The sequence below is a fragment of the Erigeron canadensis genome, chromosome 6, assembly GCF_010389155.1.
Source record: "Erigeron canadensis isolate Cc75 chromosome 6, C_canadensis_v1, whole genome shotgun sequence".
In the NCBI taxonomy this organism is placed as follows: domain Eukaryota; kingdom Viridiplantae; phylum Streptophyta; class Magnoliopsida; order Asterales; family Asteraceae; genus Erigeron; species Erigeron canadensis.
This window is the reverse complement of record NC_057766.1, coordinates 23,790,548-23,934,726: the sequence shown is the minus strand read 5'-3', so window position 1 is coordinate 23,934,726 and position 144,179 is coordinate 23,790,548. Positions and strand designations below refer to the sequence as shown.

Here is a 144,179-nt window from a genome sequence, read left to right as displayed (position 1 = left end):
TGTTTTGAATTAGCTCAGCAATTTTCATAACAAGGGAGGATTTGTTGGTTTGGTAAGGAATCTGTTCCATATAAAAAATGCAATAACATAGTTAATGCAGCATTGCAGCACAGTGAATACATGACATGAAATTTTATTTAGTATAATCAGAAAGAATCAAAGAGTGTAACCTCTTTTACTACAATTGCTGTCTTTGTTTTGGAATCAGATACTTCAATCTCCACCTTTCCTCTGACTACGACACGTCCCCGTCCAGTTCGATAAGCCTCCAAAATGCTGGGACAAGAATTTAAGGAGTTAATAAATGCTGCTTCGAAGTTGTTCATCTCATGATAAATCATGATACATGCAATTTCTAAATCAAACACACACAAAAGCGGAGAAAATACCCAAGATTTCCCATTATGATTCCTCCTGTAGGAAAGTCAGGTCCAGGCATGTACTCTAGCAATTCTTGTACCTGTAACAAGACCAAGTAGAAAAAAGGGATTTAAGTGGCTGATACCTCCTAACAGATAAAAATGTTAGTGTTTGAAAGATACTATAAGAAATGAATGAAATTTTCAGAAGCAGAATTATATTGGTTTCAGGCTTTCCATTTTTGGTATGTCAATGTCAAAATATAAGCCTGTAGCCTACTAGTACTTTTTTACTGTCATAATTACAGTTAGCATTTTGCAAGGAAGAATGCCAGGTGATGCAAAATGAATCTGGCTAACAGAATAACCTAGGGTTGATTTCCCTTTCATCCTCGACACAGATTCGAGCAACAGATCTTTAGAATTCTGATCTTTATAATTTAAATTATTCAGGGTAACCTTCTGTCACTATAAAATGTTGCGGGTACTTTTTTTTTTTAGGTATCATAAAGCCAGTTCTAAGCGAAGGCTTCGGGAGAACAAACATTTTTTCCATATGAAATAATCAGTGGAGCTCATTTGGGAATTGTTCTGCTTAATGAATATCCAGACGAAGGTCACATCGCGTAGAGCATTGAAATACAGAAATATATAATCCGAATAATAATGATATACCGTGACATCTGGATTATGAATTAGCACGGATAGAGCATCAACCAACTCCCCAAGATTATGTGGCGGAATATTGGTTGCCATTCCAACCTAAAAAGAAATCGAGATATAAATAATTTAAACAAGCGTAATGAAAAAAATATAATGATCAAAATGTAAAATCAAGATAAAATCACCGCGATCCCTGAAGCGCCGTTCAATAATAAGTTCGGGATCCTAGCAGGAAGCAATGATGGTTCTTTAAGAGAACTATCAAAGTTTGGAACAAAATCAACCTGTCAAAAAATAAACTTAGAGCTTAAAAATTATCTACTACGAAGAATAATGAAAAATAGAAGGTTGAACGATACGTACTGTATCCAGATCCAAATCTGATAGAAGCATTGTTTCAGCAAGTGCCTGAAATGGTGATGCCATAATAATGAGTACCACTATAGTCTTACTATTACATATTGAAAAGAAAAGCAATGCACTCTAACACTAGGTACCAAAGGAGATAAACTATTAATATAAAGAAGAGGTCAAGGAAATCAGACTCCAGAAGTTTTAACCATATATTAAAGAAAGACTTAATAAGCAAACAAATTAGTCACATATATCTTCACCTCAAACAATCAAAAAAGAAATAGGAAATAAGATAATAGAATTATAGGTTGCATAAAACATACTTCTAATCTGCATTCTGTATATCGCATAGCTGCAGGATTGTCTCCATCCAGTGAACCGAAATTTCCGTGTCCACTAACAAGTGGGAAACGCAATGAAAAATCCTGAAACGAATTACGTACTTTAGCAAGACCAAAACTAAGCATACAAAAACTCTGTAAGTATGAGAATTCAATAGTAACATCAACAAGGTGTTCAACTTCATTTGTGTCGATGTTAATATTTTTATCAAGATTTGACTGTAACTAACCTGTGCCATTCGAACCAAGGAATCATAGACAGCAGTATCACCATGCGGGTGAAACTTACCAAGGACCTGCGCGAGGGAGAAAACAATTCAACAGTGAAATCACATGACCAAGAGAGAGATACACAGTAATATACGAACATGCTAAACAAATGTTCAAATATGTAGTCATGTGTTAACCTCTCCAACAACTCTGGCACATTTCTTATGGGGTTTACGTGATGAAAGGCCCAACTCATGCAACGCATACCTGCATTATTCAGTATATGAGAAACAAGCCAATTAACATCAACAACATCTACCATTATACAATACTTCAGATTTTTTCAACGGAGTATAACCCATATCAAAACCAGAGATACAAAACAATTACCACAACCAGCACCACATACAAAAGGCAACCGTGCATAAAATATGTTCATTAGTTAAATAGATACCATAGAAGAATGTAAGACTAATCCAGACAAACTCAATGCCTGAATATAAATTAGTAGCCATATAACCCAAGATAAACCAAAACCCCATTTCTTAGAAAAATAGATTATACTAATCATAAGTTATAGCTACATTACTTTCCAAAAGGATAATTTCATGGCAACCCAAACCGATAACGACTAAACCAACTAATCCAACTTCACCGAGAATTTTTCAAAGAAATCATATGCTTTCTTAGCCCCATTAGTAACTAAACCCGCAATACATTCCAAATGACCCAATCTCCATAACAAACTAGGTTACAATCTAATATCATTTCGATCCAACCGTCTAAAATTCTTCACATTTCCCTTTCAAATTTAGCCTTACTCTAAACAATCAATCAATCTAACACAAGCAAAATTCACAAGCAGAAACTTAAAAAAACTCACAAAATCCTGCGATGAACCGGTTTCAACCCATCGCGAACATCGGGCAAAGCACGTCCGACTAAAACCGACATAGCATAAGACATATAAGCTTCGGTGGCTTCCTTATGAAGCTCAGTAAGAACAATCCTTCCATGTCTATTCTCGCCATCACCACCACCGCCACCACCAATGACTACAACACCGCCATTCCCGCCGTCGCCGCCGTCATCCAAACCTTCTTTCGGCTTCGAATTCACCGACGTCGTAACACGGCTGCTAGGGTTAGAAGTAACGGAGAGAAAACGGAGAGTGTTAACGGAACGTAAACGGTTAGGTAAACGGAAAGTGGAAAGAGGTAAAGAAGAGAGTTGATTGTAGCAGCGGAATAAACGGAATCCGTTGGTGAATGACATTTGAGTTGAAGGATTTGATACTGAGAGTGAAATTGGGGTCATGCCATAAAAAAAATAAAAAAATAAATAAAAAAGGTGTATTTGTGTGTGTTTGGATAGTGAAAGAGAGTGAGAGGGGGTTTTAGGAGGAAGATAATAAAATATGGTTGGGCTTAAACCCTAATTTTAGTGTTCTTGTGCACCAAGTTGTCTATATGTCACTTTGTCTACGCGAAGTCGTGGTCTAATGGTCGAAGACTATCGAGATGAAAATTTAAAGATCGTTTGGTTCAAAGATTTTAACTAGATTTTGATAGATCAAAACTTTGATTTTTTCTTTTTGTGATTTACTCCTAAGTTAGATTAAATTAAATTAATTTTTTAATTTCATTAAAATCCTTAAACTAAATGTTTGTTTATATAGAAAGTCTGTTTGAGTCTTTATATAGCATTTAGTTTTTATAGTGGTGGTCATCGCGGCGACGGTGTGTGGTGGGAGCGACTGTAAGATAAATGACTGGTAGTGTAATTTAATCATTAATGTTATTTTAGATAATTTCTCCATGTATCATTTAAATAGAGAGTTGTTTTTTTATTAGATAGCATAAAAATATAGATTAGTGTATAAGGAAATTATGATTAAGAAATAGGGGTATTTTTGGTATAAAAAAGTGTTGAATTTCTTAAAATAGGAAATTCAATATGTTTTATAAGGATTTATAGATTATTACCTTTGTCTCTGATTTAAAAACCAGTAATATTAGAGAAGTGTTAATATTAATGTCTCTGAAAATAGAGTTTAAAGATTTTATTTTAAAGTCTTAGTAAGGATTTAGGTGTTTTTTTTGTAATTTTAAAAGAAACTTAGAAGCACTCTCTCTACACCATCGTGGTAGAGATAAGATTGTATACGTACATTTTAATACACCACATACACCGTGAAAAAAGACATTGGTACTTACTTACTTACTATTTCTCTCTAATTTATTGTTAAGAAAACATAAGTAAATCTTAATATCGTATTTCACGGATTATGGGTCTTAAATATTGTTTATGACAATATATAGTTGAAGTTGATTTTATCGCGAGCGGCTTTATTTGAAAGAGATTTTATCAATCTTTTCAAACCAACAATTTTAAGATCATAATGATATATGATTAAACTAGATTTTAGACCCGTGTCCAACACTGGACACGGGGCTTATAATATTATTAATATTAGATTTTCATGCATTTAACTCATACGTAATATTAGATATACATTTTCGTTATTAGCTGACACATACTTGATGGAATTGGTTGTCATCATCATTCCACAAGGCACATGCTACTATAGTTCTTCTGTTATAAAATTTTTGTAATCAGTCATATACTTGTATGCATCTAACTTATGAAAGTTTATTAAGAATTAAAAAATAAACATACTTTTCTATACTTAACATTCAACGATATGTATTTGATAATGTTGCAGTCTCATAACACAAATAGATTTATTTTCACTCATTTGTCGTATGATATATGTTTTTTGGTTTGTAAGTTATGATAATGAATAGCGAAGTTTGTTTTACAATTAGAAACACTTATCAAAAAATTGCATTCTTATCTATTGTGGGGTCATTGATCTGCGTTCAAATGAACATAATTCAAAATTAACACCAGCTCTTTCATAGGTAGAAATATAATATGATAAATGGTTCATAAAGTAGAATTTAGTGTTGGATTTGGGATAGGAATTTGTAGTTTTTATTGTGATTGAAATTTTTAGAGTTCATATTGTTTATTTTTTATATTAAATATTACATATTTATTTTTATAGTTTATAATTATCTAAATTATTAATATTATACATTTGAATTTGAATGGGAATTGATTTATCTTAGATAAAAGTGAACAATATAGTCTAACATTAATAGCTATAAGTTCTTAATACTTTTAATAACCTAATGTTTTCCAAAGATAGAAGTAGTCGACATCTATATCTATAAATATAAATATATTTATCTATATAATAAAAGTCAAGAAAAGTCAAAATTATAAATTTGAGTAAATTAAGAGTTATGATTGGTCAATAAACTATTAAAACAACTGTGTTTTAGTATAATAAAAGATTATTAGGTATACGGACAGTCAATATATATTCATACTAACCCAATGATGTAAATATTACCTTTATAAAAATTGATATTTTAAATGACAATACGTATAAGTTATAGTGTTTCTTTTAAGCAAACTAATATATAGGAAAGATAATTTAAGGATATGTAAAACTTAAAAGTGTATCTACCAATAAACTAAAACAGGAATGCAATGATCTTGAAACGACACGTGGCGTAATCCTTGATCAACACGTGTCATTTTAATTTATTTATTTGATTAAATTATCTTTTTTAATTGTATATAAATTCAAATTTCTTTTTAGACTTAAAATTAAACTCTACCTCGTGGCTTATAGATACAAAACATATTATAACCTTATTTGATTAATTATTTCTCATTAATAAAGTTGTCTTTATTTCTTTCTCAGCTCTTCAACTCCTATTACTTAGATTACTTATTATAAGTTATTAACATGAAGACTTCAAAAAATTGAGTTTACGATTCGAAATCACAGGACTATTTGTCGTCATCCACTATATTTACAAGTTTCGATTTTTATGTGATTGTAAAAATTTAAGAGAAATCCAAAACTCTAACAAAACATATGAGAGAAAGTACCCGCGCGTTGCAACGGTAAATGTTTATTATTATTTAGCTTCGATCATCGGTTTACCAGCTTTAACCACAATTTATTTTATACTCACAGTCACAGGTATGATGCATATTCAAAATTCTTTATAATACAATATATATATATATATATATAATATAAAGTTGAGTTATAGTTGCTTAGTTAGAACAAAACTTGTTATTAACTTTATGATTGAATTTACGAGGGGCTTAATGCATTAAGTTGAGTTATAGCTTTTTTTTTTTAGCACAAAAGTTATGATCAAATTTATGATGGAATTGATGATTTTGATTACTATTGGTTAAGGTTATTCTATAATAAACATATAAAGTTAGCCTAAAGGTTTTTAGACACATATTTTATGAGGTTATTTATGATGAGATTTATAGTGTTTATAAATGACCTTTATTGTTACAGTGGTTAATTATAGGTAAATTGTATATGTATATCGAAAGGTCCTAATGCATAAGTAATGAGTAAAAGAGATTACATAATTCATAATAACTTTACTCTTACGAATTTTCCTAAATGATAATGAATGGATCTCAAAAATGAATATGCATACAGTTGTGTGGATTTTATGTTTAAAAGAAACTGTGTGGAGTTTTGGCTAAATGAATAAATCAAACTATCATGCATTATTTATTATGCTTACCAGTTATTAAATAGCATTGAGTTATATACATCAGTTTGACTGCACTCTGATTTTTTTTTTCTTTTAGAACGGCTCGACTACATTCCAATCTATATCTATATCTATATACTTATTGTATAAAGTTAGATAATAATTGCTCTTTAAGCACAAAGTTTATGATAAAATTTATAAGCTTCATTAATGATTTTAGTTAATGACTGAACATTAGTTTTAGTTAATAGTTTGTGATAATTATATATTTATGATGATGAAATATGTTATGAATTATGATAATACATGCTATGATCGATTATTAAAATTTGTGTAATTGTTCATAAATCATTAGCCTAACACAACCGATATATATTACCCACTTTATTAAAAGAACTCAACCTTTCATATATCCCACATTTAGTCATTTACGTAACATTTACCCAGTTGTATCATTTAATTAAGGAATAATAATAATACTAATACTAATGTTGCTAGCATGCTACTCATACTCACCGACTCAATTTCCATCACTATTCTCTAATTGTTTGATTCCACCTTTCACAATCTCAACAAGGTAATATGTTTGCTTTCTTTTGTTATTAGTCACTCATTATTTTATCATTAATCCTCCTCTATTATTATTATTATTATTATTATTATTGGCTCATTATTTGGATTTGTAACTATTGTTATTTACACATATCTAAATCCTCCGTATGGTTTTTTATTCTTTTTAATTTTATTTTCACATATTATGATATTTATTTAGTTTAATTTGATTTGATTTTGTTGGGCATGCTTAAATAACATGTGAGTTTAATGTCTATGTTATTCTTTTATATAATGTCTATATTATTCTTCTTATTTTCATCCGTTTACTCATGGATGGGCTGACTTAGGTCGTGTTTTATCTCTAAAAGGTTCAAACATTTAAATCACAAAATAGCTAAAAAGGAAACGGGTCTAAACTTAGTAGCTGCACGTAGTGAAGTTTTAAGTGCTTTAAACCTCCTAAGTAATTTATTTAAATTAGATTTATATATAAATCGTATAGTGTTGGTGATCATAGCTCATAGTTGACACACCAATTGGTCATAAGTTTTTTTTTTGAGGTTTCTCGACCAAAAGTGATTTAGCTCAATGGGCCTAGCATGTATAACTTACATAATCAACCCTTTTTGACCTGAACCTACCCATACATTTTGTCACTTTTAGCTTTTATAGTCGTGTCTATGGTTTAACCAACAAACATTAAGTGAGATGACACTTAAGGAGTTTTTGGTTAAGGTAGGAGATAGTAAGAGAAGAGGGTCAGTTAGCTAATAAACCCAATAATAACCTAGTGTTTTCTAACTTGAAAACTCCCCAAAATAGTTTTGTATATGGTGTTATTAGATTTCCCAAAATAGTATTGTATAGCAACCAAATTGCATTCGAGTCGGCAGCTAATTTGCCTTTTTATGTAAATGGAGTTGGATATACACTAAGTAAACAACAGAACCGGTAGTTGTTTACAAAACAAACTGATCTTTCTTATGGAGATCCATGGCTACACCGAGTAGTAAGCCATTGGAAAGTTCTGTCATTAGTTACGGAATCATGGGTATTTCATGGGTATTTCTGATAAAATGATGAATGTGAATAATATGATTTCAAATTGTACGTTACAAGGTAGGATGGGGGTTATGCTTGGTTTAGGGGCATCGGCGGTAGTATGATAGTTGTTGTAAGAGATGTAGGGTCTCTTGGAGTTTTATCTAATAGAATGGGGAAGAATAATGGAGATACATATTCGTTTTCACCTCCCCCTTATCTATTTAATGGAGTTGTGAGAGAAAGAAAAGTAACCCAGTTAAAGGAGTTATTTGCAAAATCAAGGGCACGTAGATTTGTAAGTAGCGTTTCTAAACTTATTTTTTTATCTTTCTTTTTTTCTAACTAAACATTATCCCCATGTGTTACAACATTGAACATAAACGCATGATTGATAAGTTCCACATGTACTGTGCAAGGGTCTCTTGGGGATTATGAATATGACAATGAAAGGTCTTAGCGAGTTTGAAGCAACCAAGTATGTTTAGGTTGATTGATGGAAGGATGGTGTCTATAGTTATTGTTGGGTTAATCTTGATGGGTCGAGTTTCTTCACGGGTCAAGTACGGCTCTGCTTCATGGATGATTGGGTATGATTATTTGAGTTTGGAAGTAGTCCAAGGTTCACCGGGTTAACTGTAGCATATGGGTCATGTGCAACATTGGTTAGCATGTAATATAGAAGTTAATGGGTTTTATTTTATCCTTTTATGAATGTGTTAATCTATTTTCTTATTAATAGCATAATAACAATAGTTTTCTTTTACACTCTCTTAAAGAAATAAATACATAAGTGTTTATTCATTTTTTGTACATACATATTATTCTATGTGTACATGGGGCACAAACTTACGTACAGAAACAAGGGGATAGTGTGACATTGATTCGGTTAGAAGTTTTTATGTTTTAAAAATATGACATCATGTTAATATGTGAATTGTTGCTTTTGAAAACTATGTTGGTATCATTATTGGCTTTTGGGTTTTTGTGTTATAAATGTGAAATAGGATATGCTTTTGAACATTTTTGTCGATCACAACTATCTCGGCCGTGTATCGCACATATAGGGGGAAGTGAAGGTGTGGGACAACACCACCTAATTTGGGTAAAAAACCCCTCACATCTTGATTTTTTATTCCATAAAAATCAGGGGGCCCATCATTTATTCATTAATATTAAAATATTAATATGTGAGAGGTTTTTTACCCAACTTAGGTGTGGGACAACCCCACACTCACTTTTCCCATATATATAACTACCGTATATCGTACGGTATTAGTACTAGTATTAATATATACTCCTTCTCAATAATTCTCGTTATTAACTGAAATATCTATCTAACCTATCACATTTTAAAACAACAATTCGACTAGATATTAATATCGCGACTAAATTTCCATAAGCACACATAAAATCTGTTCGACTACCAAATTAAATTATTAGTAGCTTATGGATTTTGTAAGATCCAAAACCATATGCATAAGCCCATTAGTGTAAATGTATAAGCCCGTTAAAGACCCTTACTGGACTGAGATCAGTCAAAGGCAGCCTAACATCCTAAAAAAAGAGAGTGAAAAACAGTAGCTTGTTACTCTATTAGAGCAAACCACAGTTATTATATTTAACGAGAACGGTACACGCGCGTTGCGGCGGTGATCGATGACGGGGTGGTGATATAATTGCGGCGGCGACGGTGGCGGTGATGGGGTGATCTACCTGACGTACTCCGTCTTTAGCCGTACGGGCTCCGTCCTCGGATTTGAAAATTCGTTGAAAGTATATCGAATGAACACTCTAATAAAGGAGCATGAAATTTTAATAACACCCATATAATTTTTATAATTTATCGATATACAGTTTTTGAGATAAAAGATTTTGAATTAATTAGAAGGATAAAATGATTTATGCAGAAGAGAAAAAAATAATCGGTTGAGATTTGAGGAGAGAGGGTATTATAGTTATTTTAGATAAATATAAAATAGATGAGAGGGGCATTTTGGGGAAGTATTAAAATCAATATTGAAAATTTAAGTTTAATGTTGAAAATCTAAAGGATATCTGCTTTATAATATAGTATGGATAACGAGCATGGTACTTGTGCAATGCAACGGCGGCGGTGGAAAAGGCGGTCTAGCGTTGTCGGTAATGGTACTATTCGTGGTGGTGGCTTTGTGGTGTCGTAGTTTGATGTAATTGTGATAGTGAAAATTTTTAGAAGATGAGACCTTAAATATTATATATTAAAATGAAGGTTTAGAGTGTAAATTAATTTATTAAGAATAAATTTGGTATTTTATAAAAATTATTTTTATAATGGGTGTTTACTAAGGGTAATTTAATAAATCCATATATAACTATTGTGTAACTATTTTAAAAAATGAGAGGTGTGATCATTTTAATAAAGGAGTATAGATGGCTTATGAACCTAATGAAGCTCAACCCAGACACATGACACCATTATAAATTATTTTATTTTTGTTAGAAAAACAATCTAATAAGAGAAGTAAACATGTTCATGATGAATTATTAACAAAGAATAGAAAGAACACAGAAAACTAGACAAGCTCAAACTATCTAATGCCAATGGAATCTATTGTCTATTAGAAATACAACATTAAATTTGAAAGGAAAAGAAAAGACACGTTACCTTTTCTTAAAAAAATATATAAACGTTACCTAATCAAATTAAGACCTAAACCTCATAACTCATTTACGTACAGCAATGTGAATTGGACATGAAAGGGAGGTTGCATGTCATGGAAGATGACGACGAATTGAAGATGAAGCTATAAATGCGGGTACTTTCTCCAATTCGTTTCCAAACCATAATGGCCCGTCAAAAATGATGTCAATATTGTCCTCAAAGTCGGTATCATCAAACAAGTCAACCATTTCACCTGATTTATCGTCAAAAATGATGTCAATATTTTTTACTGCTTTTGCACCTCGGTATTCAATGGCTGCTAAAGCACTAAGTCATACGTTGTTTGACTGCTTGAAAAATGCTTTATTAATCAATTCATCTGTAGTAATAATCAAATCATAATCATGTGTCTATATATGTTATAACATCTTCATTCGCCAAGGCTAGCTGTATCGTTCATTTTTTTTAAACCATTGCGACTTAATTGTTTTTCCCCAAACAAGTCGTCACTCTTACAAAACTATAAACAGAAAATATATATTTTACATTCATTTTCTTACCTTACGAACACGCGAAAAGCTATTCTTAATTATGAGTGTAATCATCAAAAGGAGCAACAATTGTATATAAGTATAATACTAAAAGAAACAACATATTGAATTTCCAATAAATGGATCATACAGAAAACGTAAGTAAGTTGACGATCACTTACTCCTTGTACTTAAGTCATATATATTTTGGTATTTTAGGTAACTCAACGATTACATTCCAGGCATATAAATAAGTAGTGTATTCTCTTTTTATAAATTTGAAATTATCAAAAAGATTAAAACTGGAACATCCTAAACCATCACATTAATTAACGGAGTACTACTAAACATTAAATACAAGTGTCCTTTTTTTAATTTAGTTACCTCTTCATTGGCTTCTTGCCAAATTTTTTTTTATTTTTTATTTTTTCTAATCATCGTTCTTCATTTCCATGGGCTATTTTGGATGTGTGTTACTCGTATAAATTATAACACACCAACATTAGATTTTCTATTTATATTTTTTCAAGGCAATATGCTACTATGCTATAATAAAAGAAGTACATAATAACCGGTGTCGGCTCAAGGTTTTTTGAGGCTCTAATTGGGACTAATTTGGAGGCTTCCCTTTAAAGTCTCAAACAACCATTTTGGTGGTTCTACACTTCTACACAAGACAAATTATTGTATAAGTTTTTTTGTTTGCCCCAAAATTTCAACCATTCCTCCCATGTTCATAAAAGGGAGTGGAGCGGCTCAATTGATACCAATAAGCCCAAACAACTTGTAAATAAAAATTCCATTCCGTTAAATATTTGGGAGCCTTGACTAATTGTGGGCCTTAGGTACCTACCTAGCTCTGATAATAACACATAAAACTGATAAACTTTTGTTTCCATCCATACTTATTTTCGGGAAATGAGGTTATTAATGGCAATGAGCCTTGCCTTGCTATATAGCTGCTCTAATTCGACCGATCTGGACGATTCGATCTTGTAATACTTTTCTTCTACAAGTCTACAACTATATATAATGGTTCATGCAATGAGGCGCAACATATATACTTATGGTTAAATAGTTCGAATATAATAACTTGCAAAATATATACAGCCATATATACAGGTAGGGATGTGCAAATGGACCGACCCGCGAAAACCCGGAACCCGCGGATGCAAGAAAATCGGAACCGTGACCCGGCCCTTGAAGGTTCGGTTCGGATGGGTCACGGGTTTCCCTAACTTTTTTTCGGTTTTTGTCTTCACCCGACCCGACCCACGAAACCCGTGACCCGCGAATGCAACAAAAGCGTGACCCGTGACCCGACCCGTTAGTGCTTCGGGCGGGTCAGTTCGGGCCGCTTCCGGGTCGGGCGCGGGTCAATGGTTTTTTTGCTCATCATACAGGTCCTATATGGGAAGATAGACGAGCACTTAACCATTTAATCCCTTTATTAGGAATTTTCATGTTTCACTACTCATACGTGTATTTTTTTCATGGATAGAATAATGCATAAGTAAGCTAGCTAGTTATCTCGTTAATTTTGTTATATACTATACTAAGAGAATACAATGTGAATAGTAACTCGCGAGTAACTCGTTGTGTGACGAGTTATTATTCGTCAAATATTATACTCGCATCATTATTTGGATTTTACCAAATCACATCCGATTCGAGTTTCTTAATACGAGTTACTTCTTCATTTTTTTTAATATGTTTTCTCTTTCGGGTTTTCAAATATTTTTATTAAAAATGTTTATTATTTTTTGTAACGATATTCAGATTTTACCACATTAGATTCCTTTCAGGTTTAAAATTACGGGATACTTTTTGTTTTTTACATATTTTTTTCTTTTGGTTTTCAAATAGTAAATGAAAACTATTTTTTTATTGGTATTGCTTTTCAATAAATATCTAATTCATATATCAAAGATATTAACAAACATATATAGCAACATATCATTAATAACAAAACATAATCGTTTTTAGGTTTCCAAACAATATATTAAAACCTTTTATTAATTTTTTTATGTTATTGTCTTTGAATAATTATATATTTCATATGTCAAAGTTTTTAACAAACATAAATAATCAATAACAAAAAGTAATAGAACTAATTGAAATCGTACAACGTACAAACGAAAACTATTATGATTTTGCCTTTAAATAAATATATATTTAATATGTTAAACTTTTAAACAAACCTATCATTGACAGAATGTTTTTTAATTCAGCAGAAGTATACTAAATAACACAATCATTTAAACACGACAATTTATGCCCCGCAACACGGGGTCGAAAATAACTATTGAAGTTTGCAATAACTAGCACTTTTTGTTAAATTGGGCGACCACTAGACAATACTAATTTGAAACACATACTATATACTCCAACACCTGTTAGAGAAATGGAGTTGATTTGCAACAGTTTTTATAACTCGCGTTAGACACTCCAATAGTATTTAATGATTGTTAACACTTGTTAGAGAAAAGGACCTAACTCTCTGTTAGAAAAAAAAAAGACTTGATTTGCAGCCAAATTTGTAACACCCGTTAAACACCCAAACAAAACTTAATAGCTGTTAACATTTTTTGAAGTTTTTAAATATTTTTTAATGACAGGCACGTTATTGCAAGAGAATTACATTACAAGGACTATTTTTGCTAAAAAGTGCGACTGCATGGAAAATGACGCACGACTTTTATTTATATATATATAAGGAATACCTGTTAGAAAAAAAAGACCTAACTCCTTGTTGAAGAAAAAACACTTGATTTGCAGTCGTTTTTGTAACAGCCGTTAAACACCCAAAGAAAACTTAACAGTCGTTAACATTTGCTAAAGCTTTTAGATACTTTTTAATGATAAGGACCATTATTGCAAGAGAATTAAAATACAGGGACTGTTTTTGCTAAAAAGTGTGACCGCACCGAAAACGACGCACGGTTTATAATTTATATATACTAGTTATGTTACCCGGGCATTTTCCTGTAAAACATAACGTTGCTTTTAGAAACCTTGTACATATAGGAGATACATTTGTTTGTTTTATATTTAAACGTGTTTTTGAAAATGTATTGTCATTTACAGATATAAAATATTAGTAATCATTTATATGATCAATTCTACGAGTTGTTGAAGGAAAAAAAAAACGAATGTTAATCATGTATCAACTATTTATGATTAATTGAGAAAAATATGACAGAACGATCATTTATCATTTACCTTTCTCTAGCGAGTGAAGAAATAGTGAATATTAAAACAAATAAAAACGCACTAAAATGATACTATTATATGTGAAATATAAAAAGAAATGAAAAATACCATATATATTATTATAAAAAAAAAAGAAAGAGAAATGAATCAGAATACCATATTAACTTTGTACAATAAATTATAAAAAATCGAAAACAACTAAAAGAATGACAATTTTAGTTAAAAGCATAAGTAAAAAAAAATGTAAAACAAAAAAACAACTCACGGTTTTTTGTTAAGTTGGGCGACCGATAGACAATAATAATTTAAAACATATATTACATACTCCAACACCCGTTAAAAAATGGACTTGTTTTACATAAGTTTTTGTAGCTCCTATTACATAGTAAATAACATTTAACGATCGTTAAGCCCGTTTTAGAATATAACCTAACTCCATGTTAGAAAAAAAACCTAATTTGCAGCCATTATTGTTAACCCCGTTAGAAACCCAAACAAAAGTTATCGACCGTTAGTGCTCGTTAGAGTTTTTTTAGTACTTATTAACGATGTAGAACTACTATTGCAAGAGATTAAACGGGAATAATATTGCCAGAATTTGAGGCCGCACGGAAATCAACACACTCAATTTATATATATAGATTTTAGGTAAAATAATACAAGTATTAAAATAAAATAATATGCTTATCTTCACTGAAAATTGTCGTGCATCATGAAAATCATTGTGTATCAATTGCTTCGTGAATCTTCGTGCATCAATTCAACCATGATATTAGGGTCAAAATCTTGTTATATCTGTTTTACTTTATTTGGGGGATGATAATATAAGGCAACATTCACATCTACTATTTTTCAAACCATAAAATTCATGTAGGCCCAAACATTTATTTATTAATCAATAAATATTAAAATATTAGTATATGATGAATTCCACACGTAAATTTAGATGTCGAATAACATAAAGAGAATAATGATTTTGTTAGGCAACCAAAGTTATTACTGTAGTAAAATAATAGCTAAGAATATATGGATAAGCCCATTAATATGTAAATGGATTAGCCCATTAAAGACCTTTAATGGCCTGAGATCAGCCAACGCATCTTCAACACTTCAACACAAAATAGAAGTAGCTCACTAGAGCTAACCGCAATTATTATATTTAATCCAGGGTTTATGAAACCTAACCAAGCCCTACCCAGGCTGCTAGCCACATGATACCATTATAAATTATTTATTATTGTAACTTTAGAGACAGAGTCAAAGTTTCGATTTTTTTTCTCTATCATTTAGGTAAATGTGGAAGCCTCTCTAACCTAGGTAGATATAAAGTTTGTCGATATCTTTACCTCTCCATACACCCTCAATGTATTGGGGACCAAAATTCAAAGAAGACCAGAGTATACCGTTCCTTTTCCTTTTTTTGTTAGAAAAACAATTGAATAAGAGAAGGAAAAAGTGAGAGAACAAAAAAAAAAAAAACTCAAACTATTGCCAATGGTATCTATTGTCTACTTGAAAATACAACATTAAATTTGGAAGAAACAAAACGAAACCTTGCCTAATCAACGATCTAAACCTCATATTCAGCAATGTGAATTCAGACATGAAAGGGAGGTTGTCGTGGAAGACGACGACGAAGGTGAAGCAATACATGTGGGTACTTTCTCCAATTCGTTTCCAAACGACAATGGCCCATCAAAAATGATGTCAATATTGTCCTCAAAGCCAGTATCGTCAAACAAGTCAAGCATTTCACCTGATTTATCGAAAGGAATGTGTGGAAGCGGAAGGAAATTGTAATTTGAATCCAAGCACAAGCTCCACGGGTGTTCTTCCTCAACCGAATGTGGGAAGTCGAGATCATGAATCTGATCGGGCAATGACTCTTCTATTTCCCTTACTACTGTTGTTTCCTCTTCTCCTTGTTGCTCATGGTGATTTTTATCATGATGAACCTCTCCATTACGTTCCTCTTTTGGTGACGCTTCTACTTCGGTGGACTCAGGAGTATTTTGGGTTTGTGGTACGCTATTCTTCAAGCGATCGGCATAGATGCTGATATCGAAATTAGTTACTGCTTTTGCACCTCGATACTCAATGGCTGCTAAGTCATATGCTGCAGCTGCTTCCTCTTGAGTGCCTAAAAAACACGTTAATCAATTAAATTTTTAGTAATTGGATCATAATAATGTGTCTCTCTATAAATTTCCATTTGCCGAAGTTATTTCATTCTTTAGTTATTTTACTATTGTCAAACTATTCTACATTCACTTTCTTACCATACAAACACATGAAAAGCTATTTTTATTAGTGTAATCATCGAAAGGAACAAAACTATATATGTCAAAAGGAACAACATCAAATTCCCAATAATTTAATCCTAAAGAAATCGTAAGTACGTTGATGTGATAACCGCTTGCTCCATATATTTTAGCTAGCACAACGATAAATAGCTAACAAATAAATTTTAGGCTTATGAAACTTGCTCATTTACAAAGTATAGTAAACACATAGTCATATCAATGGTTAAATTAATAGACCAATTTTGTTTATAGCACAATAGTAGTTTGTAGAAGTTGAAGGAAAAAATGTCAACTATTGATACAAATAGACTATTTAGTAAAACCAATACCATGATTAGTGCAACTAATTGTTTATTATGACCTTTTAATATGTCATTGGGAAGAGGGAGGTCATGTGCACTCTTTTTTGGTTTATAGTAGGAAAAAGGCTATTGAATAACTTTTAATCTTTGTTTTATAAAGTAATCACTATAGCAGTAACCAAATGTTTAGGTCACTAGGAGGTGATATATGATATTGTTAACAAAATATTTAAAGTTAAGAAAAATCGACATCGAAAGCACTTGGATTAAAGTTACAATTATCAATAGGGTATAATACTTGCTAGTTCAAGACTAACTATATAGTTAGATTATAAATTTATCATAGCATATACAGGTAATAACCAATACTATGTCCATATGACATACTAATAAACAAAATGTAACAAAACTTATATTCGAACCTAATCAAATATAGTTTAATACAAATATTGGATCATTAACAACAGTTAAATATTAAGATATTAAGAGAATATTGTATGTTTAGACAGAATAGAATCATGGGATATAATTTGGTCACAAACATAAAAATATTGCACAACTTTTGAGGCAAATTGTACAGTATAATTTTTTTGTGAGATTGGATCATGAAAGGCCTGTTTTGTACGGCTACTAAGAATCTCCTAAACATGTAAACTCAAGATCTAATCAAATTTTAATTTAACAGGGCTTTACTGAAACTCACAAAACTACCCAAACAAGATGATCTAATCTATAATATAACTAAAAGAGGGGTTGATGGTACACTTGCCACCCTTAATCCTCCTCTTTTAGCCTAATACCCCATCCTTTTTAATTATCTATTTTTTTAATATTATTTAATAAAAAATATCCAACCTTTAATAAAAAAAATCTTTATTATTAGTATTATCATCATCATCATCATCATCATCTATATATATACTACCTAGAAAAAACTCTTACATATTCTCAACCCTAAGAAAAAACTTACGGTAAAAAAAAGCTACAGTCGACTACCAAAAAGGTTTTTATTTATATACTTTGTTCATATTTAATTATTATTATTATTTAACATTGAATTCTTATGTTATTGTTATTATTATCTCTTTTAATTTAGTTTGTTGTCTATTATAGGTTCATTATGGCTTATTCTTCAACAACAAAAAATTAAACCACATTAGTTTATCTTGAAGATCTTAAGTCAACATATGTTATCATCTACGACTCCGTGTTGTGCATGTATGGACTGTTTCAGAGTGGAACAACTCGAAGAAAATCAAACGTTCGAGATGGTCTTTGTTGATGAATTGGTATGTATTTTTCAAATTATATACTTTACACTTTTCGTTTCTCTTTTTATTTAACTAAAGTTGAAAAAAAAGATAAACTGGAATCAATATTTATATACTATTCATCTCCTTCTTATCTTTAATAAACAAATCAAGTTCAGTAAATTTCTCAACAAAAAAATAAGCATACGTTTTTTTATATCACTTTAATTCTATTTTTGGTATTTTGTTGGTGTTTGTTTATTATTTGATATTAAATTGTTATGTTATTGTTATTTTTTATTACTTTTAATTTTGTTTGTTGTCAATTATAGTTTGATAATGGCTTCTTTATACTACAAAAGGATTTATTCTTTTAAATTTATTTTGTTCATGTTTTGTTATTTATTATATTAGTATTTACCTTTATATATTATATATATATATATATATATATTAAGATTATTCGTTCATCGAACAAGTCTGAAAAGTAGTTATATTAAACAATACGGAGTATATCATATTTCATAAATCATATCATGGACGGAACTACGAACACCCTTCCCCCCTAGGGGTGTTCATGGGTTCGGTTTTCGGTTACTTGTCTATTTGGTTCGGGTTTTTCGGTTTTTTTATTTTTATTTTTCAAAACCAAAACCGAACAAAAACCTAATTCAAAATAGAAAAACCAAAACGAAAACCAAATTAGAATTCGGTTCGGTTTCGGTTTAAAACCGAAAAAACCAAATATGAAAAACACAAAGTTACCATTTATTTTTGTCTAAGTTGTGATTAACCAAAATAGGTTCATAATTTCAAATTTCACCAAAGTAGTAAATTTAAACCATATGGATAAACAAATAACATAAGTGAAACAACTAAACTCTTGTTTGTCATCATTATTAAAAATTATTTATCAAAATTGAATTTATCTAATTCATAAAAAAAAGTTAATATGATAAACAAATAGACATATAAAGTAAAAAATACATTAATAATTGTCCATAAAAAAAAGATACGAATTAAAAATTTTTAATAATACATAATAGTAATATAAGTTATTCGGTTTTTTCGGTTTAACCAAATTCATTATCCTTTACCCATAACCAAACCAAAATCCGAATATATAATTCGGTTTCGGTTACAAACCAAACCCAAATTCAAAAACGGTTTGGTTTTTTAAACGGTTCGGTTTACAATTTAACCGAGTAAAAACCAAACCGTGAAACCCCCCCCCCCCCCCCCCCCCAAACCCACCCAACCAAAAATTGTAAAGTTAACTTACATTTTGTTCTCGTTCATGATATACTGTCTTTATTTATTCTAGTAATCAGTGCTACCATTGAAATACCATGTGTAGACGTACTCTATAGTTTCATAAGTTAAAAAGTAAGAAAGCATAATCACTAAAACACACAAAGAAAAAAAACAAGTCAGCATGTACCAACACCTCATCATAATTAGTCACACAACTAAATAAAGATAATATATACATTAATGTGTACTTTACTTTAGTGTTTTAACCCTTGAAGTATAATTGAACTTTGCCTCCTAAGTCATTCATCTTGTCCTCTTAGATTAGTGGTGGACCCAGGATTGATAGGGACAGGTAGCACAAATTTTTTATTGTTGGTCTTATATCGAAGTAAAATAACAAAACCAACTAAATTGTTACAATTTTTTAGGATTTTTGGCTATTTTTAATGATTGTCAAGAGTTTTTAGCACTTTTGTAGTTTTCATTTATCATTTAATTGCACAAGTACGTCTTTATGAGTTTTATTATTAAGTTAATCTTTCGAAAGTTTAGAATTAGTTACGTTGATGGGTATCCCATATTTGTTTGACTCGTAGCACCAATTTATAATACATCATTTTCCAAAAAAAAAATTACACTACATGGATCTAGCGGACTCGTAGCCCAGGCTACCCCAAAGTTATATGTAGGTCCGACTATGTCTTAGAATAATGATTCCTAGACAATACGAGTATATTTTTACCATACATCATATATTTGTATAGTACAACCATGTGATGCATATATTTATGTGTATGACAAAAATTCTTTTTGGATAGATCACCTCTCTTTATCTTAAGTTGCTTGGACTTCTTACCACTTTCAAAAAGCAGTTAAAAAAAAAGAGGTTTTGTGCAGGGACGGAGCCAGATTCATTTTTGCGATGAGACAAATTTAGAAATCGCTTTTCATATTTATCAGGAAAAAAATAAGCCCGGGCTTAAGAAAAGAAAATGGCCCCAAAAAGAAATTAGTTTCTTGTCATTGGGTTTAGTTTAATTAATATTTCAAAGGTATAAAGTATAGGATTAGGATCATCTAAAGTCATAATAACTTTATAGCTAAAGTTGAGAGAATCTTAAACTTTAAAAAAAATCAAAGGTAAATATTCAAACTTGATTTTGAAACTTAACCTTTGATTTCAATTCAAAGGTTGAGATTTTCTCAAGTATTAGAAAATGGCCCCAAAAAGAAATTAGTTTCTTGTCGCTGGGTTTAGTTTAATTAATATTTCAAAGGTATAAAGTATAGGATTAGGATCCTCTACAGTTATAATAACCTTATAGCTAAAGTTGAGAAAATCTTAACCTTTCAAAAAAAATCAAAGGTAAAAATTCAAACTTGATTTTGAAACTTAACCTTTAATTTCAATTCTAAGGTTGAGATTTTTCTCAAAGTTTACCTCTAAAGTTAGTATAATTTTAAAGAATCCTGATCCATAAGTATGACTAACCTTTCATTGTTCACCTATAAGATGGGGAGAAAATACAAGAAGTTGGTAGTTATTTTATCCCCTTTGTCTTACTATAGTATAGTTATGCAACAGTTTTTGACTTGGATAGGTGAGCACACTAGTTTTGAAAGTATGGATCTAAAGTACACATTTGTGTTCCTAAAGGCAATTGCTAGATGTTGATATAAATCACACATTCATAGTATATATCTAATAGCATAAAGTAATAAGATGGTTCCAAATCAGTTATAGTTATAATTTTGTTTTAATGCTCCAAATGCTATCATTTGTTAGTATGAAGTTACAAGTCAAAAAGGCATGTCAACTATGGTCAACCAATTTTTGAAAGGAAATGATATACTTATCATTTATTTTGATATTTTTACAATAACTGCTCTGATGTATAAATTGTAGATAGTGGTAAATGCATCAATATGATAGGATTATCAACTCCCATTGTTAAGCATTGAAATTCAAAATTACCTAATAACTACTAATATTGACCAATTAATATAGTCATATACTAGATCATAATTCACAATGAAAAAGTTCTACAAGTTTAATGGAGGACAAAACACCAAAAGATTTTGTAGTTACAACAACTCAAAGTATTATTTTAATATATAAAATAAATGTTTCTTAACAAAGTAAGTATCATTCGAGTATCAAACAGAAAGTAAGATCTTGTATCAAGATTTTATGGTTACTAGATGGGATGTCAAATCATTCTCTAGGTCAACGAGTTTTAGGTTTTCTTCACAGATGTAGACGAGATGGAGAGGTTCTTATTAATATAACACAAGTTTTATAAGACCTACTATGAAAATCATATAAATGGTCCCTATCATACAATGTTGTTTTGGTTGCACATGGCAGTTATTAAATTTCATTTTTGTTTCATAGTTGTAGCATCACTTGACACTCGCGAAATCAAATAATTACCAAGAAAAATGAGCTAGTATAAAGAAAGACGTGAACAGGCATATACATAAGATGTACTAGAGAGAGATGTCACATACTATAAGTTCCCAAGTACAGGTATTTGTTTCCAAGAACTCGTCCAATCCGTGCCTCCCATCTTCCGTTATGATGGTGCCTATAGAAGCCAATAAATTTACATTAGCTTTCATAAACATATAACACATGTTGTTAAACTAATTTGACATTTTAAAAATGTTGTACCTCTAAGTCCAAAAAAAGCAGCTCATATGGAAAAGAAAAAAGGTCTACATCACATTGATTTAAGTCATTATCAAAATATTTTGGTACAAAGTTTCATTAATTCATTCTCTTAACACATTCCTTCCGACCAATAATTTAGTTTCGGGTATTGCCAACGACCCATCTTTTTTTCTCATGACTAAAAAGCCAAACCAAGTCAAAGTCAGAGTGTCATAGATATGTTGATGATAATTAGTTAATGGACAATGATTGTTGGGGGAAAAAAACGGCTAACATTGAACATTATAGTGAAAATGCTTGTGTCGCAATCAACCGTCCATATAAAACACATGTTTAAACCAATGTTAACATACAAAAAGTATGAAGACGACTTCCACAGCTTGTTCAACACGTGGTCTTACTTAACCCAAATCGACGATGAATAAAAACTATTGACCCCAAATCTTTGTGCAAAAAGAATTATCAATCTATGGTGTCTCGACACGCAAACAACATATGCTTTCCAATAATATTATGATAAAAGAATAAATCTTTATGAATTTAATCATGTACATCCAAGTTGCGAGTGAAAATTCGTGAAAAGAAGTTTTCAAAATAACTTGGATTAAAAGACTTGATTTTCCAATACAAGACTAAAATAGCAATGGTTATTTTAGAAAAAAAAATTATCCTTCACAAACTATGTAGTGAACTTATCTCATAACCACTATATTTGACATTTTTATCAACGAATGTTGTACTTGAATTTAGAGGGAATTAGTATACTCGAAATGTACTCATGTCTTGCATGTATATGTATAATGGACTTCTTAAAAAAGATGATCGCTTTTTTACCTTGCTACCCCTCTGTATTTTGAAACACCTCTTGAAAATCCACTGCTTCGTCGCCTTAACGAAGCTAAATATTCATCCTTAGACAGTTTTTCCATTTCTTGGATATCCGTTTTATAGGTATCTATCTGCAACATATAAAAAATGAATCATAAACAGGATAACAAAAAGAATAAAATGGTATAACACAGTTTCGCCTGAATTCCAATTTATCACTTGAACAAAAAGACCCATTGGTTAAATTTTATACTCAAAACTGGTAAATGTAAGTAAGACAAAGAAAAAAAATTGAAACGGTAGATAAAAGGATATTTCTGTTGGTACCTCGAAATTGAGGGTCGTGTCCGGTCCCCAATATTTAAGGGCAGCAAGATCATATGTGCGAGCAGCAGCCTCTTCACTATCATACGCCCCTAAATGAATAATTGAGTACAACATTCAAATGTTCAGTTATGCACATTGTCCCCAAATCCATATTATTTTCATCTAAGCTAGCTCAAAGTTATTGTAGTATGTATGGGATTACATGGAAACAAATAAACTACTAAAAATGAAACGCTTCGTTTGACACACAAACTATAATGTTGAAAAAAACGAACTTACAAATTCTAACTAATACTTTTAATGTGAAAGTGTTCAATTTGAATAAAAAGCTTACTAGCAAAAGTTTTTGTATTTATTTGGACTACAAAGAAGATAAGATGTCGTATGTTATTTTGTATATAACAAATTTATTGCATTCTAGCCTTTATAAATTTACTTTTTGGAGTCTAACAACAGAGTCATGGATGGGTAGTAGTCTAGCAGAGCGTCATATTTGAATTTATAAAACAAATCCAAGTTCCTTTAAAAAAGTACTCGTGATATAGAAGCATAATCTAAAGTAATTCGACCTCAGATAATCATTTCTAAGTTCTGGATCCGTTCTTTAGAATTGTTAGTTTTCACTCTGGTCAAAAAACGACGACACAAATCTACACTCATGTAGGCCATTTAATTTATTATAAAGTATGTCAAAAAGTAATATATATGAGAGATAATACTTACCCAAATAAACTATAAAAGCAGGAACCATAGTGACAATCAGCAGCAGCAGGGGATCACACCAAACCAGAAAAACCCAAAAAAGAATAGAGTCAGAACTTAATATTAATTAACAGAATAACTTAAATTATCAAAAAAATATAAAAAATCATAATTGCAGATCTCTGTCAATTAATTATATTGATATCTTAATAAATAACTAATTAATTCAAAATGAAAAAATATATATATAAATAATATAAACAAACAGAGAAAGATGGTATTTACTTTGCTTTCCTTTCTTGTTTTGAATGTTGTTCCATGTACCCTTGTCCCATAGATGTGCTTCAAATCTTCCAGTCCATCTATGCCTGTTCAATATTTGACCAGAATTTATTTAATTTCAAACTTTCAATGCATGCAACTCAAAATTTTATAAATATTATATAGCCTATAATCTATATACTAATTTGGAGATTTGAAGTTACATTTTTCAAGGAGCTCAATCATAGTTATATCAAATTTTGAAATCTTTTTTGAAACTTTTGTCAGTCATTACACCAAAAATCTGATCATTTCCATGCATGTAGGATGTTGCCCTGAATATGTATACTCTGTCTTTCAACTATCTTTGGACTTAATTTGAGAAATTTGCAAAAATGATTCTTTAGAAGTTAAAAGATCAATATTTTTTGTTCATTTTAAAAATTCATTTCATTTTCTAGACCTTTAACAATAAAATTCCATATATATTCAAATGCATGTAAATCAGATTCACAATTTCAAATCCCCTGTTTTACTCACAAAGCCAAATTACATTACATAAAAGTTAAAGCCTTTTACAAACTTCATTAAATGGGTATATTAGTAAAGTGTAAAGTTCTAATTTCATCAAATATTTGCTAAAATTAGAAAAAGATCAAACCTTTTTACAACTTTTACCAGCTGGGTATATTAGTAAAGAGCAATATTCATCTCATTCCATTATAATATCAATATTTTAATAGAAAATTCTCTGTTAATCATGAACATTTCAATGCATGTAACCAATAACCCATCCTCCCCTGTTTTTGACCCAAAACCAAATTTCAAAAATTAAAAAAAAAAAAAAAAAAAGATCAAACCTTTTACAAGTTTCACCAAATGGGGATTGCAAGATTCACTAAAATTTCAATAAAAACTGAATTTTTTTGAATAAAGTTTGAATCTTTTTTCAAAAAAGTGTACCTGGTAACACCTCTGAAAATGGAGCTTCTGCGATTGGTGTCAGCATTTTGATTTGAGTTCAAAGCGTTGTTTTTCTTCTTGTGAGGTTTTTTGGATTTTGGGATTTGGTGTTCATTATTAATGCATGAAGAAGAAGAAGAACATGAAGATGATGAAGTTGGTGACAACTTTCTTCTCTTCATTTTCTCTCTCAAAGATTTATGGGTTTTTGGTCTTTTTGGGGCAGAGAGAGAGAGAAGTATTGTGGGTTTTACAAGTATCAAGAAAGTGAGTTGTGAGAGGGAGGTAGATATATATGGGTTTAAGCTAGGTGGGTTTGGCTAGAATCAGCCTACAAAGTGGTTTACCAAGAAGAAAATGAACACAAAGATTTTAGGAAAGAAATTTTGATTGGGCTAAATTTTGGAACACAATAATAAGTTTCCTTTAATCAATTTTTTAATTTATTATGTTGTTAAAAATAGAACTTTTTGTAACATATTAGACTAAAACGTTTTTATTTGAGTTCTACTTGTTTATCTTTATTCAAAACCATTGATCGGTGGTGTGAATTCTTCGGTATGATTTTTCATTTTTAACAAAATTCTTTTGTAAAATTTAAAAATAAATTTATAAACTTTAGTTAGTACAATAAGGGATGGTGGTGGTTGGCAACTCACTTTTTAACTTCCGACTTCAAATTATCTAATTATGTTTTGTGTAAAAGTTAACCGCTTACGTTAGACCGTCTCAGGCTCAACACGTAAGAGATAGATTGAGGCATTGAACTTACTTGATGACATTTTTGATCGAGTGGTGTTGACCAGAGACGGAGCCCGGATGTTTATCTTGAGAGGATACACTTAAAACGTTAATCGTACCTTTTGTATGCATTAATTATATTTGCTTTTTTAAAGCAAAATTCCCTAGGTAAACGTTAAACGTAAGAGAGCAAGTACCCGCGCATTACGGTCGTGAGATGGTGGGATGATACTTAGGTCATAGAGTATGATAGGTTATAGGAGTTGATATGTCATAAAGTATGATAGTCAAATGCCTTAGCCGTACGGGCTCCGCCCTCGGATTTAAAAATTTGTTGAAAGTTTATCGAATAACATCTCTAATGAAAGAGCATGGAATTTTAAGAACACCCATACAATTTTTATAATTTATCGATGTACGGTTTTTGAGATAAAAGATTTTGAATGAATTGGAGGAATAAATGATTTATGGAGGAGAAAAAAAAGATGATTGGTTGAGATTTGAAGAGAGTGAAAAAGTATTATAGTTATTTTAGATAAATATAGAATAGATAGGAGGGGCATTTTGGGGAAGTACTTAAAAAATCAATATTGAAAATTTCAAGTTCAATGTTAAAAATCTAGGAAAAATTTGCTTTATAATATAACGAGAGCAAGTACCCGCGCATTGCGGCGGTGAGATGGTGGGGTGATACCTAGGTCATAGAGTATGATAGGTTATAGGAGTTGATATGTCATAGAGTATGATAGTCAAATGCCTTAGCCGTACGGGCTCCGCCCTCAGATTTAAAAATTTGTCGAAAGTATATCGAATGACATCTCTAATGAAAGAGCATGAAATTTTAAGAACACCCATACAATTTTTATAATTTATCGATGTACGATTTTTGAGATAAAAGATTTTGAATGAATTGGAGGAATAAATGATTTATGGAGGAGAGAGAAAAAAGATGATTGGTTGAGATTTGAGGAGAGGGAAATTGTATTATAGTTATTTTAGATAAATATAGAATAGATAGGAGGAACATTTTGGGGAAGTACTTAAAATCAATATTGAAAATTTTAAGTTCAATTTTAAAAATCTGGAAGGAATCTGCGCTTTATAATATAGTATAGATATAGATAAAGATATATTTAAAACTAAAACAAATTACGGTATGTTAAAGTAAATGCAGGGACAATTGGCTAGACTCTTTTCATACTAGCTCCGTCTTTGATGTCAACCAGAATCCAACACATGACCTCATGTTGTGTACAAGACAATTTCTTCACAATTGGCTTAAAAAATATTACTTTATTTGGATTGGATATAAAATACATATGGTTAGATATTTCATATTATCTACATCTATGCTCTATAGAATGATTACACCTCTGGTTAAAAACTACATTTGTATTATGTTAAAATTTTACCAAGTTCCTTTTATATTGAATTAGTTTGTATCATCACCCTCTTATCTTCAAGCTCTGATTTTAAGTCTTGGAAATTAGCACTATTTTGAAGTTCTAGTTTCAAGCCCCTAGTCAAAGTCCCATATCAAAATTTTTTGTCAAACATACCTTCAATCTTTGAACTTGATATAACCAAGCATGATATTTAAAATGTCAAAGTATGAAAAATTGTATTGAAAACGAAACATGATAATGGTAAACAAATATAAATAAATATATAAAACAAAAGCATGATGGTTAGCAAAAATAACCAAAAGGTAGCTATATATTTTAATATATTGAGAATATTAGTCATGTAACTAACACTTATTTGGCTTAAATAGCTAGTAGTCCTATGGCCATTAGTATTTTAATTCGTCCGTTTATAAGCATAATAACATGGTCTGCTATTGTAGAGGGAAAAAAAAAAACTAACAAAATGATGTTATTTTCTCCACTATTAAATTAACTGCCACAATCAACATAATGAGTAATCGGATACCAAATTACTACGGTAAAAATATACTTCCGTCGTATAAAGTGGCATTGGACTAAAATAACTTAATTACTAAACAATATATTACACCTTTTACCTTAGTTAACACGAGTTAGAAATAAAAGGGAGAATTATGGTTTGCTTATAAACCCAATTGAGTTAATAATCAAAGGCACAACACTTGGCTCAAGTATCAGCCATGCCACCACTCACCTTTCTTCTCTCACTTTACTTCTTTCACGAAGTCTTAACCATTTTAACCACCAGACTTTCGTCTTCTTCTCAAAGTGCCCTCCAACTTTTTCCACCAACATAACTTTTATTTCTTTCGATCATATTGTAAATACTTATGATGTGCTATATTATCATTGATTAGAGATTTGTTTGGCAGTGTATATTTATTATTTACAAACGTTCTATGGACTTATAGGCTTAAGATAACTATTCTAAAAGTACGTCATGAATTTTATGAAGATAGATATTGTCTTGCAAATAATTTTTTAAGGAAGGTTAGTTAATTAATTTAAGAAAACCATGAAATTAAAGGTTTCTCAGAACAATGAATATTTTAGTCAATATTTATAAAATCTAAATTCTTTTTACCTTATAATCTAAAAGTTATTTGTTATCAAACACTAACATTCTACTTTTGTTTTTTTATAAGACGTAAGTAACCCACAATGTCGTCTTTCACGGGTTTTAGGTATCAATATTGTATTCGACGGCGTATGTGGAGGTTGAGAGGTAGAGAGACTGTTTTAGGTTCCACCAAAGATAAATTAGAACCTCTAATCTGTTTTTTGATATAAATTATTTTAACGTAAACACAATCACCAAACATCCTTTACATTACGCTATCTAACAGTCTGGCACATGTACTTATATTCAACTTTCACTCTAAAAATAGTTGTATAAAACTTAGTTGATACTTTTGTTTCAAAGTTTGTAATCTCTTTAAGGCTAAATTTTTCATTATAAACTCGAGAAGTTTTGTTCAATGCATATTTGAGGTTCCTAATCAATTAATGTTTAATGTATACTAATTTTACGATAGATGACTAGTAAAAATATACAATTTATGTAGTACATTATTCTTGTCTTTGACATGAAAATTATATTTCATAGTCGCATTCTAAGTTTATCATTTTTTAAAATATAATTTTGGAATAGAAAAATACTATTGTGACATAATAAAATAATTAAATATTCAATTAAAAAAGATACTATTGTGGCATAATATAATTACACTCTTTTGAATAATATTGAGATAGACGGTACGTATTTTGGTCAACTTGCATATTTGTGTGCCATGAAAAGATTACTTATGAGATTTGATAGACATGATGGGTCAGTTTTGAAGAATTGATGGAAGTTGAAGGACTGAAATAGATAGAATCTGGGAAGAGGGTTCAAAATTTGAAAGTAAATGTACAAGTGTCAGTTGTAGTGGTGGGGATGACAGTGGAAGCACCTAGTGAGTAAATAAAACAACAATGAAATAAAGGGTGGGTGTAAGGCTGTGAGAAACACGTGTGAGGTGTGATCACTGCATGCAATTTGAGCCCTTGAAACTTACTCTTGATTTCGGGTCCAACTATAGACCAGGTGTAACGATGTGGTCGGGAAAAAGTAATGCTAAACCCAATCGGCCAAACTCGATTAATGTCTTTCTTATTCAGGTTTGTTTTTAAATCACTTTCTCACCTTTTATTAAATGTCACGTCACCTTATTTCAATTTAAGAAATACCCTTAATTTTAAGGTCTCTTTTTCACATCTTCCTAAAAAATTTTATTCTATTTTATTTTAATCCAAATATTAATAAATTCTTTATTTAAAATTAATAAAACTTTTATAAAAATAAAAACGCCACATATTAATTAAACATTACATTACATAAATAAAACATTACATTACATATAAATTAAACATTACATAATTAAAGTTAAAAATACAATTCAAAATACTACGAGTAATAATTAAGATTAAAAATAAAAACAAAAACATTAACATTGACGATGGTTTTCTTCTAGGAGCGTCCAAATGTGTTCGATTAAATCCCTTTATCGCGTAACTCACCCATCATCCTCAATTGTGTTGTCACCCTTTGATTCCATGAACGTGGTGATTGCGGACCTACGTTGTTCAACGACTCCAAATCAATTGGGGATATTGCATGATCGTTATTTTCCATGATCATGTTGTGTAAGATCACACAACATTACATGATGCGTTTAATTTTATTAGCGTTATACGGACGTGCGTGTCTCTCAATGATTCCCCAACGACCTTAAAGAACCCCAACTTCCCGTTTGATGTCCCTTCTTGCAGCTTCTTGGTAACGCTTGAACTTCGTGGTCTTCGCATCCATGGGACATTTAAAAGACTTCACTAATGTGGCCTATTCCAGATAAATACCATCAGCCAGATAATACCCTTTTGTAAATTGTTCACCATTCACAGTAAAATCGAGCTGAGGAGCCTTGTTCTCCAACAACTGATAGAACAAGTTTGACTCGTTTAGAACGTTGATGTCGTTGTTCAAACCTGCAAGACCAAAGTACGCATGCCACAACCATAACTCATACAAAGCAACAAATTCGAGCATAATCGTCGGGTATTTTTTATCTCCCCGTGTGTACTGTCCTTTCCATGCCACTCGACACTTCCTCCAACCCCAATGCGTACAATCTATGCTTCCAAGCATGCCTGGGAAACTATGTACCTCCAAATGTCTAGCAGTTATGCGTTCCACATCTTCCTTGGTTGGTCTTCTCAAGTACTGTTCATTTTATAATGGAATAATGCACTTGCAAAAGTTTGTTAAACACAAATATGAAGTTGATTATGTCATTTCCATGTACTCATCTAGCTGGTCGCCATGACAACTGTACGCCAGGCAGATGATAGCGCACCAGCTACGCCGCGCTCAGCGAAAGGAATTAATTCCAGGCCTGTCCCGCATGATACCCTGCATATCTTACAAGCAGGCTCCCCTCACAGGCAGGTCCCACCGTAGTCAAGTTGTACCAACCCTGCACTTGTACTTACCTGATAGGCAGATCCTGTCCCCTCCTTTACCACTACGAGACAAACACCACGCCCCTAAGCTTTCATTGGATCGCACAAGGAATCGAGGGCCCGACCTCGATCTAAAACCTCTATAAATACCCATCTTAACTCCACATTTGGGACATGACACTATTCACATACCAAAAATACTTGGTGGCGTGGATGACGAAGCCATCATCGTTAGGGAATCGCCAGCAAGTATCATGAGCCTTCCCATTTAGTCATCAGCAAGATTAACCCCCTGAAGTTAAGTGAGAACCCTTGCTTAAACAGCGTTAGTACATTTTTGGAAGATGTTGAACCCTGGTCGACTAGCGCAATCGGATGGAGCAAGTTGTAAATACTGATAGTGATCTGGTAATGGTTGCACGCCATTAAAGGAGTGAATATCTCTACATATGCGGATAAACATCTCCTTGGGCATTCGAAAACGCCTTCGAAAATAATCGGATGGGTAGACCGGTTGTGGAGCAAAGTAATGAGAAAACAAACGATGTGCGGATTTGGCGTGATTTCTGCATATGGTTCTTCGTGGTATTTTTGGCACCCTTGAGGATTCGACCTCTTCTTGTTCTTCATTTTCTTAGAAATTAGCAAACGTTTGTAACAAGTCAGGATTCGTATATTTACTTATATATAAACGTGAATCCTCGTCGTGTGAGTTCAACATGGTGGTTAATATGTTTGATGGTTTGATATGAAAATGTTAGAATGATAGTATGATATGTGAATAATGGTATGTTGTTTTTGATTGATTGTTAGAATGATAGTATGATATGTGAAAAATGGTAGATATAAATATATGTATATATAGTCAAGTAGCCGTTAGGTTTAAAAAAAAACTTTTTTTTAAACGGTCGACTAACATGCTCCCCGGGCCCCACAATGTTCGTCCAGCTCCTTCCTATTGCGAACGACCCTCATTTCGACAAGATGGACAATAGCGGTAGCATTAACGTCATTTTGGAAGAGGGTGGACGAGGGCAATGACAAGCTCGTCATTCCCTTACTACGAGCGGTCTAATAAACAGGTTATCGAGCCCGTTATCAAATTTGATGGGTTTTTTTATATCGAAACCCATAAGATTTGAGAAATTTTCCTTTAAATAGATTAATGACTAGAAAAATATAACTTGAAAACATTTTTAAAAACTGTAATTGACTTATAAAAACATTTTAAGTCACCAGGATAACATGAGGATGTTGGATTTTGAAAGTGTCCATTTTAACTTCTTTTTCATGTACTTGACCTATTAAATAATATTGCAAGTCTAAGAGTGCAAATGTGTTTAGTTTACTAGATTTCTAATCGCTTTTATAATAATATCTTTTTAGATTTATGTAATACGTAACTGAACTTAAGAATGTAAGCAATTTTTTATTAAGTCGAGAGTAGTTAACTGTAAATCAATATTCAATATATTGTATCAATGAGAATGACAAGGCAACCTTTTAGGCTATAATCTTTTAAGTTTGAACATATTACGGCTAAAAATGTTTGAGTTGTCTTTCACGGGCTCCTCGGTTAAGATCAATGCAACTTCATATGATCGAACATATTTTTTTTAATGAATATTCATGATATCTTCGAGCTATTGAATCGAACTTGCATCTTTTTCAGTTAATCTCAAATTCTCGATACACTATCATATATGAAGAATGGGCAAATTATTACATTTGAGTTCAACTTTTACCTAAATTCGTTGGAACGATAATCTCATACTGGGTTGCATTATTTGCTTTAAAATATTGAAGTTTTGTCATAAGGTATTAAAATTGTAAATTTCTATTACCAAATCATTTATTAAAAGCAAGGCCTTATTTCCTAGATATCCTATGAAAAGTTGTAATTGGTTTGTTTTTGCCGTAAGGTAGATTGATTTATATTTTATAAGATAGATGCTAAACGATATAACCAGGTTGGTTGAAATCCATTTTGTAGACTTTTTGTTAGATATTTATGAACTATATATTAATCAAGAGTATTATTAGATATTTAAATTTAAAAAATAAAGATGAGGAAAAAGAAACATGTACCCCAATGGCAACAAACTACGTATTGTTTTTATATGGTACTATGGTAGCGATAGATTTTTTTGGCAAACAAACTAAAAGAATATATTGTAATATTGATGACCAAATAGCTATCACAATATAATAATTAAATAAACTAATGAAATGAGAATTGTGATGCTTATATTTTTCACACGTTGTGTGGTATTAATGTCACTTTCACTTCTCACACAAGACATAACAAAATCTTTTTTTTTTCTTTATTTATTGCAATCGCAACGTTTTTTCTCTATATTCTTTTCAATAGTACTTCAAAGTGAAAGTTATGTTCCGTTATTAGGAAAAAAACCATTTCTAACTTTTCCTGCTGGTAAAGTTGTCGGGTGAGTTTAGAAGGGAACCTGCTTTGAAATTTTGCTAGATAATTTGATTAATATTTTGGAAGGCGATGATCCTCAATTCCTAGATCGACGGGGTGAGTTTTGGGGTATTTTTCACTAGATGTGAATTCGAGTCTTCGCAAATGCATCTGGGGAGGTTTATTTCTTAGAGAAGCCATTTTACTTTAGTGGTTATCCAGTTAAAACAATTCAGTCTTCACCAAATGCGTTAATAGTAAGCTAGAATTATGATTCGAAACACGTCTTTGGAAAGGAAAAAAAATACATAAATATCTCGAAATATATACCACTACAAAATTATTAGCTATGTCGCATACATCTAAACTAAAATAAAAGACTATATACGTAAAACACGTTTTCCATACAGGATTATTATTATGTATAATTATTGGGTATAGTAGGTAAGTGTGTAACATGTTAACTAACATTCATATGTTCGGTATAATAACAGCAAGCCCAACTATTTCGGGAGCCCATGACTACAACAAACCAACCCCGGCCCAACAAGTCAATTTGAAGTTTTGAACACAATCAAAGGTTTTTTTTTTATTATACAATGGGTTGTATTCATATTGATCCTTAAAAAATGGTGGAAACCAAGATACTAATCTAAGCCCTTGGATCGACCATCATCAAAATCCAATCAAACATGATTGCTTACTTCGATGAATTACTCCCTGTGCAATCATATTTGATTGGTCAAGCCAATCAAGCTTGATTGGTTACTCCGGCGGATTACTCCGGCAACATTGTCCAATCATATTTGATTGGTCAAGCTAATCAAGCTTGATTGGTTACTCCGGCGAATTACTCCGGCAACATTGATTGGTCAAGCCAAATCAAGCTTGATTGGTAATCACTAAGACACTAACGCCGTCGAATCTTCTCCGACGACTTCTCCGGCTAATCAATTTCGTTTTCTGGTGGATACGGAACGGGCTAGAAGCCCTTATCCGTTCTAAACTGACCGTCAAGGGCCTCATATGGAAATGGTATGGATTTGATGGGTAGCGATCCAAGATATGGTGGATTTTGATTTTTTTCGGTGACACTGTGATTTTTCCGGCGAGCTCGAAAACAATGTTTATTGGCTAGGGTTTGTGCGGAATGTGTTTCTGATTAATTTGGCACAAGTTTCATGCATTAATTCAAAGAAACAACAAAGCTATAGTGTTTTTTATTTTTTCCGGTGAGTTTTTCAAGTTTTCCGGCGAGTATAGATCGGACTAATTTTTGGTCAGGGTTTGTTCGCGGTGTGATTGTGAGTGTTTTGGTGTAAGTGTGATGTTCTAATTCGAAGGAACGAAGGTTTTATCGGCATTTGAAGTTTTCCGGCGAAGTTGTTGCATTTGCAGGTGGTTGTATCGCCGGAGAAGAAGGAGGAGGAGTTGGTCGCCGTCGCCGGTCAGAGATAAAGGTGGAGATGGCGGTGGTTCAAGATCCTGTCGCCGGAGAGAAGTTGCCGGAAAAGCGGGGGAGAGAGTGAGAGTCAGATTGTGTGTGTGTGTGTGTGTGTGGTGGGGGGAAGGAGACGGCGGGAAGGGGAGGGATATCAAGGGTTGGGATTATTTTTGAGTGGATAATCTAATGGCCAAGATTTATCCCCTAGTTTTTAAGAAAAATTCAAGCTTCAAATGAACAAAATTCATTATACACTTATACTGATCAATAATAAATAGTACACCAAAATTCTTTTAATTGTTTCAATAACAAAATCAAGAAAACACATTTAATTTATATATCCAGATAAATCATAAATAAAATGTAACGATTGTTGGCTGTGATTAAAAAATGGAATTTAAGTTTAACAATAAGTGAATAGTGATACAATTAGGGGAATTGATCGGCTATTGAGCGTGAGCAAGTAGGCTTCACTTCACAATTGTTTACACATTGATATAACGTAGTGATAACGGTAACATGTAACATGTCCATTATATTATATGTTTCAAATATAACACATCAATACATAGAAAGAAAAAAAAAGGCATACATAAATTATGCAAACCGGCTTCATCCTAACTCGATCTATCAAGATTTCCTATATCTTATGTTATATGTATGGTTACAACAAAAACAATTAATGCTTAACCATAAATAACTTATTCGTAACATGGACTTATGCCGTTGCAAGTTTCATACTTTTCTTCCTATATATGATCTCGTCTTCATCACTTCATGGCACAATGTATCCTGAAATTTTTTTTTAAAGATGAATACACACATAACAATATATAATCAATGCAAGTGTATGTATCAAAGCAATTGAGTGTTTTTCAAACTCACTTTTAAGGGGACACAAAGTATTCTAAACATTGTTATAAAAAAAAATGTAAAAAAGACTTACTCCCACACTTCTTTCCGACGGGCCTCTTTTTGATGTTGCAACGTTTAGGGATGCTTATAGCGATTGCAGGGTTTATACCGGCCTTCCTAGCCAGCGGAGAAAGCAATACCGCACAAAGACATTTTGGCGCGGTTCTAATCAATGCACCAACTTTAGTACAACACATTGGTGGCACCTTTGCTCTAGCATTTCCACCAGCACCCAAACACGGGCTCAAGCTAAGGGCAGCCGACCGAATTGGTGTTTTGCCACATTCGCCGGCAGCATCAACATTAGTAATGAAAGGTTGTATAGTAGCCAAAAAGAACAAAATCAGCAATGCAAAGAGAAAACATGTCTTGGATGCCATTAGAGTGTAAGTAGTTTGAGATGGAATATTACTTTTGTTGTTAAAAATAGAAGGGGGTATTGGTGCATTTAAATAGTGAAATTAGTAAAAGAGGTGTGAAAAGAGAATGATAGTGGGGTGGGTGTGAAATTATACGTGGAAGGAGAATGTGGTTGTGTTATATTTCATGTTCATATTTAATGAAATGTAATGATTTTGGTTCATCTTGGTGTTGAATAACATATTGGTGACATCTTGGTGGTGTATTTTTAATCTCAAAGGTTGTCGACGGGAGCTCCTATTCACTCTTATTTTCTCAAGTACACTCCCAATTGGAGTAATCTAGGGCAATTGGGGAGATTAAGCCGCTCCTTTTTTGAGTGTCGTTAAGAATATCATGATGAAAATATAACAACACTTGTCAACATATAGAGTTCTCTTTTTGTTAACTACATTGATGTCCGTACAATGCAGCGGCGATAACGGCGACAGTGATGTGATGGTTATTAACGTAAAAATAATTTCATTCTGGTCGGAGATTTGATGAATTGTTGTGGTGGGATGGGGGGGGGGGGGGGGAGACGAATTTTAAGTTAGGTCTTTGCTATGTGTTTCTGCGTGAGGGAGAGATAGAGGTTAAATTTTTATTAAGGGCATTTTAGTCACAGTTTATAAAATTGAAATAAGGATGTATTAAAATGAAGGATACATATGTCATTTCAGATTTTTAAAATTAAAGATGGGTTGGGGGGGAGGGGGCAAACTTTTATAAAGGAGTATATATATATGTATCTATATAATTATTAAAACAGTAGAAAACCGAGCCTTTTAAAGCATTCTTCAAACTCAAAGTTATTCTAAAAAATTGCCACAAAAGATTTATGTTACGTGACGTCTCCATAAATTTTCCACAATATTTATATGTGAAAAAGAAGAAACTATATTTATTTCATTATTTAGATTCAATTTTATAGGGCAAGTGTACTCTTTCATTATATTAAAAAAAGATTTGTCATGCACATTATTGTTTCCCATCGATCAACTAGCACAAAGTTTATTTTCTATACTAATGCATAAAACAATAAATTTTGTCATCATTTTGTTTAATAAAATGTTTACCAAAGTTTCTAACGAAAATTTCATACAGGACCATTTAATATTTTGATGTTTATGTGAGCTATTTTAATAATATTAATATTTTACTATCATATATAAAACTCTTTTGTTACGTGATTCATAATTTATTTATTTTCCTCTAAGTGAATTTTGAGTAAATTCGGGTTGCACAACTATAAGAAAATAAGGTTTACTATTTCAAATTCTTATGGATTTAGTATTTTAGTTTGAAGGTTTTTATGGGGGTGGTTGTTTGTTTGATAAGTTGTAGGATGACCCCTCATATCATATTTAGCTTCATAAACATTGAAGAACGTAAATGTTATGCAGTATTTTGTGTAAATGGGTTTTTCGTTGATATGCAATTGTGTTTTTGCTATAAAAATATTTATGGATATTTTTGTTTTAGTAGAATGTCATTCTTAAATATATGTAACTTTATTTATTTGCTTCTATTAAATTATGTATATTTTGCATCATCTAATTTTCCTTTTTTCGTTTTTATCTAAATTATATTTATGTGTAAACATTATTTCTCATCTTCGTATGTATCTCCAAAACATTTTGATAATTTGATATATTTATTATATTCATATTTAACATTGTTTTGTTTTTATTAATGTGTTTGCAAAATAGATAATAATTGCATTGAACTAATTAAACAAAATATTAGTTATTGTGTGTGTCTACGTCAAAGGGTTTAAATTAACACTAATTTAATAATAACTTATAATATTTCGCGCATCGCGCGGGTTAAAGACCTAGTATATATATATATATATATGAAGGAAAAGACAAAAATTAATATTAAAATAACCTAATTGCCTTTAATAAATCCTTTCTTTTGAAAAAAATTATAAAAAAATTAGCCAAATTGTCCTTAATTACTTAATTTATACTTTCAACACTTATCTTACAATTTTACACACTAAACCCTTATCTTTTAAAATATCTCTGCTACCATCTTTACATCAATTACATTTCCACCAGTCACTGCCACCACTTTTGCATTGCGTGAGTAACGTGCTAGTATCTATTAATAAACTAAAACAGAATTGAGATGTTTTTAAAACGACATGTGACGTAATCCTCAATCAACACATGTCTTTTTAATTTATTTATTTTATTAAATTAGTTTTTTTTAATTGTATATATAAATTTAATTTTCTTATTAGACTTAGAGTTAAACTCTAACTCTTGGCTTATAAATACAAAAGACATTATAATCTTATTTGATTGATCGTTTTCTCATTAATAGTTTGTTTCCTTTTCTTTCTTAATTCTTCAATTCCTAGTACTTATATTACTTATAATAAGTTATTAACATGAAAAATTCAATTTGAGTTTACGATCCGAAATCAAAAGGCTATTTACCGTCATCCACTATGGTTACAAATTCTGATTTTAATGTGATTCTAAAAATTTAAGGTAAACCCAAAACTCTAACTAAACATATATATACTTTAACCACAATTTATTTCATACTCACGGATCATGTATGAGACATATTCGAACTTCTTCATGATATAATCTATATAGATATCATACATCGTACGGGTATTAGAAATAGTTTATAATATACACGATGCATGATGTCTTTCATAAGATTACAACTCGTCTAAGTGTCTAACGGTATTCTTGATGTTTTGTAAATTCGAGTATTTTCATCAATGTCCTTTTTTCAAGTTCTTAACCTTTAAAAGTCTTATTGTCACCAACCAGAGTTCAATTAGAATTATATCAATGGATTAGAAATATAGTGAAGACTCTAAATAGGATCTTATTATCTAAGGAATAAGTAAATGTGTTGGAGGAGATTCCCCCATTAGTGGAAAACGGAGCCACTAATTTACGCCACCAAATCCAAGACTGATGATGTGTGATGGAAAATAAATTTCGGGCCTTCGGGGTTGACATTATTATACCCCGCAGATGTGTGTGGAAAAAAAAAACACACACAAAATGGGATGTTTAGTTAAAGAAAAATGCTAAGATGACTAACAAATTATAAATATATTTTTCATTAACAAATATGACATTTTATGTGGTTTTCCATGTCATAATATTAACTTACCAATTAATACTAACTTAACTAAGGTTAATTTTATCTCCTTTTTAATCCTCTTCATCACGTTCAACAATGTATCCTTTGAATCTAAATTTTTTTTCTTGTTCCAGCTAAATCCAAATAGATTTGTTTGGCATCTTGGCTAAATACAATAATAACGATACATCTATAGATACATATAAAAATCATCAAAACCCAATCTAAAAATCAATAATATTTCATCCAAAACACAAGTTTAATATCTTCGCTTGATTATTTGTTTGTTGTGATCTTTGATCTCAGGTCGTAAGGAGTGTTAACAATAGAGGATTTGATCAGCAACACCAATTGAAGATGAAGATTTACCTATTAATCCAAAGGATATAGGGGTCGACAATGATGGTTTAGCATTTAGGTCATGTTTGGGGTTTTTTTCATATCCTTTTTTATTTCATTGCTGATTATTAGACATGTTTAGACAATCAGATTTCATGAGGAACATGATGGGATATTCAGTTTATGGATTAAACTTGTGTTTTGAATGAAATATTATTGATTGTTAGAATGGGTTTTGATTATTTTTATATGTGTATCTATAGATATAGTATTATTATTGTATTTAGACAAGATGTCAAACAAATTTGTTTGGAATTAGATGGTATAGGAAAAAAATAGTTTAGATTCAAAGGATAAAAATTAATTGGTTGAACATGATAAAGAGGATTAAAAAAGGAGAAAAAATTAACCTTAGTTAAGTTAGCATTAAAAATAAGTTAATATTGTGACATGGAAGGCCACATAAGATGTCATGTGAGTTAGTAAAAAAATATTTGTAATTTGTTAGTCAGTTTTAAAGGGAATAAATCAAAATGTATAACTTTTACAATAACACGAGTAATTGATTTAGACATTTTAGTCGTGCAATATCATATACTAGTGTATATCACATTTATACCAAAAAAATGATTTGGGATGATTTGCATCTTTAAGATGTCTAGGCATTTTTAATCACTATTTCGACTTGTACCTTATAGTTATTTGGTTGACATAATAAAATTTGAGAAGTAGGAAAAAATAAAATAAACTAAATCGCACGGATACAATCCAAAGTTCCCAACCATTAAAATTGATGATATTAAACCAATGGAGGAACAAATATTATAAGATAAATCAAATCAACATCACGCATAACTGCATATAAGTATTATGATTAGTTATCGTACCTTTTATTGTTCTCATGTATACCATCCACTGATCCACATCAATTGGCTGGTATACAAATTCAGTGATTTACACCACCTTAATATGAAAACATGCACTTTGGGACTCTAGTACTCTACAGCTTTACACATAGTACTAAAAAGTAAAAACCCATGGCGTCATGATATTAGCCCAATCAAGGAAGAGATGGACTCTAAATTCATTATAAGCCCAAGAGAGCTATGGGCTTGTGGTTGATCACACAATTTTCGGATGATCATTTTTTCCTATCAGAATCCGATAGTATGACACCCTAAGGATGAAACTTTTATGCTGTGTTCTCGAGTTCTTTTTTAAAGGAAGCGGAAAGAAAAGAAGAGAGGTGAATGGAAGAGAAGGGGTAGATTTTCTTTCCTTCCAAATCATCCTAAAAGTGGAAGGAAAAAATTGTAACCAAAATGTATTGAACTCTCCTTCCAACTCCTTTCCTTTCTTTTCTCTTCTTCTCTTTAATGAAACTCTAGAATACAAATATTTTAAAAATCCTTCATATTCTTTTCCTTTCTCTTCAATAAAAAACTCGAGAACAAAGCATCAAGGTACCAAGGGGGTTCTAGCCCCTCTAAAACCTTTTTTTTTCATTTTTTTTTAACAGCAAAAAGCTTTTATTTTTATTACTAATATTTTAATATATCTTTAAATTTAATATTTATATTCTAACATTTTGGGTTTCATTTAGTTCTGTCCCCTTATAATAGGCGTACAAGTTCCGCCGACCCTAAATGCGTTTTAAAGGTCTATGTACTAATGTACTACTGTGACCTTTTTTTTTCCTCTTTGGATATGTATGTAATGTCCGGGTAGTGTCATTACTGGGAGTTCATCCTGGTGTCCTTTGGACAGAGTTTAGGGACGGTTGCTTCGTGAATTGTTTTGATATAGGTTCGAGCGTTAAGCTAGATTAGCGGCGGTATAACTAAACAGAGTTGATTACATACAATGACAAAGCTTTAGCTAGCCTCAATTAATGACAAAGGTGATGCCAGGAAAAAATTCAAAAAAGGCAAATTTAAAAAACAATCCAAAAAAGGACAAAATGTTAAAAACCTATATAAAAAATTTAAAAATTCTTGAAATATTTAGAAATACATGACTAAGTTTAAATTTCGAGGGGCATTGACCCTCTTGCCCCCTCGCCCTTGATTACTAAACTCAAATCTTGAAACCAGTTCAACCGTGATTTTATTTTCAAACTCGACCTTGATCAATTAACTGATGCTTTCGAGCTCAGTTCGACCAAATGATCATAATAAAGTATTTAATGTAAGTTAAATCGATGTGAGTATAAGTTGCTCGATACTTTGGAGTTCGACCCTACACTTTAGAACTAAACTCAATTTAAGTAGTACGGTAACTATGTCAAAGATATAATGCACAAAAAAGTAAAATTTCAAAATAGCTCAAGCCGGATAAGATTTTTGAAATTACTAGCAGAGCATTTTGAGTTTTGACAGCAAATTCGACTTGAAGATCTACTCCGATAGCTTGACAGTAGAGTCATTTGGAGTATTTTTCAAGTCAATCCAGAGTAGTGTCGAGTAGCTAGTCTCGACTAGATTACACCTTTGGTCAGAATATCATCCCAACTTTCTGACACTAAATCCATTACCACATCTCTTTTGGGGTTAATAAAACACAGGTTCTAGCATACACCATAAGCTATCACCAGATACAAGCTTGGTATAACAGTTTACCATCCATAAACGGCTCTTAGATGGAAAATGGTGAGAGCCTTAGAACTAAAAAGAGCCAAACACTGTGCATCTCATATAAGAACTAAAAAAGTATACATTATACATTAATCTCTATACACAAAAAAATAACAAGTCTGTAACAATGGTCAAACTAGGAAAGTAAACATTAGAAGATCGACCGGTAACCTTTTTCAAAATGGACCAAGTTGACTTTCTAATAGTGAAATATAATCTACCTTTTGTAACAATTAAGAGAAGTAATTAATAATCAAATATTAAAAAAATGGGTAATCTGTCAAACCATTATTGTTGACTGACTTCATAATCTTGGAAGAAAATCGAGGTGCAAGATGATACTGTGAAAGCAAATCTTTTCTATACTTTCTTCTTCAGATATACTTGCAAGAATGTTGCTGCTATGTACAGTTAAATCTCAAAAGTAGATTATTAAGCTTCTTTATGTCCACTGGCTGGTCAAAACGCGCAAACATCTATCATTCATCAGGCAGTCGTTCGAACGATCATTTTATTCCCTGCACAAAATCATATGTTTTAGATTTGATTTAAATTAGGAGGATCAAGATAGTCTATCATATCAACCAACATTTGAACATTTTATTAACAACTCTACTAACCTTTGATTAAAGTAAAAATATTATAAACGTTGCACAAACAGGACGGTGATCAGAAAACCGTGAGTCCCAACGTGAATATGATTTTTGATAGATCCCTTCACCATACCAAAGTATTCTGTCGCACCTGCAACATTTAGGTTCTCATCCAATGAGAAAATGAAATCTATCCAGGAACTCAAGTGAAACCCACTGCTCATAATCAGTCCCAACTACAAGTGCCAACTTTAACTTGTTTATTGATAGACATGTTGACATAGGCAATGTTTCATCTTTAAAAAAAATAGACTAAGATAATAAACGGGTCAAATACATTGAAAGTATAGCAAACCTATCATGTAATACTATAGGAATATCAATCACATAAAACACAAAGGAACTCAACAAAAAGTGTGTTGGGTCAAATTGAACACGTATCAGAAATAACCCGTTTGACTGGGTACCAACCTGCTTGTTTTACCACTTCTAGGCCCAAAGAAAAAAAAATAATATCCAATTTCTGTTTTAAATCCTTGATTTCATGGGTCAAGGAAAACACATAAAGGCGGTGTAAGTTTCGAGTTTTTGCAGTCTAAAAAACTTATTTATTCATTCGAGACCAAAAAGAAAATTCTTAGACCAAAAAAGTCAAAGCATGCGTCTTTATTAGGATTAAAAATCAGGACCTCTAAATCAAAAAATATTTGGAAATTACCATGCTGGCGTTCTCCTTTTGCTCTTTGATGTTATTGTATCTCCAGCATACGAATCCGAGTTGTAGGAGTATTTGTACGTTGGCGGAAAATAGATCTTCCCCTCTTTCCAACCCTCAAATACTCTACCAGCTTCCCTTTCGATCTTAAGCTGCGTAATATCCAAGAAGTGCAACAAAAATTAAAACACTAAAAACAAGCGAGTGTTTGTTTATACTAACATTTCAGATTGTAGATGTAGTAGCAAAACGTTCATTTTTACTAATAATACAACCCAAGAACAAAAAATACACAGTATTATGAAACATGAATCTGACAAATATAAAGGTACCAAGTTGACCCGTTTAACATTATCTTGGCTTGGGTTTTTTCATTAACTGCATATATTAGCAGGGTAATGTTCAAAAATTAAAGGAGGAAATGGGTTGAACAAGTTAAACTGGTCAAAAGTAGCTAAATATGTTTGCAAAGGCTGAAATTCCTTATCCCCTAAACAATTTACTTGATATGAAAAGTTCGTTTATATTTTAACAATTTGATTTAATCTTATATAATACATTAGTTATCTATAATTTTCAAAAAGGTGGATAGAAAAGCCTGTGACAGGTAGGCCGGATCAAACCCAACTTGTTAAAATTATCCTTCTTGACCAATTACCCAACCCATCCATTTTCCACCAATAGTCGTATATAATCAAACAAACATACAAAGAACAAAAGAAAATGGGAAATGAACATACAAAAGTACCTGATCCTTACTAAGAAGAGCATCCCACGCATTCTGCTCTAGGAGTTTCTTGGTTTCATGGTAACTAAGGGCTATTCGATAGTTTAAATCCCCTAACCAGATAACACGGCTGGAGAAATTATTAAAACATGAGAATTACAGTTGGATTGGATGTTAATATAATTCAGTCATATATAAAATAAGAAAGTATTTGCCAAGCAAGGCACTTACTCATGATCTAAAATCTTGTCTGGCACCTTAGCATTGTATGTTTTGCATATCCTTGGAAACTGTGTGCTTTTAAGAATCTCAATAACATCTAAATTCCTACGTAGCTCGTCCCCTTCTTTCTCTCCTGATGCCAAGTGACTGCAGACAAAGCAAAAGCTCGTTTGCTTGAAGGTCATGCTCACAGAGATACAACCCTGAAACAATTACATAACCAACATAGTTAATTATACAGTAAAAGAGAGACATCTACAGCGAGGTGCGTCTTTGTTAAGCACTACTCATCACGCGTTAATAAGATAGCGTAAAAAGTGACATAATGAGGGGAAAAAAAAGAAAAAAAAGACTTCTATTTGGATGGAAGCAAGGGCTCACTAGTACAGGTCAAGTGCATGCGGGGAAGTCTCTTCGTAATCACTATTCATTGAGTGGGGCACACTAGATAGGTAGTTTTTTTTTTTTAACAAAGAGACGCCCACATGTGGAACCGTTATGTGAGGGCTCACTTATGCTGCATGGGGGACTCCTCTTAAGCACTATTTATTTGTGCAATTAAGCTGATACTGACATACCTTATTGCCGAGATAACCCAAAATCCCTCGACTTATGCAAGAAGTTCTTAAGTGGCCTATGTATGGAATAAGCTCCTTCTTTACCCAAATGGTAACGAAGATTCCCACCATTTGTTTGCTCTTTATAAGGCTATATCTCAAATGTTGGTTCTTGCCAGTTGGAGCAGTAACGTTGACATCAGCAGTCACGGCACTTGTATTAAGTGTATCATCCTCTTCTGATGAGGATGCATAGTCAAAACCATTTGACTTTGACTTTTGACAAGCAAAACATGAATCTCGACCGTAACTCCTCCTTTCAGGTTCAACAATGGCGCAGTTGCAACTCTTAAACCTTCTTCGACTTTCTGAACGAAAAGATTTGCTGGCTGCTTTAAGTGATGTTCTTTGTAAGAACATTGAGCTGCTGCCACTGATCTTTCTCTCCAAAGAATTTGTATTTGTATGTGGTCTTTTTAGAAGACAATAATCAGTATAAGATGATTTATTGAGTGACTGGCTGATCAACGATAACCATTTGGCTGCAGAACCGTTATCTTCTATAACTAACACATTTCCAGCGTTCAAAGGGACTATTTCCTGAAAACTAATAACAGAAAACTGTTTTAACTTCATTTTTTTTCGGGTCAAAACAATAAGAACAAAACACTAGTAAACAATATGGCAGAATCTTGCAAATTTACAAAAGAGTAAAACGCACCCTAGAACGTATATATCAGACTGACGATGGATTTGCAAAAGGTTATCAAGATTGAGGTCACTAGAAGGAGATTTCCCCCCTACATTCCAAGTTGCTGTGAACACACTAATGGGGAAAAAAGGCAAAATAAATCAAGAAAACTTGAATACAATAACTGAAATATTCAAAACAGAACAACAAATCATGAATTTGCACCTAAGGGACTGCACATCATGACTAACCGCCATTGAATCTCCTAACAAGTTCTCACAATCCAACGCACCGATCGCGTTATCAACTTGAATTTCTGCAAGAGTGAAGGAGCAAGTTCAAGACTTTTAAATTAACACAAGCGTTTATTCACAACCCGTGATCAACGAAGGGTGAATAAAATAATCACGTGGATAAAAATGATCATTAAAGCTTAAAAAATGATCTACCTTAGGCTCAATGTCTTTTTGCTATTGCTTAGTGAGGTTATAAAGGAAAATATTTGAACATATTCTCACTTTTTTTCTTTTCATCAACTTGTTTTATATTCCTCATTATCTTATCTTCATATACTTAAATTTCAGTCTCTAATTCTCAGGTCTGATAACAAAGACTTTGACTAAAGCTTAAATGTCACATAACTTTTTAGACCAAATAATAAATTCAACAATAATATTATATGTATACACATACATATAATACACACACACACACACACACACACATAAAGCATAAGTTAAAGGCTCAAGAAATACTCAACCTGTGGGATCATAAGAATTTTTCATTACTTTCCGCTCATCTCCATTATTTAGCCTCATTGACAAAATTTTATGTATAAAAGACTGCAAATTATCATCATTATATATTATACATATAAGGCAAAACAATAACATATATAATCATTAAATTAAATTAGTCAAAAAAAAAAAAATTCTATAATGCAAACCTTTTTAATTTCTTCATTTTTGCCTGTCATTTTCATATGGATATGATCAAGATTCAGGAATCACAATTTCCATCAACTGAAAATATCAACAATAAAAATACATATCAAGATATAAGTAATATAACCCAGAATTTATATATAAATAATGGATAATGAACCAAATTACACAATTATACATAAAAACAAAAAACTTGAATATATATATATAAAAAAAAAAATCCAACCGCCAGAAACAATGTTTCCTGATTTCTGGAAACAAAAAGTTGGTTAACAATAAGGGAGACATTTAAAACCCCACATGGGTTTTTATATCAAGTAGTCAACTTGATGCAAAATTTCATGTGGGGCTTAATGTGTTGATATATATCAAGAAACACACACACACACACATATATATATAATATATAGAAAGATAGGGAGATTGAGGGGACCTGAAAAACATTCTTGTGTACTTTGTTGTAAGGAGAGATAGTTTGCCTGCTTCTTGGGTTTAATGCATTAAACAACAAAAAGAGTTGGAAAAACGAAGATTTGAAGGTGTATTGGTTTGAAAGGAAGACGACGTCAAATTTGGGAATATATATATCCTGCCAATTTAACTGTAGTTGGTTTGCTGGCATTAAAGACGTGTTCAACATTGTACTCTATATTTTCATCTAGACCCTCCTAGTATATATGTACAAACAGTAGAGAAACGTTTTTTTACGGGATTTGAGTCTTAATATCATTTTTTATGTTGTATGATCATTTTTAATGTTGTATGAGACATATATGTTGTGATATAGACAGTTTTATTTCTATATATCTATACTACTATAAAGCAAACTGTCTTTTCTTTCTAACTAATTAAAACTTTAAAATGACCATATTACTCTTCTTTTTTATTCATTAATTTAAACATATTCACATATATACTTATAATACTCTTAATAAAATAACTTACAACATAGATCATCCAACCCTTAAATAATCATATTAACCGTTCTTACATCAATTAATTTGCATTCACTACCACGCCACCACCACCACTGCACATCGTCGTCATCGCCACACCGTCGTCGCTACCGCCATCGCCACAGTATCGTGCGGGCAACCGTCTAGTTTAAAACAAACAAACTGCTTTCAAATTCTAATAAAAATGAAAAAAGGACCTTCAGTATTACTGAGCATCTAAATCGAACTTTTGGCTTTGTCTTTAAAGATAAAAGTTCCCAACATTTTTTCTTTGAAAGACAACAACAAATAAATGGCTAACACCCTCACGTAGGTGCGCCTACGCCAGTTCGACTCTTGGCAATGTCTTAAAAGGTTTGCTCCTCATTTGTTAGATGCGTATAGCATTGATGGCCCCTCGCCACATTTGCATGTGTCATTATTCGAATGTGAGTCTCCCTGAAAAAAATCAGATTGTGAAAAACCCCCTGACCAATGGACTAACACCCCAATGTCATATATACGAACATTGGTGTTCAATCATCATTTTTAACCTGTCATGCGTTTCGTTATTTTTTTTAATCATGTCAAATTTTTCTCATCAGTCATTACCTCCTCCAACATCTCTTTCGTTTAATATCTTACAATAACCGACAATATATTTAATTAAAACAAAACGATACAAATAATATAAAAAGCATCGAAATTGTAAAACAAATACATATACAAATGTGTAAAACATATATATATATACTATGTACTAGGTCTTTTACATGCGCGATGTGCGAGATGTTATAAATTATTGTGTAATGTAAAATTAATTCATTTAAAGTTCACATGACCTAATAAGTGAAACTTCTATTTCTTAGCCAAACTTAAATTGTTTTTAAAAAAATAATAAATAATTGATAGACCAATGGGAACCAGTTGATCTCATGTACCGCATTTGTATTTGCGAAACCTTATCCTGAGTCTTTTTTGCATCGATGGTTAACTTTCATTTCCATAATTGCCTTTGGCCACAAAATTTGATATATTTAATAAGAACATTGTCCAATTGATATCAATACAAATTGAAGACTTGCTTTGTAATAAAGATCGATCAATAGCTATACAACTCATGAAAGAAAATGACGAAATAACATGTACACTAATTAAAAAGAACATTAATGATCGAGAGATCAAATACAGAGAAACACAAAAACCATACAATCTAATCTTTAACATTAACAGACAATTACAAAACATTCATCCTTTTACAGTTGACTGAAAAATATAATTCAAAAGGATTAATCACTCAAAACAGGGGAACTTAATCATTCAAAACATTCATCATTTTGATTATGCTTTTAACGGAGAAAAACAAAGCAACTTATGGTGATTTATAATTTTACTTTTTTATGCAGATCATAGAATAAACCTTGATTGAAGATTGCGTTGAAAAAATTGATGGGAGAGTGTTTGAGCATTACAATCAATAGTAAGTGTTGGTTTAATATATAAAAATGGGAGAGACTTTGAAGGTTAAAAGAAATTTAGGGATCATTGGAAAACAAATGGTTTATGTGAAAAGGTTGTTTAAATCGGTTGAATTAAATGGGTGGGTTTGTTAAGGTCCGCGTGTTTTTAAGATGTTTATGTTATTCTTATTTTATAAAAAAAAAATTAAGGTTGGTTTAATATATAAAAAATAAAAGATCAATATTGTGAAAAAAATTATGAAGATGCCACATGGATAAAATCCTATGTGGCAATTTTTTATAATAACTTTAAATTTGCAAAGGGCTTTAAAAGGCTTGGTTAACTACTATTTTAATAATTATATAGATATATATATATACTAGTCCTAATACCCATACGGTGTATGGTAGCTATATAGATTGTATCATAAAGAAATTCGAATACGTCTCATACATGATTCGTGAGTATAAAATAACTTGTGGTTAAAGTAAATCGATGATCGAAGATAAATTATAATGAACAGTTTTGATAAATATAATATATGTTTAGTTAGAATTTTGGATTTACCTTTGATGTCTTCATGTTAATAACTTATTATAATTAATATAAATAATAGTATTTGAAGAATTGAGAAAGGAAAATAGACAATTTATTAATGAGAAAACAATCAATCAAATAATATTATGATATCTTTTGTATTAATAAGCCAAGAGTTGGAGTTAGTCTAAGTCTAATAAGGAAATTGAATTTTTATACAACTAAAAAAGTTAATTTAGCAAAATAAATTAATTAAAAAGACACATGTCGATCAAGTATTACGCCACGCGTCGTTTCAAGAATATGTCAATCATGTTTTAATTTATTGGTAAATATATATAACTAATAACTAATACATCATAGATTAAACTAATTGATATGATAAGTTTCATAATTAATTGTAAATACGATGCATAAGTATTTTTCACACAACAATTGATACGTAAGTTACTTTAATAATTGCTTTAAACTTTTTTAACCAATATCTTATTAATATTAACTTCTTTAATATATATTAAAACAAAACCCTTAATTCTAAGTTCAAAAAGTTAGTACCATTTATTGAATTTCATCTCTCATTTTTTATCATTAGATCATTCTGATGACATCACTAAAAATTAATCAATAACGTTTTTGGTCCTCATATTTTTATATAAATGTCTTATAAGTTTTTTTTTTATCTATTAGTTGAATACTACTCTATAACTTTGTTAAACATATATTTATAATATGGGAAATGATAATATAAGGCTGTTAGGCACTTAAGCTTAATTGTGAAACACTCACATATTATTTTTTTAATTCATAAAATTCATGGGACTCAAACATTTATTCATTTATAAAAATTATATATGAGAGGTCTCACACCTAAACTTAGCTACCAGACAACTTATATTTTCACTTTTCCCATTATAATAATAGTACATTGTAGTATTTAATGTATAAAACTTATAAATAGACAAAATCATTTGTATATTATATTTTAAATTCATGTATAAATAGTTTTATAGATTTGTATTTATAATGTGGTGTAAATTATTGACGGATGTGAAGAAAAATTAGGGTGGTCACGACCCCACCCTCAAATAAGTTTTTGTTTGCAAATTTTTTATTTTTACATTAGGCCCCAATTAAAATACTAAGCAACAACTCAATTTAAGGTAAAAAAAATATATTAGGTCACCGTCATCTAAAAATCTTGGATCCGTCACTGATATAGATGATACGATTTCTTGACCAAATTTTCATTTACATGTTAATTGTTTTATGTATTAACAAGCTTTTTAAAATAAACAAAAATGTACAAATTCGGCGTGTTATGCGGATAATAAGCAATATTTATATATATACCAAATGACAAAAACATATCCATCTATGTATCTTCTCCCCATCTTGGCTATGTCTGCATCGAGCTCCCTCATGGACCATGGCCAACCCTGCCGGCTGCGTAGTAGACTACGCCAATGTGCGTCATGGTTGATGATGACCACATCGCCATTGTGATTGCTCCATTATGCTTGCTCTAATAATACTTTGGAGACAAAGTGACGTTAACAACATGTTTTAGACACTGATTAATGATTATTGTCATTCATATCCTTATCTATAATATTCCAATTTAACATATTGTATGCATAAGAGATATATTATGGAAAATGATAAATTTTTTTAACTAAATAGATTAATAATCCTCCTAATACATTAAGAAGATGACATGTGGTATTTACTAATTTTCTTTTCTAATTTTGCCCTCTGATTTTTCCACATGTCATCATCTCATAGTTAAGAGGATTATTAGGCTATTTAGTTAGAAGGATTAATCATTTTCCATATATTATTGACAACTTCTAACATGTTTAACCCATTGAACTATATTTTCTTTTATATGTAAATGTAACACAAGAATTTGACAAATATGATAATAAAATAAATTAATAACCACATACACCATGGGAATCAAGAATACAAAGGTATTATTATGTTCATGTAAGATCGTGGTATTATAAAAAGGGATAATAACTTGACACGGTATAATAATGTCAAATTTTGGCCAACTAATTTTGCAAATAGGTCAAAGTTGTTTTATATTTTATCTCACTTTTATCTTAACTTAAATTGGTTTAGCACAAAAGCAATCTTTTTATTTCTTTCCATCTCTGGTGGATTATAAATAAAAATATTTCTATCTTGGGGTTTGGTACTAACTAGATTATAACCCCGCGTAATACGCGGGGAATATATACAAAACTAATGACATGTTAAACTGGGTAAAAACTGAACCACTTAAAAAGCGTAAAGTTAGATTGATGGTCGTTGAGATTTCGGTTAACGGTGACCGGCCGGTTGGAAAATGATACATCATCTATTAGAGGTGTCGCTAAGTAATATTTCTGTTTGATTGGATGTCTTTCATGCATCTGAATATGTTTGTATTGTCATTGTACTTGTGATTTAACGTGTTGCTCGAAAAATTTAGTTATTTACAAAAATTACTAACCACTTTAATTATCAAAAGACATCAAATGTTGTGCTAATCTAACTTAAAGACTTAAAGTTATGCATAATATCTTTACGATTTTCATACAACTATTTTTTGATACATAAGTGTGATAGCTTATTATAGATTTGATATTTGTTTTTTCTTAGTTCTTCATTAACTCAAAAAATCGTGGAGTAATTATTGAAAAGTGATGTCAATCTGTATATCGCACTAATTAAAATAAAAATTTTATATCGCACTAAATAAAATAGAAATTAAAAAAATATTAGTTTTCATAATTATATCATCAATAAACATTAATTATTAATGTCTACAAATTTATACAAGGAAATGATAATTATTTAATTTATTAAATTAAAATTAAATCTAAAGAAGTTAAAAAAGGTATATGACATTATCGCTTTGATCTAATGGCTATAATTAAAAGTTGAAATTTATCCAAGGGTCCAAACTTCTTTATTTTAGAATTACGGTTTCTCTTTTATATATATTTAGAGATAAATATAGTTTCAAAGGGGCTCTTCATGGTGAAGAAAGGAGGCACAAATAACAAAACTACATCTAATCTCTACCGTCCAAAAGATGACCATCTCAATCAACGGTCATCAATAACAATCCGCGTGATATAGAATCTACCAATCAAAAGAAGTCTTCACTTCTATATCTCAAAAGACCTCATCATTCCATATCTCGAGATCTACCATCTCTTCTGCACTTTCTTCCCATTTCTAATTCCACCACCAGTCACTACAAGACCAACCGCCATATTACGACCTCTTCCCTCTTTCACCACCACCTCATTGCCCCGTAATCTCCTAATTTCCTTCACTCCCCAAGTTGTAGAGAACCCGACACCAACAAATAAATCAACTGCAGACGCAAGAAGAAGAAAAGTAAATCGGTAGAAGCATACAAGTGACCCATCTTCAAATCAGTATTAAAGCCTGGCAAGTTATAACAAGAAGAGCCCGTTTTCTTCAAGGGCACCACGATTGTCACCAAATTTGCTTGTGTTTAGGATTCTGGAATTTTTTGGCAAAATTTATTTTGCTAGAAATTCGTTGGAAATGTCAAACATATTTCTGATGAATTACCGACCCTCAATTTCATCGCAATGATGTCGCTAAATGTCCAACATTTCAACATCTTGATAATTATTTGAAATCTACACAGCAAGGAATTTCCGGCGAAATAAATCATCGGAAAGAAAAAAGTTCGTCGGAAAGCTTGGTCGGTAATTGTTTCCGATGATGGTTTTTCCGACGGATCATTTTGATCGGAAATTTATCGGTAAAGCTTGTTTCCTACGAATTTCCGACGAATTTTGTCGTCGCTGAAAGTCAGTTTTTTAGTAGTGTAACCCGCGTAACACGCGGGATTTGTATATTTTTTTGCATTAACGAACTTTTAATATCTGAAAATGATTAACATCTAAATAGATATCTACATACTTTTGATCAATAATTATAATATCATATTCATTGTCAAAGAAAAATATTAACAAATCATGTTTTCAACCAAAAAACTAAACTATATACATGAAATATTAAAGAAATAATTTTATTAACACTAGCTAAATTGTAACTATACTACTACTCTTATCAATGATACCAAATGTGTTATTTTAATTCATTTAATTAAGCATTGACATAAAAAACCACGTGTAATATAAAGATTTTTGAAAAATATTGTAGTGTCATTAAAATAAAACGTTACTAATGAAAATAAAATGTAATTGAAAATTCTCATATCAATATAAAATATCATAATTAAATTAAATAGAAAATTATACAATTAAAATTCTTTACCAAAAGATAATTAGTGAAGAGTGGTATATGCTACCAACAAATAAATAACATATAGTAAATTTATCAAAAGTTTTTATCAAAACTTAAATCTCATATTTATCAACCCATTTTAAATTGAAATTTTGTTAATTATTCAATTATACGACATTAGAAATACAAATATACAATATATAAAACTTTGTATGCATGAAAATATAATATATATTATATATAAGTATATTTTTTATTATATAAGTATTAACATTAAAGAATAAGGAGTACCATTATTATAAAGATTTGGTTAATAAAATTATTGAGTGGTATTTAATTAGGTCATTTACTAAACTAAAGTAAATAAAACTAAATTGAAATAGCTAAAGTATGAAGACTAAAAATGTTATTGACCAATTCTTGGGTTTATGATGATGTCATCATGGAAATCTAATGGTGGAAAATAAAAGTTAAAATGTAATCAATGGTTCATGCTTCTTCAAATTTGAATTAAGGGTTTTGTTTTAGTATATATTAAAGATTTGTATTTTCAGATAGAGTAAATGTTATGCGATGTTAACCATCCCTGAATGGTCTAATAATAAAGCAATTCATTTTTTCACAAGAGATCTGGGGCTCAATATATAGTTTTTTTCCAAACTGGTATAGTAAAAAAACTTATTTACCAAACTTGTATAGTTCTAAAAATATTTACCATTTTAGTTAAACCTTAATTTGATTTAATCTTACATTTATTAGATTGAAAAATAAAATTAAAAAATCCCTTATTCATCTATTATCTCTTATCTCTGTCAGGTTGATTTAAACTTGTTTTGTGTTTTGGTTATTGGCCTTGTGATAACAAAACTAATATTACCTATCTATCTACCTAATAAAAACTAATATTACTGCAAACAGACATCAATTTGAAGATTCTTGTAAAATGTCACAAATGATCCCTGTGGTTGTTTATATTCACATTTTGTCCCCTGTGCTTTTTTTTTCATTGCTAACAATCCTTTGGTTTTTCACTTTCGTTGCCAGCAGTCCCTGGTACTAACATTCGTTAGTTTAAGACCGTTAGTGAGGGTATAATCGTCCACTTACATAAAAAACACCTTTCTTCTTCTTCCATCCTCTTCCATCTTCTTCCTTCTTCCGGCAACCACCACCACCAAAATCCGACCATTTTTTTCTTTTTGATCCTTATATTCTATTCATTCCTAATTTTCACAAATCTATACCTTAAAAATTCCACAAATTTCTTTCTTCCCCATTCAATTTTATGCATAATTTTTTTCTTTTTCTCCTGTCTTCACCTTCTTCGTATAAACACAATAATCAACTCATTTATATCTACCTAAATCACGAATCTACCAATACATCATCACAAAACTACATAAACATCAACTAAGATGGATGCACAAAACTATATAGACGTCAAAGCTATATTCACTTATAAGCACTCCAATAAAGAAAGTGCATCCAATAATTATAAAAATAGAATTACTATCATACCAAATCTAAAAGCCATAATGAAACAGATGCACACCAAAAAATCATTCTTTTTCGGTTAACGATGCATGTTAAGATCTGTAGTTGGATCATCAGTTTTACTATCGCATCATCAAACGATATAAATATATATCGACGGTAGCCATGGCTGTTAAAAAAAAAACACAAAGGTTGCCAACGATAGTGGCAAAGATAGGAGATAATAGGAGAAGGTTGCCATGGATATTGGGTTTTGATGAAAGAAAAGAAAGAGGGGCAACCGTATTGAAAAAAAGAGGTGGAAGAGGCTTTCAACTTTTGTTTTATTTTTGATGTATTTTTTTCATTCCATTAGAATTTGACTATGTTGAAATTTGGGGGCTTGTTCCTGATTTTTAGATAAGGTATACATATAGATACTAGATAGCAATGGGTATAGATTTAATACAGTACTCTGTATATGATTTTAGACAAGTACAATGATATGCATATATCACTATAAATATAAATACATTTATAAATATTAAATTAACAAAAATGATTATTATCACAAATAGTCCCTAAGGTTGACAAAATGACAATTATACCCTCATGTGATATGCACATGAGAGTATTTAAAGACCAAAACTAACAGATGTTAGTGTCAGGGACCGCTGACAACGAAAATAAAAAACAAAGGGACTATTTGCAACGAAAAAAAACACAGGGGGCAAAACGCTAATATGAATAACCACATGGACCATTTGTAACATATTCTCTTTTTCTTAATACTAGTTTTTTTTTTACTTAATAGACTTAATAATTAAGAATTTAATGCATTAAGTCACATTTTATGTTCTTTTTTTAACTTAATAAACAAAAATAACTGTCGATACTTAATACATTCAACCACTATTTATACATTCAGTATTTAATGTCGGAAAAAAGAACAACCCCTTATTATCTAATTTTTGGTTATTGCCCTGTGAAAACATAAATTAATATTACTATCTATCTATCTATCCTTAATTACATACACACATATCGAGCTATGAAATGGAATGGAATGGACATCAAAGAAGGAAAAAAGTCTATCTGTTGCGGAATTTGTGGAGAAACTCGTCACAATCGAGCAACATATAAATCTATTTGATGTTTAGTTGTCTTTGATATTTAAATACATTATGTTTTACATGTACAATGATCAACATAAAAGTTTTCTGAATTTCGTTTTACATGTACTATTGTTGGAACTTGGTGTCATATTCTGCATTTTGTTAAAAAATATTTGATGATGAATGTCACAACTTAATTACAGATGGGAAGAGATTCCCTCAAGTTGTTTTCAACTTGATTGATTAAGTTGGAAACATCTTGACCATTGGATTGAAATCAAAGGTTAAAATTAAAAGATAGACTTCGAATCTTAACCCTTAATTTTAATCCAAGGGTCAAGATTTGGCTAACATGACTAGTCATGTTGGCCAGAGAATCCTCTCTCATTACAGATACATGAGGAGACCAATGCTATGTTTTTGTTTTCACAATGTTACATCATAATATGCAAAATTGCAAACTCGTAGGTGTTGTATCACTGCAATTCATTAGAAGGTTTGAGTGAATGAAAAAATGGATGTGAGTGAACAGGTGCTACGTAAGTGCTAACAGATAATTCTTTTCATTTTTATATTTAATGTTTAATTTGTTTAATTAAAATGGTAAATACTTATAAAACTATACTAGTTTGGTAAATAAGTATTCTCACCATATTAATTTGGAAAAAAACTCCTCAAATTATATCTTATACATATTTGAGGTGTCTCATGTATTTAATTTCCACCAATAATATGCATGGGTGAGTTTCTCTATCCATAGAGCATCAGGTTTGATTTAAGGATGTAGAACCATCCAGAACGCCACCTCAACGTCACATCAGCTTTCACAATTTCATCAGTTTTAAGCTGTTATGGACGCAGAACCATGCAGAACGCAGAACAATTTCATCAGTATTCTACATTGAATAATTAAAAGAATATATCAGATTATCTTCCAGCATTATTTCTACAAATTTGTGTTGTCCATTCATAACCCCTTTATAATATTAAAATAAACAAATTGAAGTTACCATAACACTTTTAAACTATAAATAAATATTTATAATAGATGTCTGATCACATCACCGCCTTTCCTACTTTTATAAATCATTAAGTCATTCACCCACGTACTACTCCAAATTAATCAAACACATAAATTGTTGGACCCATTTTTTATTCATTATAATCATCACCATCACATAAACATTTCTTTTCAATTGTCATTCGAACTCCATGTCTCCATAGTTTTGAAGCCGTTGATGGTTAGAAAAAATGGCCGGTATCCGTAAGATGTTGATTTCTACCGGAAGAATTTTTGAAGCACTTTCAGAAGCAACAAATCGAGTTCTATGGTTAGAAGAAATATTTCTTATTTAACTAATTATCAATCAACAAATGTCATTTTTATTTTTACTGGCATATCATCTTTTGAACCTTTAATTTGTGCTATAAACTTGGAAAGTTTGAAGGAAAGAGATGATATGACCAAAAGCAAGCCATGACAAAATGTAAAAGATTAACTTTGGTTTTATTAGATTAAATAATTATTAAACAAAGAAAAGTAAACATCCCGGGCATCGGCAAAGACATCAAGAATCTTGATGAAATGCTCGGCGCAGAAATGGGGGAATGGGAGCATGTTCGGCGCCGACTGCCATGTAATCAATCGGGGTCAAGGTTTATCTTCCATACCATATGCTTTAATCGAGGTTTTTCATCAAGAAGTTTAAATTGAAGATCTATTTGATGAGGGGACTCTGTAATGTAAACCCATTTAAGATAACATATATTCGATCTCCCGATATTTGCGAATAATTCACAAATTTTATAAAAAATACTATGCGATGTTAATGCGATAGGCTATCAAAAAATAGACACAAGTTCGAATACACTTTGCATAATTATATCTAATGGACTCGGTTTAACGTTTGATTCGGTTCTCAAAATATTAGTCATAGCACCATCATAAAACTATGTAGAATTTTTGGACTTATATTTATGGTGTATTCAATACTTAAGATAAAAACCAGTATAATGATAATGCATTGTTTTATTAACATGTGGTGCACTACGATGTAAATGTATGTTATCACAAAGGTTAATATCAATGGCGGAGACAAGGGGGCTAGGGTATGACGAGTCTCCCGCCAATAAAAGTAAATGTGACGGATTTCTAATAGTTTGGCTAAAGCTTTCTCGAGATTTATATCGTTTAGCCCCCTTTAATGAATCTAAAAATGGAGAAATCGCACTAAGAGGAAGTCTAAAACTATTGTTGAAGATGAAGATATAGTGAGCTGGCCCAATTTATCAAGAAGACTACAGCTATACAACATAGATATTTTAATTTTAATTTTTCATTTACAGTCTTCAAGTTTTTTAAACATTTAAATAGAACCCATCTTTTAAATATAAGTTATAATATATAGTTAACTTATACTAGTAATAATAACTTAATAAGTTGTAGTTAAGAAATATTTTTTTCGTTAAAAACGTCAGAATAATTTCTTTTGTTACTTGGCTGCTGTCAATGGCTCCACTCATGGTGGTTAATATGTAAGTAGTTACTCGCAGAGGTGACTCAACAGTACTATGGGACTAGGCGATCGCTTTAGGCCCCCAAATTTTCATGGCCTCAAAATCTTGTATATTAGACTTAGTGTTTCAATATTGGATTAAGTATCATTATATAATTTGCATTGCAGTAACGCCTTTTTGATTTTTGCATCAACATCGGCATATTTTTTTATTACTTGTAGTTCAATAACAAAAGACGAGCTACTTTTTTTTTTTTTACTTTAGTTTATATGGTAATGAACTAAGCCCCCAAAATTAATCTCATTTGAGGCCTCTAAAAACCTTAAGCCGCCAGTGGTTACTCGTATATATGAGTGAGAAAATTAATTAAGTTTCTATTGTTAACTAGCAAGATGTGGTATACGGGTATTGTTGAGTAAAAAATTTTTGAAGGAAAAGGCGAGTTAGGTTGACTATCCGGAAATCAATGCAAAGGTGAAACTTGTATTTGGGATTTGGGATTCAATTCACAAGAAGTCCGTCCGTCAAAGTTAAAGGTGGTCCAAGTCTTGCGACGTGCACGCCGTAAACACCTCCAACCCCACCCCACCCTCCTTTTTCCATTAATATTTTTCTTAACATCACTTATTATATGCATAAAAGAATCTAACATCGTCACAAAATACATTCATTTGTTTGTATATTACATATTCGAATCTAGATGCACCCTTAAAAAATATAACTAATGCTAACTAATTTGTTTAGTTTGCTTGTTTAATTTTTGGTCACTTTCCATGTTCAATTATTTTTCATGCATTCAGGAAGCATAGCAACTTTGTGCACCATTTTCACTTTTTAATTTTATTTTTTGGCCTATGTGTATTTTTGTTTACTATAGTGTTTTTAGTTTTATAGATATGATGGTTTGAAATAGACAGATTAAGTTTTATTACTCCGTATATTGTATTGAATGTCATTAAAATGAGTTTAGTGTGTTGATTAAGTATGTTTGGGCTTTTTGTACATTCGATAATTGGTACTTTTTTTTTTTATTAATTTTATTGCGTTTTCTTTTTAATTTTAGTACGGTTTATTTGACGTATTGATGTATTATTAAGATTATCAGTATGCTTAGACATTTTGTATATCTCATAAGAGATGACGTTAGAATTCAAACATATAATAGGAACATCTGAATTACGGCAACCAATATCCGATGCTATTCTAGTTTTATATATTGTGCCTTGCAACCTTGTTGCCCTTGGACGGTTTGTACTTTGTTCTTGTTAGTACTAAAATGCGAATGTCTTGAAAAAGAAAGAGAAAAACGAAAGAGCTTTAGAATGAGGTTTATTGAGAAGAGTACTATACGAGAGTAAGTATCCGCGCGTTGCGGCGGTGAGATGACGGGGTGATAACTAGGTCATAGAGTGTGGTATGTATAAAGTGTGATAAGTCATAGGAGTTGATATGTCATAGAGTATGATAGTCAAATGCCTTAGTCGTACAGGCTACGTACTCGGATTTAAAAATTCGTCGAAAGTATATCGAATGACATCTCTAATGAAAGAGCATGAAATTTTAAGAACATCCATATAAATTTTATAATTTATCGATTTATGGTTTTTAAGATAAAAGATTTTGAATGAATTGGATATATAAATGATTTATGAAAGAGAGAGAAAAAAATGTTTGGTTGATATTTGATAAGAAAGAAAGAAGAAGTATTATAATTATTTTAAAAGAGTTAATGGGAGAGCCTCGAACTTCCAGCTGATCTATTTCATTTTAGTCCAACAAGTCCTACCGTGTTATATATAATTTTTTAGAAATTATTTTATTGTTCTATACTTAAAAGTTGTACACGGGGCTGAATAAGTGATAAATTACTGTTAACGTCAATTCTTTTTATATAAGTGATAAATTACTGTTAACGTTAATTTTTTTATATAGGTTATAATTCATTTCTTTTATAGCCAATTATAGTCTCTTAATTTTTTATAATATTTTAGGGTAAAGAAGTGCACTCTGTTCAGGGAACCACATGGAATCTCATCATGACTTCTTCGTAATTAAGTTTTTTTTGTTTTTGATACATTCACTTAATATTAAGATGGTTTGAACATCTCTAAAGATCGAATCTACATCTATTAACTTCACTCAATAGCCATTTTTTACAAGACAAATAGCTTAATGAGTAGTAATTTTCTATAGGGTATGATCTATAGCCTAATATTATTTAACTTCACCTTTTTTGATTTTATTTTATTATTATTATTATTATTTTTTGTGCCGTTGTTAGTAGGTGTATGTATATTGCCAGCTAAAACCCCACCAAGCCCCCAACAACAATGCGCATTGCAATGTATCATGTTACGATCATCTATCAATTATTAATTAGATACAGACGGCAGGCAGCCACTCGTGTAGGTTGTTGTCAATTGTTGATAATCAAAGTTATAGTTTGACTTAACCCCACCCAAAGTTTATAGTTTGACTATTGTATTAAAAAATGATGGTGAGTCACTAGGTTGTGAGAAAATGTGGATTCATTATTTGATCATTTCCATAATGCAAGAGTCATGCCTTAGTTACTACACTAATAAAATTTCATAAAATTTTAACCCACGTAGGAAGGCATATTTCTTCTAGGACTTTGTTAAACATGGCTTATTAAACAATGATTAACGTGGTCAAATGTTATGATTTTACAAAAGGTTTCAAATTCTATATAGAAACATTTTAAAGTTAACTAGAAAAAATTTGGATCAAATGGTAACTTGGTAAGGTGATTATGTTTGATTAACAATGCTTTTATGCATGTTTGAGGAGCGATATATTTTTCATTTTAAAATAGAATTTTATTTGTGGTTTACAAACCCGCAACTAATAAAAAGTTTTAAATGAAATGTTTTAAACGAAACACAACCTTAACTTTTAAATATTCGTGATAATTAAATTGAAAAACTCTATGTATGCCGTTAGATTAAGCAATAACAATTGTACATTTAAATAAATTCCGAATCCGAAGTTTTTTTTATAGTTTATATAAAGACAAAAATGCAATTCTGGTTTGAACTATTTAAATAAGATACATAATGAGACAAGTTTTTCCTATATATCTCATTTTGATTTTGATATTTATATCACAAAAATAGCGAAGGGGAAAAGAACCTAATTCCATCTTTGTTATCTTCCTCATAAGTTATTGACCATCCATTTTGCTTCTTCAGACACTTTGAGTTGGATTCATCTTAATATTCTATGCTTTTTTATAGTTAACTTATTCTAGTGTTGTGTCTTTTGACAATTTTTTTTAGGGTTTTGCTAAACGAAGCTTTAAGAACTTTTGTTAAGATGCATTAAATAGTTGTATAATTACCATAAAAATCAAGGGTAGACATTTGATATAGAAACGTACAATCTTTTTATAAACGTTAAGTGAAGCCGTAAGGACTTCATTTAACATTTTTCTTTCTTTCAATTGATTTAAAACATCCAACAAGATAATTACTCGTATATATTTATGTTGTAAGATGTTTGATAATGATCTGTCAACAATTACATTAGCCCTCGTGTCTTGGGGTGTTTAAAGTTTCAAATATTAGAAATATACATCTGGTTTTAAAAAAATATATATCAAAAATGTTCTCATATATTTTTGGATACTGAAAATAAAGATTTAAGATATTTACCGATTTAATAAAATATTGAACATTTTATAGATCAAATAAACAAAGAATTAAGGACTTTTCGTATATTTTCGGATATCCAAAATTTTCACATATCGCTATGTGAATATCTAAAATTTCATATATCCAACTTTACAGACAAATCCATATCAGTTGTTCGGATAATGAATTCGGATGCAGGTAGTTTTCGTGTCTTGATATAATATAAACTTTCCTATACCAATTAAAACATGAAAATATCTCAAGACATATAAAGATGAGTAAATCTTGAGGAAAGTAAAGGAGTTACTCTTATATTTGGGGTCAAAGAGGGATGAGAAACTTTTTAAAGTTGGTTAAGTTGGGTAATCTAGTAAATTTAACTAAAAGAGGATATTTGAGAAGCCCCTTGAGCCACTAAAATTTTTTGGTTTCCCGCTTCTTTCTCTCTCTCTTTCTTTTTTCTTGATCTCTCTTCTATTTAATAACTAGATTATTTTCCCGCGTAATACGCGAGATAAATATACTAAACTTTAATAATAATATGTTTACTAATATAGATAAGATAAGTTTTATTTAAAACAATTTATGTATCAAAGTTGTTTAGTAGAATATACATGTTGAGTCATAGTGTAATTGGTTAGATTTGCTGATAACAAACAATGTAAAATAATGTTTAAGTCTTTAATTGTAAATTGAGTCAGCTTATGCTATCTTTTAAGTTAGGTAAACTGTCTTAAGTTAGATCATCTTAGATCTCTAATCTGGCATAATATTCACATGTATTGATATAATAAGTTAAGAAGTGTTTATTCAAGATGTATTAATGTAGATTATAACATTTGATCTATATCAAAGATTAAGAACAAAAATACAAGATAAAGTTGGTTGTAAAAGTTAGTTTGGACTTACGGTTAGCTAGAATGAACAACCTTGGCGCTTACATCATACAAATGTCCTAAGCTGCTTTATTTTCAGGTTATTGGAATCAACTTTAGGATTGGATAAACATAAAATATAAAAGGTACCGAGTACCTAACCGATCCTCAAGCATTGGTGGTTGTCCTTTATATGAGTTATTTTCTCTAATTGGCCATGAAAAAGTTTATTGCTAGTTATAGGGTACAAATATTACTATCAAAAAAATTATCTTTATGCAAAGGTCACAAGATCATTGCACGTAGACAAAATTGGACGATATTTAACTAAGATGCATATGAATATTATGTCTCATTTAAGGTATGCATCCATACCATTCTTTATTTCACACCATTAAGTAAAACATTTTATTCAGCATAATAATGAAATTCTCAGTATATGATAAGATTACCAACAACATGCATGATTACAATTTTAATAATTAGTGTTTTTTGAAATTGATTAATTATAAAGTTTTTGTGAAAATAATTGTTCTTGGTGCAATATTATTGGCTCATAACTATCTATAAAGATCGTGTCTTGTGTTTAATCGTACTTTGATTTAATTAATTAGCTGACTATTATAATTTTATTAAATTAAATATTTACAAAAATATAAAATAATATACATACTAAGTTTACATGTTGTAAAATATAAAAAATAAAATATACTTAAAACTTTTGTCTAAATATTTAAAGTAGAAAGACTGGTGTTATGATTGACCAATAAAAGTAAATAATATCATTATCATTTTGATTTAAATGCTTAAAAAAAAAGTTAAATCTTTAATGGTCTTTACATCTACATAACATAATTTAAGAAGTGATCTAAATAGAAGGTCTTGAGGAGAGAATGATCGAATGCTCGTTTTTATTTTTTATTATTTAACTTGTTTATTTTGTTTTCACTTTTTTGATTTTTTTTTTATTAATTCATTCTATAACAAAAAGGTTTTAGTTAAGAAAATTTCTCTAATCCGAGTTAGTAAACTATACATATAAAGGTATGGTACAGACTTCGCCCTTAAGGATATTAATAAGGAGTAGCTAATGGGAGTGACAGACTCATAGGTCATAAAGAGTGATATGTCGTAGAGAGTGATCGGTAATGGAGTCATTTACCTAATGGGCTTCGCTCCTAATAATCTCCCTTCGTGAAATAATTAGACTATAACATTACATGCGAGACACCTCTGGCACTTAATTACAAGCACTTAATTAAACATGTATACCTTCGTAGTAGGAAAAAAAAACCTATACCGTTGGTATTAGTATTTATTTATGTTATCTACTAATAAACTAAAACATGATTGATATGTTCTTCAAACGACATGTGGCGTAATCATTGATCGACACATGTCCTTTTAATTAATTTATTTTATTAAATTAGCTTTTTTAATTGTATATAAATTCAATTTCCGTCTTAGATTTATAATTAAACTCTAACTCTTGGCTTATTAATACAAAATTAAGACATTATAACCTTATATGATTGATCTTTTTTTATTAATAAATTGTCTCTTTTTCTTTCTCAATTCTTCAACAGTTATTAACATGAAAACTTCAAAAACATGAGTTTACGATCCGAAATCACAAGGATATTTGTCGTCATCCATTATGCTTACAAATTCTGATTTTGATGTGATTTTAAAAATTTAAGATAAATCCAAAACTCTTAGTAAACATATTTATATTTGTTATTGGTATTTATTAGTATAATTTAGCTTCGATCAGCAGTTTATTTAACCATAAATTGTTTCATACTCATAAATCATGTACGAGACATATTTAAATTTTTTTATGATACAATCTATATAACTACCGTACCTCGTATGAATATTAGGAATAGTATTGAATAGAGCTACAATATATATGAACTCATATGCATGTATGTATATATATATACATAATATATATATATATATATATTACTTTATTATCACGTTACTGATTGATCGATCTTGACTTCCTAGGTAGTCTTTTTATAATATTATTATTGTGATGTTATTATTTATGGTATATTAACATAATTAAGAAGGGTATATTTTGATAAAACATATAAAGTATAGGTATTAATATTGTCATTTAATAAAGATAAAATAATTAAATTTAATCTAACGGTTATAAATCAAAGATGGACTTCATCTAAAGGTTATTATTTGTTTAAAAATGAATTTAGGACCTTGTTATATATATATATATATTGGTAGATAGTTTTTTAATTGTTACAAAATTAAATTAGATATTATCTTATCTATACTATATTATAAAACAGATTTTCTCTACATTTTCAAAATTAAACTTAAATTTTAAATATTGATTTTAAATACTTTTTTAAAATACACCTCCTATCTATTATACTTTTGAAAAGTAACTTTTATTAACCAAGTCCCGACAAATCGTCGGCAACAAAGAATTACAAGTACATATTAACAACAATTTGAAAGAAAGTCAGTCCCTTCAAGAAATAGACTTAAACTTAGATCTACTCTTGAACCACAAAACGCACAAAGACTTAATATTTAGAATTATACTCGACCCGTTAATAGACTTATTCTCAAATTTCTTCTCGTTCCTTGTCTTCCATATATACCAACATCTAATAAATATTATACCTTTGAGTGCCAATTTCTCAACCCTGTTCTTCCCCGGCTACTCATGAAATTCCATAAGATCTTTGATTTCGAACACCATGAAAGGGGTCGTACGACACCACTCTTTCACAGCCTGCCAAACTTCAGCTGCAACCCCGCATTCACAAAAGATGTGTTGGGCAGTCTCAGATTCTTCCCAACAAAGCACACACCTCGGGTCACCAAACATATAATTACGGGTTTGAAGGGCTGACATGGTAGGGATACGTTCCATTATCCCCCTCCAAACAAAGATATTACACTTATTTGACACCCATTTACACCAGTCAAAAACATACCTATCACTGAAGTCTCTGTCACTGATCATCAGCCCTTTCATCGCTCGCATAGTAAATGTCTTGTCTTTTCCTCCAACCCACATCCAATTATCTTTCCTTTCATGTAAAGTAACATTTTGAAGTAATCTGAATAATTCATCCCTTTCACTTTGCTCCACCATAGAGGCTGCCATATTGGCCCAATACCCAGGCCCATTAAACCTGCCCGTAGCATTATCGAAGAAATCCGCAACAACAACTTTCTTTTGCTTATCCAATCTAAATAAAGTATGGAACCACACCTTAAGGGGGTCGTTACTTATCCAACTGTCCAACCAAAAACGAATCTCCCTGCCATCTCCAATTTCCCCTTTTACACGTTGGAGCACTCCCAAATCGGCCACTTTCAATGAGACAACCCCATTTACAATGTTTTTCCAATTACCAGTCACGCAATTGTTGACCAACAACAACCTTCATTCTCTTTTGGTGTCATGAATAACATCAATAACTTTCCTCCATAGACTATTAGGCTCATTATTATACCTCCATACCCACTTCACCAAAAGAGCCAAATTAGCATCTTTCAATCTGCTCAGCCCCAACCCACCCTTATTCATAGGTGAAGCGACCCTCTCCTATGAAACCCAATGAATTTTATTCACCGAGTCCGAACCACCCCATAGGAATTTTCTGATAATCTTTTCCAACCCCTCCACACACTCACATGAACCTTAAAAATAGAAAAGTAATAAGTAGGAATACTCTCCATGACAAACTTGATCAACGTGATTCAACCTGCCATATAGAGACTTATCGCCTTCCACCGAGCTAATCTTGCCTCAAAAATGTCAAACAAGAAGTTCCAGTTCACAAATCTGTTCATATTCGCCCCAATAGGAATGCCAAGACGGTTAGAAGGGAACGAACTCGCTCCACAATTAATCCGGGCAGCCATATTAGATATCTCGGCGTCACAAATCCCAATTCCATATAAATTAGACTTTCCAAGGTGAATATTAAGTCCAGAACACAAATTAAAGATATGAAGGACCCTGGCTACATTAATGAGATTATCTTCTACCCACTCACCCAAGATTACACAGTCATCGACATAGAGCATATGAGAAAGAGAAAGACGATCATTCCCCATCTCGACACCATGAATCACCCCAGCCTCGGTGGCCTTATTAAACATAACCGACAAAGCTTCCATAACAATTATAAACAATAAAGGTGCAAGCGGATCACCTTGTCTCATTCCTTTGTGAAATTGGAATTCAAAGGTAGGGGATCCATTAACGAGCACAGAGGATCTCGCAAACGACAAAATACCGTACACCCATTTATGCCACTTTACAGGGAATCCCATCATCCTAAATATCGATTAAAAATCTCCAGTTAATGTTGTCATATGCTTTTGCAAAATCGATCTTCAAAATAAACAACTTCCTGTTCTTCTTCCTAGCCCAAGATATAACTTCATTGAGAACGAGTGGGCCATCAACAATACACCTCTCACCTAGAAAAGCAGTTTGATTAGAAGAAACAATGGTGCCGATCACTTTTTTGAGTCTGCTTGCAAGGACCTTAGAGATCGTTTGTGTTTAGGGTTTATTTATCTAAAAAAACTATATACCCTTTCTCTCTCCTTAAATCTCAACCAATCATTTTGTCTCTCTCTCCTTCATAAATAATTTGTTCCTCCAATTCATTCAAAATTTTTTATCTCAAAAATAAATATATGGGTGTTCTTAAAACTTCATGATCTTTCATTAGAGATGTCATTCGATATACTTTCGATGAATTTTTAAATCCGAGTGCGAAGCCCGTACGGCTAAGGCATTTGGCTATCATACCTTACGACTTGACCTATCACCTCCACCATTTCACCACCGTAACACACACTATCTCTCGTACTCTATTATAGTTCAAAACAATAAGTTCATATATGTTTATATATATACATTTTTCATCATTAAAAAGAAATTAATTGGTATTGGTTTATGAAACGAAAACTATAAAAATATGTTTTTGAAACTGTCCGTCTATCGGACGGGTTTTAAAACTAGTATCAATATGTAGGGGTTGGGGCATTTTCTAAAGGTTCATTCATGGGAATTTTCTTATAAGCCCTTTGAAGTTTTTTTTAAGAATAAAAAATAAAATAACCCCAGCCTTGACTTTCAAACAAGGTTGTAAGAGATGTTTTTTTAAAGTATCATCCTCTAGCTCCTAAAAATCCTTTAGAAAGCCTTTTTCAAACATACACTCAATGAGTTTATTTTATTTATTTATTTATTATTATTATTATTATTATTATTATTATTATTGTTTTTATAATTATTATTAAAGATAAGCGTTTTTTTAAATCATATATAAAATACCCGCTAAGGGCTCAAGGGAGAAAAATTAAGCGGGTGTTTGTTATTGTGATTACAAAACATATTTTACGTGTTCAAAATAGATTATGCGTTTCCAAAACTGCGTTTTGAAAAAGCAGGTACATACATGCTTCTTCAAAACTGCGTTTTCATAGCAGATAATCACTTTTTCACACAAAATTTTTTTTAGATTATTTGCGTTTTATCAAGGTAATAATCAGATAATCACCTCCAAACGCATTCCCAAACACCCTCTAACCCCGTTTACATAAAAATACGATCTTAAAACAAAAACAAACACCACAAGAATGCCTATTGCAATTATAGATTGGAAGAGATGATTTGTGCAAAATTTTTAAAATATCAGTACGATTCTTTTATGATTAACTCTCAAATTTGATTATCTGTTCCAAAAAAAAAAAAAAAAGAAAAAGGAAAATTGTTTTTGATTATCAACTATCAATATTGAAGGAAATTGAGTATTAAAAATTAGGTTGAAATTTTGATATAAATAAAATAAATGTTTTCAAAGTTGGGGACATGAGTTTTCTTGGAGTTTACCATTCAAATGAAATCGTAATTGGTTGATTTTATTATCAAATTTCTATCAAACTGAAAAAACTCCCCACGCAAAGACAAAGAAAGGGTACATGTACATATATTCCCATATGGAGGATTTGGATTTTTATTGGAACTTTTTCATTCCCACTTAAAGTTTACATACTTTACCGTGATAAACGAGGGATATCGAACAAAATGACTTTCCGTATCTCTTCACTAACTTTAAGGAAAGTTCTTATAAGTTTACATTTTGAATGGCGTGGTTCCATCGAAAAGTAATATTTAATACCACCAAATTCACAAAGTTAATTGAAAATTTCGCTTCACTAACTTTATGTGAGTATAGTCAAAATTTAACAATGCATAAAGTATCTTCAACATGTTGGTTTTATCACTTGGTGTGTTATCTTCAACCGCACTACGTATATTCTTATACTAGTGTTCAGACCCGTCCAATTGGACGGGTAGTCTTAAAATATATTAATCAAAGCTACAAAATTAGAATTTAAATATATTTTATAGATATACCGAAATCAACTTGGAAATTTGCTACCTCGAAAATTATTCAGGAAAAAAAAGGAACCCAATCAAGGATATTCAAACGTCGATCAAATGATGTGGAGACGACAAAATCCCTATGACCAATATAACAACTTAATCAATATGAAAACTAAAGAAGAAAACATATGAAAAATAACTCTATATAAATATTCATTCCAATTTACCCTTTTTATTTAACTTTAGTTAAATAAAAAGTTAGCAGTTTGTTATATCAACACAAACAACAATTTTAAACTAAACGATTGTCATACGTGAGTTGTATTATAGATTGTCAATAAAACCGAAAAGTGTAAGTTAATCATTTTTAAATTTGGTGAAATAGTCTATTGGTGATGGAAAACAAAAAAATGTTAATTAATTATTTTTAAGTGTAAGTTGGTGATAGAAAAACAAAAAGTATAATTAATTATTTTTATATTGGGTTAAAGTGTAAATTGATGATAAAATATCAAAAAGTGTAAATTAATTATTTTTAATTGGGTTAAAGTGTAAATTGATGATGGGAAATCAAAAAGTGTAAATTAGTTATTTTAGATTGGGGTTAAAGTGTAAATTGGTGATGAAAAATCAAAAAGTGTAAATGAATTTAGATTAATATTAAAAAATTAGAGGATTAATAAGGATGGAGGATTAGGCTAAAGGAGGGGGATTAGGGGTGCCAAGTGTACCCTCAACCCGCTCTTTTAGTTATATTACTAGATTTAATCCCGTGTAAAACACGGGTGGATTAAAGATATAAGTCATAATTTGTCTTTGAAATTGAAATAATGGTTAAAATTCGATCATCAAATTATATTAAAATGTAAGATTGTTAAGTTTTTTTTATTATTGAAAAATGTACATATTTATTATGTGGCCCATTATGATAATTGGTTTAGCCCAATTATAGAAATTATATTGGTCCACAAATAGAAATCTAAATTTTAAGGTAGCCCAAAAATCATAATTGTTTTAGCCCATACTTGATTTATATATAAAGTTGTAATTAAAAACAACTTGATGCATAATATATTTCATACATAAAAGTATGTTGCTGCCAAAAAAAATTCAAAACCAGCATTCATACTTACTAATTGTCATTTTTGTAAGTTGCCATATTACTAAACTTATAGAGTACTAATTGTCCAAACATAAAATTACAATAACTTCCATGTTAACATAATTAACAAACATCAAAATGGAGTGTTTGAAATTCCACATTATCATCAGGGTGGTATTGAAACCTCAAGGTATCATCTTCTTTGATTCCAGTCTGCATTAAAAAATAGGTCCAATCCATGATCATATGCAAGTTAGTAACATTTCCAGTCAAATGAAATGGGAAGACCATTTGATCGAAATGAAGGATTCTTGAATCGTAGTTGAACAACTTGTGCTTACGAACAAAGGTATTTGGCAAAGTCTACATGAAATGAAAGCTAATGTTAATAAGTTTTCTACATGCAAAAGTTGTTCATTATGATGAAATTTAATGAATTAAACAATAAATTTATATAAGGATTGCGGAAAAGATAAATTTTTTTACCATTTGATTCATTTGAATATTACGATGGCGAATAGTCTGAAAGCAGTGTGAGGCATCAGTTAAATGCGCAACATGAGTATACCTACATTTGTGATATTTGGTTTCAAGAATCTCCTCATCATCTGAAGAAGATGAACATAACTTGATCTCCTTCCTATGATTAATCACTACATTATACACAAATGAATATGCAATATTGTTAAAAAATATGAATTTCTGGAAATTGGATAACATAAGTGCATGTAAGGAATGTTACCTTCAGTATGAACGCTTTTAAGACTTCCATCATTTTCAAAAACTTCAACCATGAAAGTCAAATCCAAATTCTTGCTAAACTTAAGAATTTGACTTGGACCAATGTCATTAATGGAACAGAAATTTTTTCATCCTACACCCTCAAAACCACAAGCCTTCTTTCCATGACGACCATCCAATTGATATTAGTGATAAGTAACAATAACTCTTGCATTCTGCTTTCTACCAAACAGAACTGCAGTATGTAGCCAACCATGATCCCTATTTTTGTTCAAACTGGATAAAAAGCATCCAGATAGTAGTTGTATAAACCAAAAAATATAAAACTCCGTTAAGTGAATATCTAAAAAAATATATGTCAATATATACCAAGAAGTGTGTGATTTATCCAGAATTGCGTACCACTTTGTCAGAAATATCGTTACTGGTATAAATTAATTGACTTTTAACCGCTGAATCACCCGGTTGCATCATTCTAGTATACTCACAACCACCACTACAATAAACTTCAACAGAAAAGGTATACTTTTTTTGGTGACTAAAGCACAAAGTACCAAATTGTTGATATGGATCAGACTTCACATAGTTCATCCACAAATCACCAGATAGAACACAACTACCATTGTTTAAATGGGTAACATTAACTTTATGTTTCTTCCCTCTATTATCAATCAATTTGATGATAAAATGACCTTGTTTTGGCAACACATTCCCAACAATATTTGGTATGACCTAAAGATAATTTAAACACAAAATTATGTTGAAAGGTAGCAAACATGTATAATAATTACAAAATTAGTAGTATATTAAAAGTCTATAGTAATAGAAAAAACTAACCAGCTCTTTTACAAACTTTTTAGTTTTTCCACAATTGACAAGAGATTGGAATTCAAACTCCAACTAAGCATTAAAATGAAAGCAGAACAAAATTTTAAGATACACACAATAATATATATGTATAATGAAGACGTGAAAAAGGTAATAATAATAGTTAAATAAACAAAATTTTACGGATATAGAAAACTATATATAGATATATGTAGTTATATATATTCTGCCAATACAAAACATACTTTATATAGTAAAAAACAAAAAAAAAAAAAAGGAAAAAACATAGATGGTCCCTTGTCCCCTAAAAGATAATTTACTGCTAACATTATTGGAAACCCTAAGAGTTTAGTGGTCCCCTAAAATTAGTTCGATCAGAAGTAGTTTAGATTAAAGTAAAAGTTAATCAATATAGTAAATTTACAAACGAAATGTAATAGAAAGAAAACAGAAAATAAACTAACCTTTCCAACCATAGTGATTGATCTTGAATATTAAAGTCCAGGGATAGAAATCTGAAATTGATTTTGATAGAAGAATCGTTTGTTTTTTATTTGGTGGGCGGATGTTTTTATATTTGTTTTTAGGTTTTGAGGTGATTAGGAAGATTAGGTTAAATGGTAATCGGAATGTTAATGTAAATTACTTCAAATATTATATTTTTAAAAATATTAAAATTTGGAATGAATTATGGTGGGCCACACAAAAAACTTTGCTTCTAAAAATTAGCAGCCCATTCCATTTTTTTTATTAGCCCATATTTCATATGGATATGTATATCTATAAGAATTATAAAAAAACACTTTAACGCTTTTAAACCTTCTATTATTGCTCAACTCAGTTTCTGTTACACCTTTTTCCGATCGCCTTTTTCCTCGGTGGTGGATCCTCCGTATTATTTTTGAAAAAGGCATAAAAATGGCTATGCACAATCAGGTTTATCTTTTTTAATTTATTGTTTACTTTTTTATTCAATCTGGTGTATATAGTAACTTCATTATCTGTTACAAAGAATTAGGTTTTCATTTGAATATGTTATATTTTTAGCAGCAATTAGTTATTGTGTTTACTTATTATTTTAATTATGTGATATATTATATGGTTTTAGGGTTTCGGAATATGTGTTTTGTTATTTCTATAATATATATAGTGCTGAATTTCATGATTAGGGTTATGTTTTGTTTTTTTTGTTGGAAAAGATTTAGTTTGGAGAATTAAAAATTTCAGATATAACATTTGTTTTATACGGGTTGGTAGATACTTACTGCCTGTTTCCTTAAATTTTGTATATTCTTTATTTGTTGGTATTTTTTAAGTAAAAAAAACCGGGGTCTATACTTTGTGGATGTGTTGTTTGTATATATGTTTCACCTTTTTGTTAAATTCATTGAGGAACAACTTTTGGGACCAGTATGTCTGTTATTTTTATACTTGTGGTCCTATAATCGCTTTGTATTTGTATATATTTATAGTTTTCTAAATGTTTTCAACCTTTTGTTTTCTAGTTTTATATTATAACAGGAATTTAACTATGAGTTTTTTGTATATATAAGTTAATTTCCAATGTCTGATACATATTATGCATAACGGAAACATGGATCACTGTCTGGTAATTTATAAGTTTAACTAATATAATTTGAATATTGGTATATAGTTTGGGAATAATTTCATTTATATATAGTGCTAATTGTGATTATTATAGATTTTACCTCCTATATTGAAATTCAAGTTAGCAGAAGATTGCACTTCTTTGTTAGTGGTTGCTACTGTTGGTCGTAGATACCCCTGCCTTGTTTTGCCTGTTGAATTTGGGCATATTAAACTTTCATGTGGTCTATAGCCTGTTATTGTAAAGGATAATATCTCTTCTGAAAAAAATATCACACAATTGGTGTTGAAGGTGTTATCACCAAAAGAACTTGAGATCACAGGTTTCAATTGTCATGGGGTTGCAACTGCATATAATGATGATGATGACTTGATTGTTCAAAGCTGTTTGTTAAATGTTAGAAAGGGGATGTTTACAAAACAGGTTGATTTTGAATGACTTGTTTCATTTTTAGATTTTTTATTCTTTTCTATTATAAACATGGTAGTATTTATATTTCAATATATGTTTCCAGTACATAAATTATGGTTTGTTGAAAGAATTCTCGGAGAAGTGTTTGTCAGAAGAAGAAATGTGCCCGGATGTGTTGCATGGAAAGAAGTATAGTTCGGAATCTGTTGGTGTTGTTTATCATCGTTACAAAAGTATAGAAGGAATTCAAAAGTTTAGAGCTGTCGGTTTTAGTGGAGAGGAATGGGGTAATTTCATTTTGAAGAACAATGTTTTGGACGGATTTAAAATGATGCTGAAGAGAGTGAAGAATGGGGTTTTTGAGGTTGATGTTTTTAATGCTAAACAAGTTGGTTTTGGTATGTGTATAAACTTTTTTACTCTGATGTTATTTACTTAAATTACTTTTAAGTAATTGTAGTAATTGATATTATATATTTATGAAATATCATTAGGATATGAAGTGTTCTTTGAAGATAATGAGGCTCCTGATGCAAATCTTTATGAATTTGAGGGGAATGACAAAATCCCACATGAGTGTCGTTGGAAGTCACATTTTCATACTCCGTTGCAGCCATCGTTCAAAATTGTCCTTGAACAATACAATCTGGATCGCAACTAAATTGTAAACTATTTTTCTTTTGATATTTAATTCTATGGTAATATAAAATTAGTAAAAATTTAATAGTACTAACAATTATACTTGTTTGGTAGAACATTCCAAAACATATTGTTCGTAAGCTTGGATTGAATGGGTACAAAAAAGCAAAGCTAATATTTCGTATTTATAAGTATAAGGGGAGGTTGGAGATTAAAAAGGACAAAAGAAAGCCAGGGGATTTGAATCATCTTGTACTCTACATTGATTTGAGAAGGTTTCATGCTGTCAACAAAATGTATGTTGGTTCTGCAATCAGATTTGAATGGGACAAAGAGGAGTCTGAAGTTGAAGGAGTGGCTGTTTTTCGGATTTGTTGAAAGAATTTCTATCAAGTTATGGCTGTGTTTGTTGAATGGACTGTTAATGCACACTATGTTATGGTTAAAACTTGTTTAGGTTTCTAATATTCATAAACACTACTGATGTATGGGTTGTTCTAACTTTTGTTATGTGTTTGTGTTACTCTATATTATCCAGCATGGGCATGTATTCAATTAATTTCGATGCATATGTATAAGTATTATAAATATGCATGTGTTTAAGGACTTCATATTATCCAAATATTTAGTTGGTATTATATCTTTTGATGGTTTATTTGTAGTTCAGGTAAGGACTTTGTATTTTAAAAATATGTTGTTTCTTTGGTAGTATTGCATGCTTTTTTAGGAATAAAGGGAGTAAAGATGATGGATTCTATTATTTTAGGGTTAAAAATACAAATCAATGGGAATGTAAATTCTCTACCTACCTCTTTACCTTTTACAAGTATTATATATACACTCTATCTATTTATGATATTTTCAAGCATTAGTTTTTAATAGTTTGTCTTTTAGATCTACTTTTTGAAAGTACAGGGTGCCTATCATGTCTAATAAACAAATATATTTATGTATTTTTAAATGAAAGTATGTTCATTAATAGTGATTTATATGTATATGTAGTAAATCTGTTATAAGGGTATGATTCTAGATTATTTAAAATATGGTAACATGAGGTTGATATGTAACTTGGAATGATGAACTGAATTATAACAGGGTAAGTTTCAAGTGTTGCTGAACTGCATGGATTACCAGGAGTCGAAAACATGATTGGTAAAAGTTTGCAAACTTTTTTAGTGTTAAACATATTGCATGAATACGTATGTCTAATATTTTGAAGTAAATCTGTTTGAAATTATAGATATTACCAAAGATAATGGCGAGTGTCCTACCAACTAATTGTCGAATGGTGAAATTGGTAGATAACAGTAAACGGAAAAAATATGTTTTAGTTAAAAAAATTGAAGATGGGTCGTTCAAAATTGAAGATCGAGAGTTGAATGTTTTGCTTGATGAGTATAAGTATGGGGATGTTCAGAAGGTTTGTTTTACTTGGAGGAAAAAGGTTAGCTTTAATTTTCAAATTTTTCTACATAAAGATTTGGAGTGTTTTAAAAAAATCAAACCAGGAACTCTTCTGGTAGGAGTTGTTTGGTTAAAGCTAATGAGGAAATTAATCAAAAAGTGGTAAGTAATTTTGATATGAATTTTTTTTGGGATTTAAATTATTATTAATCCAAAAGTCTAAATATATTCTAATATATTTTTTTTGTTTTTTGATAGATTTTAAGTATTTTTGTTCTTTGGGACCTAAATGCAAATGAAAGTAAAAGTATTGAAGAATTTGCTCGTCTTAGTTGTGGTGATAAGCAATATTGTGTTAATCGCTTAGTAAAAGAGAAGCAATTCCGCTAGATGCAACATTGAGCACAATTTCACCTTCACATCGTATTGCAGCTGTAAGTGTCTTCCAAAGAAATGTCTTCCCAGAACCACCATATCCATAAACAAAATAAATACCGCCATCATTGTTGCTTATAGCTTTCATAACCGTTTTATAAATGGCTTGTTGTTCATGGGTTAAGGTTGACAACATTTGGATATACTCTGCCCTGAGAGCCGACTTATCATACAACAACTCATTTCTTATTAAACGATTGTTGATTGATGACAAGTAGTGGTTTTCGGGGAAAGGCATTTCAGGAAAGTTTTTAAGGGTACTTCCATTTGTCAACATAAGTTGTTCGATCTCCGACAAACAAAGCATTTTAAGCTCTTCATCAGCAAGCATTAAACCTACAAAATTATTTTTAAATATCAAAGTAATTTTAGTTAGTCAAAAAACATTATAATTCGATATTAAAGGAAATTACATTTATAAATTATTTTGAATCAAATTACCGGGACAGTTAACAATCTTCCTTTGTCTAAATAAGATATCTTCAGCTAAAAAGTACCATGTTTTGGCCCAAAGATCATCAGGGCGTGTTACAGAGTTTGAAAGGAGTAACATGACAAAAAAAATTCTTAACCAAGAGGTTGTAGCCCATGAACTTGCTTCTTTAATTGCATCAATATATTCCTTATCATCATCTAAGAGTCCCAATTCTTCACATGCCTCTTTGTAGGTTTTACATTGTTTTCCATTAACAAATTTCAGATGCTTAAAGCTCCTTGGTCCCCTTACATGATTGAGTAGTATTTTCAACTAGTATACAGGACCAAGAGATGGTGGAACGTAACATATCCTTCCAATAGAACCATTCGGATATCTTCTTCTTTTCCAATATCTATCCTTCCGATTATAACTATAATGCCTCGGGAACTCTGCATATTTCAATGTCCGAGCAAAAGAATCAACATTGTTGATTGCCATCCATTGTGTAAACATTGATTGTTTAACAGTTGGATTGGAAACCACATCACATAAATTAGACTCATCGTCGTATACGATACTCTGCTCATCTTCATCATGAAACGGTAAAACTTCAACAGGTGGATATCGATAATGTATATCAAATTTGAAAATTCTCCATGCAGCCTCACAAGCAGAAACATACCTACAAAATATACTCTTTTTTTATCAAAAAAATTCTTATTCAAGATATTGTATATAAATAAAACGAATTGGAATAATAATTATACTCATATTTAAAAACAATTATTAAAGATACCTGCAATCAAGGTAGTTTTTAACCTCATCTTCAGGTTTTTTGGGTTGTGTACTATCTGGGTTAGTATTTGCTTGATAAACAGAAGCAGTGACACGATCAGGTCCCTTGTTAATGTATTTAAACAAATACTTGATGGATCCGGTTTGGTTACACCATTCAACATTCATATGACATTGGTACATTCGAAGAAGAGTTGCATTATAAGGGACGATATATCTGTTGTCAAGTGGTATTCCATCTTTTTCTATTGTGCGACCTCTGTTACGTCTTCAATAAACAAGATATCCTGAAGAATCTACGGAGCTTTCTTCATGGAAATCTTTTGGAAAATTTTTGGAGCACTTTCGTTGAACCATACATGGACAACTTGGATTGTCAGCACCACAAGGACCATGCATCATGAATTGTTTAACCAATTCATATAATTCAGGATCTTCTTCCTTGTCTGGTATTTCTGCACTAATTACATGGTCAATATCTGTGACAGTGGGAAATTTATGTCCAGCTTTGAGGAACAAACAAAGATGAGCATGAGGAAGTCCACGTTTCTGAAACTCTACTGTATAGATCACTAAAACAAAAAAACACCACTATTAAAACAAACTTCAATAGGAGTATGAAGAATTATATGGAAAAACACCAGTATTAAAACCAACTTCAATAAGTATATGGATTATGAAGAAATAACCTGCTTCAATAGGACCAAAAAACTCATTGGTCTTCAAATCCTGTATAAGATAATCCAATTTAATTTTGAAGATTCTAGAGAGAATATCAGGCCTGTCTTCAGGCTTCAGGTCTATATCAACCAAGCATCTATATATCTCAGGCCAATTGGGATTGCAAGTTACTGTTATAAAAAGATCCGGGTAACCCACCGTTTTGCAAATTGCCATAGCATCAAATACTTTTGCATCATGTATCTTGCTCCACCAGTAAAAGAAGATGGCAAAAATATGCGTTTACCAGACGAGGAACCCTCATCATTGCCATTTTCAACAGCAGCGGTTAAATTTTTATAAGTTTCAGTATGGAGTTTTTTTTGTTGTGTTTTTATGTAAGACAAACGTTCAGACTCAATCATTGTGTACGCATCTACCATAAACTGGTGTAACAGTTTCTTGGCAAACAACAACAATGACCCAGATTTCGGTCTGATTTGGAGCATATAGGCAAAAAATTCTCTCATGCTTTTTTTAGATCGAACAATGTTTGAGTCAAGTGGAATGCCTCTATGTTTGATATCAATCCTATAACCATCTTCTCCATAAGGGAACAAAAGAGGATATTGCAAGGCCAAGTAAGAGGGATGGAGCTCACTTATTCGTTGAAGACCACCAACTTTAGTACGAAGAACAATGTCTCGATTATCAATCATGTCATCAATATCACCAATTATTAAACCAGCAAGCTCTGATGTAGTTGGCAAATTGCATTGTCTTGCATCTTGTTTTCTTGTACCGATAAGTTTTAGACCTACAGTTTCCCAATCATTATCTTTGACACAATCTCTAACCATTCTAAATGATTTGACAAGTGGATTGTTTAAATCCAACATATTCTTGATTATGTCAATTGTATTATGATCAAGTGGTTGTTTTTTTCTGTCTCTGCCATCACTGTAATAAACAAAATAGAAATGCTTTTTAATGATAGGATGATTAAGAAATGAGAATCTATTTGCAAATTAAACAATATTGAACAATACCTTACAGCTTTTTCTCTATTTGCAGCTTCATTTTCTGAATCATATATATAGAGTTGGGAAAACTTGGGTTGTTCACCAGGACCAGGCATAAGACTTCCCATACGATGAAAGTTTTGACCTTGAAGTCGAAACACAAATGGTCCTTTACCTTTCATGACAGTCTTATCAATTTTACCTCCCATGGAAGTGAAAGAGAACATCATATTATATGCTCTGATGTTAGACATGAAATTATTTGACTTTTGATTTTTTTCTTTAAAGAGTTTTTTGAGAACAGCTGGAGGTTCAGGTGGTGGAGGCAGTTGCACATCACCAGAGGAACAACAAAATCCAAAAGCAGTTTTCTTAAGATCATGATTTCCTCGTAACATTTCAGCTTCCCATAGCATAGCATTACATTTGGAACACTTATATATGGCATCCCCATGGTCAATGTATGCTATGTCATTTACAAAAAAGAAAATTAAAGGTGATATAAAATGTAACGATGGTAAACGTAATAAATACTCCGTAGATAAAGAGGGAAGATACCTCTGGATATTCCATGACGCATTTAATAAGAATCTGACGATAGGGCATCACTAATATCCAAATCTATTCGAGGTATGTTAGATGTATTGAATCTCCTAACTTTTGGGGTAGGATTTAGAACCTCGGTACAACAATCAAATTCTGGGGAGGACATTATAGTAAACGGGTTCATCTTTTCGGTTGAATTATGTAATTTCTGTTTCCTTTTGTATTTTCAACATTCATATTTTGATTTCCTGAGAATTACAATAAATTATATTTATATTAATGTGTATATTTCAGATTAATAACATAAAAAGAAGGGAAAGAAACCTTACCAATGTTTTCTTTTGAAACATGTAGTTTCTGATTAAGTAAAAGAGTTTGAGCATTCATATTATTTTTTCCTGACAATTACAGTAACTGTTATTTATATACATGTGTATATTTTCGATTAGTATAAAACAGAAAGATTAGAAAGAAAGCGTACCAATGTTTTTTGAAGAAGATTTTTTATAAACATTGCAAGGATTTCGAATATTATAATGAGGTTTTCCAGAGATTTTAGAGTTTAAAGCAGCAAATGTACTTGAATTGGTTGAAGTAGTTCCAATATAAGAGTTGTTGAAGACATGTGATGTGGTAACTGATGGGTTATTTCTATTTGATAGAGTTACGCATGTTGTGGTTGAAGATATAGTAACAGGTGGAGAATAAGGTGCTTTAACAAATGCAGAATTGGAGGGTTTAGTAGTTTTAAACAATTTGTTTTTGGTTTCAACTGGTTTTGACATACAATTGGTAATATTTGATAATATACGATTGGGAAAAGCCAATGTTAAAGTTAATAACATAACCTGGGAAGATGTTTTACGACTTTGCAATATAGCTCTTCTTCTTTTCCTCATTTCTTTTGCATCTTGTGTTGCATTCTCATTGTTTTCGATATAGGATTGAGTGTATTTGTGTTTACGCATTATTACCACTTTTGTTGAATAAAACTATGATAATAGAAAAAGTGATAGAATGGTATTTGAAATATGTGGTTATATTTAGAACTGAATTTTAAGAGGGAATTCACAATGTTTTGAAACACATTTGAAATTTTAAGTTTGGATTCAAAAATTTTGAACACCATATTTTGAACACCAACAGTAGTAGATAAAATTTGAAATAATTTGACATCCAAAGTTTGTTTTTGACTGATGTACTTTACTTATATTCAGTTAAAACAAAGCACTTTTGATTTTTATATATTAAGAATTCATATTCATATAATAAGTGAAGAATTTCGTTTGAGTGTTTGTTAATGGCACTTTGATGCTTAAATTGGTTTAATGTGTGTTAATATAATATGTGATGCATATATATTTTTCAAAACAGATTCATAAGATCAAAGTGAGGGGCAAAAAAATCACGCCAGGGACACCACAAGATAAACATGACATTGACCGAAAGTGGAAACCATTCAACAAAAGGAAGTAGCATACAGGTTCATAAGTTAAAGGTTCATGGGAATAACATCCATCCATGAACTCCAAAAGATAAACAGAGTAATAGACAGAGAAACAATGTTCAAAACAAATTTGCAAACATAACAGTACATTTTTTAAGCATTGTTTACACATCATATGGTTCCAACTTCTTCCTTAGTCTTTTGGTGGAAGATTCTCCAGGAGCATTGAGAGCATCAATAACAGCTTTGATGGGTCTTTTAATCAGGGGGCTTGTTTCAGTGTCATTGTCGACGTCCATAGTTAAACAACCTCCAGTAACAGATGCAACATCCTTCGAAAAGATCACAAAGAAACTATATCCATATTAAAGCACTTTGGTGTTTTGTAAAACATTCTTGATAAAAACAATGTCTTAATTATTGACTAACCTTTGAATCAACTCCACATTGTGAGGATTCCGATAGCTTCACACAGGTAGGATCAACACTTGGGGTAGTAAGCTTTGAATATGAACAAATTATAAATCATGTTTTGTAAGCTCAGTATGAAAATGTATGTTATTGAATTATAAGTGTTTAATAAGCATAAGATGGTATTCATACCTCTGGCTGATTTTCCAATGAAAGCAATTCATCAATTATATCAGGATCATCACAAACCTTGATAACAGTAAAGACATAGTACTTGTTTCGAACATTGTAAGAATTAACGACAATCTTAAACGCAAGCATACGATTCACAAGAGCATCCAATTCATGAGGGAAACCATTGGGATTCTCAGACTGAACTTGACGATCACGAATATAGTTTGCAGACAAGTTCAAAAGGCGAGCAACATCTTGGTCAAACATCATAAATGAAGTGCTACCAGTCGCATCTTGGACCTTAAATTGGATCCTGAATCTACAGTAATGAAGAACGTAAATAAACGAACAACATGCACTTATCACTATACATTAAGGCTAAAAATGTATATTACTTTGGAATGACAGATGTCGCTTGGCACATGCACTTATCACACCACAAGCTATCAGACGGTGCATTCTGCAGTTCCCCTGTTATGTTATCAGCAATCTTGAGAAACTCAGCTTTAGTCTTCACTTTCTTCTTACAAGGTCGATGTGCTACATAAAACCAATTGTGTTCTTCCTCCAAGAGCCTAATGGAGGCAAGAACAACACACTCAACTTTGGGAATGTCAGTGTTAAGGTCAATGTTTTCAGTCCACATTGGCAACTCACGAATCTCCTCGACAGTTTTCCTCACACCATTAGTGATAAATTCATTACGAACGGGATAATTGGTCTGAATGGTCAAATGGCTTTGAGAATTACCATTTCCATTCTGCATCAGTATAAGGCTGCACAAAAGCATACATATCATTGACCTCCTACGAAAATTTATGTTTGAGATGTGTTAAGGTTGACAATGAATTTACCTCCTACGAAAAGTATTTATTTCTTCAGTTTCATCATCTAGAAAAACTCGGGTACCATACATATCATTCTGAACACTGATAGAATCTAGCAAAAAAAATACAAATTTTTCCTTTTTCAGTTAAATTGTAGCTGAAAGCCTTGATAGTATAGAAGTTTTTGAATAAAACTTACTACTCCAATATTTGATTTTTGCATGTTGCAGAATTGCTATGACACTTTCTTCTTCCTTATGGTTACTGATATAATTGCTCACTTGAACAACATAATCAGCCCATAAAGTGCATCGCAAAACCTTACCACTACAATCATGCAATATATTGACCAGTAAATTACAAATGAACAATATACATTGGTCAAGAAAAAGGAATTCAGACACAAAGTTAAACATGCAAAAAACAGAAAAACGTACATTTTGCTTGCAAACATTTATGAAGTACAAACATACATTAAATACCTACACCAATTTGTGGATAAAACTTTCATGAGGGATAACAAACATTCTTATATGCAGACCTTCTTAAATGTAACCGAATTAAGATATAATTTATGATGAGATGAATTGCCAATCATTGAATAAGTAAAAGCTAATAAAACATTTATGGTCAAAAAACTACATATCTTATAAATACACTTGACTATATACGGGTAAATAAAGTGGAAGAAAATGAAAAAACTTACTACAAATCTTGAAGATCCAAATGAAGCCTCTTGGTGTCTTTACCAGATTTCCCTTTGAAAATATCCAAGTCTCCACACCATACGACGTTTCCAATAACATCTACATTAAATAAAATACAGGTAAATAACACTTACATATGTTAGCAGTAAACATGAACATTTGTGTACCAATGTTCAAAACTCACCAACTGTTAACGCAGATTGAGACAACTCCATATCAATCTCTTCAAACTTTTTGAACTGAAAACCATAAGGGTGACCTTGAAAGCCACAAGTAGGTTCTACTTCAGTACAACAGTAGAAGTTGATTTTCTTTTTAAGAGGAAGCACAAGATACTTGTCAGCTTGTTCACCAACACCACACCTCTTGATAATATAAACTCCATCTTCTTGGAGTTTTTCCAGAAATTGAGCAATCAAGATGTCCTTGACAAACATCTAAATCTTTTGACCCTAGGAAACAACAAAATATTGTATACCCTTTAGATTCAGAACTGGAAAAAAAAGGCTTATTGCAGTACTGTCAAATCTTACGTACCCTTTCATCAATGGCGATTAGATCAAGCCTCCAACTTTGGCACCACTTCTTGATTACATGAATCTTAATGTTCCAGAAATCTCTTGTGGGATTCAAATCTTCAACAAAACTATAGTTTTGTTGACCCATGAGCAGAATTGAGAGAGTTGTTACTATTTTGAAAAGACTTGAATTGATTTTGAAGAGAAGTGTGTATTTTGAAGAGAAGTTTGTATGTGTGTATCTTTAGTGTATCAATGAATCTGTATATCTGTATACAACATGATGTTGCATGAAAAACTACAACTCACAAGCACTTAACATTTTGAAAATTTTGAAATTAAAGATAATTTTTAAGTAAATAATAATGAGATGTGTAAACCTAATCGTACTTTCAACACACTTAACATTAAATGCCCTTTCTCTCATCTCTCATCTGTCGGAATTAACGACTGCAATTTTCTGTTTCTTACACAAGGTTGACGGCTAAAACAGCATGGGAAACCCAGTTGTAATTAATGCATAATACTTTTAACAACTCTTGAACATCAAATCATATCTATATTATACATAAAATATAGATATACATTGTACGTTTTGCATTGTAACAACAAACAAATCTCTGATAAAACCACCCCACTATCTCGAAACTTCAAACAATCAAACATCAAACCACCCCAGTATAACCATGCATGTACGTATATTTTGTTTTTTGATAAAAAAAACTCAACTTTATACGTAAGACACATAGTATAAACACCATCGAATACATAGCAATTTCATCATCAATTTTAGTAAAAGATGTACGTGGACCATGCCTCTAGTTGACACCTCCTCTTTCATGACATCAGCCGAACTCCTCCTCTAGCAGAGGAGGAGATAGATATTGACGTATATTATTGTATTACTTTACGAATACTAATACCCGTGCATGTTACACGGTCGACCTATAATTATTTATATTTATATTTTATTTTATTTATAATGATATATGACAGTTTATCGAATCATATACTCCATAATAATTACCTTAAATCTTCCAAAGGTATAATAGTTTGTAGTCATGTTCTTAAATATGCTTGAATTTTTCTCTACCATGAAATCCTTAAAAAGCAAAGCGACAACCTCCCAAACTCTCGGGACCAATTTAAAGTCTTGGTACTTAAGTATGGACAGTTGCACGTTGAAATATCTCTACTTAAATTGAAAGGTATATGTGGCCCCAGATGTGAGTATTTTTCAAAGTCTTGGGTTTGAGTCTTGAGTTTCTCATTTTAAGGTATTTTCCATGAGAAAGGGGTTGGAGGTCCAGCGAATTGTTGGTCAAAATTACCTCCAACACATCTGAATCGAAACTAACTTAAAAAAAAAAAAAAAATCGTAAGGTGATGATAAGCAACAAATGTCATATAAAAAATATAAATAAATATTATCTTAAAAAACATAATACAAAAAATGAAATGCAAAACTCATTATAAAAAATGATACAATATATACTTTCAATGTTTTAAAACTATGGTCTTATAAATTGATTTTATATACATGCTTTACATTCTAATTACATATTTAACGATTTATCTTATCTTAAAATACAATAAACGACCCATATATTTGACATAGGCATAATCTAGCTAGCAAATATATATAGATATAAATTTTAATGTAACAATTGGATTAATGATACATTCGACTGTAAACAAAATTATAAAACAAAATTGTAATAGATAAGGTATATAGGTTTAGACATGATTATAAACAATACGCAATAACGACATTGCAACTATAATTGGGACGCTGACAAATCAGAGATATATTGTAAATCTTATTCCAATCGAATTGTAGTTTTATGATATCTATGAACGTAATATTTGATTACTCATCTACTTCAAAAAAAAGACACGAGTCGTATAAAAGTAATGCCACATGTCTTTTCAAAAAGTTTACAATGTTGTTTTAGTTTATTGATAAATTACTTTATTACTTTATTTTTATATAGTAAAGGAATAGTAATAGTAATATCAATTGAGTATTATTTTATTATTATATACATATGTGTTTCTGGGCTATTTCCCGTTTGTTTACATTTACTGCTCACACCTCTTTGTTGGATACACCTCTTTGTTGGATATTCGTTTATTGTGTTATTTGTATATACGTTCGAAAGTAAATTTGAACAAAGCAGATCCAAATTTGTTAGTGTAGTTGGATGTTCGTGATTTTGTTGCTTGACAAGATGGATTGATCCTGACTTTTTTTGCTACATTTAATTTGTTTTAAAATGTAATGTGATAATTTAGTTTAATTAAATTGTGTTAAGGGTTTTGAATCAAGGTTATCTATACTATATATGAGTATATATAAAAAAATATCATTTTGTTGGAGGACACTGATTAAAATGTCCTTAATAACTAAACTATATTATCAATTATTTATCTTTTAAATATTTTCATTAATTCTTTAAATCAATTACTTTTACATCAATTATCTATATCACTGAATGTCGTTTCTATCACCAACAGTCGCGCTACCACCACACAAGCATTCATGACCACTGTCGCATTACGCATGTACCGTGCTAAATGAATTCAATAATCAACACGCCTCACTTTTATTGTCTACTTTACTATTTCTGTTTCTAAAATAATTCTCATTTTTTACAAAAATGTCTTTATTATTCAGTCATTTACCTACTTTATCTTTAATTAATTACCTTCATAATACTTTTCAATTCAATTGTGTATTACATACAAGAACAAAAATGACATTTTATCAAGCTAAAAACATTATCATTCACACTTATTTTAAAACAGTTTTTTTTATGTTTGCAAATAATTATGATAAAACAGAAAGCGTACTTATTAATTTAAGATTTTGATTGTAAGTAGTTTTATGTTACGAGAGGTTTATGTATAATACAAAATTTTAAAAAAAGTAATAGTCCTAAAATTATAAAAGCAAATTAGTTGAATGACCAGCCAGAGGAGGGGTTTTTTGTACGAATAGGAAAAAAATTCAACCCAATGGTGTAACTAGGTACCTTACTCAAAACTTTTGCAAAACAAGGAAGTCTGGTGTCTAAGACACCGAACTTGGCCACTTACATTGAAGTTCGATGTTGTAGACACCGAACTTGCCCAATATATTTATAAATCTGAAATCGAAGTTCAAGGACCACCAACAGATTTACTCCACGTGGGCAAGTTCGGTGTCTACAACACCGGACTTCAATGTACGTAGCCAAGTTCGGAGTCTTAGACACCAGACTTCCTAGTTTTACAAATATATGGGTCTTATTCCTAGTTACACCAACAGATGGAGTTTTTGTCCCATTCGTACAAATTTTTCGCAAATAACCCGATTCCTGGACCGGGCATGTTATTAAAAGGGTATAAAATTTGAGTTTCTCATATATATATATATATATATATATATATATATTATACCTCGTGCGTTGCACTTTTAATTCTTATCTCATACTAACTTTCCGTAAATAATATATATATAAATAAAAATAGTTGTAGAAGTTGAGGTGAATGATTACATATTATAAAGTAGACGTTGATATAGATTTAAATGCAAAAATTTGGTTAAGCTCATCTTAATTATGTTTACATTGATCGAAGTTTTTCCATTATAAATGTCAAAATAATAAGTTAGTCATTTGATCATAAATATTCAGATTGTTTTTCATCCAAAAGTGATGAATCTGTAATTATATATTAAAATTAAATTATACGTTATTTACTCGCATGATACGCGGGTACCATATTGTTGTTGTTGCTATATGTTGATAAGTTGTTATAAATATTAATTTCTTATCTCTCTCCTTAATAAAGCAAGGTTCCTAACTTAAACCTTTTAAAAAAATTTTGCCACATGGCAATCTTTCCATCTTCCTTATCAAACATTCCGTCAAAAAACTTATGTTTAAGAAAATAAAATTAAAATTAATCAAAAAGCAAAATAAATCATTCCTTCAAACCTGTTCATAAAAGATTATACCCTAATAGGCTATTTTTATCTTTAACTTCTACATTCTGCATCCCAAAATCATTTATATTTGAAGGTAAGAAATATGCTTGGTTAATTTCTATTTGGTTGTCTTTTTGTTCGCTATTCGATCAATTTCTTTTGTCCTGAATATATACATGGTTTCATGTATAATTTCAGAAATCATTTATTTAGTTTATGTATATATATATATGGTATTATTTTTATTATTATTATTATTCTTTTAGTCTGGAGTTTTTTTTTCCCTTTTTAACTTGATTTTCACATATATTTGTTTTATAAAAAATAATGTGATGCACACTAAATGTTTGATACTTTGATATACTGATTAATTGGTTTTTTTTTTATTGTTTTATACATCTAAAGAAGACATGATTTTCGATGGAATCGATATCCAAGCTAAGCTTTTTTTTTTCTCTCTCTTTTTTGAGGGTTTAATATTGTGTGGTATTCAAATTTGAGATATATATGATCTTTATTTTTTAGTTATGTGAAGTTTGTATATCTAAAAACATATTTGTACTCCCGATTTTTTGAGTTATATTGTGAATTTGAAACTATTCATTTCATACTTTGTCGGTCTTGAAAATTGATATACAGTTTTTTATCCTCAACGCTCAACTTTTATTTTAAGATTTTGTGATACTAAACCCTTCCCTGTCAACACATTTCCTGCCTACTTAGACTAACCCGTTTGGCCCGTCTAAACAATTTGATTATGTAGGATATTTTTGGCTTTAAGGGATAGAGCTTAGTCAATGTAACCACTAACCATTGGTGGAGGTGTATTTGCTCATTTTTCTTTAAAACATACCTGAAAAACATCAGAAATTGAACCAACATGGAACAAACTTTAGTATGATTTGAAGCAACAGAATTACTTATCTCAAATATGACACATGGGTAGTAAGTTGAGACAATGGATTCAACTTTTATTCTGTTTATTGTATAGTACTAAGTATTTTGTGTTTAATTTCATATAAATAGAAAGCCCTTTTTTGTGTGTTACACAGCTAACATGTTAACACTGTTATCAATATGACAATACGAGATAGATGGAATATTTAGATGGCCATCAGCCCGGTCACTGGAATTGGACACACAATGATATTGGTGGTGAAACTTTCGGGTAAAAGATCAACTTAGATAGTTTATATTTCTTTGATGTTAGTTTAAGTATGACCTGTTAAGAATCAACTTCATGATAATGATGGAAATTATGCAAATTAATTTGAATTTAAGTACTTGAAGATATATATATATCTTCTGGGAGTTTAACATCTATATTTTGATTTGAGTTCATATGGTGTTATAGAAAATTTGTTCTCGCTATGGGTCCTCCTTTTGATATTATATTGTGTGATTATGTATCAGACTCGAATGGTTGAAGTTAAGGTGGGTGAGAGCGGTAGTAGCAAATACGGACGGACAACAATTGGATTTGAGTTGTGATCAGGATAAAGATGAAGAAATAACTCTGGTTGATGCTAATGTTTTAAGATTTACTCAGGATGGGAGAATGTGCTTGTAGAAGTCGTACCCTTAGCTAACTAAAAATACATTCGAAATCGTTGAATACCCTCATCTTCAGCTTCTACGGCGGCCTCTACTCACCCCTGCAAACAAAAACCTACTCACAATAGATGATGCAGTGGAGCGAGAGATATCTAAGAAGGTTGTAGTCTTTAGAAGTGTAGAAAACGAGTGAAGCAAACCCCCACCCCGGGCAGGGACAACAACCAGTTACATCAATCAAATTCTAAATGTGGATTTCAGGTTGATGCTTTGAGTTTTTTAATATAAATTAAATTTGTAGTTTTGACTTGGCGTTGTGATGAACCGTATTGGTTGAGTTTTATAAAATAGTTATTTTATACATAAAAGTCTTTTTATGATGAATATGGTTGGAAAATTGGAATGGTAATATGATGGTACAAGTGTGATATAAGACGGCTTAAAGTTGGAATTGAGTCCACGAGAGAATGAGTTGCATTAAATTGTATGTTGTTGTTTTTTGTTACGAGTTTTATTTCCTATGACGGATTTACATGGTCACTTTTAGTTTTGGTCACTACTAAGAAATTTTATAGCATTGTGTTTGTTGATGTGTTTATTTTTACATATATTTCCTCTTCCTTGTCCTCATATCAAATTCTCGTGTAGATAAAACATACATAACGGAAATCTATTTTAATGTATGTATTTACGAAACTTTTTTTAAAATACCCGGGTTGATTAGCTAGTGAGGTAATATAGAATACGTCCGTTTCAGTTAATCCATGGTTTAATGTATTTTTTAAAATTATAACTTCTCAAATAATAATAAGGTTTTAATTTGCAAATAAGAAAGTTGCGTATTGTTTAGTTTTCAAATATGTTGATTTAACATTTTTGAATGATACGATTTTAACATATATACAAAACCAATGCATAAAAAATAAATTTCAATATTTTTTTCATCGGCATGTTATTCTACTTCTACTCTTATATTACACGAATGTTTAAGATGAAACTTATGACTATCGAAAAACCCGTATTAATTCATCCTATAAATGTGGGCTGAGGACTCATTCTTAGGTAGATCCTAACCTTACCAAAGGTCAACAAAACTATTGGCAAAAAGAAAAAAAAAATTTAATACACTATAATTACCAATTTGAGATAATTTGTTATGTGTTACTCATTTATAAGAATGTAAGTATGTATATTTATTATTAAAATATTTGATCCAATTGGATGAAAAATATAACATATCATGTAATCAAAATTATGTTTACATTCAAATAATTATATTATATAAAAAAAATCTAACATTAAAATCTTATATTATTTATATTATAATAATGTGATTAAAATTAAAATAACTCAAATAATAAAAAAAATAAAAATAAAATGCATATGTATATATCAAATGGAGAAAGAAAATGGTTCAACTTATATATAAGAATAATTTTGTTCATAAACAAATATCATTGTAATATTTATAATAAAAAATATTAGGATTAAGTATTTAGTTTTGAAAATAAATATTATTCTCTATTAAAAAAAATTAATCTATTGAGATTGGAAACTACGTTTATTGATTTATGGGATTAAAATTAATAAACAACAGCAGCATTGGTCCAATGGTATTGCAACCTTTCTTTGTCCGTGTGGTTGCTAGATTGAATCCTAGCTTGCGTATTTTTTATTTTATTTTAGGGATGAATAGATATGCCATTTGAGCTGTGAGATGTCCAACGTACATAGATATTGCAAGTGAGATGATAAGTATATAAACTAAATCGTTATAAAAACGACACGTAGGACAAAAACATAAACCATATTAATACGAAAACGACACGTAGGACAAAAGCTTATATGGCGAGCAAAGAGACATGTCACATCATCGTTTGAGATAGAGAATTATATATGTAGAGAGATATGATGTATATAATATGTTATATATGTATAAATAAATATGTATTCGATTCTATTTAGATGGTTAATACTACTCTTATGATTTTGTTATATACATAACTTATTGTCACAACTTCAATTATTATATAAAAGAAATTTGTTTATATATTTGTATTTGCTAGAAATTAGGGCCATTTTCCAATTTTTAGGTCCGTCACTTAAATCCAAGCAAAAATCATTCATTAACCTACTTACGTTATATTCATTTAGGTATATTGTTACAATCTCGCATTCACTTAAAGGATATACTATTTTTTTAACCGATATTTTCGAAACTCAATTATTACCAAACTAAATCATGGCCACATGATATAATCGTAAACTAGTGGTCTATAAGCGCGCGTTGTGGGTTGGTTTCAACGATCGTATATACATGCACAATTACGTGTGAATGTTTGCAATATATCTTAAAAAAAACCAAGCATGCATGTTAACAGACAACTAAAAATATATAAAAGAACATAAATATATGTCTACGCTTGCTATATCAAACATAAATAAATATAATAAACCTGTTTAAAAGTTTGCATAACACATATGTTTTATTTAGTTAAGAAAAACAAAATTGACAGACAGTTGCGCAAGAAAAAACAAAAAAACTTTGCAACGTGGTAAAATCCGGAAAGTAATACAGGGTGAGACGTAAAAAATAAAATGTAAAAAAATCATAAAAGACACTAAAATAACCCTGCTTAAAAGTTTGTTATATTAAGTACATATATTTATTTTAAAAGCATCTAAAAGACAAAACAAATAAAACCATCATATTAATATGGATGAGCCAAATAAAAAATAAAGATAGACGAAATCTAAAAACACCTTAAATAAAAATAAAATGATAAACCTGCTAAGAAGTTTGACATATTAAATATATATGTTTTTTTTAAAAAATAAATAAGCAAGTTAGCAGACAGCTGCACAGCTACCTGCTAGCCTGGTTAAAAAATAAATAAGCAAGCTAGCAGATAGCTTCGCAGCTACCTGCCAGCCTAATTCACTGTTCAAGATTTCATTCCTCTTAATAGAGGTATATAATTGTTGCCTTTAAGCCAAAATTTTTACGTTTAACCCGAGACTAGATTTTAGACGCGATTGTTTATGACATACTAAATATAAAATTAAATATATATAATTCAAAAAAAGATGTGAAAGAAAAAACCAATACACTTCTATAAAGAATGTAATTAAAATTATAAAAGAATGAGCCGACAAATTCAAATATAAATAATGTAATGAAAATCAAAGTAACAAAATGTAATACAAGAACATTGACGAAAGCGTTTAACTTGCTCGTCTATCATTCTATCAATATCATGTCAAAACTTGTTGTATTTTTTTTTTAACAATACATTTAAATAAACTTCTTGTAGTTTTGTTGTGATATTTGTATTTTATGAAAGTTTTGAATTATATAAAAATAGTATAAAATAAAATAATGATGAAATTATTAATTTGTATTAATCCAAATGTTGTAAACTCTCTAATTTTTAAATATATATATTTTTTATTAGATAGACATTATGTAATAAAGTACTAAATTATTTTTAAATTAGATTAAAGTGTAAAGTATAGATTGATTATTTTTATATTGGATTAAAGTATAAATTGGTGATTGAAAAAAACTAAATTGATTATTTTTAAAAAGGGTTAATGTGTAAATTGGTGATGAAAAACCAAAAAGTGTAAATTAAATTAGACATGTGTCGATTTAATTAATTTTGAAAATTTGAATTGCGATTGGTTAATTGAGGTTAAGTTCAGTTATTTTTTCGTAGATATAAAGATTAAAGATAAGATACACGCAAATTAAAGCAAAAATTGGATTAAATTAATAAATTATTTACACTTCACACTTGATAGCTAAAAAAGAAAAATGAAAGATGAACTTGAAATAATGATAGGGTGTCTTGGAAATCTGTTTGACTCGCATGCTTTTGTTTTAGTTATTGTTTTTTTGTTTTTTCTGTTGATTTCAAATTAAAAATTTCACAAATAAGTCTAAATTTTCTAAACGTGTATTAAAACTACGTAGCTTATTGTACAAATGATGTTGTTACTTAGCTATTTCATATTCACGTCGTTATTTAAAATAATGTGTGTTTGAATAAAATCTACATATATAAGGGTGCACGGAGTCGAGAGGTGAGGGAGCCGGTACCGGTGTGCATACCGCTCCGACCCCCCGGTACCGGTGGGGAGGGGACGCGTCTGGGCACTGTGGTGCCGGTTCTCGTGCCGCTGTTTTGACCGTTAGAAAAAAAAAAGAAGAGGGGGCCCACAAAGTAACGTCTCTCTCCTTCCTTCCTTCTTCTTTCTCTCTTCTTTCTTTCTTTCTTCTCCCTCTCTTTTTCACCGATTTGTTTCTTTTTTTTTTCTTCTTTGAACACAAAATTCACACACACAGTTAACACACACAAATAACACACATATATATCTATATTTTTGGAATCATGAACCCTTTCTTCAACAATCCTTTATTTCTTGACAATCACGGCCCAACACCCCCAAATTTCCAATCGGACTTGAGTTCATCCAACGAGACGGAACGGTATATTAATCTATTCACAATGGCGCACTATGCGATTCAACAAGGTGTCCGTGATACTGCCTCCTCTTCAAGAACGTATACAAGACGCGACGATCGTGGTGAGTCTCACGACCGTCTTTTTCGAGATTACTTTGTCGAGGAACCGAAATTTAATGGGACTTTTTTTAGACAACAGTTTCGTATGAGTAGACGGTTGTTTGTGAAGATAGCTTCAGATTTGGAAAACAATTTTAGTTTTTTTCAAAGGAAGATCGACGCGCGTGGTAAATGGGGGTTTTCGGCTTAGATGATTACCTAAATATGTCGGAAAGATCGTCACGAGACACCCTTAATGCTTTTTGTGATGGAGTCAATAAGTTATATCGGCATGAATACTTGCGTAGGCCAACGCGTACTGATACGCAATGCATTCTTGATCACCATGCGTCTTATCATGGTTTCCCCGGCATGTTAGGTATATCTTTACTTAATATATATATATATATTTACTTAATGTATATATGTATATATATATATATTACGTAGTTTAGCTAATATTTTCGGTTTAATAAATGTGTTTATAGGGAGTCTTGATTGTACACACTAGGCTTGGGATAATTCTCCAGTAGCTTGGCGTGGCCAGTACACGCGAGGTGACCATCACGGGCCAACAATATCGCTTGAAGCAGTTGCATCACAGGATTGTTGGATTTGGCACGCATACTTTGGTGTTGCCGGTTCAAACAACGACATTAATGTGTTGAACCAATCTCCTTTGTTCAACCCTTTTGAAGATGGCACAGCACCGTTGGTTCCTTTCACTGTAAATGGAACCGAATATCGGTACCCGTATTATCTCGTGGATGGGATCTACCCAAGATATGCGATGTTTGTGAAAACGATTTCCCATCCAACCGATGAGAAAAGGATTCGATATGCTAAGGCACAGGAGGCTGCAAGGAAGGACGTGGAGCAAGCTTTTGGTATTATATAAAAAAAGGAAAATACATAGAGAACCGACACGACAAATGGAAGAAACCCCCATCCGTAAGATCATGTATGCGTGTTGTATTCTTCACAACATGATTTTAAAAGACGAGGACCACGCTATAAGTCCTGATTACATTCCAGATCCCCCAATTGCGTCACAGCCATCGGATGAACGACTTTTTGAGATATATGACTCAAACGTTCACAAAGATCTTAAGATAGATTTCATTGACCATATTCATCGCACATTCATCCCGGGCATCAATCGCTAGTTTATTTATGTATTGTGTTGTCGTTTCGTTTTAATATTGTAGTTTGATGTTTGGATTTGTTGTTTTATTTTTAATATTGTAGTAGTTTTAAATTATTAAATAAAATGTTTTAGTTTTAAAAATAAATAGAAATGAAATTAAATAGAAAAGGGTGGGGAGGGGTGACGATGTGCTCCTAGCAAAAGGAGAGGGGAGAGGAGGAGAAGAAAAATCGGGGAGAGGAGGGGAGGAGTGGACAAGCTCTCTCCCCCACCGTAATGAACATTTTAGAAAATTTGCTGTTTACCATACAATGATACAAATTTTACACAAGTTCTTTACACTAGAGTGATATTAGGTTTATAAAACACCCCAATTACTAAAACGTAACCATTTAATACAGATTTTACAGAAGTTCTCTACACTTGAGTGACTTTAGCTTAAATCACAACAATTACTAATATGTAACCATTTATTAAATATCACCTTTTTTTTATGACGTTTACATATTTGCATAAACTCTCAGGTGATTAACTATAAATCTATAATGGATAATTTATAAGTTCTTAATCTTTATTTCATTAGTACAAGGAATTATATATTTTTTGGTCACAAGTCACATGTCTTATTACGAAGTATAACATTTCTTTTTTCTTACTTCAGAAAGTTGGATGGTGACGTTCTGGAAAATATCTCCAAAGATCAGATATTTACTTATTTATACATATATTTTGCAACATTAGTTTATTTATAGGTGACATGATGACAAGATCAAAATATGACAATAAAAAATCAACTGAAGATAAAAAGAAATGTCATCATAATATACTCCGCGTATAATAAGCGTTAGAATGTGATGGCGTCAATCTATCTAATTGATAGTTTAGATTAAGAATGAGCTGAATTTCTTTATTATTGATTCTATTTCACTATCGTTTTAATCTCGTTAGAAAATTGTTGCATTGAACTAGTGTTATACCCGGTCATTGGCTGGTGATAACAGCCGAACCATAGACTTGAATGCGATTAATTAATTCTAAAATGCCAAGTTACCATTAGACAAAAAAACATATCGTTAAACAATACACCGTTAATTTTAAAACATAAAACTTTGATGACGAAATATAGACTTGCAATGTTCTTGGAAGATAAAAATAAAAAGCTAAAAATTTTGATTGTGAAAAGCAAAATAGACTAAAGTTATATCGTATCGTTAAATATAAAACTTTAATGATAAAAATAAAAAAGCCTTAATAAGATTTAATGGTTAAAATGTAAAGACAAAAATATTGCCACCCTAAATAAAATGAAAAATAAAAAACCCAAGAAGTTAAGATAACATGTACACAATACGTTAGCTTAAACATTAAAATTGAAAAAAAAAACAAACCCCAAGACAAAAGACAGATTGCTGAGCCAGCAGCCAGCCAACTACATTTATTATTCACGCGAAAAGATTTTAAATAGATTATAACTAGTATTTTTATCCGGGCGTTGCCCTGGGTAAAAAACAAAACTCCAGTGACAAAAGTTAAAAACATTAAGCCGAAAACTAAATTTGCGTGACAAAAGTTAAGAGAACAAAAGTTGTGGTTAAAAGTAAAGAAAATTAAATCTTGGTAACAAAATTTAAAAACTAAAAGTTATGTGGTAAAGGACTTAATAAACACAAAGTTATATGAGAAAAATTAGAAAACTTAAGAAACTTAAACTTGAAACACTTGAAAATAAGCTGCGTTAAATACCCTTTTGTAACAACCATTAGTTATCCAAGCAACACTTGACGGTCATTAAGGTCGTTAATTTTCTTGGTTGTACAGTAGCAACTTGTACCTCATCATAGTTTAGAAAATAAAAGTTACGCGGTAAAAATATAAAGAAAAAAAAAACCTTTGATAGGAAAAGCTTAAAAACCAAAAGTTATGTGGCAAAAAGTAATTAAAGCAAAACGTTAGTGGTAAATATGAAAATATTTAAAGTTGAAAAGAGACTCCGTCAAATAATATTTTCTAAATACCATTAGTTATTAACGGTTGTTAAATCTAATGTAACGGTCGTTAAATCCGTTAGTTATCTTGGTTGTGCTATTGTTACTTGTACCTCATGCATGAGGGGGTGTACTTTTAGCTACAATACCACCCCCTCACCAGCTGACATTACAATTTAGTATATATACTAGGAAAATGACCCGCGCGTTGCTACGGGTTTGTAATTTTTTGACAGATAGCATAACGCTGATCAGAATATTGTTAAAGTTATATTACAACAAAAAGACAGGTTAGTTGCTCTGATCAGTTGTCGTCTAAAAGTGTTGTTGTCCAAAAACTTTGTCATTGGCCTGCGAGGTAAGAGTGTCGAAAAGCTTTGTCATTTGCTTGCGAGGTATTTCGTTGTATTAAAATTAGTATGCGATAGATTTTTTTACCCAAGATAACATACCAGTATTCACTTCCCTATCGTATAATATCATTTATATTAACACATGATTTATAATTTCAAGACAATCAATCAAATACTTTGAGTCACTCACGTCCCAATTCTGTAAGTGTGTACGTGTATATAAATTTGTGTGGGTCTAGTCCATTGCGATCCATCAATTTGCGTTTATCAGTAACTCACTCTATTAGGTAGGAAGGAGTACCATTTTCATACCCAATCTTACCCAATTTATATACCAATCAAAACATTTCAACTCATCACTACCCAATTCTTACCCAATCACTAGCAATACATACCCAATCCTACCCAATTCTATTTTCGTTTTCATTTTTTTATTACATATAATTAAACTATATAAATATAAATACTAAAACATTAAACAAATAAAAACACACAACACACATTACATTCATATTTTTTTTTAAAAAAACGTACAAACCACAATTGTCTAAAAAATAAATAGTTCAACACATAATACTTCAAATAAAAATTAAAAATTACATGACCACCGAGGGCGCGTTTTTCCTACAGAATGCATTCCAACAAAACGGGATCGACAATGTTATCATGCAGCTCCTTAAACACCTTCCATTCACATTGGCGGTTCTTGAACATCTCCCCCTCGAGTTGTGTAGCCATCAAACGCTTCGCCAAATCGTCTTTCTCCTCCTTAATCTCCATATACAGGGTCCTCCTTTGTGCGTAGTTCGTGAGTTCATCGGCCACACTTGTCGCCGAGCTAGAGGACGATGCAACTTGCTTCTTTTTCATCTTTTTTGGTGGTAGGGGAGGGCAGGGGTCTTCATTCATGTCGGGTAGTACATTGTCGCTGCTTGCCTCTTCAAAATCCGATGACTTTCTCTTTGAAGATCCGCTAGACGTCGAGATTCCCATTCCTACAATATTAGAGAAACATTCTTGGTGCTTCCAATTGTCATGATCTTTCACCACATTCCACGCCGGTAAATGACTAAAATGCTTGTCCGTTTTGGTATAGTAATCGGACAAAGCGGTCATCGTAATATCCAAGTCATTGCATCCACTCCCCTTTGCACGAAACTACATAAACACAAAACGGAAACATAAACTATGGTTCATATATACCAAAACTATATATATATAGACGCATATATACCAAAAGTATATATATAAGTCGCATATATATATACCAAAACATAATATATATATATATAACTTGCATATATGTTTACGAAAACAGAAACATTGCTTGAACTTTTATATAGAATTTTGGTACAAACTCGCATAAACCAAACATACACAAAACGGAAAGACGATATAGAACATAAACAATGGTTCATATTTTTACCGCTTGAATCCACAACCCGTTGAATTTACCCATATCCGCATTCATCACCTTCCACTTGGTAGTCAAGCTATGAAAGGTTCGATTAGTCGAACCCAAGGTACTAGCATAGTGTTGAAGAACTCGCTTCCAAAACCCTTCCGCCTTTTGTTTGTTCCCAAATTTCTTACACTCCGATATTTGAATCCATGCTTGAGCCAACGCCACCTCTTGTTCTTCCATCCATAGTTCACGCGGCTTTCTCCCGGCAAACTTTTTCTTCCCACGAGCATCACATTCTTCAACCTCGTCATCGTCGTCTTCTTCTTCTACAAAACAGTGTGAATGTATATATATATAATACGTATATATATATATATATGTATATTCAAACCGATTGGAGTTGCGGATGGAGTTGGATTTGGAGTTTCAGGTACAACATCGTCAGTGGCGAGATCATCAAAAGCACCAAAGTCACTCGATTGTGCAAGTTCAATGTGGTGTGGTTCGACCATTGGCGGTGGACCCATGTTGTGGTCGTAGGCTGGACTAGCAGGTTGTGGCATATAGTATTGTTGTTGGTGTGTCTGGGAGTAGTGGGTGGATGGTGGTGGTGGTGTATAGTACCGATTGGGTGGTGGTTGCCAATTCGGTGGAGGTGGTGGTTGATGACGATTCAGTGGTGGGTTTCGTTTGTTACCTCTTGGTGGTTCCATGGTGGCGAAGAAGTAGAAATGGTGAAGAACAATAATATGCATATAGGTGTTTATATATATATATATATATATATATAGAAGAAGTAGTTTCAGGACGGAAAAAAAAAACTTTTTTTTTTAAACCTGGTCAAACAAGCCGTTGGGGGGGGGGGGGGGGACCCACGAATTCTAACGTTACAATTTTGAACCCAAGCTCGGTTAGTTAGCCCGATTTCATACCCGATCATGGTTAGCCGATTCTTACCCGATAGGTGGGGATGGTGTAGCCGATCGGGTTTCACGTACTCGACCCCTTACCCGACTCCCACTCCCTCCTACCTTAGTCCATTGCAATTAAATCAGTCCAATATATAAAAGGAAAGCCCAGTCCAAATGTATAATAAATGTGTATATACTAAACTAAGTATGTTAGAATATTTACTTTAATCGTTAAAAAAATACAGTCCATATTCCAAAACCACCAAATGGTTTTTTATAAATTTGTGGGTCAACCTTTATGTGAAAATCAAACGGTGGAGTTTTTTTTTATTCAAAAGCTAATGTATCTCCTGAGTTCTTCTCTCATTATTCCCACACAGACACATAGTCTATTTGTTCACTTTCAAACCAAAGACAACGTTGTGATTAATTGGCTCAAGACTAACATGAAGACTCTTTCAATGGGATTGGAAGCTGATACCACCCAACGTTGCCGGCGACAACCACTGGCAACACCGCTGCTGCAAGAGACCACCACCAGTTTCTTCTTCTTCTTTCTGTTTCAGAGATAAAGTTTTTCAACGTTATACCTGAGATAAAATTATATTATTTCAATGACTATTAATTATGATAGAACTATAAAACATGTACCAATTGCTTGAGAAGAAGTACTGAACAGTAATCAACCGAGAGTGCTGACTATGTCGCTGTCACCGGTTGTGGTTGTTCCCCGCAGCGGTTGATGAAGATTTAGGGTGACGGCTGCCGGCGGTGGTGGTTACTGAAATTTGTGTGTATATATGTATGTTTATGATTTAGACATTTAGAAGTTGTACATGTAGCCATAAGTGTTGTAACATAAAAGCTTTTTTTTGAAGTTGTACATGGGAGATCTAAAGCAGGAGAAGGAGTTGATGATGGGGAGGAGAGGATTTTTTTTTTGTAAAGTTGTATAAGCTACAATAAAGTTAGTACATGTAAAAAGATTTGCATGGTTGTACAATATGCATTAGAGACTTGTAAAAAAGGAGTTGGACTTGTAAAAAAGGAGTTGGATTTTAGTATATAGGTAAATTTATAATTCTCAATAGGAACAAGACTACGACTCGTTTTACCAAAGAAAAGCAAAAAGTAAGGGGATTATGGATAAGAGAAGACTACTAGATTAGTCTCGTCACTCTCGTGATAAGATTTAATCTTTTTGAAAAAGTAATAAAAAGTTGAAACTGAAACATGATCATATGAAATGGGTCTAATTGTACAATGGGATAATTGGGCCATTAAAGAGTGGGCTAGATCCTATAGAGTTTTCATTTCACGCTTAACATTTCCCTAATGGGCTTTAGATACTTTGTAAACAGCGATTAATTTAGTACGGACTTTTGGACGGCAATTGATTTAAGTAAGCATTAGTGCATTACAGAGCTGATATTGTAATTCAATCTCTAAATTAATAAAGGGAAATGCTAAATACAGTATTTAACATACATAAAAAGACTTGTACCTTCCATATTAAAAGCCCGTCCTTTGATTTTCATGGTAAATGTATAAACAGCTTATGCACCTTAAACACAGCCCTTAGAATTGTATTTAGCAAACCTCATTAATAAATATGTTAAAGTATCTGTTAACATAGAAACAATACCTAATCCCGACATAAGCAGAATATGAAAGTGAAGAGGTGTGGACAACCTTATCTCTATCCAAATACCCAACCCATGATAAAGAAAATGTTTTCAGATTCACGTCAGACCTAAGTATATGTATATATTTATATTTATTTATAACTTATAATCTATAATGGTATAATATTTAATAAAGAGATAGTTTCTCCCCTTTTCCAACAAAAGATAGTAGAATCTCATCCCTCAACAATCACTTACAATTTTTCATGCAATACTTGTATACCAAAATCACCCCAACATATTCTTATCAACGGAAACGCCCATATACTCAAACATCTTAATCATAAATCATGTTGTATATAACGGTTAGCAAGAAAAGAGTGTCACGATAAATGAGTTTGCTGAAACGAGTATAACGTCATAAATTATCACCATCTCGACATCTCAAACACTGTAAATTTTCTTGCGGCAATACGCGCACATCCATCTAGTGCTTAATAAAGGGGGAGCCTCCCGCTTTCGACAAAAGATAGTTGAAAAGCAACCTAAGCGTAACCAAAAACAATGTAGGACACAAATATCATTGAAGACCCATAACTCAACGGATCGAATAGACCCGAAAAGCACCATATGCCCGAACTCTCATACAATATCGGCATGACTATTGTTTATTTAGTGTATCAAATATTATACAACAAACAAAAATATTTAAGGATTAAGTTGTTGAAGAAAAAGTTTGAAAATTCAAAACTAAACACTTCTAATGGGACAGAATATTACTCGTATATTAATTAAACCAAACTGATGGAGTTGGTTGCTAATTGGTAAAGTCTATGAACTTGGAATATTCTACCGAGGATCGAGTTACACTTTATGTATTTATAGTGGATTATTGTAGACTTTGAGAGAAATTTATGTGATCTAAAAATGGGAGGTGATCCCTACACAACACATTTTGTCATACACAACAATATATGCATCATACAGTTGTACTGTACAACCTTTTAATACATATATTATTGTGTATGGTAAAATTGTGTTGTGTAGGGATTATTTTCAAATATAAATATGAGTTGAGTAGTTGTAACGGGAAAACAGGGTTTTTGATTATTTTGGTCAAATTGTCAAAACCCTTTATCAAAAAAAGTGATCAAACACATCACACCATCTCCTCATCAACAAACACACATTGAAATGGCGACGGCAGGTCGATCTATTTTCCGATCAACCTCCATCCGGAACGCGGCGGCGAGGGTGGCGTCTCAATCGAAATCTGCTCCTCGCTCTCCCTTTTCCACCCCTCATCGGAATTCTTTATCTCACCGCTTTTTACGGTATATTACATATATATATATATATATACAAACTTTTGATCTGGGTTTAAATCCTTTTTACTCAAGTTTTCATCTTTATTCAGTTTTCATTGAAAATTAATAATCATTATTATTTTTGCATTCGGAATTAATATGTAAAGTGTGTTATAGAAAGTACTAATTGGGAATTGAGAACAGTGTATGCGTAGATTGTTTTTAAGAATGAATTGATAACATTATAGATACACATTTAATAACCAACTGGGTTGGATCAGTAGTTGGAGCTCATGCCTCTGGAAACAGAGGTCATGGGTTCGATCCTCATGCCCAGCATGGCTGGAGGTCCTTTTCTACCTATGGTAGAACCTGGAAGCAGCCTCTACCTTTGGTAGAGGTAAGGCTGTCTACATATCAACCTCCCCATACACCGTCGAAGACGGTATTGGGACCCAAAACCCGTGGAAGACGGCATTGGGAGTTACTTTACTTTACTTTATAGATACACATTTAACTGCATTTCTCATATATTTATGTATGCGGATAATTCAGGATTGTAATTAGGATTGTTGTTGTGATGCAGATGTCCGGTGGAAATGAGTGCTTGTTTGGAGTCACTGCAACCCTTTCACACCGTTACGTCTTCAGCTTTGATGACATCAATGCTTACTCTTTCTCAAAATGGTTACGGTTGGCTCCCTGAAGGTAATAATTCACTTCCTGTTTCCATTTGTGATATCCAGTTTATTCTGAATTTCATATCTGTATTTTTATTTGCGTGACGTTAAAATCCTTTGTATGCATTTTTTTCTGTGGCTGTAGTAGTTATAGACATTTTTTCTTTTACACTGAAGGTAAGTACGTAGAACTGTAATTTATGAATGAAACTTGGTAAACATTTGTGTTCATATGGTGATATGAAGGCTGCCTGGTTGTTAATTGAATTCTAGTATCCTTTGTTTTAGATGGAATCATAGTGATATCGATAATTAGATGGTTAGATAATATAAGATATGTTATTTTAGTTATCATGGACCTCCAAATCCTTGCTTATATACTAGTACATGTACCGCTATACTTCTATATATTTTTCGGGTCCTGTTTTTGCCATCAACACGGTCGACTGGGCTTGTTACTTTCTGAAAGTTGTAATGTGTACAAATCAATTGTTTTTTAGCATGCGTCTCTGGTATATATTTTCTAGAGCCATTTTCTGAAAGTTGTAATGTGTACAAATCAATTGTAAATACTCTTTTTATCTACTTTTGTGTATTCTTAGCAATGCGAAGTTCTAGTTCTTGGTTTTTTTTTTTTTTAATCATCCTTCTCTTTGACCTCCATGGCATTGGATTTGTGTCCATTTAGAGCTACCAATCCATTAGCTTCTTCAAAGTCGTTTTCTAATTGAGTTTCTTTCTATTGATTAGGTATCTAACGAAGCGTCGTAGGTCTCTCCTTGATTTTCTTTCCTTCACTAGTTTCAGGTAAGTTGGTCTTTTTTTGGATAGTACTCTGTACTCTAGTTAATGAAAATTCTAGGCTCTAATATACTCCAGGAAACAACATTTTTATTTTCGTATTCTTTTCTTTGATTCCCGAAATCTCTCTTCTTGGCATTTCTTCTACTAGTGTAGATGTTTCTTATCATTAACCCATTCTACACCGTCGTAAAATATCTGTGTCTTCCTAATACAAGTTCAGTTTTTCTCTTTATTCTTCTTATGCCTTTCTTTAATAAAGTGGTACGTGCTTCATTCGTAGGTGTTGACAAGACTAGATGAAGATCGAGAATAAAAGATGTAATGACTTGGATTTGTCTATGTTGTGAAGCTTATTATGAATAGGGAACATTTAGGTTCATATACTATATATCTTGGTTAAGGATGAGATATGAACTTTTGAAATGAGCTACAAGTCAATGGTATAAATACATAGTTTGTCGTGTTGAATTTTGTTGGTTTTGGCTCTGTTCTGTGGTTATTTATCCAAGATTTATATCCATTTTTCATTTAATTATAATATTATGGCATGAACTGATCATCCATTTATCAATTGTATCCTTGTTTAATCAGCTTGCAATGACGATTTGTGATGATTGTTGACAAGTTTGAAGCATAAAATCATCTAGAATTCCTACGATCCATTCCATAGGACCTACTTGAGTACTTGGTGTTGCTTAGATGTTTATGTTGTCAAGGAGTTGCTGAAGCAGATTATCTTGGCTTTATATGATATGCTTTAGTGAAGCAGATTATCAATTGTTTTTAAACCACAAGCTCGAATAAACTGCTAGAACTTTTTTTTGTTTAGTTTTAATGAATGTATCCACTTCTTATGTGTTTGAATTACAGATTGTAATTGATAATATACAGTGCCTGGTTTCTTTTACTTTAAAGTTTTTTTCCTAAGTATTGATGAATGGCGACTAGATTAAGTAAACCTGACACTAATTATTGATGTGTTGATCAGCTTGCAACAATGATGCTTGATACACGTCTCATCTGGAGAACTTTTAAAGGTATTAAACTGAAGTTTGTGCTCCTGAATAATCCAACCTCAGTAAAGTCGTCTCAACCTTGGTTTTAGGTTCTTGATGTGTACAATATATAAGGACTACTGATCTCAATATATTGTCGAAATAGTTGATTATGTAGATTGTCTATGTTTTATGGCTTTAAAACCTTTAAATTATTGATCATGTCTTGATGATTTATTTTATTCAAGTTCGATTTTCTTTTGATCCTAGGTGTCTTAAACTTGATGCATGTGAGGTTTGTTTACCAGAGAATGTGATTAGAATTTTTACTGATTGGGTATTGTTGTGCTTTTCAAGAAAAGATCTACATATGAAATCTGTAATCATTATGCCGTTCGGAAAAGAAAACAAAAAAGTGTGTTCGTGAATTTTATGGCCCAAGTATGAGGGCCTTTTAGGTTGGAAGTTTGTAAAAGTACGATGGCCTAAGTCATGGTCTTGTAAAACATACTGTATTTTCTTTCTAATTGGTTTTCAATTAGAAAAAGTACGATTGGTTTTCAATTCTATAGTTAAACTAGTTAATTAACCCGAGCTTGTTAATTAAAATTTAAAATTATAAAATATATTAAAAATATATAAAATATTTGTTATTAAAACATTATAACTTAATATAAATATAGTAATTTAACTAACACAATAATTATATAGTTAATAAATCAACTAACACAATAAAAAAATTTTAAAATAGAAATGACTACCGCATTAAGTAAATAGACTACCGCATTAAGTAAATAAAAAAAGACATTTTGTTTGTAATATTATATAAGAGAGATGTTTTTTCCTTTAAATAAATGATTAATGCTTTTATTAAACATGTAAAGAGCTATTTCTATTTTATTTATATAAGCTTTGTTCATTTACATCCTTAATTTTTCATAGATCTCAAGGGCTTAATCTTAGCCCTTGGATCATTCCCATCAATAGTGGAGATTAACATTTAACCCTAATTAAAAATAAAACACGGAGGGGTATATTCGTAATTTACACTAAAAAAAATAAGACTATATCATTCATTTATCTTCTTTTCTTTTTCTCCTGATCAAAACACACACATACACACAAACACACACTCTCTCTCCCTCTTCTACTCCTTGGACAGTAACCACCACCACCACCAACATATCCGACCGCCGTCACCGTCACCACCACCACCACTAAAATCTGGATCTTTATCTCAAACCACTAGCAACAACAACATATAAAAGATGATGTTTTAGATATTATTAGAGTGATATTTTATGTAGTTTATGTTTTTAATATAAAAAATGGACAAACAAACCATTTTTATCCATGATTTGTAGTCTTTTTCTCTTATTTTGTTTTTTCATATGATAAGAAGTTGTATTATTGGTTGTTGTTGTTTAAAATTTTTATAATGAGTTTTGCCCACAAAGTGTTTGATGAAATGTCTAAGCCAAAGTGTATGTACTAAATCAAATTTCGAATATGAAAGTGTATGCTAAAAATCATTTTTGATTTTATATATGATTTGTTTAAGGAAGCCATTTGCTTTAACTAAAATAAAATCATATATGATTTTGTATATGTTTTCCCCAATGCATACGTATAATCATTCTTATGGATAATTCAAAAATGATTTTGTATAAGTATGAATAAAATCAAAAATGATTTTGTATGGATAATTCACACTATGTTTAAAATCATATATGATTTCAAACGGTTATATTTTTATGCAACTTATTTTGGTTTTGACTCGATGTAATATACAAAATCATAAATGAGTTTCTAAAGTTTTCCTCTAATGTATGTGTAAAATCATTTTTGATTTTGCATAGGTTTCCTAAATGATGTATAAAATCATTTTTGATTTCGTATTGTTTTTTATGAATAAGATGGAAGTTACCTAAATGTCCTACACAAAATCATATATGATTTGGTATACTTGGTTGACTAATTCTGACTAAAATCATATATGATTTTGAATAGGATTAATGATATCGAACTCATTTTTTTTTTTGTCTATATTTATAAATAAAATCATATATGATTTTGTATATGTTTCCCCCAATGCATACGTAAAATCATTTTTGATTTTGAATATCACAGTTCATGCTTTAAATCATTTTTTATTTTATATGAGTTTCTTTGTATGTAACTCATTTTAAATCTATGTTTTACTTTTTGTATTTTTTGTTTCTTTTTTATTTTTACAGTCTCTTAAAATTAAAGTGCGGTGGTAGTGTTGAGTATATATCCTCAACAGTTGACCTAATTAAGAAAATACATAATGGTTGTGCTAAAAGCCCAAAATAAATAAGCCCAATCTTTTATTAAGAAAATATATACAAAATCATTTTTGATTTAAATACTAAACTAAATAAGCCGTTAGGCTAACCCTACGACTTCAAACCATAAACCCTTAAGCGTACCGTATGCACCCGTCCCCCTCCTGTAGGCTTTAACATTTTAGGGTTTAGCAATTAGGGTTTAGATTTTTCTCGGGTTTTTATATTGTAGCTTAGGGTTTAGGGTTTGAAGTGTTGTAGGGTTAGCCGTTACCACTTCAAACCATAAACCCTTAAGCGTATCGTATACATCTGTTCGCCTCCTGTAGGCTTTAGCCTTTAAGGGTTTAGCATTTAGGGTTATATTTTATAGGGTTTTCATATTGTAGCTTAGGGTTTAGGGTTTGAAGTTGTAGGGTTAGCCCACTTCAAACCATAAACCCCTAAGCGTACCATATACATTTGTCCCCCTCCTGTAGGTTTTAGCTTTTTTGTTTTTTATATGATAAGAAGTTGTATATTTGGTTGTTGTTGTTTAAAATTTTTATATGAGTTTTGCCCACAAAGTATTTGATGAAATGTCTAAACCAAATGTATGTACTAAATCAAATTTGATTATATATGTATTTACTGATTGTACAGTCAATCATATACTTGATTGTACATATATCTATTCTAAAATATGAATTTGTTAAATTTGTGTTTTGTAACTTTGTTTGTGCAATCAAATTTGATTATGTATTGAGTTTGTAGTTACTTGTGTGTTTGTGACTATATGTCTATAATCAAATTTGATTATGTGTTGATATTTTAGTGATTTCTATTTTTGCAACTTTATGTCTAGAATCGAATTTGATTATATATAGAGATTTTAGAGATTTTGATTTTGTAACTTTGTTTGGACAATCAAATTTGATTTTGTATTGAGTTTATAGTTAATTTGATTTTGTGACTACATGTCTAGAATTAAATTTGATTATATGTATTGATATTTTGATTTTGTAACTTTGATTTTGTGACTATATGCCTACAATCAAATTTGATCATGTGTTGATATTTTTTTGGGATTTCAGTTTTTACAACTTTATGTATAGAATCAAAGTTGATTATGTATAGAGAATTTAGACAAAACAAATGAGCTCCATATCAAGAAACCTATTCAATATCAAATTTAATTTTATGCATATGGTGTCAAAGTTATACAAAATCAAATTTGATTTTATGCATACATTTAAACAAAACAAATTTAGCTCATACCAAACAACCTACACAAAATCAAAATTGATTTTACGCATACGGTTTCAAAAACCTATACAAAATCAAATTTGATTTTGAATAGGTTTAATGATACCGAACTAATTTCTTTTGTCTAGATGTATAAATAAAATCAAATATGATTTCGTATGGGTATTTCACACTATATGCTTAAAATCATTTTTGATTTTTAAATGAGTTTCTTGGTATGTAACTCATTTTGTTTTGTCTCCATGTGCTATACAAAATCATATATGATTTTGTATAGCTTTTCCCCAATGTATGCGTAAAATCATTTTTGATTTTGAATAGTTGATTTTGAATAGGTTTTCAGACTTTATGAGTAAAATCAAAAATGATTTTGAATAAATATCTTTTTAAGGAAGCCATTTGGTTGACTCAATGTGCTACACAAAATCATATATGATTTTGTATACGAGTATTTTCTTGACAATGTATGTGTAAAATCATATATGATATTGTATACGCTTTTCACACTATATGCATAAAATCAAAATTGATTTTAAATAGGTTTATTTGTATAGAACTCATCTGTCTTGTCTCAAAATACGTAAAATCATATATGATTTTCGATACTTAAAATCAACTTTGATTTTGAATAAGTTTATTTGTACGGAAGCATATACAAAATCATATATGATTTTGAATATGTTTAATGATATCGAACTCACTTTTTTTTATCTAGATGAATGAATAAAATCATACATGATTTTGTATAGGGTTTTGACACTCTATGCGTAAAATCATTTTTGATTTTAAATGGTTTTCTTTGTATGGAACTCATTTGGTTTTGTCTCAATGTGTTATAAAAAATCATATATGATTTTGTATAGGTTTTCTCCAATGTATGCGTAAAATCATTTTTGATTTTGAATAGTTAATTTTGTATATGTTTTTCACAATGTATGCGTAAAATCATTTTTGATTCTAGGCATAAGAACACAGTTAACTAGAACCTCAATACAAAATCAAATTTGATTGTAGAAACAAAGTTATAAAACATAAATCTATAGAATCTATATACAAAATCGAATATGATTTTACACACACAGTTACAAAAACAGAAATCAATAAAATGTCAATACATAATCAAATATGATTCTGAACATAAACTAAACAATAACAAATAACTTATATAATCATATTTGATTCAATACATAAAATCACACAAACATATACACTTATACTGCACATAAAGGAATTTTAAAGGTATTATCAAACTTTGGTTTAGACATTTCATCAAACACCTTGTATGCAATATTCAATCAAATGTGATTTGATACTAAATCATATATAAGAAACTTTGGTTTAGACATTTTATCAAACACTTTGTAGGCAATATTATACCAAACAACAAAGTCAATTAAATAACCAATAAAATTGAACAAATTCAAATGTTAGAATAGATCTAATCACATGTAATCTAATTACATTTGAATATTTCAAATTTACATAACAAAAAGTCATATATTCGTATTCAATAGATCCTCCAATGTTATTAACATCTTCAAGATCAATTGATGATGAATGATAAAGATGATGACGACGATGGCTGTACTATTCTGATTAGAACGTGATGGTGATCTGAACACGGTGGTGGTAGTGGTGGTGGTGGTTATGGTGCTGGTACTGGTGGTGAGAAAGAGAAAGAGAGAAAGGCCTGTGTATGTTTTTGTGTGTGTATGTGTGTTTGGATTTGGAAGAAATAACAAAGGAATAAGATAATGTGTAAAATTACTTATTTACCCCTCCGTGTTATTTTTTTTTTAATCATAGCCGTGGATTGCTTTTGATCCAAGGGCTGAGATGTAGCCCTTGGGTTTCACCACTTTTTGTGGTTTCTTCCGATCACAACTCTTTTTTATATATATATGACATCATAATTAAATAAATAAAAATTTAAGGTGAAATATGGATTTGCCACATCAAAAATTTTCTAAAAATAATAATAGGAAACAATCTTGTTTTACTATATATAGAGATATGTTTTCAGAAAAACACATGATCTGTCCGATTAACGAGTGGTTCTAAATTAATTAATGTATATGTTTCGTTTCCATGAATTTCTTCTAAGAATGAAAATATATGAAAAACACAATTTCAGTTTATGAAAATTGACTAATTAACCTAACAAAATCGTTTGTACCTTTCAAAATGTTGTGCTAACAAAAATAATGTGATCAATGAAGAAATACAAAATACATAAACATAAATAGATGTCATATAATAAGGTAACAATAAACTATAATGTGTCATCATCATCTTCATCTCCATCCTTATCTTTGAAAGTAGCAGCCCAATTGAATAGTTGCAGCATCAGCTTCTAATAACGTTTATGGATTTACTACTACCTTCCACCTAGGGGTGTAAACGAGACGGGACAATTGACGAGCTACCAGAAATCGACTCGGTCTAAGTCGATCTGAGCTCAAGCTCGAGCCACTCGAGTAGATTTTCGAGTCGAGCTTGAGACTCAGTATAACCTACTTGAAAAGCTCGCAAGTTTAATCGAGCTTGTGCTTATTTACAATTTTACCCATGAACACTTTTACATTATAACTGTCCTACCGAACCGAGCTTAATCGAGTCGAGCTTAAAATTGTCGAGCTTATAATACTAATTTGATTTAAAATCGAGTAGAGCTCGAATTGAAAGTGTCGATTCGTAAGGTGAGTTCAAGATCGAGTTTGAAAATAAAGGTTCGGTCGAGCTCAAGTTGAGTTTCGAGCTTTACAATTGAGCCGAGCTCGAGCTTGGCACTGTGTCGCCTCGATTACAACGGCACCCACACAAATACCCTCTGAAATAACGGCACATCCTAAAAACTTGTTTTCTTGAAGATTAACATCAACTTTAAAACTTGTGTCATGGTGAGAAGGGTAGTAAACTAAAGACACGAATCAATGATCACCGAAAAACAAGATATTAGCCAAAACACGCTAAACTTTTATTGAAGAAATCTAACCCAAAACTCCAATTTCAGTGTACACATAATCCTTAAACCCTAACTCGGTGTGTTTCTAATCCCTACCCATAGCACGGTATATATAGACTAATAAAGACATATTAGACTATAACTAGGATTTCTATTAATTATCTAGACACATAATTAGAGATAAACACAAATAAAGAAAACGTTAACCAATCCTATTTGACTTAAACTTGGACTACACTCCAATCCTATTGTTGTAGAACTCGATCCACGCATCATGCCATAACCGAGCTCAGTAAATTCTCCAACATAAACTTAGTACTTGGAAACTATCGTCTCAAGAGTGTTATCTTGGTCAAAAATTTTCCAGCCTTTTACTATACGTCTTTCGGCCAATATAGATCATATCATTAAAAAGCATACTTATGGAAAGATTAATCTTTATGATTAATTGATGTTAAATATAATCTCATCAAAATATATCTAACAAATCATCACAATGATCCCAAGTACATATATATATTTTTTCGATGCATCAATATGTAAAGGTGAAAAATAAATTTGACACATGCTGTACTACGTCAATAAAACTCAATGTTTTGTAACAAATAAAGATTTGTACACAATTATTTTTGTTATACATATCCCTCCCACAATTGTATGTAGTGTTTGAATGATAACAAAATTTTGGTGTCACCTCCTTTTTATATACTAAGCACGATTTTGGGGGTTTGGATATCTATACAAGGATCGATGCTTGTGTAACTACCAATTTGAAAAAGACGAAAAAGCCCCTAGTCTGAGATACCAATTTATGATCTTATATACGGAAAGAAATCTACACGAAATCAACGTGAGTGGGTCACAAACAAATCACAATATAAAATGACGAAAAAGTCCCTGATCATTAAAACACAACCTTAGTTCATCCCGAGGGTAAAATCGGTACTTAAAATTAAATGGCCCAATAAATATCGAGATAATTTAACATGCAAGAAAATTCTACTCCAAAAACTATTCGACTCCCTAATAACGGATTTTTAGAATCTTCTTCGATCGATCATCTTGTAATTTTTTTTTGTATTCTGTTGGGGTTTCTCTAACCGCTGCTAGTTAGGTACGTTTACTGTATATCAACTATGTAACATACAGATAATATATGTATGTAGTATTGATTTGTTGTATATAATTTATGCATTACGTAGGTACAATTTGCTAATTAAGTTGACGGATGTTGAGGTGTATGTACGTATATGTATATAAGTATATTTATCTACATGATTTAGTAGTATTTTTAATGGTTAGTTAATTAGATCACTTTAGATGTATGTTTCCAACTTAATTAACCCTTTTTCTTGGCTACATGCAAGATATGTATATATGTTTTACTATTTTGCATATATAATACGAGTAGTTTTTTTTATTTTTTTAAATCTTTGTTGTATGTACAATGGTACGTCTTCTAAGTTCTAACAGTCAATTGGTAGTCAAACATTCTTTTATTTCTAATAGATTTAGCCTTTTTCAGGCATATTAATTGAATTTTGACATACAGTTTACTATATAAATTCCCATTTTCTTTTACTCTGTATATTTATAGAATAATTATGATTATAATGATCATTCCATTTTTTTTTAATTTTCTATTTACTTATGACTATTTTTCAAGTGTTTCTATTTTCTTTCATGACATTATAATTACTCAGGAAATCCGATCAGTATGAAGTATACAAAACTAGAAGTAGCTCCAGTGGCTCCAGCCAGTTCTGTTTTGGCTAAAGCCACTGGCTCAAACCGCACTCCGATGGCTAGACGTGGGTTTGGCACTAATGGCCAGAGGATCTCTTTACTGACTAACCATTTCAATGTGAAACTTAGCAGCAACAGTGATCACTTTTATCAATACAATGTATGTTTCTCAACTCTCTTTTTGTACCATTTATATAGTACTTTTAAATACTTTATATCTTTTGCATTTATCTTTCTATGTATCTCTTTTTTAACTCATTGTGCCTAATATATGGTTAATGCACAAAAGTGTATTGTTTCATTGATATGTGCTTATGAAAGTTTAATTTGCATTGTATCTTATTTTAAACTGTTTATTTCTTCATTCTAAAAGAGAAAAAGTCAACATTTTGACATTTTAGAGTTAAAGAAGTCAATTCTGACTAAATAGTCAAATAAGGTGCTGATGTTGTATGGTGTTTCAGGTGGATTTCTTCTATGAAGATGGGAGTCCTGTTGAGGCAAAAGGGGTTGGTCGAAAAGTACTAGACATGGTCCAAAATATGTATAATTCTGAGATAGGTGGTAAAGGGTTTGCATATGATGGTGAAAAGACATTGTTTACAGTAGGCCCGTTTCCAGGAACTTCTCTCGAGTTCCGAGTATTGTTGGAGAATCGGTCATCAAATAGGTATACGATGCTTACTAATTATATATGTCTGGTTTTTGACCCGTTTAAGAATTATGTATTTACTGAGAAGCTTGTGTTGTTTGTTTAGAACTGTAAGAGGAGGCAGCCCAAATGGAGAGGAAACCAAGCGATCAAGGCGTCAATCTCAATCGAAGTCATATACTGTGAAGATAAGATATGCAACTAAAATCCCGATTCAAGTAATCTTTAATGCACTTCAAGGGAAAGATTCTGAGCAATTTAGTGAAGCAGTAAGGGTTCTCGATGTTCTTCTAAGGCAACATGCTGCAAAACAGTAAGTCTTGCATATGATAACATGATTATCCGACACTTTTTATCTTCAATAGCCTTAATCATGTTATATTTGGTGTATATGTGTAGAGGTTGTCTTCTCGTTCGACAGTGTTTCTTTCACAACGACCCAAGAAACTTCGTAAGCCTTGGGGGCGGGGTTGTGGGGTGCAGGGGATTTCATTCCAGTTTTCGGGCCGCTCAAGCTGGATTAACTTTGAATATGGGTATGGCTTAACGCTTAGTTTTAAACCGTTGGAATCTTTATTTCATGTTAACGCGACTTATCAGTTTTCCCTTCTCATTATATATAGATGTTTCAACTACAATGATAGTCAGACCAGGGAAAGTCGTGGACTTCCTTCTAGAGAATCAAAATGTTCGAACCTTGAGGGAAGTCGACTGGATTAAGGTAACGAGCCTGCTTTAGTTAGGGCGGAAAGCTATTCCTTTTAATATGTTCGTAGGTTGGATTGATTTACAAAGTCTTTTAATATGTATATAATTTGTTGAACAGGCTAAAAGAACGCTGAGGAGCCTTCGTATTAAGAGCTTCCCTACTAATCGTGAGTATAAGATTATTGGGCTGAGCGAAAGAATATGTGGAGAACAGAAGTATGTTTTTGTCAGTCTCATTTAATATGTAGATATAAAAGAAAGTTATTTGGTCTAAATAATAGAATTATAACTTGCAGATTTATGTTGAACCAAAAGACTGCCAACGGCACAGCTAATTCAATCGAGATAACAGTCTATGAATATTTTGCCAAATATCATCATATTGAAGTTAAAGACTCTTATGATTATCCATGCCTAGACGTTGGGAAGCCAAAGCGACCTATTTACCTCCCACTTGAGGTAGCATATTTGAAACTCGTTAACATTGATCACAGAAGTGCTCTTTAAATCTATTTGACCTTCATTTAATGTTGTTTACAGTTGTGCGAATTGATATCCCTACAAAGATATACCAAGGCGTTGTCAAGTTTACAAAGAGCTTCACTTGTTGAGAAATCTAGACAGAAGCCTCAAGAACGAATGAAAGCCTTGACGGATGTAAGCCTTTCTTACAATATCTTGACACCATGATGCAAATTAATAATAACAAAGGACTATAACCTTCTTTACAATCATTGCAGGCATTGGGGAAAAGTAACTACCATGCTGATCCTCTTATTAACTCAACCGGTATCACAATCAGCACAACAATCACTGAAGTTGAGGGTCGTGTTTTGGAACCCCCAAAGGTGAACATTAATTTACAAATTCTCCATTTTAAGTATAATTCGTTTCTAGTTTATTTATCTTTTGCAATCATTGCAGTTGAAGTCTGGAAGGGGAGGAGACTTGTTTCCTCATGGTGGGCGATGGAACTTTAAGAACAAGGTCATAAACTCTTCCTTTATGGTTATTTAGTGTTCTTAGTTAATTAAATTTCGAGTGTTGATTGTTTTTACTGATATGTGGCTGCAGACACTTATTGAACCAACACGGGTCAAATGCACGCTGCAACATTGCCGCATTAAGCAGAGATCTAGTCAGGTGCTGTCGCGCAAAAGGGATGGTGAGTTAGCTAGTTTTTTTTGCATCTATTCCTGACGTCTTTGCTCTAATAAGTGACTAATCAAACCTTGTTAACTGATACTTGTAGGATCTTGATGACCCATATGAAATAATCGAAGAGAGTCCTCAGTTTAGGCACGCTTCTGCCCCTGATCGTGTAGGCAAGATGTTTGAAGCGATAAGAAAAGCACTTCCAGGCTCACCTTTGTTTCTTCTATGCATTCTCCCTGAACGAAAGAATTCAGACATTTATGGTTATTGACCTCTCTTGATCTTTCACTGCATGAACAAACTGCTTCTTTATTAAAGTTAATCTAAAGTTTGCTTACGATGACAGGTCCGTGGAAGAGAAAATGTCTAGTAGACTTTGGGATCGTCACACAGTGCATGGCGCCCACGGCTAGGATCAATGACCAGTATCTGACAAACTTGCTTCTAAAGATCAATGCCAAGGTCTTTAATCACAATACACAATTAATGTTTTTCATTTTCTTACAATAATTTCTAGAATTCATATATAATTTATGTTAATTTGATTTCAGATGGGTGGAATAAACTCTATGCTATCCCTCGAGCATTTGCGGTCTATACCATTGGTGTCAGAGACCCCAACCATAATCTTTGGAATGGACGTGTCCCATGGTGCTGCTGGCCGTTCTGATGTTCCTTCGATTGCAGCTGTATGTTACTATGTTCCATTTGAGATTCTTAATCCTTTGTCAACAAATCTAAAATTCTGACTATATAGCAATATACTTACTATAAATAATATTTAGGTTGTTAGCTCGAGAAAATGGCCATGCATTTCTCGCTATAGGGCATCTGTTCGTACACAGTCTTCAAGAGTTGAGATGATTGATGATCTATTTAAACCTCTTCCCCCAACGAAAGAGGATCCAAAGAAAGATGAAGGAATGATCAGGTAATTTTTATACTTCATTTTGAAAATTTATTGGTCTGAAGTCATTTGTTACAAAGTTTTGATACTTTTTTGCTCAGGGAACTTCTGGAGGACTTCTACCAAAGTACCCCTAGGTTGAAGCCGCAAAATATTATTATTTTTAGGGATGGGGTAGGCGAGTCACAGTTTAATCAGGTGCTCAATATCGAGCTTGAGGCAATAATGCAGGTTCGCAAGCTTAATTTTATCATTACAAGTTATATTCATTTGTTACAACCAATTGGAAGAAAATATTGCATCTGCAATGCAGGCATGCAAGTTTTTAGAAGAAAATTGGGATCCAAAGTTCACGGTGATTGTGGCCCAGAAAATTCATCACACGAAGTTTTTTCAATCCAACTCGCCCTTAAATGTTCCACCAGGTTTCTAATTCTCGATAAATGATAACTACATGTTTTGGAATAACTGAAACAAATGAAAACTGAGTCGTTTTCTTTTAGAAAAGCCCTCTTTTTGTCCATTCGGTCTTTCCTCTGTCTTTTTTTTTATAGATCAGTTCAGTCTGTAAACAAAGAAGAATGAGAATTGATAAAGTTTTCTTGGGGTTTTTCGCTTTTTATGTGTTTCAGGAACAATTATTGATAGTAAAGTTTGTCACCCGAAGAACAATGACTTTTACTTGTGTGCTCAAAATGGAGCGATTGTAAGTATTATTAGAGTTTTTATACTTTTCTGCGGGACTAAAAACATAATGACTCAATGATATGTCGTTTTTTAGGGAACCACACGACCAACTCATTACCAAGTACTTCTAGATCAGATTGGTTTTTCCGCCGATCAGTTGCAAGAGCTTGTTCATTCCCTGTCCTATGTGTAAGTTATCAAGTCATTTTAACATGTGAAATCATTATTTAACAGCTATAAAAATAATTAGTAACAGATTTGTTTGGTTAATTATGCAGGTACCAAAGGAGCACCTCTGCCATATCCGTAGGTAAATATGCTACTACACTTTCTTGAATAACTTTTTTTGTATCCATAGACTTAGAACCTTCATAGTTTAGTAACGCTACTGGTTTCGTTATGGTTTTCTACTTATATGAAATATTGGTAAATATTACAAATCTAAGTAATGTTGCAATCTGCATTATATGTGCAGTTGCTCCGGTTTGCTATGCTCATTTAGCAGCAGGGCAGATGGCTCAGTTCCTTAAGTTTGATGACATGGCGGACGCTACATCTAGCCATAGTGGTGGTTTTGGTCCTGCAGGTGGTTTCCCACAAATGCCCGAGCTCAAGGAATCCGTGCGCAGTTCTATGTTCTTTTGTTGAACACGTAACATTCGTTGATGGTTCCCACTAAAATCTTGTAACGTGGCATAGTTAGGTGAAAACTAGATAGCATTCAGAAAACCAAGTCAAATCGTTTTGCTAATCATTTTGCTCTAAGTAGCCTAGTTCCGGCTACTTTGTATAGCCTTAGAAAGAAATAGTTAAAGAATGAGTGTTATTTTTGCCCAAATATATAATGTAAAGATAATATCAATTGGAGTAAAATTGAAATCTCAAACGGCCCAAATTTCTCATTATGTGGTATTCTGATGTTTGATAGTTTCATAACATCTTTGGACTTCTTTAGCTGTTCATAAATGACATCAAACATTTTTTTTAAAAGAAAAAGAAAAGTAAGTAGAGACAGTCTTGAGGCCTTGACCTCAAATGTATTTTTGGTACTAGCTAATAGAGCAGTTATTAGACTATCTCCAATGGGGATGTTTTTGGGTGCCTTTAGGTGTCCTTGGATATTCTTTCCGGTTGAAGCTTGTTCAAAACTAAAGATTTTTAGATGCATGCCCTTACCCAAGGGCATGCCCTTAGGTGCCCTTACTTATATTTTTTTGTTTTTAGTGGAGTTAAAGGATATGTAAGGATGTTTGTATGGTTGGAGATAAAGTTATAGGATTTTAAGGATTTATAAGGATGTGTAAGAATTTGTAAGGATATGATGTGGCAGCTCAAGGACGCTTAAGGGCGTCCTTAGCATTGGAGATAGCCTTATCCACCTCACTAATTATAGCACCCGACAACTATATATATATATATATATATGGGGGAAGTGAGTATGGGGTTGTCCCCCATCTAAGCTTAGATGGGGAACCTCTCACAATTTGGTTTTTTAATCCATAAATATCATGGGGGCCCCATCATTTGTTTAAAATACAAATATTATTAAAATATTTGTGTGTGAGGGGTTCCCCATCTAAGCTTAGACGGAGGACAACCCCATACTCACTTTTCTCTCTCTCTATATATATATACTCCCTTATAAAGCAAATTAGTTTTAAGTCATTAAATACCTGATAAGTCAAAAATGCCCCTTACCTTAATACATCTTTCTATACCCACCTCTACAGTTGGACTAAACTATCTCCGAATCTATCTCATTCTTAAAACAAAATTCCGTCGCAATGCGTGGGTATCATGCTCGTATATATATATGGGAAAAGTGAGTATGGGGTTGTTCCTCATCTAAGCTTAGATGGGGAACCCCTCACATAAAAATATTTTATTATTTGTTTGAATTTAAAATAAATACATGGCCCCCATGATTTTCATGATTATAAAAACCAAATGTGAGGGGTTCCCCATCTAAGCTTAGACGGGGAACAACCACATACTCACTTCCCTATATATATATATATATATATATATATACAGTGAAAAGTTATTTTGAGAACCCTTTTTTTTTACGAGAACTTTTCAAATCAAGCCCAACTGATGATTATTCTTTACATTTTGATTGTTTTCTGAATAACTTATGTGTGATTTTGAAGTTTATAATTGTGTGAAGACATGGATTATCATCCGTTATACAATTATGTGGAGATTTGGATTCTTGATCACATGTGCACGAATATTGCTATGATTACATGTGATCGACTTGCATACGTATGATCATAGCAATATTCGTGCACATGTGATCAAGAATCCAAATTTCCACATAATTGTATAACGGATGATAATCCATGCTCAATACAATTATAAACTTCAAAATTACACATAAGTTATTCAGAAACAATCAAAAAACAATTTTCATGTAAAGCATAATCATCGGTTGGGCTTGATTTAAAAATTTCTCAAAGGTTCTCACAAAAAAAAAATTCTCAAAATAACTTTACCCTATATATATATATATATATATATATTGTTACAAACTAAATAGTGAGAAGAACTAGCTAGATTGATCATATTCATTCATACACAACATGCATTTCAATATTTCATTTATACACAATTTTTTTTCAAGAAAAACCACCATTATATAATATTAAGGTCATTTTGCAACCTGAACTTGGTTTTTAATCTTTTTTATTGAGCAAATCGATCTTAAGATTTAAACAACAGTTTTATAGCTTACAACTAAAAACAAAATTGAATGTACGGGGAAGCCACCCCTTTCACCTTTCCTTTCACGCTAGCGGTCCAACCGGAGAACATGGTGCTCCGGTTCAAATGGCGTTTAACACGGGAGGATAATTTTTTTTTTTACGGCTAACAAATATAAGCTTAGCATATTATATTTGATCTTTAAAAAAAAAACTAGCATATTACATCATACATATTCAAGACAGAAAATGAGAAAGTAATCCCATGTTAAGCATTGAAGGAAAAGTAAAAGTCAAAGATTTGTAGTTATGTGATTTGAGCTCGCTGCCATGTTTCGGCATATCATCCATTTTTGTGCAAAGCTGCTTTAGAGTTTAACTTGGTTCAACTATTTTTTTCCTAAAATACGTAGTAATAGTTTATACGGTTAGTCAATTTAGTTTATGTTAGTTTTATAATATTTTCATCCAAATAATTGAAGGTCTAAAAATTTAATAAATTCATTGTGAAGTTCTAGGTATGTATAACACATTCGGAAAACTATATACCAACGCGCCATATCCAAATAATCAATGCGTCAATAATGCTAAGATATGTCAATAAATACTTTGATTCGATGATTCGTCTTAATTATAACTAGAGTATCATCATTACGTTTAGTATCCCGACCAACATTTTTGACCAATTTAATAAGATATGCCTGGTGTATCCCGACCAACATTTTTTGTATCTCGACCATATCGTTCCAAAATAGTGTGGACTCCCTATCTGTAATGGTAAATCTGATAGAGTAAAAACGGCCCCTGTCATTAATAGTCTGGTCGGGTTACCAAAAATATGCAATGTTTACTCTTTTGTGATCATCTTCATCCGAAGGATTCATAGTTTGATGTTAACATTTGTTTGATAACATATATAATTTGTACAGTATTTTTTTCAAGGCATCATCATTTTTGACATATATATGTTTTGGCCAATTTATTCATTTTTGACTTTTTGTTGACTTGATTCATTATCAAAATTATCAAGGTTTAATTGTACATATAATCACGGGTTCAAATACAAATATATTGTTCAAAAAGAAAATTGTTCAAATCGTACATGATGACATCATCAAACATTACGCATTTAACATTATCTCTATATATATGATACCTGTATATACATATTTAATTAGTTTATCGATGTATCGAAGTTCAAAACCAAACAATGACATGAACAGAACAAATTGATCCAATGAAGAAACTTAAAGACATACATTTTCAAAATTTCATTCACAACAGGTTTCTTTATAAATGAAAAGGAAGATATTCAAAAGTTCAATAAAAGTCAAATTCTGTGTAAATTTGTAAGTATTGGGAGTTGTCGATATTCAAAATTCTTATTCGGTGAAAAAGGAGATAACATGCAAGCTCTGACCATCAACTATATTTAGGAAAAGTTGCTTTACAGTTTGGTTGCTTTAAGCAGGAAACTGACTTTCCTTAAATGGTAATGTGTAATTGTGTAGTAGTGTTAGCCATTTAAACTTGTGTTACATATATTTATTCATAATTAATGACTTAATTAATTAACACAGCAACGGAAAAAGATAAAATCACTGCAAGTCCTTGTGATTAAGAAGAGTTTTTTTTAGTGAAAAATAGTCAAAAATATGTATAGATAAAGTTTATGGGTGATTTTTTTTAAGACATGTACAAACTTTTTAGTGAGTATATATATATATATATATATTTTGATCACATTTGAATGACTAATTATAAAGTTTATCTACAAAAAATCATTTTTTAAAAACATGTAAAGCTACATATATTTATATGTGAATGACTATATATGATCGATACAAATTCATACACATGTTAGCAAAATGTTAATTATTTTAAGGTGTTGATTTTTCTTTTCTATGATAAAATTTTTTATGTGTGTTTATATGTGTACATATGTAGACACTTTAGCTTGAACAGTACGTACGTGCTTGCTGTTAAATGAGACAAAATGTATTAATGGCGGCACGAATTGAAGCATGCTCTATGTATATATATGAAACAAAATTTCTGCAAAGTAATTCTTCAGCTGGCCGGCTCGACACAAAAGTATGTTCCAAGAACGTACATATATATGACCCACGCCAAAGTACCATATATATAACCGATACCATTGTACTATGTTGTATAAACATGTATGTATATGCACAATGCACTCGATCAATTAATATTCAAATAAATTATTATATATATATATATATATATATAGTTGGTTTTATAAATAAATAGACCAAAAGTCCAAAACTATATATGTAACTCGTATTAATTAGGTAGCAAGAATACTAAGCCACATAGATCGATCTCAAATACGTACCGTGTTGAATTCAAGACAATTAATGATACATAGAAGCTATTATGCAAAAATCATTATCATCATTTAATAAGTGATCATAAATGCCATTTCAAAAAAAAAAAAAAAAAACCCAAGTCATAAATGAGTCAATCATAAGAAGCAAAGGTCAGTTATACCGTCCGGAGTAGCTCATTACTTTTCGAAATTATCATCCGGAACGCCCCCTGAACGCCTGACATCGGTCCCGGGGGGCGTTCCAAACGTTAGAAATTGAAGCCTTCGGATTTTGAACGGGCTCTTTTATTTGTTTTTTTCCTCCTTTTCACCTTCCCAATGCCACCATTAAGGGTTTTTTTTTTTTTTTAAACTCTAATATAAACAATATATATACATACACATACCACTATCAAACCAATTTTCATTTTATCTCCAAAAACTTCTTATTTCTTTCATTCTTCTTCTAATATTTATACACTCATACAACAAATGGCTAGACCTTGGACAGCAGATGAGACTATGAATTTAGCGAGAGTTTGGCTTGACGTAGCCGAAGATCCAAATGTAGAGGCTTTCCAACAACAAAGAACTTTTTGGAGCCGTGTAAGGGGGGTATTTATTAATCTCCAAAATCATCAAGGCGAGCAAAGGAGCCTTGAGAGTGTGCAAGGAAAATGGCGGAAGATGCGTCACTCTATTCACGAGTTCGAGCACATCTATGCTCGTTTGCACAATGAAGAAAATCCGAGGCGTGCCGAACTTGCTTTAGAGGAGTATTGTATGACGCATCCTGATTTTCTCTACCTCCCGGAGTGGCACTTGCTATGAGCTAGTGCAAGATTTATGATGTGATTTTATCGAATATGTCTTAGTTTCATATCTATCTATGTTATTCGGTTTTACGTTTTATGTGTCTTTAAAATAAATATATGTTTTATGTGTGTTTAATCTATGTTTAATGTTTAAAATAAAATAAATGTGTGTTTAATGTATGTTTAATGTTTTATGTTTTATTTGATTAAGTATGTCACCAATTAAACACCAAAAAAATTAAAACATTACATTTATTTTAAAATCCAAACATTACATTTATTTTAAAAACACAACACACGAAATTAAAACATTACTTAACACAGATACATTAAATAAAAATTAAACATCAGGAGAGAGTGGCGGGTAACGCCAGCCATAAAGGGAATCAGTCGAGGAAATGTCACTCTCACCGTCATTACGGCGCTGGTACTCATAGTGATCTTCCTCTTCCGATTGGAAATCGTTCACGTACTCTTCACCAGGATCAGTCTCGTATCCTTCGAGCCTTCCGTCATTGTGAATGCGGTTCTGCCCTGGAATGCATGGCCTAAGTTGTCCGCTTTCGATTTGAGCCATGGTAGAATCCCATACCGCGTTCAATTCTTCATCAGTGAAGTCGTCTGTTGATTGCAGGTTTACGTGGGTTGAAAACTGCGCCGTCATCCTGAACTCCAGACGACGAGGATGCAGTCCTTCAGGTTCACCTCGGCGTTGAACAGGTGGTGGAATGGGTGACTGAACAGGGGCACGAGTTGCTCCGCCTCGTGCTCTTCCTCGTCCTCTGCCTCGTGTGGGTTGCGGTTGTCCGATAGGATGGGTTGCTTCATCTCGTGCTCTTCTTCGCCCAAAGTTCATCTCCTCTGTGTGTGTTTTTGAATGTTTTGAAATTTTTAGTTGTGTTTTGAGAATGAGAGGATGATGGGGTATTTATAGATGAAAATTAAGAATTTGAAAAGTAGCCGTTACTGTTCAATATATTCGTTAATATTCAAATTCTGTATTTATTTTTATATTTAAATTCATTTTTCCAAAAAAATCAAAAAAAGAAATTAAAAAAAAAAGAAAAGGAATGCCCTTGGAGGGAATGCCTCCACTCCAAGGGAATTCCCCAAAAGCAAATGAATGCCTCCAATCATTGTAAAGTGCCACGTGTCATGCCCTGAGTGGTGGAAGGGCATTCCCAAAAGCAAGGGAATGACTCCACTCCTAATAGTCATACTAATGAATTATATTCATCCTACAGATATTTCGACAACCTTTTGAAAACATTCTATACTTCTATCCTACAAACATATGTTAAATAATTAATCTAAATATATATTTAACAACGTTACATTCCTAAAACAATTAGGCCGTTAAGAATTTTGGGATTTCTAATATGTACATCAATACGTTAGCGAGGAAATCATCTATATATGTCGAATGGCACTACATCACGATGGTCAAATAGGCAAAATACCATTGAAATAACTCTCAATCAATGAAACGGAATTATTATTAATTCAACACTCTCTAATTAATGACTTTTTAATTAATAGGCAAATGCTAAACAAAGCTTTTAGAGCTTCACTTAACGTGCATAAAAAAATTGTACATTTCCATATTAAAAACTCACCCCCTGAATTTTATGATAAGTGTACAACTAATTAATGCATCTTAACGAAAGCCGCCTCATTTAGCAAAACCTTAATTAATAATCATAATCAACTTTTAAAAATAATATTTGTAATAGTTGATTTGTTTCTTTTATGTAATGTACTTGTATTGTAATTTTCTAAGCGTACGAGGGGGAAAAATATTGTGAATTGTATAGTTAGTATATAAACTCCCTCAAACACAAATATTGCAACATTTTCACCCATTCAAGCAATCTAATCATCCCATTTTAAACACACTTTCTCTCTAATCTTACACACACTAAAACCGTCATTAACACACTAGAATACACACTTAAGCTCAATTTCATTGATTTCCATCAACAACAACATCCTTACAATATAGTTCACACAAAGAATTATCTTTGTAACATTTGTGATTTTTGACTTAGTTGACTTGTAATTTAATGTAATCGAAAATGAACGAATTTGTTGACTTATATGGATACCAAACATTTTGTTGTATAGTAACGTAACGTGAAGTCTAATTGTGTTAACGGTCTCGTTTTAGCGTTTAAATGGTTAACGTTTAGCTATTTGTCGGAATTAGCGGAGCGGGATCCCAATAATGGACTCCCTAGGCCAGCCCCCATCCTCCACACACACCCACCACATTCATTTCTCCTTACCCTTTTTTCCTTCATCTCATTACTCTTCCACTCCCTCTTTCAACCACCATCACAAATCATCATAAATCCACCATTAATACACCAAAAATTTGTGTTTTTATCATCCAATCTAACTAAATTAAGTAACCCTAATAATAATAATAATAATCATCCTTCATGAATTTAGGTTCTAAAGGTATTCATCCAAGGTTTTTGCTCTAAACCCGAAATTTGAAGTCTTGAACCATTTTGGTAAGTTAAACTCATCTTAAATCTCCCCTTTTATGTTTAAAACTTCATTACTAGTCATGTATAAGAAACCCTTGGTCGAAATCGGGTTAAAACTAAAATTGGGTCAAAATAGGGTTTCATTAGGGTTGATTTGGGTCAAGAACGATTTGGACATGTAATTGTGTTTTGGGTTTGGATTTGATTGATGAAACATGTTTAGTTATACTTAATGATGTTTGTTTGAGTCTAAAAACAAGTCCTGCTGCTGTTTGGCTTCAGAAACTGGCCACTGCGGCGCAGTAGGAAGGGACAGCCACCACTGCGGCGCAGTGGCATTCTCCTGATCGTTTTTGGTGTTTTGGGTCTCAGTGCGGCGCAATGGGACTGTTTGGTCATCACTGCGGCGCAGTGAAAACTTGGTGCCCGAACGATCTCTTTTGCCAACTTTAAACGCTTATAACTTTTGAACCGTAAGTCCGTTTTAGGCTTATGACCTATCGTTAGAATCGTGTGAGAGTCTAGTTTCTTTTAGTATCATCCTTTTTATGAGAATCTAATACCATTCTTCCCGAGTTCCTCGTTTCTCCAATCGTGTATTCATCGTCTGACCTTGGGGTGTCTTGGAATGGCCTAGGGTGACGTATATTGTAACGTAAGCTATAATGTGATGATGTAATGTTGTTATAATAGGTTTGTGGCCGTTGTGCTCTCCGCTTACCCGCTTAGTCACCTTCTACCAACGTTCAAGGCCAAGGTGAGTTTCGTAGCCCCTACGTTTACTTTATTTGGGGTGAAAAGTGTACTCGTTTATTAAATGCTTGCCGGTTGATACGATTGATTATGATATTGATCTTGCTTGCGATACGTGTTATTGAAACGCTTATTACATATATATACTCACGTTATGGATTGTTAAATCCACGTTATGGGTATCTTTATACCCACGTTATGGGTAACTTTATACTCACGTTATGGGTTGTTAAACTCATGTTATGGATTGTTAAATCCACGTTATGGGTATCTTTATACTCACGTTATGGGTATTTTTATACTCACGTTATGGATTGTTGAATCCACGTTATGGGTATCTTTATACTCACGTATTGGGTTGTTGAGCCCGCGTTATTGAACGTTATTAATCCTCGTATATCGTTAACGGTTGTTATCCCGACACCCTTGATTTTCATTATTTAAACCTACGAACTCACCAACTTTATGTTGACCCGTTTTAGTACACTTTTAAGGTGAACAGGTGAATCAAAGACATGTTGGATGATGATTGATTGTTTGCGTGCTAGGATTGGACTTAGACTTTACTGTGAATCCGTGATTCATTGTTCCCGCTTATGGGTTATGCTTAGGATCATATACCATCTTTTGTACCCTCTTTTGTAAACGTTTGATGGTCGTGCTCCTTATGCATTTTTGTAGGGTCTCGGATTTGTAATTGATTAAATTGTATGGATTCCCAATCCTTTTAATACATCTAGATTTGTCTCTACTTAATTTTCATGTCGTGTTGTGCTTTTTTTGTGATATTTCATTATTCCGCCTTATTGGGGTGTTACAATCTTAAAAGTTATTAACCTTGGCGCGCGTTCAAAAAAGATACCTTCAAAGTTACTTTGAATATTTGAAGATCGAGGTCAGGATTGTGACATTATATATAGTCTCACAAATTAAAGAGTATGTGTATCTATTTAGACAACATTATAATAACATTACACTCAATTTGATTCAAAGAGCCAATAACAAAATCCCAACTACTATCACAAGTGATGAACCAATGAATATATATAGTTGCAGCACATATACAATTACCAAAAAATGTCCTGGAAAGAAAGGAGGACTACTGTTTAATGATGAATTAGGCATTTGGGTTAATTAAAGAACCAAAATATCTTTCCGCTCAAAAAGTATGTTTAATTGTTAATATCTAACTTAAACCGTTGGTGGGCTTAATGCAAAGATTAACGATTATCTCTTTGGACTAAAATTAGAACTTGGACTACTACCTTGAACGAAACACTAGTACACTACATACATACCATACATGCGACATATACATGTTGGATATATTGACTACATTATTTTGAGTATTCGGTAACAATTAATACCCCAAGTGTTTTTCAATTGTCTTCTATAATTTCAACCTTACAAATGATGATATATATTTATCTGATCAAATCAAATCATGAAATCTTACATATATGATATATAAAATAAAATATTCCCCTTCAAATCCATTATCAATCAAATCATAAAACCTTACATATATCATAATTAACATCTTACATATGTATGATGTATAAAATCTTACATATATGATATTTTACTTGCGGTCATCAAAACCAAAAAAGTCTAAGCTAGTAGTCATGTTAGACTAGGAGGAGTAGTCCATTAAGGGAATCCCCTCCTCCATCCAAATCTTGACACATGGCACTCTCCAATCATTTGGGGCATTCCCCCATTCCCTTGGGGTGGAAGAATGCCCTTTGAGGCATTCTCTATTTTTTTTTTTGATTTAAAACGAAATTATATAAAACATACTATATTTTATTAAAAAAAATCACACTAAAAAACATTACATAAAAAAATATATAAAACTAATCAGAGTCGTCATCGTCAGTGCTAACATAATCTCGAAGATCGACGAAGGGATCGGCTGGAGGCTCGAAGTCATGTGGTGTGTTCGCCCAAAGATGGTTAACCATCTTGCCGTTAGCATGTTGTGGGTGTTTTTGACGGTATGCAGATTTTGGATCCGAACTTCCATTGGAGTTTGGTGACTCCAATAATCGGGATTTAGGCTCGGTTCTTGAGCGTTGTAGTCTTGGCACACGGCTTTGCCTTCGTCTTCCAAAATCATATTATGTAATATGATACAAGCATAACAAACATCCTGAATGGATTTTTTGTCCCAATATAGCGCCGAATGTTTTAGAATCTTCCATCGTTTTTTAAGCACACCGAAAGCCCGCTCAATACCCTTTCGTGCCGACTCTTGTTTTTTCTTAAAAAGCCTTCTTTTTTCATCAATCGGGTCGGAAAACGTCTTCACAAATGTAGCATATACAAGATAGATGTCATCGCCCAAATAGTAGCCCTTCTCGTAATGGTTTCCGTTTGCCGAAAACGGAACTGCAAATACAAATAAAACATACAAAAATTGACTGAATAATAAATTAATATTTACAATTACACATTAATAATTAAACTTTTATCATTAAACTTTTACCATTAGGTGCCAAGCCGTTAATAATTTCCTTAAGAAGCGGCGATGCTTCAAACACATTGATATGATTGTGCGAACCTTGTTGTCCAAAATAAGCATTCCAAATCCATAGATCGTTGGATGCTACAGCCTGCAGTATCAATGACGGTCTACCCACATGACCACTCGTGTAAGTACCTCGCCAAGCCGCCGGACACATCTCCCATGACCAATGCATACAATCAATACTACCAATCATACCGGGAAAACGAAGAAGTTGTTCATGGACATAGTACATACGATGCAGATCTGTCGGAGTTGGTATCCGTAGGTATGTTGGCCCATAAATTTCCCGTATACCTTTGAATGATATATATATATATATATATATAAGTATAAATACTCTGTAAAAAATATATATATAGTATAAATAATTAACTATATATACACTGTAAAAAATATTACCGATACAAAATTTTAGACACGCTTCCCTTGAAGTTTGCTCAGACATCTGCAAATACTCATCAAGGAAATCACTATTCACGCCGTATGCCAATTGGCGAATTGCAGATGTATACTTCTGTACCCCGGCGAACCCTCTTCTCCCAGCCCGGTCATATCTCGTCTGAAAATATGTGTACCTAGCCCCCAAATCACCACCTATCCGCATAAATAAAGGTTTTGTCATACGAAACCTTTTTCTGAAAAGTCTCACGTTGTATCGCGGTTGATCATCAAAGTAGTCATGTATCAAACGCGCATGTGCTTCAATACGATTACGGTCAACTGGTACCCTTTGGTGAATGATTGGGGCAGGTTGGTCAGCAAGTCGCCTTTGAACTAGTTGGGCAGCTCAAAGAATCACATTATGGACACGATCTTCGTAATCGTCGTGACCGTTAGAAGATCCAGATGAAGATCCAGATGAATCATCGGAATCCATATGGTGGTTTTATAAGAGAATATGTGTATGTAATTTTTTGAAAGAAAAGTTGAAGAAAGAATGAAGATAGATAGATAGATATTTATTTAGATATATAAATATGTGTATGTATATATATATATATAAAGTGAAATGTAGAAAAAAAATACAATTTTTTTTGCTTTATTCCAAGCTCCAACGGCCATATGGCCACAAGAAGACAAGCAATTCCGACGCGTTAGAAAAGGAAAGGGGCACGATTTTTCTAGGCGTGGAACGCCCCCCGGGGCCGAAGTGAGGCGTTCCGGGGCGTTCCACACGAAAATTAAGAGTGAGAACAGGCTACTCCCTTCAGTCTTATGTATAATAATGTGTATATATCATTCCAAATCCATTATTCAATCAATCAAAATCCATCTACAGTCTCAAGTGACATATATATACACACAAACTTGATTTTTATACATCTACTATACACATCAATTACACATTGTGTATTACATACAGTAATATTTTTATTTGTAAGAACGAGAGCAAATACCTGCGCGTTGCGGCGGTGAGATGGTGGGGTGATAGGTCATGGAGTGTGATAGCCAGAAGCCTTAGTCATACGGGCTCCGCCCTTGGATTTAAAAATTCGTCGAAAGTATATCGAATGAGATCTCTAATTAAAGATCATGAAATTTTAAGAACACCCATATAATTTTTATAATTTATCTATGTACGGTTTTTGAGATAAAAGATTTTGAATGAATTGGAGGAATAAATTATTTATGGTAAAGAGAGAAGAAAAATGATTGGTTGAGATTTGAGGAGAGAGAAAGGGTGGTAGGTAAATATAGAATTGATATATGGGTATTTTGGGAAAGTAAATGTTGAAACTTAAAATGTAAACAGAGGAGATCTGATTTATAATACGAGAGCAAGTGCCCGTGCGTTGCGGCGGTGAGATGATGGGGGTGATAGGTCATAGAGTATGATAGCCAAATGCTTTAGCCGTACGGGCTCCGCCCCCGGATTTAAAAATTCGTCGAAAGTATATCGAATGACATCTCTAATGAAAGAGTATTAAATTTTAAGAACACCCATATAATTTTTATAATTTATCGATGTACGGTTTTTGAGATAAAAGATTTTGAATGAATTGGAGGAATAAATGATTTATGGAGGAGAGAGAAAAAAAATGATTGGTTGAGATTTGAGGAGAGAGAAAAGGTATTAGGTAAATATAGAATTAAAATATGGGCATTTTGGGAAAGTAAATGTTGAAACTTAAAATGTAAACAGGGGGGATCTGCTTTATAATATAGTATAGATAATAAAGGGGTGTTTGGTAGGGTGGAATGGAAAGGGTAGAAATGGAATGAGAATCAACTCCCTTGTTTGGTTACACAAGAAAATAGAAATGAAGAGGTGGAAGGGGCAATCATTTTCATTTTCATGATTCCTCCCAAAATGGTGAAGAATGGAATCAAATTACCTTTTTTTCACATGTATTTAACAATTAATTTTAATTATTTATATTATGATATTATAATTAGTTTTTATTAAAAAAAAATTCATATTAATTTGTTTATTTTTTATATTTCTCTTATTATCATTCTCTATTGTTACCAAACAATGTAATTATTCTCTTTACAAATACTCGTTCTCTTTCCTACTATTTCCATTCTTTATTACATTTTTATTTTCAATGATTTCCTTCTACCAAAGCCCTTAAGCATATAGATATAGATTAATCACAAGCGTGGGCTTCACGCTCCAAAAACCTTTGGAAAGGAACCAACAAAACAGGAGTATCAAAAAAAGAATACTCGTACTACTATTTTCGGACACGTGTCGACTTTTTATTGGCCACACTAGCACGATCATAATTCATAGTACACACACTGCAAATATACCAGCTTCCCCCCCAGCTACACGTTCTCTCTCTACACAGAGAATTTTGTCCTTACATATACACCCACATTACATATATCTATCTATATCTATATATTATCACCATTTCCTTCACCCTCTCTCACATTTTCTTCCTTCTCTCTTTTCTTATTTTCTCTCTTTCTTTTTCAAGGTGAAATTATTTTCTTTTCGCTTTTACTTTTTATATTTCGAAATATATATATACTAGATATATACTGTGTATTTTTGTTCATCTTGTTTTAAAAGTAACATATTATTACTACAGATGGATTTATCTTCTTTTGTTGTTTTTTGTATGTACATTATAGTTTTTTTTTTTTCTGGATTTTATACGTATAAAAAAGTACATTTAAATAAAAAAAAAGTTGAAAAATAGAAAATATTTACGTTTTTCGTTGAAAAATCATCAAGGCTAACTTGTTTTTGTTCCATATATATCGTTTCATTTTGTGTGTGTTTTTGTATGTACTTGTACGTATAGTTTCATATATTTCTGGATTTTATATATGTATGTATATAAAAAAAGTTTCAAACAAAAAATATATATGTTTTTCGTTGTAAAATCAAGAAGGATAAACTTTTTTTCATGAAAGTTAAGCTGTTTTTTGCTTGATATATTTTTTTCTGAAGTTTTTGTTTGTAGTGTGTGTGTTTTGTAGATGTTATTTTTCTATATCATAAAGAATATATTTTTGATTTTCTATATGTAGATGATATATTTAGCTATATTGATATCTATATCTATATGTGTAGTTATATGATATAGACATGGAGGAATTTGGCTATATAGTACGGATGTGTCACTTTTTTTTTGGCAAAAATATTTTTGGGTTTCATAAGAGTACGGATGTGTCACTTATTATTTTTGCAAAAATATTTTTGGGTTTCAAAAATTTTTTTGATACAAAGGAAAACTCTCTTTTTTTTTTGTTTGTTTCACTTAATTAATTAAATCTGTATTTAATTTACCTTGTAAAAACCAAAAATATGTTAGGAAAAAAGGTTGGAAGTCTTACTTTTTACAACCATATTTTCCCTTCTTTTTTTTTTTAAAAAAAAATAAAATTATTTTACTTAAAAGACCTTATATATTTCCTGATTTTAAATCTTTTCTTAATTACAACAATTTTCAGTAACTTTGTTTCTCTAATTTGTAGCTCAAGACCTTTGGTATTCTGATTTTTTAATTTTATTAAAGTTAATAATCAAATGATATTTATGTATACTTGTATGTGACATGTTTTAGTAATTTCCTTTACATGCGGTATTTATTATTGTGTACTATTATTAGAACATATTTTTAAAATTTGTTAAAAATAGCTCTAAAGACTATATATGATTTTCAACCTTTTGTGGCTTATTTATGTTATTTGTGTAAATCTATAGTTGTATGTGACATGTTTTAGTAAGTTTCCTTTCATGTGTTATCTATTGTTGTGTCCTATACTTCTATTATTATGAAATATTTTTAAAAAATTGTAAATAGTAGTTCTAAGACTATATATGATTATCAACTTTTTGTGTAAAAAAATTGTTAATAATAGTTCTAAGACTGTATGAAATATATGTGTAAATTTATACTTAACTATATATAATGTGGTTGATAAACACTCAAAGATTATAAAAAAGTAGTAAAGTATAGTAAGTGTATGTGATATATGCTGAAAATAGGTCTATTAATTCCTTGTAAATGTATGTATGTGTTACTTATGCATGTCTTAACTACTTGTGCAGAAACCCAAAAATGAGTGAGCCTGAAGAAGTCTTGCCACCACCTCCACCGGTGATTCCACCGAATTTTGTCCCAACAAAGGCCCATGGCCCGAGCCGCGCTCTGATGGCTAGACGTTCTTACGGCACCAAAGGGCAGAGGATCTCTTTGCTGACTAACCACTTTGACGTCAAACTGAACAGCACGACCGACTACTTCTATCAGTACAGTGTAAGTATATATCGCTTTTACTCTAGTCATGTAAGTATATAACCACTTTGAATGGGAAATTTTGGACTCAGAAACAAAACTGTGTTTATCTTTAAGAGTTAAACATTGAGAAATCGGTATGTGCTTGTATGTGTTATATGGTGTTTCAAGCAGTATACAGAGTCCGTATTTGATATTTTGAGTGTGAAGTAAATAAGTGCTGAACCTGATTAGGATTGTGCTTATCATGCAGAAACATATGTAGCTACATATAATTGAACACAAAGTAAATTCTTAGTACTGAATGGGAAAATTTTGGACTCAAAAACAAAAATGTGCTTATCTTCAAGAGTTAAAAAATTTGAGTACTGAATGTGAGCTCTCTTTTGCTAATTCCACTTTGGAGTGTCAAGTTAGTAATTACTGAATGTAAAGTTGATAAGATTCTATACAAATATGTAGCTAAACATTTGTTGATTACAGTTGTACTCATTGTACACACCAAACTTTAAACTGAAAAATATGATATGTGCTTTTAATGTAAAAACTGATTAGACTTGTGCTCATTATTCTAAAACTTATGTAGCACATAATTGTACACAACGGCATAAATTATTATTCAAGCTTGCAAAGAAGATCTGTTAGACTTCATTAAAAAGTGGAGTATTTGATATGTATTTGTGAACATATATTGCATGTGTTGCATGGTGTTCACACTTCAGAACTCATTTTTGCTATACAAATTTTCCTGTTGACTTTTGAGAGTTAAGTAAATTAATATTGATAGTCAAATTTTACTGTTGTGTAGAAATTAGATACATCTAAATGTACAAAATGACATTATAATGTAAACCTTTTACATCTAAGAAGACTATGAAAGTCTAAATCGAATTTGTGGTTAAAGAAATTTGGATCTGAATCTCTAAAATCATTTGCTTGTATCATTGTTGGTGTTTCAGGTTGCATTGTCTTATGAAGATGGGACTACAGTCGAGGCAAAAGGTGTGGGGCGAAGAGTCCTGGACATGGTGCATACTCTGTACAAAAGTGAGATGGGCGGTAAAGGTTTTGCCTACGATGGTGAAAAGACTTTGTTTACTGTCGGCCCTTTGCCTGGGACTAAGCTTGAGTTCCCTGTTCTGCTGGAGAACTTGTCTTCCAACAGGTAGACAATGTTTAGTGTTGATGCCTTTTTCTTATTACATTTTAGAATCTTTTCATCCATGAATATATTGTTTGTGTAGAACTGTCCGAGGCAGCTCGAATGAAGGTGACACAAAGAGGTCAAGGCGCCCACCCCAATCTAAGTCTTACATAGTTAAGATCAACTATGCTACAAAGATACCTCTTAAGGCAATCTTCGATGCACTACGAGGAAGAGAATCAGAGCAATTCAATGAAGCTGTTCGGGTGTTGGATGTGCTTCTTAGGCAACACGCTGCCAAACAGTAAGTATTGAAACCCTGAGATAAATTTAATTTACAATACTTCTACTCATAAACCTAATATCATGTTTGTTTGTGTATTTGCAGAGGTTGTCTAATAGTTAGACAATGCTTCTTTCACAATGATCCAAGAAACTCTATAAGCATAGGAGGAGGGGTAGTGGGCTGCCGAGGTTTTCACTCCAGTTTTCGGGCCACCCAAGCTGGTTTAAGTTTGAATATGGGTAATCTCAAGACTCAGATACATATTTACATACTCAATTTCTGAAACTGCCAAAGCAAGGTTATTGATTAAGTCTATAAGTTCTGATTAATCATGACTTTTGATTCATTTGCAGATGTGTCGACGACAATGATTGTTAGGCCCGGAAAAGTTGTGGACTTCCTTCTCGAGAATCAGAATGTTCGTAACATGAGGGACATTGACTGGATCAAGGTAACAAGTTATATTCATTTAAGATTTTCAGAAGCTCCTGCTAGTTGCAAATTCTAAAACTTTGTTTCTTGTTTTCTTGTTGACAGGCTAAAAAGCTATTGAAGAATCTCCGAATCAAAACATTCCCGTCAAACATCGAACGCAAGATCATTGGGTTGAGTGATAAAAGTTGTCGCGAACAGAAGTGAGTTTTATTTATTTTGTTAATATATGAAATATATTGGTTGAACAAAAAGTCTCATGTTGCACTTTTGTTAGGTTCTTGATGAAGGAAAAAACAGGAGACAGCCCAGGTGAGCCCATTGAGATTACCGTCTATGAATACTATGCAAAGTATCGTAGTCTGGGTCTCAAAGAATCTCTAGATTACCCGTGTCTAGATGTTGGGAAGCCAAAGAAACCAGTGTACATTCCCCTAGAGGTAATCCATCACATTTTGTTATCATTGATCACTGATCATTCACCGTTTCAATTCTAACTCACTGGTCCTTGTTGCTGAATACAGCTTTGTGAGTTAATGCCTCTGCAGCGTTACACAAAATCACTTTCTAACCTGCAAAGAGCTTCACTTGTTGAGAAATCCAGGCAGAAGCCACAAGATAGGATGAGAGCTTTGATGGATGTAAGCTCCCTTTATAACATTGCAACATCATGATGCAGATTAAGTATAGTAAACGGCACATAACATTATTCATTTGTTTTTGCAGGCATTGGGTCAAAGTAACTACAATCAAGATGCACTTATAAAATCAACTGGTATCACCATATGTTCTAACTTTACTCAAGTAGATGGTCGGGTGTTGGAACCTCCAAAGGTATACATCAGTTTATAAACTTTTCTTTGTTTGTAATATGTTTCTTAACAGTGCTTTCTATGTATTCATTGCAGTTAAAGTTTGGGAATGGAGGAGACTTGCTTCCACGTGGTGGGCGTTGGAACTTTAACAACAAGGTCTCAAAGCTTACATTTGACAAGTATTTAGCGTTTTCTAATCACTAACATTTTAAGTGTTTGATATCACTGTTTTAACATTCTGATGCAGACCCTGCTTGAACCAACAAAGATCACCTGCTGGGCAATAGTCAACTTTTCTGCACGCTGTGACATTAACGGTCTTCGCAGAGATCTGCTGAGATGTTCCAATGCTAAGGGGATGGTAATTTAACTTTAATACTGCATCATCTTTTGTGTATTCATATAATATACTACATTTGAATGTAAAGCACAAATGTATGGGGTGATCTGTGCAGAGAGTCAGTGAACCATTTGCCATTATTGAAGAGGATCATCAGGCAAGACGCAATCCTGCTCCCATCCGAGTGGATATGATGTTTGAGGCTATTAAACGAACTCTTCCTGGGCCACCTCTGTTTCTTCTATGCATCCTCCCAGAGAGGAAAAACTCTGACATTTATGGTACTTTTCCCTTTCCTTATTATTTCAATACTTGAAAATACTGTTATTATATAGTAACTCTAAGATTCTTTATGTCGATAGGACCATGGTATTTCCCTTCCCTTGATATTTCAATACTTGAAAATACTGTTTTTATATTATAATAACTCTAAAATTCTTTATGTTGATAGGACCATGGAAAAGAAAGTGCTTGGTAGATTTTGGGATTGTGACACAGTGTTGTGCACCAGCAAGAATCAATGATCAATATATAACAAACTTGCTTCTGAAGATAAACTCAAAGGTCTACATTTCGAGTTACCTCAGTTCCATATTCATATTTTTGTTTCTGAAACTTAATTTTGATGAGTTTTGGTATGATTTTAGATGGGTGGTATAAACTCGCTTCTATCAGTTGAGCATCTCCATTCCATACCACTGGTCTCGGAGATTCCAACAGTCATTTTGGGGATGGATGTATCTCATGGTTCCCCAGGCCGTTCAGATGTGCCTTCAATTGCTGCTGTATGTTCTGTTTTAGATTCTTTAAACACCGGCGATAACCTTAATTTGTATCATACTTATAATTCTATTTAAAAATGTGCAGGTAGTAAGCTCTAGACAATGGCCTTATATTTCCCGCTACAGGGCATCTGTAAGAGCACAATCTGCTCGAGTTGAAATGATTGACGGGCTATTTCAACCTGTGTCACCCGGGAAAGATGAGGGCATGATAAGGTCTGATTTAGTTATAAACTTTGCAAAAGTTTCCGATTTTCGGTTATAATCAATAGTAACAAAGCAGTGATATATTTGTGATCTCAGGGAACTGCTGGAAGACTTTTATGAAAGTACCCCTAAGCTGAAACCGAAACATATAATTATCTTTAGGGATGGGGTAAGCGAATCCCAGTTTAGCCAAGTTCTCAACAATGAGTTAGAACAGATCATTCAGGTTAGATAACTCAACATTTGAAATGAAAAGTACATTTGTTTGGTAAAAGTAACTGAAAGAAAATGTTGCTGAATGTAGGCATGCAGGTATCTAGATGATACATGGGATCCAAAGTTTATGTTGATTGTGGCGCAGAAAACTCACCACACAAAGTTCTTCCAACCGAGATCTGATGCAAACGTACCACCAGGTATATTTCTGATTCTTGAAAATAGTATGATTTGGAAAAATAACCAACTGAAACTTATGTGGTTCTTAATGTTTCAGGTACCATCATTGACAACAAAGTTTGCCATCCGAAGAACAATGATTTTTATCTCTGTGCTCAAAATGGACCTATTGTGAGTATTAATACAGAATTTATCTTTTATACGTATGTTTGATAACAAAATCATGCCTGAACTATATGTTGATGTGTAGGGGACCACTCGACCTACACACTACCACGTTCTTCTGGATCAGATTGGGTTCTCTTCAGATGATTTGCACGAACTTGTTCATTCATTGTCGTATGTGTAAGTTGATTTCTGGCTAAGAGACTTTGACTTTGGAATTATAAACTGTTACCATGGAAAATAGTTAACTAGCAACTGATTAGTAAACAATGGATAATTCAGGTACCAAAGGAGCACGACTGCCATATCAGTAGGTAATATTGCTACACTTTTTTCCATAATCAACCTATCTATAGACTATATCTCAGGATCATTCGTTAATAACTCAGTATCATTAGTATAAAGTTCTATTGTAATATGTATGCAGTTGCACCCATCTGCTATGCCCATTTGGCAGCAGCACAGATGTCTCAATTTGTTAAGTTTGAAGATATGTCGGATGCTGCATCTAGCCATAGTGGTGGTGCCGGTGGTAGTAGTTCTGGTGTTGGTGGGTTCACTCAGCTACCTAAGCTCCACAAGAAGGTTTGCAGCTCGATGTTCTTTTGCTGAAAATCAAGCAGATTAGAAACTCCTCAGTAAGATATTTGGTCTGGCATATTTTAACTGAATATTATGTCAAACTTTTAGTGTTCAGTTTACATGTGATTAATGCTCACTTTTGAATTCTGTCAAAACCAAGATTCTGCCTTGAAGGCTGGGATATTATGTTTTTGCTCTCTAATCTTAATTTGCATTTGGCGCATCTCTATATTTTGCATGATGTGGTTCTTTAGATTTACTTTCAAGTTTATATCTTAAGTGAACGTACACGTAACTTGTCGTTTGACAACTACGTTGCTGTAAAAAACCTGGAAGAGTTTTCAAAGCGAGTGGATGATCAAAAATGTATTAGTGAATACATCCTTTTCTGAGGCATCCCCTTTGTGGCTTTGTCACTATTCTTGGTTTAGATGTTTTTGTTATGCATGTTTTGAGATCATGTTAGGGGAATTATAACTTATAGTAATTTTTTATCATTATTGTTCAGAACAGATTTTTTAAACTGAAAAATGTCCTTTGATCAACAGCTGTTGCCAAAATTTTCTAAAAAGGCTTACACTGGTTTTCACTATATATAGGCAAATCTGGCATAGCCCGAGTTAGGTCCATGGCTTGTTCTAAAAAGCCCAGTCCCAGTCCCGATTAGGTTGAGTCCTCCGTCCTACCCAGCCAAACTAGTCATTCAGACCAAGTATCGATTTGACATGTTTTACCTCTTGTATCACAGCTGCATTCACATTTATTAATTAAGTATTTCCCCAATTATTTGATGTTTGTTCTCCAAAATCAACAGTTGACACATGAGAAGTATTTATTAAATGGTTAAACTATTACAGATTGAGATAATAGTGAGAATAAACTAGTTCAAATCACGAGTTATTTATTTATAAGGTATTATGTTGTTTGCTCAAAGTGCTCAGAATATGGAAAACCATTCAATTCTATGCTAGTTGCTCTCTATGATTATTTCTAACAAGATTCAGTTATCGTATCATTTATCAATACTAGTTTTGTGTTCCTTATACATCCTATGTATGCGACAACAACAGTCATACCCAATCCCAGTCAAAGGCGGGATATGAAGAAATGACACACTAAAATCTTAAATTGGTCAACCAAATCTGATAATCTATGCTCCTTATCAAGAGTACAGTCTATCTATAAAAACTACTACTGTGTAGGGAAACTTCATAATATAGAAATATTCAAGGGAGGCAAGAAAAGAAGGCTTACTCCCTATTACATTTTTGATACCCTGGGCAAGACCATAAAAATGCTTGTATTCGGTTTTGTTACTTTTGTAAAGGAAAATGCTCTGTATTCGGGGTTTTTTTTATCACTATTTTTCAAACAAAGTCAATTATATTTGTGTCGAGAAATATAAATCTTGAGTTATAGCATTTATAAGGGAAATATATAATAAGAACTCGTATATAACTATGTTATATTATATTATACGGCTCGTTTAAGTTCGTTTAGATTCACGATCCTACTAGAGTTTGGTGTTCGAATCTTGAGCTTGCTTATCAAACGAACTTCAAATTAAGCTTAAACTCGACTAGAATTCGTTTAAACTCCGCTCATTTCCAACTTTAAACAAGTCGAGTTCGAGTGACTCACGAGCCGAGTACCTTGGATCGTTTACACCGTATTTTTAGTATTGCTTAATAGCTGACTTATAAATACTGAACATCACATAACATGGTTTAGTTGGATTAAATACTTTAAAGTATTAGTTCTAATGCACTATGACATAGTACAAGAAAAGTTGGACCCTAAAAGGTAGGGGTGTAAGAAATAAACCGGAAAACCGAAAAATCGGTCCGAACCGTGTGATTTGAAACCGAAAAAACTGAAACTGAAAAAAACCGAAATCCGAAAAAACCGAAAACATAAAAACCGATATGTAACGGTTCGGTTACGGTTTTCAATATTGATTACCCGCGGTTAACCAAACCGAAACCGAATTTTGTTATATACCTACATATAATCATATATATGTATATTTACACATATATGTATTACATGAATACATCATTTACATATCTATTTAGCTAAATTTTTGTATTTGTTGCCTAAAATATTAACAATTTTACTAACTTTTTTTCACAATCTATGATTAATTTGAATATTCTAAGTAATTTTTTTTATATATATATACTCTTTTTAAAAAAAAAGTTGTTAACTTTGTTTAAAATATTTATCTAAAATATTAATACTATCATATAAAAGACATTTTAAGTAGTAAATCATGATATTCTTAAATAGAAACTTGCATTTTATAAAGATAATGTTAAAAAAAGTTAATTCAAAATTAAATGTAATGTATATTTATTTATAAAACAAAATACTAATGTAGTTAAATGTCTATTATACATAGAAAAAATTAATTAATACAATGTAAACTGATTATTATAATTGAAAACTTAAACTTTATATTAACATAACTTTAATAAATGGTTAACCGAAAATGAAACTGAAATTAACCGACTTTTTCGGGTAACCGAAATTAACGGTTCAAAATTTCTAGTTAACCGAACCGAAACCCGAAAAACGGTTCGAAATTTCTAGATAATCGAACCGAACTGAACCGTTTACGGCCCTACTAAAAGGGTTGATGCCCGTTGGATATAATGTGTTTCGTTTACACAATACGTTTTTCATTGATGATATCGGATGATTTTTCATGATATTTGTCGCACGTGGTTTAATATATAGAGGAGAAAATAACCCTTTTACACATACCCATTTCACCATTTAAAAAGATAATCGATAAACTATTGACTTACAAGAATATGTTTCATAAATGATACATATTGTATCATGTCCTAATTAGATAATTTACCATTTAATGTTCAGAGTAATATAGGTATTTTCGAGCTTGAAAATGTAAGGAAGTAACAAAAAGGCCTAAAATTTATTTATAGATAAATTATAGAAAATTGTAGATAATATTAATACAAACACAAATGAAACTGGCTTGTTGAAATCATTTTACCATAAACACATGATTTATTGAGTTTAATCAGTTAGAAAGCAAATCAAAATTTATTTTACTTTGCTTTCTAAATTAAGTGACAATGATGATAAAATTACAAATGATATGGTTAATAATAGCATCAGATTTATTGATATGGCTATTGTTTGCTTATTTTTCTCCGAAGACCTGATGTGGTATTTAGGTTCTAACAAGAACATTAACTCTTCAACAAAAACTCCATCTTCAGGCTATCCAATATATACGAACGAGTAAGCAGAGGTGGCTCAACAGTACTATAGGACTAGACGATTGCTTTAGGCCCTTAAATTTCCAAGGCCTCAAAATCTTGTATATTAGACTTAGTGTTTGAATTTTGGATTAAGTATCGTTATATAATTTGCATTGCAGTAACGCCTTTTTGATTTTTGCATCAACATCTGCATATTTTTTTTATTACTTGTAGTTCAATAACAAAAGACGAACTACTTTTTTTTTTACTTTAGTTTATATGGTAATGAATTAGGGCCCCAAAATTAATCTCGTTTGAGGCCTCTAAAAACCTTAAACCGTCACTGCGAGTAAGCAACAACTAATGTGACACTAGACCCGACCAGAACATGAACACTTCATTTTTAACCCCACAAAAGCCCAATCCTACGACTGGGTTTTGTAAACAAAGAGGACAAACCAGAATGAACACGAACTAGACTTTATCTATTTTTATTTGTTTAAATTTAATAATATCGTTAAACATAAAGTTATTCTAAATTTCTAACTTTATATTTATATTCATAAACAAATACATATACAATAACGAATAACTAGAAACGTTTTGATACAAAATTTATGATCTAAAATGATCACGTACATGTTTAACTGTGAATTCTAAGAAATTTTTTTAATAATAACTAGCATGGTACCCGCGCGTTGCAGCGGATACCATTGACAATGCGTTCAATGTCGTGATTACCCCGAAAACAGTATAAGTAAGCAATCAATTAAGCGAGATACCACGATGATAACGTAACTTCAATAGCAGCCAACATTAACCAAAAAAATACATGTATTTACAGTATAATTGGGCAATCAATTAAAATGAGAATGTGGGAACGATTTAGATAGTAATGCATTTTAATTGAAATAAAGGAAGGACAATTTCGTACATTCGCATAGTTATATTACAACATTTTAGGTGAAAATGTTATTTTTTGGGTTAAGTCACTAGATAAACAATGTATTTTTCCTCATTTACATGGTTGCCCATTGAACTGGATTATTGATGTGTATCACCCATATATTTTATAATTTTT

The 144,179-nt window shown here is 31.7% G+C and overlaps 12 protein-coding genes, 1 long non-coding RNA gene and 1 pseudogene across 16 annotated transcripts in view; 4 read left to right on the top strand and 10 right to left on the bottom strand.

Annotated features, from left to right (window-relative positions):
* LOC122605086 (DNA gyrase subunit A, chloroplastic/mitochondrial) overlaps positions 1 to 3,306 on the bottom strand; it is a 10,227-nt gene extending 6,921 nt beyond the window's left edge. The window contains exons 1-10 of the mRNA XM_043777964.1: positions 2,811 to 3,306; positions 2,125 to 2,194; positions 1,948 to 2,013; positions 1,700 to 1,801; positions 1,386 to 1,430; positions 1,208 to 1,306; positions 1,035 to 1,121; positions 390 to 460; positions 171 to 276; positions 1 to 61 (exon numbers count right to left, since the gene is read on the bottom strand). The exon at positions 1 to 61 is cut by the window's left edge and continues 2 nt beyond it. Coding sequence (XP_043633899.1) covers positions 1 to 61; positions 171 to 276; positions 390 to 460; positions 1,035 to 1,121; positions 1,208 to 1,306; positions 1,386 to 1,430; positions 1,700 to 1,801; positions 1,948 to 2,013; positions 2,125 to 2,194; positions 2,811 to 3,244 — 1,141 coding nt within the window. The 5' untranslated portion in view covers positions 3,245 to 3,306. The remainder of the gene's footprint in view (positions 62 to 170; positions 277 to 389; positions 461 to 1,034; positions 1,122 to 1,207; positions 1,307 to 1,385; positions 1,431 to 1,699; positions 1,802 to 1,947; positions 2,014 to 2,124; positions 2,195 to 2,810) is intronic.
* Positions 3,307 to 15,983: 12,677 nt separating this feature from the next.
* On the bottom strand, positions 15,984 to 25,627 carry LOC122605169 (ethylene-responsive transcription factor WRI1-like). Its single transcript, XM_043778062.1, has 7 exons — positions 25,382 to 25,627; positions 24,443 to 24,525; positions 24,179 to 24,187; positions 23,456 to 23,544; positions 23,135 to 23,259; positions 22,138 to 22,214; positions 15,984 to 16,657 (listed from the first exon to the last, which is right to left on the bottom strand). Exons 1-7 carry the CDS (start codon positions 25,561 to 25,563, stop codon positions 16,101 to 16,103), a joined length of 1,122 nt encoding a protein of 373 aa, XP_043633997.1. The 5' UTR covers positions 25,564 to 25,627; the 3' UTR covers positions 15,984 to 16,100.
* Positions 25,628 to 35,437: 9,810 nt separating this feature from the next.
* Positions 35,438 to 36,252, bottom strand: LOC122606200 (non-specific lipid-transfer protein 4). Its single transcript, XM_043779158.1, has 2 exons — positions 35,881 to 36,252; positions 35,438 to 35,726 (listed from the first exon to the last, which is right to left on the bottom strand). Exons 1-2 carry the CDS (start codon positions 36,227 to 36,229, stop codon positions 35,710 to 35,712), a joined length of 366 nt encoding a protein of 121 aa, XP_043635093.1. The 5' UTR covers positions 36,230 to 36,252; the 3' UTR covers positions 35,438 to 35,709.
* A 6,123-nt stretch (positions 36,253 to 42,375) lies between these two features.
* Positions 42,376 to 47,322, bottom strand: LOC122604020 (type I inositol polyphosphate 5-phosphatase 10). Its single transcript, XM_043776904.1, has 11 exons — positions 47,223 to 47,322; positions 46,792 to 46,867; positions 46,606 to 46,687; positions 46,071 to 46,161; positions 45,876 to 45,980; positions 45,176 to 45,761; positions 44,607 to 44,800; positions 44,397 to 44,505; positions 43,652 to 43,800; positions 42,961 to 43,084; positions 42,376 to 42,858 (listed from the first exon to the last, which is right to left on the bottom strand). The coding sequence occupies exons 2-10, from the start codon at positions 46,825 to 46,827 to the stop codon at positions 42,967 to 42,969; spliced, it is 1,470 nt and encodes a 489-aa protein (XP_043632839.1). The 5' UTR covers positions 46,828 to 46,867; positions 47,223 to 47,322; the 3' UTR covers positions 42,376 to 42,858; positions 42,961 to 42,966.
* Positions 47,323 to 66,325: 19,003 nt separating this feature from the next.
* On the bottom strand, positions 66,326 to 67,956 carry LOC122604499. Its single transcript, XM_043777388.1, has 2 exons — positions 67,383 to 67,956; positions 66,326 to 66,987 (listed from the first exon to the last, which is right to left on the bottom strand). The coding sequence occupies exons 1-2, from the start codon at positions 67,954 to 67,956 to the stop codon at positions 66,326 to 66,328; spliced, it is 1,236 nt and encodes a 411-aa protein (XP_043633323.1).
* Positions 67,957 to 78,679: 10,723 nt separating this feature from the next.
* On the bottom strand, positions 78,680 to 81,605 carry LOC122604498. Its single transcript, XM_043777387.1, has 6 exons — positions 81,119 to 81,605; positions 80,967 to 81,035; positions 80,119 to 80,557; positions 79,289 to 80,029; positions 79,099 to 79,226; positions 78,680 to 78,981 (listed from the first exon to the last, which is right to left on the bottom strand). Exons 1-6 carry the CDS (start codon positions 81,603 to 81,605, stop codon positions 78,680 to 78,682), a joined length of 2,166 nt encoding a protein of 721 aa, XP_043633322.1.
* A 1,076-nt stretch (positions 81,606 to 82,681) lies between these two features.
* LOC122604497 lies at positions 82,682 to 83,435 on the bottom strand. The gene is made up of 2 exons (XM_043777386.1): positions 83,065 to 83,435; positions 82,682 to 82,988 (listed from the first exon to the last, which is right to left on the bottom strand). Exons 1-2 carry the CDS (start codon positions 83,433 to 83,435, stop codon positions 82,682 to 82,684), a joined length of 678 nt encoding a protein of 225 aa, XP_043633321.1.
* A 301-nt stretch (positions 83,436 to 83,736) lies between these two features.
* Positions 83,737 to 84,462, bottom strand: LOC122602854. Its single transcript, XR_006324409.1, has 3 exons — positions 84,388 to 84,462; positions 84,203 to 84,302; positions 83,737 to 83,823 (listed from the first exon to the last, which is right to left on the bottom strand). It is a non-coding gene; the product is annotated as an uncharacterized LOC122602854 (long non-coding RNA).
* A 10,575-nt stretch (positions 84,463 to 95,037) lies between these two features.
* Positions 95,038 to 95,710, top strand: LOC122604496. The gene is made up of 2 exons (XM_043777385.1): positions 95,038 to 95,191; positions 95,343 to 95,710. Exons 1-2 carry the CDS (start codon positions 95,038 to 95,040, stop codon positions 95,708 to 95,710), a joined length of 522 nt encoding a protein of 173 aa, XP_043633320.1.
* Positions 95,711 to 98,914: 3,204 nt separating this feature from the next.
* LOC122604495 (F-box only protein 11-like) lies at positions 98,915 to 100,415 on the bottom strand. The gene is made up of 3 exons (XM_043777384.1): positions 100,094 to 100,415; positions 99,724 to 100,028; positions 98,915 to 99,455 (listed from the first exon to the last, which is right to left on the bottom strand). The coding sequence occupies exons 1-3, from the start codon at positions 100,413 to 100,415 to the stop codon at positions 98,922 to 98,924; spliced, it is 1,161 nt and encodes a 386-aa protein (XP_043633319.1). The 3' UTR covers positions 98,915 to 98,921.
* A 2,933-nt stretch (positions 100,416 to 103,348) lies between these two features.
* Positions 103,349 to 106,288, top strand: LOC122605151 (protein NUCLEAR FUSION DEFECTIVE 6, mitochondrial-like). Of its 4 annotated transcripts, none has more exons than XR_006324559.1 (4): positions 103,349 to 103,572; positions 104,132 to 104,253; positions 105,310 to 105,469; positions 105,621 to 105,943. XR_006324559.1 is itself a non-coding variant. In XM_043778037.1 (4 exons), the coding sequence occupies exons 1-3, from the start codon at positions 103,433 to 103,435 to the stop codon at positions 105,327 to 105,329; spliced, it is 282 nt and encodes a 93-aa protein (XP_043633972.1). In that variant the 5' UTR covers positions 103,349 to 103,432; the 3' UTR covers positions 105,330 to 105,347; positions 105,621 to 105,943. The 4 variants fall into 4 exon arrangements, 3 of the variants coding, with proteins under 3 accessions (XP_043633972.1, XP_043633971.1, XP_043633970.1); XM_043778037.1 differs by having other exon boundaries at positions 105,310 to 105,347; XM_043778036.1 differs by lacking the exons at positions 105,310 to 105,469; positions 105,621 to 105,943 and adding an exon at positions 106,018 to 106,288.
* Positions 106,289 to 114,344: 8,056 nt separating this feature from the next.
* Positions 114,345 to 119,046, top strand: LOC122603991 (protein argonaute 4A-like). Its single transcript, XM_043776867.1, has 21 exons — positions 114,345 to 114,449; positions 114,754 to 114,959; positions 115,048 to 115,254; positions 115,341 to 115,477; positions 115,565 to 115,662; positions 115,768 to 115,865; positions 115,946 to 116,108; positions 116,190 to 116,306; positions 116,390 to 116,497; positions 116,574 to 116,660; positions 116,743 to 116,814; positions 116,902 to 117,067; positions 117,151 to 117,266; positions 117,356 to 117,493; positions 117,590 to 117,735; positions 117,813 to 117,942; positions 118,025 to 118,136; positions 118,344 to 118,417; positions 118,493 to 118,587; positions 118,677 to 118,708; positions 118,874 to 119,046. Exons 1-21 carry the CDS (start codon positions 114,345 to 114,347, stop codon positions 119,044 to 119,046), a joined length of 2,580 nt encoding a protein of 859 aa, XP_043632802.1.
* Positions 119,047 to 129,348: 10,302 nt separating this feature from the next.
* On the bottom strand, positions 129,349 to 130,626 carry LOC122604494. Its single transcript, XM_043777382.1, has 4 exons — positions 130,422 to 130,626; positions 129,981 to 130,265; positions 129,745 to 129,883; positions 129,349 to 129,598 (listed from the first exon to the last, which is right to left on the bottom strand). Exons 1-4 carry the CDS (start codon positions 130,624 to 130,626, stop codon positions 129,349 to 129,351), a joined length of 879 nt encoding a protein of 292 aa, XP_043633317.1.
* Positions 130,627 to 134,542: 3,916 nt separating this feature from the next.
* On the top strand, positions 134,543 to 140,083 carry LOC122603770 (annotated as a pseudogene).
* The last annotated feature ends 4,096 nt before the right edge of the window (positions 140,084 to 144,179 follow it).

Excerpts from the sequence above, each read along its gene's own strand:
- LOC122605169 (XM_043778062.1), bottom strand. The coding sequence starts at position 25,563 with ATGAAGAGAAGAAAGTTGTCACCAACTTCATCATCTTCATGTTCTTCT. Across the intron at positions 22,215-23,134 it reads AAATACAGAGGGGTAGCAAG|GCACCATCATAACGGAAGAT; the intron begins GTAAAAAAGCGA and ends TGGCTTCTATAG. Across the intron at positions 16,658-22,137 it reads CCTGTACTTGGGAACTTATA|GCACTCAAGAGGAAGCAGCT; the intron begins GTATGTGACATC and ends CGTGTTTTTTAG.
- LOC122606200 (XM_043779158.1), bottom strand. The coding sequence starts at position 36,229 with ATGGCATCCAAGACATGTTTTCTCTTTGCATTGCTGATTTTGTTCTTT.
- LOC122604020 (XM_043776904.1), bottom strand. The coding sequence starts at position 46,827 with ATGAAAATGACAGGCAAAAATGAAGAAATTAAAAAG. Across the intron at positions 46,162-46,605 it reads AAATTCTTATGATCCCACAG|AAATTCAAGTTGATAACGCG; the intron begins GTTGAGTATTTC and ends TCACTCTTGCAG. Across the intron at positions 44,801-45,175 it reads TGGGTTATCTCGGCAATAAG|GGTTGTATCTCTGTGAGCAT; the intron begins GTATGTCAGTAT and ends TAATTGTTTCAG.
- LOC122604499 (XM_043777388.1), bottom strand. The coding sequence starts at position 67,956 with ATGGGATTCCCTGTAAAGTGGCATAAATGGGTGTACGGTATTTTGTCG. Across the intron at positions 66,988-67,382 it reads GATAAGTCTCTATATGGCAG|TGGCCGATTTGGGAGTGCTC; the intron begins GTTGAATCACGT and ends TCTCATTGAAAG.
- LOC122604498 (XM_043777387.1), bottom strand. The coding sequence starts at position 81,605 with ATGCGTAAACACAAATACACTCAATCCTATATCGAAAACAATGAGAAT. Across the intron at positions 81,036-81,118 it reads ATCTTCTTCAAAAAACATTG|GAAAAAATAATATGAATGCT; the intron begins GTACGCTTTCTT and ends TGTAATTGTCAG. Across the intron at positions 80,558-80,966 it reads TGTTTCAAAAGAAAACATTG|CATACATTGACCATGGGGAT; the intron begins GTAAGGTTTCTT and ends TAAATGACATAG.
- LOC122604497 (XM_043777386.1), bottom strand. The coding sequence starts at position 83,435 with ATGCAGAATGGAAATGGTAATTCTCAAAGCCATTTGACCATTCAGACC. Across the intron at positions 82,989-83,064 it reads GCGACATCTGTCATTCCAAA|ATTCAGGATCCAATTTAAGG; the intron begins GTAATATACATT and ends TCATTACTGTAG.
- LOC122604496 (XM_043777385.1), top strand. The coding sequence starts at position 95,038 with ATGTCGGAAAGATCGTCACGAGACACCCTTAATGCTTTTTGTGATGGA. Across the intron at positions 95,192-95,342 it reads TGGTTTCCCCGGCATGTTAG|TAGCTTGGCGTGGCCAGTAC; the intron begins GTATATCTTTAC and ends ATAATTCTCCAG.
- LOC122604495 (XM_043777384.1), bottom strand. The coding sequence starts at position 100,415 with ATGGAACCACCAAGAGGTAACAAACGAAACCCACCACTGAATCGTCAT. Across the intron at positions 100,029-100,093 it reads TCCATCCGCAACTCCAATCG|AAGAAGAAGACGACGATGAC; the intron begins GTTTGAATATAC and ends ACTGTTTTGTAG. Across the intron at positions 99,456-99,723 it reads ACGGGTTGTGGATTCAAGCG|TTTCGTGCAAAGGGGAGTGG; the intron begins GTAAAAATATGA and ends GTGTTTATGTAG.
- LOC122605151 (XM_043778036.1), top strand. The coding sequence starts at position 103,433 with ATGGCGACGGCAGGTCGATCTATTTTCCGATCAACCTCCATCCGGAAC. Across the intron at positions 103,573-104,131 it reads TTATCTCACCGCTTTTTACG|ATGTCCGGTGGAAATGAGTG; the intron begins GTATATTACATA and ends GTTGTGATGCAG. Across the intron at positions 104,254-106,017 it reads TTACGGTTGGCTCCCTGAAG|CTTGCAACAATGATGCTTGA; the intron begins GTAATAATTCAC and ends TGTGTTGATCAG.
- LOC122603991 (XM_043776867.1), top strand. The coding sequence starts at position 114,345 with ATGGCTAGACGTGGGTTTGGCACTAATGGCCAGAGGATCTCTTTACTG. Across the intron at positions 118,137-118,343 it reads GCCCTTAAATGTTCCACCAG|GAACAATTATTGATAGTAAA; the intron begins GTTTCTAATTCT and ends TATGTGTTTCAG. Across the intron at positions 118,588-118,676 it reads GTTCATTCCCTGTCCTATGT|GTACCAAAGGAGCACCTCTG; the intron begins GTAAGTTATCAA and ends TTAATTATGCAG.
- LOC122604494 (XM_043777382.1), bottom strand. The coding sequence starts at position 130,626 with ATGCGGATAGGTGGTGATTTGGGGGCTAGGTACACATATTTTCAGACG. Across the intron at positions 129,884-129,980 it reads TAACGGCTTGGCACCTAATG|TTCCGTTTTCGGCAAACGGA; the intron begins GTAAAAGTTTAA and ends TTGTATTTGCAG. Across the intron at positions 129,599-129,744 it reads CTTTTTAAGAAAAAACAAGA|ACGAAGGCAAAGCCGTGTGC; the intron begins GTCGGCACGAAA and ends TGATTTTGGAAG.